Source organism: Excalfactoria chinensis, chromosome 12 (assembly GCF_039878825.1).
Source record: "Excalfactoria chinensis isolate bCotChi1 chromosome 12, bCotChi1.hap2, whole genome shotgun sequence".
Classification (NCBI taxonomy): domain Eukaryota; kingdom Metazoa; phylum Chordata; class Aves; order Galliformes; family Phasianidae; genus Excalfactoria; species Excalfactoria chinensis.
The window spans coordinates 2,641,315-2,785,493 of NC_092836.1; the positions used below are offsets into that span (position 1 = coordinate 2,641,315).

General features: G+C 42.5%; 1 protein-coding gene across 18 annotated transcripts; it reads right to left on the reverse strand.

The window, feature by feature from the left end:
- Positions 1-8,575: 8,575 nt before the first annotated feature.
- On the reverse strand, positions 8,576-121,453 carry CHL1 (cell adhesion molecule L1 like). Of its 18 annotated transcripts, XM_072347227.1 has the most exons (30): positions 121,435-121,452; positions 121,110-121,191; positions 87,133-87,243; positions 74,636-74,702; positions 56,856-57,044; positions 55,088-55,193; positions 54,229-54,419; positions 47,458-47,580; positions 46,284-46,454; positions 44,700-44,747; positions 42,740-42,860; positions 40,233-40,417; positions 35,539-35,670; positions 35,064-35,201; positions 34,439-34,550; positions 33,873-34,039; positions 32,716-32,881; positions 31,473-31,597; positions 29,281-29,382; positions 28,878-29,075; positions 27,836-27,906; positions 25,477-25,699; positions 23,720-23,835; positions 23,352-23,556; positions 23,024-23,146; positions 22,080-22,259; positions 16,914-17,075; positions 16,126-16,257; positions 15,419-15,491; positions 8,576-13,534 (listed from the first exon to the last, which is right to left on the reverse strand). In XM_072347227.1, exons 5-30 carry the CDS (start codon positions 56,944-56,946, stop codon positions 13,318-13,320), a joined length of 3,678 nt encoding a protein of 1,225 aa, XP_072203328.1. In that variant the 5' UTR covers positions 56,947-57,044; positions 74,636-74,702; positions 87,133-87,243; positions 121,110-121,191; positions 121,435-121,452; the 3' UTR covers positions 8,576-13,317. The 18 variants fall into 18 exon arrangements, 16 of the variants coding, with proteins under 16 accessions (XP_072203328.1, XP_072203327.1, XP_072203339.1 ...); XM_072347226.1 differs by lacking the exon at positions 74,636-74,702; XM_072347238.1 differs by lacking the exon at positions 44,700-44,747.
- Between the last annotated feature and the right edge of the window lie 22,726 nt (positions 121,454-144,179).

The window sequence follows — 144,179 nt, forward strand, 5'->3', positions numbered from 1 at the left end:
CCTCCAGGACTGTGGGATTCTCATGACCTTTTTTTCCCTTTTTTTTAATAAAGACATAGGTGGTTATTTTTTTAACATTATTTTATTTGCTTTTATCATTTTAACATTATTTTTAACGTTGTCAATGCATTATAAATGTACAAATCATATTGTACAGTATTTTCGTACAGCAGATCCAACAGATAACACTGGGCAGGTAATGTTACTAATGAAATTAATTTAGCAATGAAAGGGAGTTAGAAAGGAGTCTGGGCCGTGCAGAACTTCAGTGGCTGCTGAAAAACTGGTAAGATCATGAGTTTTCCACAATAATTTAGAAAATGCTATACCTGGAAAATATTTTTAGGTTTTGCAGAGTTTGCAGACACCTGTGCATTCTGACCTCCAGTGAGGACGCTAAAAATAGGAGTCAAGGTAGATCTACACTCTGCCTTCCGAAAATAGCCTTGTAGCCTGCATTTAAACAGCTACAAATAATAGAGGAGTTTATGTAGGCATCACCTCTGAGCATGGTGGTCAAGCAGATCCTGAAGGGCTGACTATCAATTTCCCATTTTGTTGCAGATGTACATTTCTTATTCCCTTGACTGCACAGATCCCAAAACGAGATGCACCGACTCCATGCCCAGACCCATCAAAGTCACCAGCAAAGCTCTTCTGAACTTTGTGGCCACCAGCTGCAGCCCTGAGCAGACCAGCCAAGGTCATTCCCAGTTCAAATGCCACCAGCGATGGTTGGACAAGGGGAGATACGTTTATAAAACAAATAGGGATTATTACAGAGAAATCTGGTGGAGGGATTTGCTGCAGTACTAATTTATCTACTCAATAATTAATAAGCCTGATGCAGGCTGTTTTTATCCTAAGCTCTCCAAGTCCAAGCTTCAGCCATGGCATTTTCTGCCACCATTATCTCAATATGAATCATTAAGAGATCAACTGAGGAAGCCCTTTGCCTTTCCCCTGCAGCTTCAACATGATGCCAGTTCTATATGGCTGGACTGAAAACCCTTTAATTATTCTGCTGATTTTTCCCTGAACTCCCCTGAATTTTCAGCTGGCTTCATAAGCTGTGGGCAGCAAAACAGGATGGCAGCATCGCTGCCTTGCCTTCCCCAGCAGCAGAGATAAGGAGCAGTGCTGTCCCCAGACTTGTTCAGCCATCTCCTATTGTTCACTGATACTCAGGATAAGATCTCCTATCCTGCAAGAATCAGCTACATTCATTATTCTTTGTTATACGACCTTACATTTTGTGGTATGAAACACATATTGATTGAATACTCGTCTGACAGGCCTATAATTACTCAGGTCATCCCATTTGCCCTCTTTAAATAATGGCAGAACACGAGTTTTCATCCAGCCTACTGAAGTTTCCCTAGCGACCCAAGACTTATTAAAAATAAACATTAATGATCCAAAGAGTAGCTTAGCCAGCTCTTAAAAATTTTAGGTGCCCATTACCCAGACTTGTCCATTTAACAGAGCCCAACTTCATAAGCTTTCACTTAACCACCTCTTAACCACTCCAGATGCAAATGGTCCCTTCCTGCACAGTAGCAGTATTACTGTGCCAGGGAGGAGGGGAGCACTGACAGCAAACCCTCTGCTGCACTTGTTGCACTTCTTGTCCATCCTGTCCTACCTAAAGAACATTATAAAAAAGGCTTTGACTTGCTGGCCATACATTTTCATTCACCCTTTAACCCTCTCCCTTACCATAACCAACAAACTGTGTATATATATTTTCTGTTATATGTTCCCAACCACCTGAATCACAGTTTGGTACAGATTATTTTACCAAGGACGAGGGGAGGAATTTAGGGAGCTTTACTCTTTTCACCTTTGTGCAGCTGGATCTTCCAGAGAACAAAAAGTAAATTACTAAGACTACTTTGCCCATTAGCTCACATCAAGGCATGGGGACCACTGAAACCACTCTATTCATCCAGTGATCAGTTACTCTCTTGCCGGGGAGATGAGATCTGCCACAGGGCTGCCTTTTTCTGGTTGCAGTGCACCTTCACCCAAGGAAATGTCAACCACAGTTCTTAAGAAACTCTCTCAGTGCTGTCATCCCCAGAGCCCTCCCACCCTGCAAACAAAGCATCACACATCCTGTGTGGTTTGTTTTCCCAGCAGACGTGGCCGAGTGCCTCAGCTCATATTTTAGTTGTTAAAAAATTGAACTCGAATGCAGATGACTCATTTGTATTAATTGCCTGTGACTGACAAGGGTAATGCACTTTGATCTAAGTGCCATTTCCCTGTGCCTTCTGCTTGCTTCCTTCTTCCAAAGGAGCAGAAAGAGCCACTAATTGTCATATTCAATACTCTATATTTCCTGCAAGCAATATCAATTTAATTAAATTTACATGGTCGTAAGTGACCGGCTACAATTCCTCTCGTCTTGTTTATACAGGGCACTAGGATTGATGAATCTCCATTTCACTGCTGACATCTTCATGTGAAGTGCTCCCTCGGTCTCTTACTGACCTTCTTTTTAAGCTGTTTTCTACCCTTTGCACTCAGCCACTCACACTGCATTGCTGAGAGGGTTGGAACAAAGGTCCTCTCCCTCCGGAGGTGTTGGAGAGCAGTTCATAAAACCCAAACCTCCATATGAGCCACTACCTCAACCAGCAGCTCCCAGCCAGAAAGAGGGAAAAGAAGGAAGGAGAGGAAGAAAGAAAAGGAAGGAAGAAAGAGGAGTGAGGGAGAAAGGGGAAGATGAAGGCCTCTTCTCAAATAGTAAACTTATTGGGGGGAGAGGGGGAAGAAATCCACTGAGTTGAGAGAGACGCAAACTGACAATGAAAGTGCAGCTCAAATTCAATATCTTGTATGCATCACATCAGAGCTTGTGCCATGTCTAATTCACCTTGAATTGAAGTCATCACATTTTATCTTTCATGAGAAGTGTAAGAAAAATAAAGGATGTTGTTTGGGTCTCTATGAAAATAGGGCAAATCTTTAGAACAATGGTAAATTATTTCTAATTCATTGCAAGAGAGTAATAAAATAAATGACATAGAGCTGTCAAGTAAAATTTATCTAAACAGTTCTACAAATCTCAGAGGAAAACTTCCTTCTTCTGCAAAACAGTTACAAGGAAGTGGGTCAGCTGTATAAATCTAAATGTAAATTCCTCAGTACACCATGACTAAATCAAACCATGAGGAAATCTTGGATTGAATATCTGACTTGATTTATATTAAATGCAGACAGCATACTTGAAAGGTTTGCACTGAAGGCAAACGGCTTCAATATAAAAACTTATTAACGGCAAGGGAGGGGTTGATGTCAGACCCCACTGCAAAAATCAGACATCCCTGCATCCACATTTACTATAATTGTGGACCAGCAGAAGATGGAGGTTCTTTGACCCACATCAGGCCTGAGCTGGGTTCCCAGTGCTCTGTCTTTCTGCATCCTTACCCACTAGATTTGTCCCACAGTAAAGGTGTTGCACATGAAGTGAAAGGAAGATGGACATACACATATATATTCATTTGTATATATATATATGTTCATTGTACGTATATATATATACATATATACACATAGACATACACTTAGGTACATATATTCTCTTTCTTTTTTTGTGTATGGTGGTTTTTTTGCCTTGGCAGCTCTTTACACACCTGACCTCCATCAGTGCAGCCCTCAGGCCATTCTCCCCAATTCCTGCTGTGGCTCCTGCAGGAGTTCTGCACAGGTAAAGGCACTGCAGGGGCTCAGCCACTTTCCTCTCATCAGACAGCTTTTTCCTGTAGCAAAGTCTTCAGAGTTCTACATTAGCTGTGAAGATGCATTTGATATGGAGCAGAAGCAAAGCAGACTGATTATACCACTGTTGCCATGTGTGTTCAGTCAGAGACAGAACTCAAAGCAGCCAAAAGGCAAATCTGGCCCAGTTTCTCCTCTTTCCCTCCGGGGAGAACTCAATCAAGAATTGATTAATGCTTGAATTCTCATCAAGAATTAATAAGTTCCTGATGTGGTGAAAATGAATAGTCTCAGAGAAGCAGCTAAGCTTGTTGCTTTGTGTGGGGGGAAAAAAAGGATATTTGGCAACTCTGATGCTACAGAGAGGGGGGATTCTGAACTCCCCGACTGCTTATGCTTTTTTAATAACATAATGAATGAATTGACTGAAGGCCAGTTCTCACAGATTGGAAGGGATGGTTTCTCAAGCTCTTGAGTGATGCTCAAACTCCCTACAAACATCTTAGGAGAGACCTGGGCACACCCCTATGCAATCAGAGCAGGAGTTAGATCCTAGTAAAGAGGAAACGCTGCAGCTCAGGGTGCCTTGGAAATGCCTTAAATCTTGTGCTTCTCCAGAGCTTTTGCAGGTAGAAACTAACGTTAAGAGTGGAGGGGATTTCTTGCTATGGGATTTTAAGAAATATATTTTAAAAACTCTGAATGTCGCTGCTCAACCATTGGTTGGAGCATCCACTGAGGAAAGGGCTCTTCCAACCTCAGCCAGGTCAGGCCTCTGGGTCACATCTCAGTCCCAGGGTCCTGGTTCCCAGACCATCCTGCTGGGGTCCAGTCTCACCACTATAAGAATACTGGAGAACTCACCCCAGTGACCTCCTGCTCCCATATGTCTGCCTGGCCTCACCTGCAGAAGCTGCGAGGAGGCAGATGTGTCTGGAAATCTGCTGCTCATTCAGGAGGTGCTCTGCACAGATAGGACTGAGCTTTAGGTGCACACATCCAGAGAGACCATGAAGGATAATAGCAAAATACACCTGCTCCAATATAGGAATGGATAATAAGCACTTGCAGAGGTCAGGCTGCTGCTTCTAAACAAGAGTTACAGAACTGGACTGGGATGTTTTGGCTGTTTTTTAAGGTCTAATTTCAAATCCTCAAGCAGCAAATTTTCAAGAACAAAAAAAAAAAAATAGATGCTGAAACACAGTTAAGAGTCAAGATCTGGAGGCAAGAGAGTCAGAGCACACATTATTGAGGTAAGGAGAAGGCTTCTTTCACTCCAGGAGGGAGAAGAGGCAGGGAAATAATAATCTCAGGTGATTTCCTATAATCACTGTGTCCTCAAAGCCTTCCAGAGGGCACAGCCAAGGAGGTTACAAAAGTTATTATCTGAAGAGACACAGGAACAAGCAATATCCCTGGCACAATCGCTGCCTGTAATTATCTTGAAGCATTTCCTGGAAGAGTCATCATGCACGGTCGCAACATCTGCCTATTTCCCCGGTGTAACCACAGCAACACTTGCTTTTCTGCTCCCAGTGGCAAAAAACAGAAAGGACTGGGAATAACAGCACGGAGTGGGGATGCTGGGTGAACACCACAGAATGTGGAACTCTGCATTTGGGCCACGTAGGAGCACTGGTTCCTCTAAATAATAATAATAATAATAAAAACAGTTATCAAACAGCGAGCCCTGGAATTTAGCACCCAAGAAGGGCTTTGTTTTGCTCTGCCAGCAGATGCTTTGGGCTGCAGAAGAGGACTGTGTTACAGAGAGCTGTGCTGCTCACTGCCAGCCCAGGGGTGTGGGATGCAGTGCAACTCTGCAGCGCCTCCAGGGGATGATTCAAATTAAAGGCAGAACCGGCTAAGATACTACTGAAAAGAAACAACTCAAAAGCCTCAATCAGGTTATCTGTTACGTGTAAGGGGTTTTATATTTTACTGCTCGCTGCTCCTCACAGAGCAGAAAACCTAAAAACAGATTTCTGTTTTATTTCACTCATTTTCTTCTGTTGCCACACAAACACTCGTTTGCATTCACGCAACAAACACAGTAATGTATATCCCCATAAAAACTGGTGGGACATGCTGAATTTCCATGTGGAAAATCGCATTGAACCTGTTCTGTGAGCACCAACAAGATCCCTCTGCCCCACAAGGGGCCCTAGAAGCAGAAATCTCCCTTACCGGCCCCAGCCCCTTGAGGCAGGGGAGCCACACAATTCATATGCAAAAATACGTGTTTGCAACAAAATGTGTCAAGCAGCGCTCAGCCCAATAGGAACAACTCCATCTGGAGTATTTGGGAGCATTCCGGAATAGCCAACCTGCTGTTCTTTTGTCAGAACATAGCCAATGGGCTTTGCTGCTGTAGTACAGCTCATTCCCTTGCCGAAGAAAAGCATCACAGAATGGTGAAACCAAGGGAAAACCACAAAAACAGTCAATATTTTCTCAGCCAAAACCTCAGTATAACTGCGTGCAGTGGTTAAGATGGGACTACACAAATACAGTTAGAAAGTGATGACGATAAGAACATTCTTAGCACCTTCTTCAGCTGCCTGGACAACTGAAATAACGCACACAGCCCACCCCTGAAAAAAGGAGAATAGAAAGAGACATGCTGCTTCAAGACTAATTGAACCAATAATCAAAGGCTGTCTCTAATTCCTGGACTAGGAGGTCAATTACCGAAATAAATTTGACAGCAGATAGATGGCAACAGTGTGCAATTACCATTTAAAGACTTGATAATTATGGCAAGAATTAGTCTGTATTTTCAACTGCAGCAAAAAGAAAAGTCCATCAGTTTTTAGCAGTTATTATCGTGATTATAAGTAGAAATGGTTCGGCTCCGTCTTGTCAAACTGACAGAAACCTGAAAATACAATGGGCACTGATAACAGCCTCATGAAATGAGCCGGTCGAGTTTAAAAGTTTCCTTTCTTTACGTGGAAACTTAAATTGCAGACGTGATAAAACGTTAACATTCAGAGCACTTGGCAGGGAGGGGCGTAGATAAATTTACCCTCATAAATAATAGGATTGAGAAGCTCATATTTTTTATGAGATTTGCCAAAATTAGTCAGAGCACGGTCTGCTCGTTCAGACAAACTCTCCATTTTGAAAGCTAGAGGCACAGGCACAGTCCCACACATCTGAATAATTCAGGTGCTGCTCTTCCATCCACTTCTGCTGCTGGAACCATTAGGTTTGTGCTCTCAGGGCTCCATGAGCTTGGTGATTATGGTTGGGTGTTTGTGTGTGTGTGATTTCTATTATTTTTTAACCCGAAATCTAAAATTCTCTGTAAAACAGCTTGATGACTTTTCTGTCGTTGGGACAATTGTAATGTTTTCCCTTCTGAAACAACCCACAACCAAATATACAGATCTGGAGTCCTGTGAACTCTGGACTGACATAGGCAGACATGCCCCCTGCCACCAACATTTCTTAGGTGCAAACTTCAAACCTGCAGATCGGTTCTCCTCCCCCTTTTCTTTACTTCAAACTCTCAAACCCCTCAGAAACATAAGAATCAGAGCATCATTAAGGTAAGAAAAGACCACTAAGACCATCGACTCCAACCATCACCATATTGACCCGAGGCACTGGGTTGGAGCACATCAGGAACAACCCTTGGCTCTTGGTGAATGAGGTTACAAACCTGCAGTGCTTACCCACTGGAGAACATGGCTGAAGTGTGGGACCGGCAGCACTTCCCCACAGCGACTGAGGTGCATCACTGCAGTTCCATTTCCAGCAGGTGGCAAAAGTCCCAAAGTAATGACATTTTATTGTACTATCGAGGAACACGATAAAAGATTTGATCGTTAGAAAAAAAATGCTCTGCCCTCAAAATAGTGCCAACTTGGTATTAAGAGCAAAATACCAACATGTTATCTCCTCCAAAGGCTGCAGCTGGGTGCAGTGCTAGCCCCACTGCTTCATTCTCCCTCCAGTGAAGCACATGATTGTGAGACTTCTTTCTCCATTATGCTATTGGGAACAGTGTAAATCTCATTATTCCAGAATATGAATAATAATAATAAAGATGTGGAATGCCCTTGATCCCTTCCTGAAAGGTGAAGGCTTGTTAGCACAGCTCTGCCTGCTCCTACGTCTACATGGAATGCTTTCAGGAGGGTTGGAAGGTGAAGAAAGCATTAGAAATTCCTGCAATCTTCTTGCAAAGGTGAAGCAGGGAAACACAAGAGCATTTCTTTTCCTAAGAGAACTGTTCTCATGAGAGCACAGTAAACACCCCAGGGTTGGAAGCAGGGATTGCTGTGTGAGTAACTCATATCTCACACCTGAGCACACATTAAATCTTTAACATTTCTATTAAGGACTTTTTTTTTTTTTTTCCTTTTAAAATTGATTTTGTAGCAATATCAGTTGCCACAGATTTGCCTGATGACTTTTAATGACTCCTCAATAGCAGCGGTGTTCCTGCTTCAGGTGCTGCCTGGTAAACACCCCTGCACAGTCAATGTAAAAACCAAAGAAATCCCATTGTGTTGAGCACTGGGAGGAAAATATGCTATGAAATGAGGCCCTTGGGTTCAGGTTCACCCTGCTGGTCCATCAGGTCTATCTGTCCATCTCTGGTGCCGCACAGCCCCCATGGAGTCACCTCACCACCAACACTACAGATGGAGCCTGGAGCACATGCCCAGCACAGCAATGCTACCCAAAAACAAACAAACCAAACCTGCTAATTGCAGCTAAGGCTTTTGAAGATTACATCAAGTCAAACTTTTATTAGCAAAGTTGAATTTCATGTAAAATGAAAATATCTTTTAAAACCATACGTGCACATATGCATGATACAAACAGCCACTACGGTACAACACGGTTCTCTAAACTTTAATCAATGCACACTAACATTTAGCTCAAAAAGGAACATCTTAACGGTGACACCACATTTGCTTTGATCTTTTCTCATGAAATTACAAAGTGTTGTTCAAAGTAATAATAATAACAATAAAGAAACAGTGTATGCTTTGGCTCAAACCCATGTATTGTTTTCTGCATGGCAGCTGAAAAACCAGCACACAGCATGGAAATCACTCATCTCATCGTGTGGTTAGAACTTGTACATGAAAGATACAGAGCTGCAATGTAAACACATACTGGTACTCCAACATTGCTATTTACCATATATTGGGATGCTGAACATTTGAAGGGATGCATCCATTGTCAAAGAAAGGAAATCCTCTTGCCATGAAGAACTAAAGTATGTATTTTTAATATATGTTCTTTCAAATACTTAGACTAATCTAGACTTACCACTCACCTGAAAAATAATGGCTATAAGAAAATATGATGAGATTTCCTTTCAGAAATGAATGCTTTAACTTTAGTTTACAAAACTACATGTGGAATTAACTGTAAAGAAAAGATAATCCTTAGTATAGGAAGATTGTGCTGGCACTTTGTTCACCTCGACTACTGGACTGTAAACCTCTCATGCACTGTATTTGACCTATTAAGTCAATGGAAGTAGACATCAGAATAAAGAGCTGCTCATTAAAATTGGGATAATAAGGCCACAACAGAATAAAAATCGTAAATCATTAAATGATACGCTATTTAAATCCATTTAAAACTTGTATAACAGGGAAGATTTTGTGCTTGCTATACATGCAGACATTTGAATCCTGAGGGAAATGCCATTTCCTGGCACGGTTTCCAATCTTGCTCCTGCTGAGGACCCAGGCCTACATGCAGCCCTCTGCTGAGGAATGGCAAAGAGAACTTGAGATCACGTCCTTAGATTTGGCCAATTTTTTTATAATCCATACATTGAATACGATCTTAGGGCTGAAATTACAACCCGTACCAAATCAATAATGCACTCCAAATGAGCTCGCCAGCACTGGAGCTTGCACACAAGGTTGTTTTCTTCAATCATTTGTTCATTTCTCAGGGGTGTGTGCTCCCCATTGGTCAGGAGGAATGGATTTTATTTGCTTATCTTACACACAAATCCTGACAACTTTTTGAGAAACATCCATACCTCTTCTTGCTCCAGAGGGGGCTCCTTAAGGCCACAAGTCAGGATTCCTGCCACCAGGGAAATGTCTCTCCTTACTGGGTAAAACTGCATTCCACGCTGGCACGGATATCAAATCTGAAAGCGTTTCTCCTCTCACAGCAAAAAGCAATGGCATAGGATAGCCAGCTGCAACCAAGAACCCCTGGAGCCCATAGTTACTAATTGCCTGACACAGCCTGCAGGCTCATGCCCCAACTCCCTCATCCCCTTTTAACCAACACCCCCGGCCAGAGCAGTACTGCTACATCCTGCATGGCCTTCTGCAGAGCAGCAGGACAGCTGGCAGCACCTTCCACTCACCCTGCACGGCCACACTCCCTGTCTTCTGTGGCAGCACCCTAGGTTGGTTGGCTTGCTCTCGCAGTTCACTTCTGAAAACAAACCTAAAACTCCACGAGCTCCTGTGCTTTCCAAGATATGCTGCACGAGTTGTACCCTTGCAACATCAAATAAAAAAAGAGAAGGGTAAAATAAATGATTAGAAAAGAGAAAAACGTTCATGTGAGCAGGACTCCCTGGGAGATTCAGCCGTTTGTTTAATCTTCATTGGGCATATTCCTCAAAACTCAGTGCACACTGTACAAATCCCAATGCATGTCTTTTTGTCACCGTGTGATTTTTAGGCCCTGAAGCACAATGAAACACTAACATTAAGATTTAAGGATCGGAATTAAAATTTTAATAGAAAAAGCACTCATTCCAGCACAGATGAGTAGCACATCACAGGAATGTCATAAACATAGCTTAGCAGCAGCAGAGCAAGTGATAGCACGGGGGATTTATTCATTCTTCGATAAGCTGACACTCGCTAATGTGATTTGAAGCCTGTGTCTGTTTAACATAGGTGTTTTCCAGGACAATGAGTTTGGTGGATTGCATCGACTCACAGCTCAAGAAAACACAGAGCTGTGGCTGCTGATAGGTGGCCCGGGTTGGAAGGGACTCAAGGATCATGAAGCTCCAACTCCCCTGCCACAGGCAGTGGTACTCTAGGTGAGAACCCCACTGCTGGGAACGCTGCCTACTTCAGCCCTTCCCAAGCTTGGCACAAGGACAGCGGTGCAGTCTTGTGAGGTGCCCACCCTGATTGCTTTCCTCAGACATCCATCCCTTAAGCATCTTTGCCTAAGGACACAGTCAGTGTTTTCCAGGCGTAACGCCCAGGGGCTCTGTAAGCTGTGCAGCTGGGGATGCTGAGAAGGGAAGGTGAGGAACCATCTGAGATGGAGCTGGAACTTCAGTAAGGGCTGAAACATCTCCATGTAAAACACAGCACATTCAATGAAAATGACAGAGAACAAACCAAGGCAGCAGCCTGAGCCAGTGCAGATGATTCCTAGAGGAAATGCGTTAAAACCAGATAACTATTGCAACAGGAGCTGCCACAAGCATCACCAGCTCTCAGGCTTCATCTGTTTCAGGCTTCAGCAGATAAAGATCCTGGTGTGAAATGGCTTTGTTGACAAGATGCCCATTTTCACGTTTCTCCACCTATGCTCCCTACTTCTTAAATGAAGCTTTTATTAATAATAATTATAATAATAAATAAATGATGTTGACTTTGGAATCCCTCAGTATTCGGAACGAGTGAAAGACAAACTACAAAGATTTATAAATAATAAAAAAAGGAATGACGTGGTCAATCCCTTCACAACACGGGGGGGGCTCATGGATACAGAGTGAGGGCTGTTTTTGACAGATTCCTGCTCATCCTGCTCACACACACAGCAGCACAGCTTGGGGTTTGGTTTTCAGGGTTGGCTTTTTCAAAATAGAGGCTGTAGGAAAGGTCCTCACAAGCAAAATACTAAACAAAGAGATGAGAAACGGATAAACAGCAACATCAAGCACCAAAGCCCCTTCCTATGTTCAGAAAATATGCACAAGTAGCTGCCTGTAGTCCATGGCCTTTCCACTGTTAGGAAAGTGCACTTCTATGTACAACCAATACAGTTTTAGTAGTGGGGGCTGTCTGTAATCCTGTAATCATTTGAATGATTCTTGCTTCCTCTCTTTCTTCCAATGAAGTCATGGAGACCAGGAAGGAGCCATCAGGGATATTTGCCTAATTAACACCATGACGTAAAATGGCTTTTAGAACCTCCTTGAGTAATCATTCAAAAAGTATTTTAATTGAAGCAATGATGACTTGTAAGTTCAAAAAGAGATGAAGCAACACTAACACTCTACTACTTTCAAAAGAAAATCAGAAGATTCCAATACAAAAAGACCAAAATAATGTGCTGAGCAGCTTTGCTGAGTTAGTCGTGGGAAGCACTGGCAAAGAACAGAACCAGATTTAAACCAGCATTCAGTAAACACAATACAAAGAAACTCTACTGTGATATTTTCTCTTTGCTTTCGCTTCTGTTTATTTAACAACGAATAGTTTGAAAATAAACAATCATCTGAAAGTCAGGTAGATCTGTTTTGTGGGATACTAAAAAGAAGTAAGACTTATATGACCGGTATACACACAACTCTGCTGAAAAACCTGCTTTGCTGGTTGAAAGTCATACCAAGAAGCAATTCTACTCCTACACAGCTATACAGACCCATGCTAGCAACATGTCTCATTTCAAAATAAAACAAGGCTGCTTTTCACTTGTGTCACTATTAATATCATCTGTACAACATCTCCATGAACTGTATGCTAGCACACAAATATACAGATTTGAGACAGACAAAGCACTTTGCTTAGAAATGCAGCTTGCAGAGACTGAGGAAAACAAATCAAAACTCTTTCTAATGATGGTGGATGGGAACCCTGTTTCACCTTGCCACAGGAAAGTTACTGCAGCTTAACTTATTTAAGGAAATAGTGCCAGCTACTGGAGAGATCATCCACAAGGCCAGAGCTTTGTCTTCTGAGAGCAAATTTTCTGTGGGGAAAGTTGCATCTCAAAGTATTGGTAACTGCAGTCAGCTGTAACCACTAAAACAATTTTAGAGTATCATAAGCAAAGGAGTTTACGCCTGTACGAAAATATTATACAATATAGAGAATATTTCTCTCCCGTGTTTTAAAATATTATTTTTCTCAGTAGGATGCATTGTGCCACTATGCAGAGTACCCTGTGCTTTTGCTTACTTTCCTTTCTGTTTCCTGATCTCTGTAATACTGAGATCACGATACACGAGCGAATACCACAGATAAATGTATGTACAAAGTGACAACAGCCACAGAAGGAAAAAAAAATACTATACAGAGAACCATATTACAAACGTAAGAAACATGGAGTAGCAGTTAATTATACGTACATGACACTGAGAAATTCTGTTTTGGTAAGACTGACATATTTTGTATAGTAAAGAATGCTTTGTTTTGTTTCAATTAGAAGAAAATACCTAAAAATTAGGATCGAAAAGTCTCAGAAATCATCTCTTAGTGGCAGTGACTTTTTTCCCTGTTACCTGATGTCAGTCTTGCTCAGTTGGCAACCTGCTTCCAATCCCTTGTGGTAACTGTGGAGTACTGATCAATATAAATATCACAATTAAACATGAATCTTCTCATTCGAATTTTATGTGTGGAGAGGAAAAGTTGCTGTAGAGCTCCCATTGCCTTCAACTGATCCTTTTTCCTTAGATCCAGAATAAGCTCCAATAAATGAACCATCTTCATTGAACATCCCGTGCTCCCCTTCTCCATAATCTACCAGACTATCAGCACTTCCAGTGGCTTTAATGTCCCCGTTAACGGACCGCAGGCTGCCTTTCAGCGGCTTTTCATCGCTGTCACTACAAAACAAAGAAACGCCTTTCCAAAAATCTAGCTTTTGATTGCATGCTTGGAAACTGCTCTTTTACCGTGAAGAATGCAGCAGGAGGAACGAGCAAAGGAAACATTTCTTGGTAGGTTGTACATTCAGAGCAACCCAAGTCCTCTTTGGTTCAGTGCATCTTGCACAGTTCATCCACACTCATCTATGATATGCCTGAATGCCATGAGCATGATTTTCTAACCAACAGAATTAATAACATATGAATCTGCTCAGATGTTGTATTTGCTCAACGGTATTTTGAGGGGTAAATGGACAAACCCACCACCAAAATTAAGAAAAATAAGGAAGAAATTATATTACCTATTCATTCTATTGGCAATGCAGAAGAATAACCAAAGCAGCCTAACTTCTGTTGACTGACTGGCTTTCCACTGACCTTTAGAATCATCATAGAACGAATGGCTTGGGTTGGAAGGGACCTCAAAGATCACCAAGGTCCAACCCCCTGCTGCAGGCAGGGCTGCCAACCTCCATACCTTTTCTTATTCCTAAACAACTGAGAAAGCAGTTCCATGAAAGGCCACTGTTAACATCCTACAGACTCAATTTGCAGGTGGCTTGCTCAATAACAAATGCTGGTGAAGCCTATCATAGCTATAAAGAGAAGTCCCAAGGCATATGGCCACATGCCCCCAGTTTGCTGCAGCCCCCAAGTGCAGCACCCTGCCTGGCTCTGTAGGGGTTGAATGAAGGGAAGGGGACATCAGCATTCTAAATAAACCTATCATGTTCTAAATATAATGTAAATTCTAAAAAGTAATCAAACACAAAGAGGAGAGGGAATGTAGATTAAAAGATTACTAAAGGATAAAACTGGGGCTCTGAACTAGCCCTTGCTAACACCAATCCAGTTTGAAAGTTTTGGTAACGTTATATGAGGAATGACAGAAAAACACATCTGAACTTCACCTCAACCACACCTAAGCTTAATCTCTACAGCATATAATCAATTACACGCATAATCTATACAATAACAATATGTCTACTTATAAGAAAAGGCAAATTTGGAGTTTGGGGGGGGGGGAAAGGGAAGGGGGTAGTGGAAGGGTCAAAGTGATCAACCTCAGGACTTTCTTACCTTTCTAAATATTTGTCCCATTAGAAAGCATTAAAAATTAAATAAAGATGAAATTATGCAGAAAAAAAAATATTCCAGTACAAATAATGTAGTATATATAAGTGGGATTTCATCAGAAGTGTTACTTCGTGAAGGCCAGCTGCATCAGTTTCCCAGCATGGCTCCTATAATAACATATTTTTTTTCATATCATGGTTAAATAGAAATACTGACAGCTTTAGTTATTTTGGTTCAGCCAAAGCGATAATTTCAGTTCTCCTACAGGAACTTCTGTAGTGAGATGGTAGTTTTCAGTTGGTTGTTTTTTGTGGGCTTTTTTTGCCATCTCTCTCACAATATTTCAAACTTTTATTTTATTTCACAAAAGGAAATTTCCTCACATTACAGGGTAAGGGCCCAGTGGGCCTTCAGAAGCCCACTGAAGACACAGAATTCTTTCTATTGGCTTCAGTGCACATCAGAGCACGACCCCAAATTATCCAATATATTTACATTATTCATACAATGTTTAAAAAAGAAAAAATAAAAGTGAAAAACAACCACAGATGCACCGACATTTACTTGTATCCCAATCTGGATGGATTTCAGTATGTTGGATATGCCTGTATATCCCTACTATTATCCACTCATGTCAGGTTTGCTTTAGAAATGAGAAATAGCGTTACACTTGCATGCTATAAAAACGTCCTAACTAATGATGACGTCTGGAAACAAACAAAAGCCCAAAAGACAGAAACGCTTGTTAACACAGGTCCTATTTACCTATATTCCCCAAAGATTTCATCTTTTATTGATTGAGCTTCAGGGTCTGGATGCAAATCTTCTTTTTCTTTCACTGTACAAATAAAATAAAGCACAGATCTGTATGCCATGTTCCGTGGCGGATTTCTCATTTTGCAGGCATGATGGAAGAATCACCTGTCATCTCCTACAGCCAAACCCAGGGGCAGCAATGACCATACCCAACAAGCATGCTTCTACCAACAGCTTGGTGCCATTGTGGAATTGTTAAAAAGCCATTAAGTGTTTGCGCTTAAATCTTTACACGTTGCTTTGAAAAATAAAGAATTATGCTTAGCAAAACGGGTGCTCAGCAGCGTGGCTACTCATGCAAGTTATGGCAGTTGTTAGGCAGCAGTTATCAGGTAGGAAGTGGGCACATATCCCAGCCAGACAGGGCTCAGAGCCTTTGCTGAAGTACGTGGCTCTGCAGGTGCGCTATGCACTGTGAGATCCAACAAGCAGAATCTAGACCTGAGCTGCAGCTCTGACCCGCACACCACACCGCTCCACACAGAGAGCACGGTTTCACTTATATTCATTAGAACCCATTCTGTGGATATTTATCAAAAGCTGCAAATCCTAATTGGATGTTTTCGCTTGCGGCTTTGCAGTCTCCAGAGATAACAGGCTGAAGAATGTCTGTTATTAGCATGCGAGCACAGCAGAAGGACAATAAATCCATTTACCTGAGTATTTTCCTCCTTTATTTCTTCTGACAAAGCAAATAGTTAGCAGCATCAGAGTGAGCAAGGCAATGGCACACATCAGTCCAATAAACCAGCCCTGGGTGGAAATTCCATCGTAGATGCCTGCATAGGCTTTGTGAAACAGGAGTTAAGAAAAAAAACATGAATCAGATGAAAATGGCATCACCCTGCCATTAAGCAAAGACATAACATCGTCTTCATTGAATCAAGATTGAATCAATCGCTACTTATCATGTTCAGCATAAAGAAATACAAGGCAGAAATATGTCCAGAGCGTGACATCTTTAGACGTCAGGTAAGCATGCTGACTACAGGGCACAATATAGACATTTTGGAAAGGTAATTCTGAGAGAGTGTTTGACTCAAAGGATTAATGCCAAACAGGAAAGCTGAACAGAGAATTGTTAAGTCTTTCATGCAAAAGTAGTTTTGTGAAAGAAACAGAGTTAAAAATGCACCTGATGCATGCAAAGCACTGGACTGGCACATTTAAAATGGATTATATCACAGCACTACACAAAACCACACTGGTAAAGCTATGCTTTGTAAGGGTTTGTAATTGTTCCAGGTTCTTGTGCATCAATTAAAGCACAAGGCTCATTTATGTTCCCATGGGACTTTACTATAAGAGCCAGCTTAAAAAACACAGAACACAATGATGCAGTGAAGTCTTTGGTGCGATCTCATTGCACAATGTCATATATAACGTCAACGTTTACTGACATTCAAAACAAATCTGTACCATCTTGAAGAGTTTCATTTCTCACCTCTCCCCCTCGTCTCAATTACATCTTCAAAAATGCTATTGTTATCAACCCAATTCTTAGTCACTAGACGAACTGTATATTCAGTTCCAGGCTCAAGTGCCTCAATGGGGTGAAACTTTTGGGTGGGGTTTACTGCTTCTGAATTCTTGCCGATCCCTTTACCTACAGAATGTACATATTCAAGTCATACTGATTAATTCAATTCATTGAACAAAAATCCTGCAAAATGCAGTTAGAAATAACATCAGTAACACACAAATATGAGACATGAGAATTTTTTTTACGTTCATCATCAGATAATCTGATTTTCCAAAGCTGGCAGTCAACTAAAAAACATTCCCCCGTTTGATTTTTTAATATAGCACCAAATAAAATAAACAGCAGACTGAAATAATCCTGATGTTTATGAAGGGTTTTGTACATTTCCCAAGATGAAAGTCAATATTGATGGGGGATTATGGATCTGCTTTAAATAATGCGTACTTAAAAAATTACAACTTGAAAATGGGCTTGCTTTGTATAGATAATCTGAGCCTTGATGCTTCTCCCATTGAACCAAACGCAGCAGGGAAGCAGAGATAGCTTGTTAGCTGGAAATGGATTCTTATACGTCTCATGAAAAAATTAACACTGGGATTTGTACTCATTTCTCCCCTGGCAGTGATTTTCCACGTCCTTTTAAAGTCCACAATGCCCATGGAAAGCACTGTTTTAGATAAAGAGGAGGGTTTCTTTTAAATTGATATTTAGGCTTTTAAATGCTCTTGATTGATTTAATACTTGAAGAAGCAGCAAAAGGGAGATTCCAGTGGGCCTTACTTTGAGCCTTTTTACTTGCAAAAGGCCAGCTGTAACTTCTGCCTGCATTAAGATCACAGAATATTAACTCTACTTTTTAAAAATCTTTGGATAACAGAGAAAGGACATCCCAGAGCATCAGCACCCACAGTGTGAACATCGCAAAAGGTCCATTTAGATCTGTGTGTTCACATGGGAATCCCTGTAGTGAATCTGCAGGTACGCTACACAGGCGTGCTTGCCCTCGATAATAGAAAACAAGTTTTGGAAGCTAGCAATGGTAAGTACAGCTCTGTAATTGCATCCAGTTCCCTCACTTGCCAGATTTATCTTGCCATCCTTCTGAAGTCTTCTAAATTAAGGACTGAGCCTGCAGTATAATTTGAAAACTACTTGACCAATTAGCACTGACAGTAAAACAACGCTCATTAATACTTAAACTAGTAAATGAGCAAAGCAAGAAGCTTTGAGAGATTAGGGCTTAGTCAACAGCGGAAGGAAAAAATAAAGATTAAGACCAATGCAAGCACAATCGCAGGAGCAGTTCAAGAGAAGTGTTCCAAGGCACATACACAGGTATTGCAATAAGCAGTTAAACTGGTACACCACTGGGGCCCAGAGGGAGCACAGACAGCTGAAATACTGCTGATAGCAAAGCATAGCATATTAGCATAAACTAATCCCTCTATCAGTAGTTTTGGCTGAGTATGCGAAACTGAGCTGTAATTTTTAATCAAACCACAAGTTAAGCAACAGGATATCACAGGTATGTTTTAACCACATCTTCTAAAAACAAGACATTACAAAAATACAGCTAATCAAAACAGAACCTATAAAGTAACAACAACGAACGTGAACTTAAACTCATTGTGCATTAAACACTGTGTAACATATATGTATGCCAAGCAAAGATGGTCATCATAAATTCCAGTTTGCCAACAACATAGGTTTCCTTGGGGTCACTGAATTCCTAGGAAGCAAAACACTCAACAATATACCACAGCAGTGGTTCAGGGGCATTTGGTTACACTTGTTCATATACCCTACCTATTTATTTCCACTTTTTGAATGCTCAGCTACTTACAAAAGCAGAAAGGGGGAATACAGCCCCTCCAGTGTCAGGTTGGGATGTGCCAAAATGACATTCAGCACCCACTGAACCCAGAGCTAGGGCTTTACTGTTGGCTCCCCAGGCCTGTTTAACATCCCTTGTTCCACTACTCTAAACAATATTTTTGGGGGGTAGGGAATGTAAAACTTTGTATGGGCGTCCAGTGATGGGTGATTATGAGGTTTCTTTCCACATGATGTCTTTCTGGTCTGTGTTTGACAATCAAACCGGCACCTAGAGAGGAGAAAGCATTGCTAACTGGGACAAGCGTGGTGCTTGGAATAGAAAAAAGCAGTGCAGCATCCTGAAAAATAAAAGCAAAGATATTCAGATAAGGAAAAGCTCAATGTACAGAAAGGTCAGCGAGCTGCAGAAATTAGCTACAGAAAATTGAAAGCAGTTGGGTAGGGTTTTTAATCTACAGTATGGGAGAAGAAGCATTAGTAATAAAGGCATATCTCCAGCACTTCTCTTCCTCCCCCGCTATTTATCAGCCATACCAGGGGACTCTCATGAACATTAAACACTGAACTGCAATTTTACAATATTCCTACTGGGCTTTGAGATTTATGAGAACAACAGAACTCTTTTTTTTTCTTCTTTTTTTTATAGAAGCTTATGGCATAAAGGGAAAAACAATATAAACTGCCCCCAAAGACTTACAAGAAAACTAGTTCTCCAAAAGTTATCACATCAGTTATAAAGCACACTTATATAAAAAAGCTGGCAGTCTAACAGCTAAATGCTAATTGCGGGCAACATCCTAATTTATTAGCGTACCTTTCTAAATACATCTGCTGCAATAAATGGAAATTTGAACTTAGTTTTCCTCAACTGCCTGGCTATTAAAACTGTATAAATATGCATCATATGTATTCTTCATCTTCCGTGCTTTTTTAGTGCAGGAAGTAATTCACGCTAAATTGGGAACGTTTTAAGGTATAGAGATTATCAAACCTGCTGTGCGTAAAGATTATTGAGGGTTTATAGGTGAGGCTACTATGTTTGCCATCAGTGGTTTGTAGGAGAAATCTGAACTCAGACAAGAAGAGATGGGGTAGCTTATTTCATCTCTTGCTGCTTGTCCTTTGTGTTGGCTGCACTGGGAAAGGCTGCTAGGAGAGGAGAAGCAAAGCAAAATGCATAACCAAGACAGACAGTTAACTGCAAATTTGCCTTAACTAGTTGAAAGGTGATGTTTGGCACATTACATTTAATAGGCCTATTTTTCCAGCTCAAAGTGACAGGGTTTTGAAACAATTCTATATCACATCCTTCTCTCTATGCTATGAATCTGCTGGCTGCAGAAGAGGCAGATGATGATATAAATGATAGAGAAGGAAACTTGTCACCAATTTCATCAAGTTCTCTCCATTCTGAGGAAACAGGGTAGACTTCCTCCTAGGGGATTTGGGGCTCTGCTAGTAACAACATAGTAGTTACATGCAGCTAAACAGTTGTATTTTTCCTCTTCCACCATGCCTGTTTTGTTACAAATGATTTCTTTCCTCATCTTTTGATGTGTCCTGAAAGCTCACACCCTCCAACTAAGGTTTTCAAAAAGGCTGTGGGTGTTCAGAGCCAACTGCCATTGGCACATGCTGAACTGGCAAACTTCCATCTCCTCTGAAAAAAAAATAGCAGTGCTCCAGCTGTGCAGCATCCACTGGATGGAGCTTTCATTTAACTTTGAGTTTTTGAACACACAGCAATCACTGTCAACATGTAATATGTATGTGGTAATCCTCCAGAAACACAGTCAGCTCTAGATAAAAAGGAGCTTGGTGCTAAATGAGGACTGTCGTATTACTTCTTTTTTAATTATTATTCCACTTATGTAAAAACATTATTTGGTTTTATACTTCTGAGGGATAGCAATCATTGGCAAATCAACATGTTCAAGAGGAAAATTAATTAGTTTGTAGGTCATTTAGGAAATACTGCCTGAAAATGAAAAATGAGGGAGAAAAATGTTTTCTAAAGACAGCATACCTTCCTCTGTGAAATGAATCCAAGATTAATCCACAAAAATTAAACTATTATTTATTTTTCAGTACAATGCAAATATCCCTTTGCTCAGGTTCTTTACCGATTGTCCTCGTTATTTTATCTCACACAGATAGCGACCTTTGGGTGTCCAGCAGTGCTTCATATTTGAATAATTTCAAATACATCTGAGTTATTTCCTAGGAAATTGGTCTTTTAGTTCGGGGACTTCGCATTAGCTGCCAATGGCAGCGGTGTTCAGTCATGCAACAAGGATGCTATACGCAAAAGCTTTTCTATAGCCTAATTCTGTCTCACTAATTCCAGTGGGTCTTGGCTTAATCCCAGAGAAAAATATTAAAGTGTGGTTCTCCTCAGTTAAATACCTATTGGGAAACAGCACACTGCAGCACAGAGGGTTCTGCCTCTGCTGCCGGACACGAGCATGCTGCAGGCACTGCTCCCCAGGGAACAAAGGAAGAGCAATGGAAGATGATTTTCTTTCCCTATCACAGCCACTGATAGACTTCTTGGCAAAGTGCTGCTAACTCAAGGGAATGTGCAATTCCTGACACAAAAAAAGTGAATCAGGATGATTCATTCACAGAAGATGTTGCAGTTGTAGATGGAGAGCAGGATGTACTCCTTTATCTGCACAGGGAATTAGAGTTATTTAATTGGGATGAAGTTTGTCTCTCAAATTTTGGACTTTTCCAACAGGGATGTTTGTAAATAGAGAAAAGCAACAGAAGTGTTACAGTTCAAGTATATCAATAATAAAACATGAATAATTCCATTACTTCTACCTCAACACTTCCACTTTCCTGGCAGAAGGCACTGTGCCATTCTGCAGTAACCCCAGCACAAGCTGCACTGCAGCAGCAGAAGTTGCTCAGTCTTAAAATGAATAATGAGAGATTTATCTTCACACGGCAGCAGAGTCTGTTTCTATAATAACACTGAGGACAGATTATTTAGATCTTCAGTTTTCTGTTCGCAACTAAATGCAAGGCACTGATTCAGTACAGCTTAAGGGGTCGATGGTGGAGACAGTAGCACAGCACTGTACAGCAAAATGGAACAGATAAGCTCTGCTTTTCTGAATAGCTGCGTGGCTACATTAAAAAGTTTACTGACTGATCTCCTGGAAAGGAAAACAAATTTATTTCTTCTAATTACAAAGGAAATGTCAATTCTCAAATATTCCCAATAGATTTTTCCATTATTGCTAAAGCTTCTCCATGTAAAAAGCATACTGCCTAATAACTTACTCCCTTGAGCCACTGTCAGCCCTTCTTCTGTCACCGGCTTCCCACAGCCCTTGGCTGTGCAGGCTTTGACATAGAACTTATACTTGGTGCTGGGGCTGAGGTCTGTGAGCCTCCAGCTCAGCGTGGTGTGGTTGGCCACACTGATGTCCACCAGAGGCCCAATCTCGTGCGTTTCGTTTACTGAAAGAGAAAGAAAAGCAGAGTCAGTTTGCAAAGGTACCCTCATTATTAGCAGAGAACAGTGAAAAGTGAGTCATTTTTTCTGTCGGCAGGGTTGAAAAGGACCACAATGCTCATCCAGTTTCAACCCCCTGCTACATGCAGGGTCACCAACCACCAGACTAGGCTGCCCAGAGCCACATCCAGCCAGGCCGTGAATGCCTCCAGGGATGGGGCATCCACAGCCTCCTTGGGCAAAGGTAGCATTCAGTCTAATCCTGTTCCAACCTCAAAGAGCTCTCAAAGCTGATGGAACCATGGGTCAGCCTGGGACCAATGCCACTCCCTGCCTGAGGTTATCTGCTCAAGGGTTGCATCCCAGTTACTCAGTACTTCACAGACATGTTTTGCATTGAATGAGTTTCAATTCAGTAAAAGCCACGTCAAATGTAATGATCTTCTTAACCGTCACATGAGGCATAATTTGCAATTATGAAATAACTGAATTAGCCCGTGTGACATGGAACAGAACATGGCAGCAATAAGAGCTTACTCTATCAGAAACCTGCAAGGAAAAGTTTTTGCTCTGGAAAATGACTTTGCCCTGCCCTCTAGCAGGCTGTGCAGAGATCGCAGCTCAAAACACGCTGTTCTGCTACGTGGCTATTACTCAGAAACACAGCCTCTCTCAGCAGTCTGTCTTAAATGACTCTGCACATACAAAACCATAAGAAAACCACCTAACAGTGCATGAGTTTAAAAACCAAAGAAAAACAAGCACATACTTATCTGGTACTGCAAAATGTAGCCAGTAATGTGGCCATTGGCTCTCTTGGGAAATCCCCACGATAGGGCAACGGAGTCCTTGTCAAAGTTCAGGATCTTCAGAAAACGGGGCTGTTCAGGGACTGAAGAAACAGGGATTAGCTTACACAGAACCCTGCCTCTAAATGTATTTGTTTACCAAGCACAAAGATCAGCTCAATACCTACAGTTCCCCACCTGTGGTTCTACGAATACTGGAGATTTTACAACCACTTTAACTTAGGAAATCCAGCTGCCTTGTTAAGTGAACAATTTCACTTTATTCCTCTCCATCCCACTTTTTCTTACCTCCTTCAGGAGTTTCAAACACCACAGGAGCACTTTCTGGTCCATCGCCCTTGGAGTTGTATGCCAGCACGGTCAAGCGGAACTCACTGAAGGGCTCCAGACCAGGGATCATCCCATAGTTTCTGTCTCCTACAAACGTCAGGAAGTGTTTCTCTGGGTGATGTCTTTTTCCATCCAGCATGCTTTTTGTTTTCCACCAACTGACCTGCATCGAGATTGACATTTCTATAACAAATTACCTTTGTTGGGGATGAACACCATATTGATTTCTCTCATTGTCCCAGAAATGACAGATTGCGATCTATCATTGACAGAGGATTTATTTAATAGCTCGTTAAACTGCATGCAACTAAAGAGAAATTCGTAACCTTATAGCCTCTTAAATGTCCACGAACTCTGTCCCTTGGTATTCCAAACCAGAAGACTTTGATCAGCGTGCTGTTGACAATATCCACCGAGACGCCGGAAGGAGCAGCATCTGGAACTATAAAAATAGGAGTGCTGCATATTAAAAACACTTACAGGAGCTCAATTTCACACTGTTTATATGCTACAGGGCTTGGTTTTCCAGCTCAAGCTGTGCCAGCTCATGCGATCTTCCCACAGGCAAGAAAAAAGCCATTCCACCTGCATCCAGTGGGTGATACAGGCCAATAAACATTATTTTGTGGTATCAGAGCTTTCTGCTGAGGGCTGGAATACAGGGGCACTGGGACACATGAATTTCTATTTATGATTTCCTGTTTCAAGTAATGCTTACAGCAGTGAGAAGAATAAAAAAAAAAAGATGATTAACACAGCACTCAAGAAGGCAATCACAACAGTTTTGTTTTGTGCTTTTTCTTTTACAATCTATTTCATTTTACAGCTAAACTCATTGAACAGTAGGATTTTAATCACTGCACATCACAGACAGCTATTATAAAGAATATATAAATATATTTTGTTAAAAAATCTTGATCCACTGATGACTGAATAGCAAGGAAGATTTTCCAGTGATAGAAACAGATGCAAAATTAGACCCACCTTTGACACATAATGCAAACAAACACACCATGGTGTCTCTTTATTCTCACTGTCTTGCATAGAGGGCAGAGGTTCCTCTTGCCCACACCTCTGACTCAGGCTCTGAAGTCTGTTGCTTGTGAAACACCAGGAACCACTCAGCACATGATAAGTGTCAAACTGAATATGCTGATGGCTTGACGTCACCTCTGATGAATTCTGGTACACTGCACTGGCTGCTGCAGGCTGCAGCAAGTGGCTGCAGCATCGTACCCAGACAGAGCAGTGGGGAGTACTGGCAGGTTACAGGCAGGTCATGGATGGATGTTTCAGTAAGCAGCACAACACATGCTGGTCTCAGTTGGTTAAGCCACTGTAGACCTTCCAAAGGCCAGTCAAGCTGTTAGTTTAATTCGTTTTGGGGAAAACAGCTGCAAGATTTCAGATTGCGTATTGGATGAGAACTGTCTGACTTTAATAAGATTAATTGGCAGATCTGAAATGCAGAGTGCTCGCAAACACCATTGACCCTCCTTTGCCAACTGTTCCCAGCCCCTGCTGCTAAATGTTTGCAAATGTAATAAGCATTTGTGTTTGGGATCAGGGAAGCTTGGAGCCACACGCAAGCTGGCCACAAGGTTGTTAACTCCCTCGATGATTTAAATCCTTAAATCCTACAAAAAATGAATATTCTTTTTTTGGTGGTGGTAGTGCTTAACTACGTTGATTTCTTAAGCAAGGCTGGCATTTCACTGCTGCAGCTGGACACAGTTTCAGTCCTCCAAATCCCTTCTGTAGCCATGGAGTAAACACCAGAGGGGAAAGGCTGCTTTCAGAGGTCTTGGGATGGCCCCAGCAGCGCCATTATCCACTGTCCTATAGATCATATCAGTTGTCACAGCCTGGTGATCCTGGCATTACCTGTGCCACCAGGGAACCATGGAAAGCTGCTGGGCAGAAACCCAGCCTGGAGAGGAGGAGCTGGCCATAGGAACACAGGGGACAAAGGACAAAATTGGGATTACACATAGAAATGTGGCATAATTTATAAATTCATTTACAATGCCCAAGAGCTGAGTGCTTGCATTTAGTTCTGAGCATAAAAGTTCGCATTACTCACTGTCCTCTCCCGAATATCCAGTGGTGATATTTGGTTCAGGCCCAGCTCCTAAATTATTTATTGCTTGGACCTTGATCTCATAGGGCACGAAGGTGGGGGTGTTCCTCAGGGTCAGGGAGTGCTTCTTCACTGTTTCCTCATTCCATTCGGTCTCAACACCCTGCTGCCTCCAGCTGACTTTGTACTCCAGCCCAGGCCCATTTCGCTCCATGGGCTTCAGCGGCTGTGGGAGAAGGGGAGAAATTAAATATGTAACCCCTACTTGTGGCTCTATTTTATTTACTGCTTTGTTTCACTGGGAAGTAAAGCTGCACGTCTTTTTGCACAACTAAAATGTATACTGAGGCACAAGGCTATTTGTGCCTTTCAGTACAGCTAAAACGCATTTTATCTTGGAATTTTATGTAGCACAGCAATTCGGGTCATTAAAATTTAGATTTGTTCTAAATATGCATGAAATGCTTGAAACTGAGCCTGGACATTTAATGGGCCACTGCTGCGCTACTGGTTTTTACTGATCAAATGAAGAATTCATCACAGCACGGTTCTCATCTAATTAACACGAATTTGTAAAATATTAGAAGACACAAAGCAAGGGTCTGTCATGACACGTTCTCCAATGGAGTTCCTTTCTCTGAAAAGGTATCTCTTTCATTAATAATGTTAATTGGTCATGTGTGCTCCCCCAAAATGATGGGGGTTGACGAACACTAGCCCACTGCAACAGCTGTGGGCATTTCCTACCACACAGCCTACTGACAGTAATACTTAAATGATACATTATACAAATCAAACACGTAACATCTGCTATTTAGGCAAGACGCACATAGAGCCCTGATCAGCACGCACTGGTTAGAGAAGCCTTCTAACAGGCAGTGCTGGGTGAAACACCTCCAGAGCCAAGATCCCAGGGCATGAGATTTGCAAGAAAAACTGGAGAAATAAAATTTTCTACTCAAAAATAACTTCTCATTCAGACTTAAAATTCAGCACTGCTTGACTCTTATTTTGATCTCCCTTAATGCCAGAAATCCTTGGCTGAAAAGCTAGTCACTAATGCTCATCTGGGCTCCTAATCCAAAGTAGGCAGATTAACATCATTTTGCAGCTTTTGTCTGCCAGAAATAGTGGAGTTTTTTTTTGTTTCATTTTTAGCATATTCAGTGCCTAGCATTTCTTCTGAAAAGCATGCAGGACACAAATAAATGAATATCCTGCTTAGGACATTCAAACCATTCAACAAGATTTAACAAAGCCTGTCCATCCCATTCTCTCTCTTCAATCTCAATTTTCACTTTTACTTTTGTCATGTCTGAGCTGGGAATTACTGGCTGCTTGGTAGGGAGGATGGCCAAACCTTCCTCCCACTGCTGTGTTCCCAGCATTGCCCACCCAAGGCTGAGCACCACCTCTCTGCATTGCTTCCAAGCAGCAGACTCTTCTTCCCTGACCCTGGACCACGTCATTCAACCAAAACCCACATCCAGATCCAAGTCAACAGATCTAGAGGGCCATCTCCTCTCTGGCATCATTATAGCCTGGTGGGGATTCACACTGGGGAAACATTTATTGTTCTTTGCTACGAGCAGCAGATTGAGAAGTAAATCTCATGTAAATTGAGTTTAATTCAAGCTGTAAAATATGCTTCTTTCCACAATTGTTGAAACTTGTGTTAAATGGAGGAATATATATCTCTCTAAATGGTTGGCACTGAAGCTGTAAGCTTCAAAGCCGGAGAAACTCAAGACTGGAATCCATCCTCAACACTTGTACATGATTCTTTTGACACATGCTTAGGAGCTATATCTGCACTCCTTCAGCTTTGTGGTGCAGAAATCCAAGCTCATGTTCTCCTGGCCAACTGATTCAAGTCATTTTAAAACCTCCCAGGCTCAAAGAACAGAAGCTCTGTGCAAATGACCCCCTTCCTGGCCCTGGCTGCTACTCCTGCAGAGCAAGGTTGAGGCCACAATTACTGTAAAAGTTGCTTCACATGCAAGATGCAGAAAGAGAAGCACACTCTGGGCAACTCTCCAAACCCACACAGGGTATCTCTGTTTCCTCACAGTCTGCAAAGTTCAGATGCAAAGATTGGCCTTTTGAAACAAAAATGAAAGTAGGAGAGGAAAGTCAGAAGACATTTAAGATAACTTTACCTTTCACTACAGTACCATTAATGATCTCACCTATGGAATTAGTTAATGCTTCCTAAAGGATAGAGAGATCAAGACAAGGGATTCATTATCTCTTTTTTAACTTATTTATATTAAAACATCCTGATCAATTCCATGCTAGACTTGCTGCTTGAAAGGAGAACCTGTCCTTGATACTGTAGCACTGAAAGTCATATTTGCATTACCTCCCATTTCATCACCATTTCATTTGGTTCAGAAGCTTCAACTCGGATGTTTTCTGGGTTCTTGTCTGGAGCTGGAACCACAGTTAATAAAGTTAGTTTGCATATTCCTATTTTTACTTGTAATTATTATTTAAATGCAAAAAACCCTTTTCTTGTTTCAGCATTACTGAGAGTGAAAGACACCTAAACAAAGAGTGTTCATGAGATTAATTACTTGGATCAGCAAAGCTGCTGAGAATGAAACATGTTTTTAATGCAGCTTTGATTCCTAAGTGCCCGTGTTGTTTGGAGCCACCAGCTAACATGAAACCGTGACTTCTGGATTTCAAAGCACCAGATGTAGGGGGATTATCAGGATGACATTTTTCTCCCTACAGGGATATGAAACAGAAGGTGTATCATTAGTGGGGTGCACACAGCTGAAAAGCTGGAAGTCCTGGAACTGAAGTGAAAGGAGGGGAAAAGAAAAGAAAGGAAAATGCTGGGAATGCAAATGCTGGGCTGAACAATTGGGCTCTAAAATCACTTTCAGGTACACAGCATTTTCTGCTACAGTGAGAAATACACTGTGAATGAACATTTCTGACAAGCCCAGTGCTGCTGAAAGACTCCCCATAAATCTTGAAGATCCTCTCCAGCATCTGTTTGTCTGTAAATGGCTGCAGTGGGCCTTAAAGGTGCACAATCAGCAGAGCTCAGGATAGCTTTCTGTTGTAGGTACCTTGGTAGAACACACACTGATAACCACAGCAGCACAAATCCCTCAGTTGGGCATCCCCAGGCTGATGGAGGCAGCTGCAAGGTGAATCCTCTCTTTGGGCAAACTACTGCTTTGGCACACAGGACAGCTGGGTTTGGCCAGAAAGCATTTGTGGTGTGCAGAGTGCTTTAGTTTCTCATCTCCTACCACACACATCGAGTAGAAAAAGCAGCGCAAAGGGCTCTGGCTTCATTACACCTCTCAGAAGCACAGGAGGGTAATGCTATTCCCAGCAAAGCACTACAAATGTTAATACATAGGAAACTAGATGGCAGTGTTTACCAGCTGGAGGTGTTGCATAGCGCAGTGATGGTTTACTCGGCTGGCTCCTTCCAACAGCATTCACAGACATGACACGGAACTGGTAATTGGTGTATGGGGCCAGGGACAGGAGGGTGCTGGTGGTGTTCCCTGGGGCTCGGGCCAGCTCCTGCCACCTCCCCGGCTCCCACCGGCTCTCTTCAAACTCTATAATCGACTCTGGAGAAGAGAGGAAACAAAGCAGAGGAAAAAAGTGCCAATATGAACTGCTTCTGAATAGCAGGATGGTAATGAACTTACAGCAAGTTAACCATCATAGTAAAAGCAATTAAGTATGGCATTAAGCATACTTTGTTTATTCTGACAGCTGCGATGTGCCATTATGTTAAATGACATACAATGATGCTACTGAAATCCTTCATACCATTAACAGGGCTGTTGTGGTTGGCCCCAGCTTTCCAAGACAGTCGAACACTTCGGTTTTGATGTTCTGAGAGCTGCAGGTCTTCTGGTGGGTCAGGAACATCTGAGACACAGAAAGACTGTCAGGAACAAGCCAATTACTTCTCTTTATTTTGGTATTTTGAAAAGGATTGGACCAGAAAGCTCTGATGAAGACAGTGGTATAACACCTCCTGATTTCAAAGTGGACAAGATTAGAAAAGCAGGAATTGCTTTTAAAGATCCTGCTTTGTAACAGAAAAACACACTGAATCTTCTGGCCCTGCTTTCTCTCCTATAAATACAATATCCCTCTTTAAGTGCATTTCCCACCTGCTCTCATTACTGTGCTAGGAGCAACAGATATTTCTTATCAAATCATCACTAAGATCTATTGAATCATTAATAGATATTGACACTGCTCAGCAGAAAGTTATGTCAGCATCACTCGGATTTACTCTTTGCAACCTAGAATGCTAGAAGGGGCCTCAGCCGTGACAGCTATTGAACCTTGTCTGCTAGAGTGAAAGGATAACATTCATTATCCCAGCCATGGGGATCTATACTAAAAGGAAACAAGAAAATTCATTACCTGCCAGCTCAACTTGTGCTGTCCTGAGAATACCTTAAGAGTCAGCTGTGTATTTGGTGTGATAACTGCACTGCACCTCCTGGGGACAAGAGTGGGACTTACCCAAGCCCTGAGCACAAGGCTGCCCCAATAGTGCTCTGCATACATTAAAACTCACTTTTCATATACACGGCTGACAATTTGCAGTCTGATTATATTGGATTAGTTTTGGAACTGGATTGCATAAGGTCTTATGCAAAAGAACAATTTCTCACAACAGGAGGCTGATGGCATCCTCACATTCCTTCACAATCACAGACACTGCAGTCCTGAACACAAAGTTGCATTCACCACAGTCATAGAGATGATTCAGGAAATGCTTCCTGGTTATGAGGCCACTTTCAACACTGGAGTACTCTGTGGACCAAGGAAATGAGATTGCAGAGCTCTTGATGGGTGTTTGACCCCCTTCTGTAGTGTTCCAACTACAGTTTTGGCTGACAGTGTCATTTCTTCCAGCAAAAATAACTGTCTCAATAGACAATGCTGTCCCTGTCATTGCAAAAGCAAGGAATAGGGAATGGACAGATAACAATCCTGAGTCTTCTTGTGTGTCTCAAGGCACATCAGAAAGTGTTAAAGGTTATGATTTTTTGTTTTTGCTTTCTTTATACTTCTTTCCCATGTTTCCTTGGGAAAAAAAATCAGGAAAACCTGATTTAATCTACAAGTATTTTGCTGTTTTACATTTGGGGTGTATATGGGGCTAAAATTCTGTATATTAATTTGAAGACAGTGATGGTGTATCTTCGAGGTATCCAACCTGCTGCCTATTCATCAATAATAAAACAAACACCTAGAAGAATTCTAACTAAATATTTATTTTGCCCACATTCTTATACATGCAGTAGCTTCACAGTCAGTTAAGTGTTAAGTCAGGCAAGCGTTAGAAGCTGATGGTGCAAAGGACTTCGCATCACTATGCAAGATCATTCCCTTAATTCTGAGTGTTCCTTCAGGCCAGCAGGCAGGAGGTCAGGATGCTCAACAAGGCCAAGTTTCAGGATGAGTGGGTCGAGATTCTTCTCTGCTAGTTCCCCACTGGCCAATAATTTACACTCACATAGATAACTAGTCCTTTTAGATGCTTAACTGCTCTGCAAGACAGTTGGACATCTAAATATCATCCTGACATCTAAACATCATCCTCACATCTTCCTTCTTCAAAACACAGTCCAAGTGATGATCAGCACAGAAGCCTCCAGTAAAGTGCTGTGAAGAACTGACCAACGATTTCAAAGCAGAAGCAGTGCCATTTTAAATACGCTATTACACTTTCAGCCTGGACAAGCTCCTACACCTCTGGTTGACTCCTGAACTGAGAACAGCTACCTAATCTTAGAGATGATCGACTAAAGAGAAAACAAATGTTTGCTTCAGAATTCCCATTCCTGCAAATGTAAAGACAGCACACTCATAACCAAGCTTCATGAGTGAGGGGCATATCCCATCTAGGACAACGAGGTAACTGAAATGGGTAAAAGAGCTAAATAAACAGAAGAACTGCATCAATCTGTAGGCATACCAGGAAAACATCTGCTTACCAAGAACAATTAACCGCGTTTTGGCGGTGACACTGTCAAGGGAAGTGCTCGCCACACACGTGTAAACGCCTTGATCCTCCAACATCACGTTTGATATGAACAGCGTATCCATGTCCATAATTATCCTACAGGGAAAAGAAGGGCACATGCAAATAGAAAAAGTAAAACCTGTAGGACAAGCATGTAACAGACTGATGCTGTTCGCTGAAAAACTGTTCAGGTAAAGCTTAGTAAAGGAACACTTTAAATAACGTAATTGCATGTTAGGTCTATTTATTTTAATGCAGCTGTAGTTGCATTATCTACTGTGATATAGACTATTATTTACATTTAGTAACAATTTAGACTCTGTGGCCTGAAGTTGGTACATCTCTCTCATTCTGAAAAGAGACATATTCATATGCATCAGATGAGCATTGACAGACTCCTAACAAGAGAAATCAATGATCTTAATGGGTAAACTTATAATAGGGCTGAGTATAACTGAATATTCCCAGCCTACTGGTGTCATGCCCTGTGCACCAGGGCAGCTGGTATTGATCCAGGCCCCTGGGTTCTGTTGGGCTGAAAACTGATTAGGCATTTCCCGGCTCCCCATCCTCCCAGGCATCAGCAGGACCCTCCTCCATCTCCCCTGAACTGCAGTGTTTAGGAAATCATCCCTCTGCTATGGCTAATTAATAAAGACATCTGAGAGCCACCTGTGGGACCCTTCATACAGAATAAATGCTGAGCTCCATCCCATTACAGTCAATGGAAATACAAGAGTAGACAAAAATTTAGCCTGCACTCACACTTCCCTACTTATGTAGGAAAAACTCACTGATTTGACTGCATATGATCCCCAAAACATGTTTTCTCCTTACTTTAGCATTACAAAGACTTGCCTAGGCCAACTATAAAACATGGGAAAATACTAGGTCAACTGAAGTGGAGAGACAGAACTCCAGTTGACCCCAAAAGGGTCTGAGTTTTATTTTGGGGTTAAACCAACATTTATGTGGCATTCTGCCATGACAGTGAGACAGGGAAAATAAAATAATTTGCCAGTCACGGCTACAGATGCATGTATATTTACATATATATAAAATGCAGATCTATTCATCTGTCAAGTGAAGAATTTTCACAGACAGAAATTTGCATTTCAAGCTATTAAGTTTCATGTTTATTAATACTTTTGCTCTGGCACCATGCAGCATTATTTCAGCTGAGCTCAAGAAAACTCTTGTTCTTCCCTGCTTACCTGCTGTCTTGTATGCTGCTGACTGACAGCTCATATCCATCTTTCCTCCAGGATAATTTGAAGCTGTTTTTCAAGTGTGAATCATACTCAGACTGACATTTCAATAAAATTGAATGTGATTTCAACACTTGGGGGTTCTTGGGAGTAATGACAATTTTTGTAGCATCTGGTTGATCACAGAAAACACTTCGATCAGGAGAGGGAGATTATTACATCAAATTTTCACCAAGCACTTCATATATAGGAATAAACCTCAGGAGCAACGATCACGTCTTTATCTATCTATCTATATACAAACACTTCAAGCGAAGGAGGCTGGTTTTGAAATGGAGCTATGACAGGATATAATTTTCTATATCTTGGAAAATTCTTTTGTAGCTCAGTTCAAACCACAGAGTTCCAGAAAAACAAACAAACACGCACACTCAAATAACAAAAAAACCCCACAAAACCCAAAAACCAATAGAAAACCACTGATGAAAATCCCAGTTAGAAGACTGTCATGAAACAGATGATAAAAAAAAAGCTGGAATGTGATTTTTATGTCCAATTGCTGTTTGAAATAGCAATAGCTTTGGCAGCGATCCAAGAAAAATTACAAGCTTATTAAAGTCAAGTGAGAAAAAAAAAAATACTGCAATCAAGTTTGTTCTTTTAATTGCCTCTAATCTGAATGCAGAAACAGATGAGTAAGTAGGAAGAAAGCACTTCTCTTTACAGTGAAATATTGCTTTGTGAGAATTTCATTGTACAATTTCATGTTTATTATAACTGTAAAACTTACAAAGCAAAGAGACTGGCCTGAAGTAGAACACAAAGATTTTCTTGAGTTAGTTACAGCAAATCTGAATCTCAGAGTGCATTTGAGGACTTTGCCAACTGAGCATTTAAGTTTGTTGGACTGGCAAGACCTAATTCCTAGATAACTTTGTATACAACTCACCATCCTGAATTCGCATCCTCAAGAGAAAATATTCACTCTCATCAGGACCCCCAGGGGTTATGCTCAACCAACCAATGAAATACTTTAAAACAGAATTGGTGCAGCACATACACATCTGAACCTTACAATCAAAGCCCCCTAACTCATCCTATTCTAATGTACACAGTGTTCACTGTAGACACTTATTAAATTTGGAAGATAAATGAGGTATTACCTCTTATATCCAGATTTGCTGTGATTGCTCTTTTTCCAACAGAATTTGCAGCCCAGCAAGCATATGATCCCGAATCTTCCTTCTTTGTTTCTTTGATTTCTAGGGTGCCATTTTTATTTAATTCATAGCGCAATGCTGAGAGCGGCTCTATGCTATCATCCTTAGTCCTAAAAGAGAATAATAATAGTTATGGCTCATTTCAATGATTGTAGGAACCATTGTTTTGTGGTTAGGGGACAGGTGAGTGTAGAATCAACACAACAGTCTACCCACATGCAGGCAAATCATAAATGGACACAAGCATCCTGCAAACGTGCAATGCACTGACAATGTCTAGCAAGACCTTTGAACTACTCTGAGCCCTTTAATCCATAACTGTCACATGCAATTTTATTGCAACTGTCAACTACTATGTCAATCCAGTGATCTTAAACAAAGGATAATCATATTAAACACAGTCTTGATATAACTTGCTAATTTATCTCCTCAAAACCAGCTTGTTTTTCAGTGTTTGGGAAGCACAGATGAACTTACTTTATGTGAAAAAGTCATTCTCAATAGCTTACCATCTAACATCTGCTGCAGGTGAGGCAAAAATCTCACAGTGCAGGAAGGCACTGTAACCAACAACTGCAGCATAGTTTTCCCCATCTGAAGTCAGGATTAAGGGAGCAATATCTGCAAAACAGAAAGCAAAACAAGCAGCACTACAATTCAGAGCTCTGGGCTATAAATATGGACCCTGCACCATACCCTTTTTTCACCATAGAGAGGTCAACTGTGCTCTCATATGCCTCAATATTAACAGTGGTTTACTGCTGGACATTTCAGATCACAAACTCTCGACCTTAAGATAGAGAACACACTCAGTTCTGCTTCCTTGTGAGACCTATCTTATTAAAAATATCCCCATCACAATCTGGCTTCAAACAACAGGCTCAACATCACAACTAAAATTAAAGATTAACAATACATAATACATTTAATAATTCAAAAACACAGTTGTGGCCGCAATTCAGTGCCCCGTGGTCTTAATACATCTGAATTACAAAGGTTTTGAGCCCAGAACATGTTAAAAAACAGTGACATGATCACAAACCCAAAGTAATTCTGAATATTTAAGAGTTATCAAAATGGGACACCTCAGTTACACATTTCTATTAAATACAAAGGAGGTGGGAAACTACTCACTGAGAACATTCACGTTGGCACTAGCAAGGAGGGTGCCATGTTTGTTACTGGCCTCACAATGGTACACAGCAGTGTCCTGAAGCTGAAGGTTGGTAAGGCTGAGCTCCCCATCAGAGATTCTCCCTCTGAAAGTCCTACCTGCAAAGACCCAGATCATATCAGGAGATGGAACTAATGCAGAAGCATGAAAAAAGACCAGAAGTCAATGAGCAAGTGTGCTATCCCACATTCCCAACAGATGGGAGCAGCACTGGGTGAGGGACCCATGGGTGCTGCCACTCCATGCTTGCACAGCTGTCACCCCACCTCCATTCAAGACCATATTTAAATATTTAGTATTAATTAAATCTGAAGTTATGTCTAAATTGAGGTCAAACATGATGTCATCTGGTGCACCAGGGTTTGTGCATTCCCTGGGCACGACACAGGTGCATCTCACCCACTCCCAACACGACAAATTTGGACCTTTACTTACTATCAATGGGCATCCCATTAAGTTTCCACTGAACGGTTGGCTCTGGGTTGCCAATGGCCTCACAAAGGAGCAAAAGATTCTCTCCTAAGCTGTAAACACCACCTCTGGGCTCCTTAATCCACCGAGGAGGCTCTGCAAGAGAGACATGGCATGCAGCAGGTGTCACAGCCAGACCAGCATAACTCTGCTATTACCGTGGTTCTCCAGGAGATGGCAAACACTGTTAGCAGTTTCCACAGCTCCTGGCAGCCTATTGTGCAGCTGCAGTGTATTTCTTGCAAATCAACATTAGAAAAGGTAAAAATAATAATAATAATAATAATAAATAGCGTTAACATACATCAATTTCTATCCTTCAGGCTCTGTAAAATGCAAGCGTTGGGGAAAGTGTGGAAGAAATGGGCAGCGTCTACCCAAGTGGAAAACAAATGCAAAGGAGATGGGAGGTGAGAGGCAGGGAGGGAGGTAAACTTAATTGCTTCAGCATTTTGACAAGGACCCTCAGACAGGAGATTGCTGCCTCTGAAATGAACTGAGACCATTTCAGCAAGTCATAACGCAATGCAAACAGCCATTCAGCTGAGAGACTCACTAGACATGACAAAGTGGTCTACATCAGCTCGTCTAGAAGGGCAGAGCATGGTGATGCAGGAACAGTGTTGACCACCTCCAGCTGCTCATTTTTGCATGCTGGAGAGATGCACTGTGCTATTCATTCAACATTCTAGTTTTCCATCTTGTATTCAGCTCAGATGCTGACACGTAGCATGTTAGAGCATGCTGAGGCATGGAATGAGGAGCAGTTGCCCACAGGGTGGAGGTAGAGGAGCAGCAGTTGGCTGCTGTATTCCCTATACCCTCTCTTCCCAGAACTGCCAGTTAAACCAGGACGGCTCTGTCTTTTGCAGAACAACCTCCGAGCATCAGATATCCAGATCTCATTAGAGAAAGGAACAACCATAAGGGAGGGAAGGGAACTGAGAGAAAAAAAATAATGCATTAATCTGATGAAAGCTTTCTGTTATCTACAAACCAAATGTGTTGAGCCTGCCCACACTGCAGAGGATGGCCTTGATCCAAAATACAGCCTCGCATTTGTCATTACCTCTCCCTGAGAAGCAGCAAAGCTCCAAGTTTTAATTCTAGACCTGATGCTACCTCTCTTCTGCTGGCCCTGAGCTGATCCCTGGACACTTCCATCCCTCCTTCCCTATTTGAAAAAGATGAGCTAACGTATGGGAAGCACGAGGATTCATTAGTTAATGCTCATAAAATGCTTTGAAGATTAACAGTGCTGTTGTCTGGTACTACATCTCCAGATGCTATCAGTGTGATATACTAAAACAGCGTCATTGCTCACATTCTCACAGAGATATTAATAAAATACCCCTGATCTGTGATAAACAGAGACACAAGCTCTGCCATTTCTACTGCAGAGCACCCATGAAGAGGTGCTGTTCAGCAACAGCTAAAAAAAAACTAAGTACAATTTAAGACACCAAGGCTTATGTTTTGCATTCCATTCACAGTACAGGTTTCTTCTTTCTGTAGTGCTGGTTGCCCTCCTGCAGCACAGCACACACAACTATACTTGTTATGCTTCCTTATATTTGACTCCAGGAAAAAAAAATATATATATACATGCAGCAGAACATTTTTGGTTTTGCACATCTCTTTTTTTTCCTCCCTCTCCTACTCTTTATGCTTTCCATCAGAAAAAAATAGGTCAAAGGCATGGAGGTGAAAAGGAGGTAACACTCCTGATGATTTTTACCCTTCACTGTGTCCACCACAAACAGATTACTTGCAACAGGATGCTTCATTGTTTTGGAGGAGGTCAGACTCCAGGCAAAGCCTACATATAAAGCACACTTCCTAATTTCAGCTGTCCATTTACTTTTGAAAGTCAACTGCAGATATATTCCACTGCTGCTTTCCTTTCTCAGCTCGGCAATTGCTGTGGTTGCCCCAAGGAAGTGATGCAACTGTGAAGTTTCAGTCAATGAGATTTTGTCAAGTATGAAATGTAATTTCACAGAAAGGCTGAAGAACTTCTCTTCTTTGTGGCTGATATGCTATACCACTTATAAGTACATAAAAGGTAATAATAACAAAATACACTCTTACACTTTAACAACTGCAGTAACCAGTGGTTGGACAATCAAATTGTTAATCTGCACAAATAAAATAGCGTGTCAAATGTTTCACTGCATAATATATCCTTACAGGTAAGAGTTATAAATGTGGTCCACCTAATCAACAGATTTATACTTTCTATATGAATATAATGAAAATTGCAATAGGTCTGAAAACACAAAAGATCTAAAATAGTAATCGAGCCCATTCTTGTGCAAAAAAAACAAGATCCTCTGTACCTACAACACATAGGGTGTTTTATTCTTCTTCTGCAAAAGCACTATTTCTAAGCAGAGTTCAGATTGTAAACCAGTATATCTTCCAGACCAGCCTAAGCAGACATCTTCCATCCTGTGTTATGAAGCCAATTACTGCTGCCTGATGAGAATTACTTTGCACGTGGTGCTTAGTAAAGCCCAACCTTTTTATTCCCAACCATTTTCCCCATTTGTCAAGACCATTTCAAATTCTCCTTGCCTCTTCCCAAGGTCTGGCAATGCATTCCACTTTAGGGCTATAATCTTCAGATTCAGTTATCACCTTGGGGTCTGCATCCCAGCTGAAACAGCTTCCCTGTGAAACAGGGAGAACTACAGCTTGAGTCTCACTAAACCAACCAGCATCTATCTGCCTCACGCTAGTTTCACCTATTGTATTTTTCTCTGGCTCAGTAATGGAAGTGTTACAAGATACAGCTGCGAAAGCCTTTAGCTATTCTATCATTACGATAATTAATCATTATATTGTAATGATTATTTCTATTAAACACAGCCTTGAAGGCTCAGTCATGATCAAGGTATCATTAGATCAGGCACTGTGATAGTGGCAAGACTTTGCGATTATATATGTTAGACTTGGGGGGCTATAAGCAATAATTGAATAAACAAACATTCCCAGTTAAGATAATTTGAGAGCTTGTTTTTACATATTTTTTTCGGTTTGCTCTCTCTCTCATAAAAGGCTTTTTGTGCTTCTTTCCATGTTCCGGGCTCCATCTTTCCTTGCAGAGAGATTAAAATATTCAGTCAATTTGCTGGCTGAATATTTTCATACGCTTGGTAATAGTTGCCTGAATCATTGCCCTTGGAGTACTGTAGGATTAGTAAGAGGGCTGCACGAAAATAACGTGGCTTCAAACTGATTTTTAGAAGTCTGATGTGTTGGTTTGAGAGCTTAAAATTCCAGAAAGAAGAGCAAAAGAAGCGACATAGTGCAGGAATGATAGCAAAGTCTTGATTTATACATCAGCATTAGATCGAGCATAGTTGGCAGTTAGTAACTGAGATAATTTTTCTTCCATATTTAATTTTCTTCTCCTCGCATACATCCCTTGAGAACTGCCTGTCAGGCATGAGGATGCCCTACGTCAGCAAAACCTCCCAGAAACCAACAGAAATTAATAATGCTCACTTCCCCCAACTCAAGATTTGCCCTTGAGTGCGCACATGCGAGTTGCAGCAAGAATGATGAACGTGCCCATCTCTGATGAACGTTAATGACATTTTCTGCTTTGAAATTACAGGATAAAATGTTATTTGTACTCATGATACCCTGCATGTGAGGTCCTAATAGGTACGATTCCTGTTAGTGACACCAGCCAGTGTTAGTTATACAAGTGGAGAACAAACTCAACAGGAACTGCAGAAGCATTCTTTACATTGCAATGTTTAGAGTATATTTCATTCTTTCTTAAAATACTTGTTTGCTAATGAGTAGGAACAATAACTTGCCTGGAAGATTTCCTTCCTCTACAGATGGGGAGAAAGAGGGTCAATAATCCGGACTGCTTAATTAATGTTATTTCCCTGGTACTTCAGTTTTTGCAGCTCCTGCAATTTCTTTGAAGGATTCAATTTTTACAGGCAAGAAAATCATAGCCAGATTGTTAAAATATTCAGCTAGAGCAGAGATGCTCCAAACCATCTGTAATGACTTCTAGGAGTCAGCACTTCCCCTCCATCGCAGCTGAACACTTGCCATGCTCTGCCATCCTCCTCTGCCTCACTTCCAGGAAGGGAGAGAAGACTATGACACACATGGCTGTGCCAAGTGAAAGGGGAGAATTTATCATGTAAGGGGAAAACTTGATTTTGTAAATGAAGAGAGGAGTGGTACCATATGCGTTTAACTTTGGTGCAAGCTAAAAAAAGAAAACTGAGCTGCATGATCTGGCCCAATACAGACACATTCACATTGTTATGATCAAGTAGAATAATTACATTCTCTAGTCTGACTTCCAGATTAACACAAGACACTTTATCAATACCTCTGCTTGACTAACTTGCATCTTAATGTATTGGATCTATAACTTATGCATATATTTGTTCATTCTGCGTACTCCTTTGTAAGGCCTTCACGGTTTAGGAAAAATATCACACGTTAATTCTAACCAAAAATAAACAAATACTCCTTTCAGCAAGTTTCCCAGATCTAGATGACTGGTCCTGCTAGTGTAAGTTGATATGACTGGTTTATTATCAATTTATTAGCAAAATTTACTTCCCACTGACCACCTCTCAGTGTTCAACATAAAAACCCCAGTAAAATGTACTCCGCACCTTCCACATGAACATGGAATTCATGTTTTGCTCTGCCCACAGGGTTGCTTGCTGTGCACTGGTAGGTTCCTTCATCAGCTGCAGACACATTTTCTATCTTCAGTACCTTCCCAAATTTATCTGTTACAGGTTTGTCCTTGGGCAAGTTTCCAGTAACTTTGATCCAGCTTAGATGAGGAGTTGGGCTAGTAGTAAAGAAGAAAAAACAGATTTTGAGTTGAATACCAAGATGCTGTAATGCTTCATGTTAGCATAGCTGCTGGAGTTCACGCATATGACTTGCAATAAGTATTCTGCTGTTTGAGCTCTTTCAAAACACAAAGCAATAGTACAGACTGTACTATAGACTACTTCTAGTCAACACTGTCCCTTGATTTGAAGGACCCCTATGAATAACTCCTTCATAGCCAAGCCCAGGCTGTGGCACAAGGCTGCATTCCTTGTAAATATTGGCATGAACTGTGTCAGAAGGAATGGAACTCATCTTGTCTGACTCCAAAAGGGCATTCTAGGACAAACAAGGAGGTAAAGACTTCACTGGAGTGACTTCACTCAGCCCTGCTGGGTTAGGAAGATGTCCAGATATTGGAGAGGGCTGAAAACATTCCTTACTCTTTCAGAAAGCAAGTGGCAGTGACACAGAAATTCAGGACAGACTGCTGTATGCACAGTCCCAGCTGGGATTCATGACCTCGACACCATACACTTTGTCATATCTGCTTACACTTGTGTCCATCTGCCATGGTGGCAAAATGCCCAGGCACAAGCTATTTGAAGGCCCAGGTACCACAGAAATGTGGCTTTCCAAGAGCAGCGAGCATAACAGTACAAATGGTCTGTTTCCTGCAAGGGTTCTTTTTTTTTTTTGTTTGTCTACCAAAGTCTGGCACCATGTTGTCTCAGTGTTGTATTGAGGGAATGCCCTCTCGACACTGATGTTATTCAGATTATAAGATTTCAGAAATGACAGACTGTAAATGTACTTATTTCCTTATTTTGCAATTGGCTGCCCCTGGTCTTAGTTACTTGAAATTTGGCTCAGTTGATCCACTTCTCTGATTTGTGGGCATCTGGTTGGATGGACTGGCAGAGAAATAGGTAAAGCTAATCATTTTTCTGCTGAAACTGTGGAGAATTCAGCAAATATTTTATTTTTGCTTAAGTGGTGTGTTTTTAAAGCGTTGTCATGAAAAGACAACTCGTGAGGGGAGAAATAAAGCTCCTCTTGAGCAGAGACGTCGTCATCCTTTAAAACTGAATAGTAAAATACAAAATAGCTTTTTGTTTCAAAAATAAAAACTTTCCTAGCAATTCTTGAACGAAACAAAAACATTTATTCTTCTCATGATTTGCCAAATGGTGTCCTTTCCCCTCCCCCTCCCCCTTTCTCCTTCTGTACATGGTATTATCAGTTCCTGCACATGAAAATTCGTATTTGTGTATTTCTGAGGTGATTTGTCTGCTCAGTACCTTGACAACACTATAAACTCACAGCTATGGATTCGTGGCCTGCGAATTAGTTTGATGTGCAGTGAATCAGACAACAAAGTGCTGCAAGAGGGAACTAAAGCTCACTGCAGATAGCTGGAGCAAACCCAACCGAGACAAGCAATTCACCACCTCTCAAAAGATGGCAACCAACTGCAGAAATATAATCTGGCCAACTCAAATGAGCGATGCCCTTTCAAGTCCACACGGAAAAAGCAAAATGCCCCAAACATGTTTGTTCAGGCAGATAAATATCCTGATTTTGGAATTTTATAGGGAGGATTAATTGCACGGCCTTTAATATGAGTTATCAGCCTGCTAACCATAGTGTGCATCCACAGACCTGCAGCCCCACAAAAGACCATGAGAACACAATGATTTAAGTCTCCGTTCAATAAAAAGCCCTATCACAAATAAACCAGAAGCAACTGTGTTTTCATTGTGGTTTAGTGATGGCAGAGATTTTCTCTCTACCAGTTCCTCTGGTGGTATCACTTTTGGGTCAGACTACTGAATCTGCAAGCGGTCAGTAAAATCAGAAAGCTGGACCAAGGGCAAAGTGGAGCTTGTTTCTGCTCTGAGCTATGACTGCAGAAACCAGGCCCAGAGAGATATTCACAACTTCATCTTGAGGACCACCCTTAAATGAGCACTGTTCCCTTTCTTTACTTACCTTATTTTGTCCTGTTGATTACAATAAGAAATAAAATTGCTCTGATCTCCTTTCCCAGCACATTCTGTCTGCTTGAACCGCTCCCCTGTATTATTACAGTGAGCATATCCCCACTGAGATATTCTGCCATGCTTAGTACAGCCAGAGCCATGACTGGAGCTGCCAGAGCTCTGTGCCGCTTTACAAGGAGTACACTTGCTCTAGGGAAACACTGTATAAGTCTCAATTTAAAATTAAACAGGCATATACATACACTCATAACAGAATGATATTTAATATAGTGCTTTCTCTCCTCAAGTCTGTTTCAAAAGGTGATTAAATCTGTGCATTATTGTGCATTACTCACAGCCCTTCAGCAATACACTCCAGTTGCAGGACACCTCCCTTGATAACAGTGACTGATGAGCTGCTGCCAGCAGATTCAGGAGGGATCAGCAGTTTGGGTTTTCTTTCTTTAATAAAATTTGCTAAAATAGAAAAAAAAAATATTTAAGTTAGACTCAAAATCTTAGTATCCTTTCTTATCCTCCCAATAATGTTCCAAACGTTACACTAGTCTGAAGGCTCCTGACATCAGTTTCTAAGTTTTCTTACTGCTTTATATGGTTTAAGACCAACGCAGAAAGAATCCTGTTCTTCTGCTTACAGTCAGAAAACAGTGACAGTGGTAACAGCAGGCAGCAGTACCAGGGAAGCTCCACTTCCTATTGCTGCATGTCCTGCTTTCCCAGCACCGGCCCCTTTCTATCATATATGTTAGCCAATTGTTGATCTTTCAATTATTTTCCTTTTGGGGTACAGCATCTTAGCACCCTTCTCCCGCTTTGACTCTCCATCATTTTCTAGAACTCAGATGGAAACCCATCTTTCTGACTTGAATATTCCCCATAAACACCCTTGCTGAAATTATTAAATCTAGAGCAATGGAGATAGAATTAGTAAAGGAGACTTTAAATAAAACAAGATTGACCTGCATTTGGTTTCAACAGACCGTTTGTTCCAGCCCTCTAAACTATGGTTTAATGATGAAACATGCACAGAGTTAAATGACTGTTCAGTTATCACTACAATAACAATTAGTACAGTAATGAATAAAGTCCCCAAATAGTCCTAGTTCTTTAAAAATAGTCACTTGTGGATGATTTGGTGAAATACTGCATGTATCTTTCTGAAAAATATTTTATTTATCTTTTCAAACCTGTGTCACAAGTGCTCAGAGCTGCAGCAAAACACTTTGGTGTCTCTGGACATGCTCACGTGTTTTCCACCTGCCTTCCTGCTGCCATAGGCAGGCATGCATTCCTCCATCAAAGCACTGCACACAAGCCTTGCCTTTTCTGCTCATGCTGACAGCCTCCTTGTGGCAAGTCCTGAAGACTGATCAGCACGCTTTGAGCTACTCCACCTTGAAATACAGAGTATTTCAAAAGCTCCAGTGCTCGTTCAGTAGAATGAGGTGTTTCAGGACTTTCAGATTTGCCATCTTGAAAAACAGAGGCTCTCAGAAGCAATTTAACCAAACAAATTGGCTTCTAAAGCTACACATGAAAATGGAGACACTCATTTTTAGGTATTTGTTTGTTTAAATAGCAGGTTGGAGAAGTGCAGGAATAGGCACCCGCTGCCTTCTGAGCTATCCACATTGCCAGCATAAATTACAGAGCATTTTCGGGATATGACTCCATAAAGAAGTGAGCACAAAACAAGGGAAGAGGTGAATCCTCAAGATGAGAAGTGCTTTGTTGGAGTGCTTACCTGTGGTGAATATCAAACAGCACAACAAAGCCAAAGTGAACCATCTCACGTTCACCCTGCGAATAGCTACAGATGTGCGCAATTAACAGAGCAACTAAAGCTCTGCAAATCCACACCTTAAGCTCACCCTGGAATAATGCAGCCCCGGGGTGACCTGTTAGACATGGATTCCTAGTTTCAAACCACAGCAGCTTAATGCCAGTGTCTCCTTCACCACCAGAGGAAGACACAGAGCGCCATGCTCCGACTCCTGCTCTGAACCGATAACACTGCCTGACTCCTTACTTACATTACAGCCTGAGATGTGAATATTTCTTTCTTGAATAAGAGAAAACTACCTCTTTGTTAAAAACCCTTCAGACTTCTGTCAAAAAGTACAAGATGAGCAAATTGAGCTCCACGGACCACTTAAATCCATCCCATTGCAATAAAAAGCCTTTTGTGAGGTTGTTTTTTTTCCCCCTTTTCTTCCTCCCAAGCAGCAGCTCACATCTCATTTCAGCTGGTAGATTCTCGGTGTAAAGGCTAAATAACAGATGCGTTCAACTCACCCTTAGTAACCGCAGCATTAGGTGAACCTGAGTCATTAGCATGCTTAACTGAAATAAACAAAAGTGACAACCAAATACAAACGTGCACAGTTGATACAGAACGAAAAGAAAGAACAAACCAACCAAAACAAAACAATGTCCTCCCCCTTGCCCCCCCTTCCTCCCAGTAAATTTCTGCCATGGAAGAAAAAAAAAGAAACAAAAGATGACATAAATCAACAGATGAGCAATGAATTTCTGAAAAATAAAGACAATCCTTTACATATGTGCGATATTCTGCAAAATGCTTCATGGTGATATAACCAACGTGGCATAGAGAAGAGCAAGTAGTGACCAGCTGATAGGACAGAACCACGTGAATGCACACACCTCACATCTACACTTGCACTCAGACTCAGGTCTCCAACAGCAGGCATGCACACACCAAAGCTTTTCTTTCAGAGACCCAGAAACAAACACTGCCCCATTTTCTCTAATCTGCATGTGCACGGCTGTGGGGCTGGACACATTATGAATGCTATGGATAACCGCTATAGCATTTTGCTATTTATCTCACAACTATTATCCCAAGATACAGATTAAGCAAGTATTAAGATACACAAACCCAGTATTAATCATTTATCTTTTTTCCTTTCTTTTTTTTTTTTTTTTTTTTTTTTTAATCCTAACAAGAAACTCTCAAAATCATATATTTAATATTAGGCTTTCATTCACAAAGAAAAATTTCCTTGGCTTTCTGGGCTACATAAGCCCAAAAGGTCAGAAACATTAATGAAACAGAAAACTGATATTAAGGGCACGGACAGCTTCAGCTCTTGCTGCAACCCTTAACTGAATTCATTACAGCCAGAAGAGATTCAAGCAAAACAGGATGGCTCTCCAGCTGCTGTAAGCTGCCTCATCTCCACTGGCTTCTGCGAGGCCTTATTCTTTTAGCAGAGCTGACAGCATGTCCTGAAAAGCTTCTAGTGTTCTGCAAAACACTTTGACACTGCTCCCTGCACAACATTTCACAAGGAAAATGTTAATGCCCCATGTGTCCCTGTGACAGCCTGAAAAGGGACCATTTTGCTTCCAGCCTGCAATGCACAGGCAGCACGTGTTGTCATTCTGCAGCCATCACTGTTGCAGAGGTTGAAAGCTGGGCCTATAGCTCTTGCTACTGAGCAGCAGCCCATTTCATCTTAGAGAAGAGGGGAGGGACAGTTGTGCCTCCATTTCCAAGAAAGCAAAGGCACAGAGGCCTCCAGGGCCACCAGCAGGGCTAAGCCTGCAGCCCTGTCCCTGAGTGCTGTCCTCCCCAGCCCCACAGCTGCACCCAGACCAACTAACAGGGCACAGTGATGTGGAGACAGCAAAATCCTCGAATTCCAGGCAAGTCCCATCAGGGACCATCAGAGAAGCAGGTTTCCCTCCTGCTTCACCACCTTTCAAGGGAGAGCAGGAGACAGAGCAGGGTACTCTGGGGGCCCAACTGCTGCACCTGGGGGTTTTGTGGCTTACATCTGCATTCACTGATGTCTAAGGAGTCAAAAAAGGAAAACAACAGTAAGCAAGAAACAACACATCCACAAACAAACTTACAACGGGAAACCTTCAGCGTCATTGGCATTTTCTGTACAATTGTCCTCAGTTTTGGAAACGCTGCGAAGCAACAATAATCACTTCGGCTGTCATTTTCTTCCACATTTGCAAAGTAGAGATCTCCCTTAAGGCTCATGGAGACCCTTTCATCTTGAGGAATGTGCTGCAAATCTAGCAAGAAAAAATAATTATGATATGGTAATGATACTGAGCTGCTTCACCAATACGACTACCAATGCTCTGCTGTCATGTGTTTGCTTCCAGATACAGAACATTGATGCGAAAGAGGCAGAAGGCTCAGAACAACCCGTGGGTTATTCACCAATACTCAGCATACAGAATTGTCCCTTCTCAGCCTGAGGAAATGTCCTCCAACACCACTCCCCAACTCAAAGGCCTGTAATGCTGGTATGGAGGTCACTATTTGCATACGTGCCAATCTCCTGACCACTTTGCTCTTCTGTAATTACAGATTAGAGCAGGGCAGCATTAGTATGGACTGGTGAGGCTGTACTGTCTCATTCTTGATCCAGCCAAATGCAGACCTGTGCTAAGTATGTATGTCAGGAGTAGAGAGGCTGCCTCATAAGATCAGAGGTTTAATCTGGCACCCTGTCTCTGCAAGAACTTGGCCAACATCAGAAACAAACCCTTCACGTCACAGTGCTATTGTGCTTCTCAATGGCCAGAAAACCCTACAGAATACAAATGTGAAAGCAACACTGAAGAATGCAACAACAATAAAAATCATGTTGAAACTAAGAGGTAATTATGCATACCTGACACTGAAGTTGTTTTTGTTAATATCAGCATAAACTAATGGTTGATTCATGAGAGGAAAACAGTTATGATAGACTTAATACATTTTATTTTCTCTACTGTACATGCAGCAGCCTTCCTTACTGGTAGATGTACTTACTGATATTTAAGCTTTGCCATATAACAGTTAATAATACATTCGGTCAGTGTACTCTACAATTTGCTTGCTCTATATAAAGACATCAGTATATCCCATTTCTCAATTTCTTAACATTTATTTATCAATATCCAGATCTTTTCCCCAGACACCTGCAGAATTACCACTCTCATCAGTTAGAAAACTGTTATGAACCAGCTTTGGAAGACAAATGTATTGAGTCTTCTCACGTGAAGCATGTGCAAGTTACTTACTTACCAATATTCATCCAATAGATATGCAAAGGTGGGATCCCTTTAGGGGGGTTACAGTGCAAGATCACAGAATCACCGTGCTCCACGTCAAGGGGCTCAATCTTTTCCTTAGGGAATTTTGGCACACCTGTGCAAAAGCAAAGAAGCTCCTGTTTTACTGCTACCCTTGGAAATTTTCCCCTTAGTTCCCAATAAAATATTTACCTTAATATCACCATTTGCATTCTCTGCCTTTAGGCATTCCTGTTTTTTACCAAGTGATACAGGGTAACAAAGCATTTTATTAAGAGCAAGACATTTTGGCTAGTTTTGTTCATTTATTAAGTGATTTGTCTGTGCTGCCCGTGAGCTCTGCTGAAGAATTATTTTAGTGCATTTATTTTCAAATGCTGCCATTTATTTGACTAGTCCCTGACACACAGTACAAAGAGACAGATAACTGAAATGGAATTCTAACATGGGCACAGAGGACAGGGTTGTAACAGATCTCTGGAGATCAGAAATCAATCTGGGAGTAAAGGCTCTTTTGGGAAGTCTTTGGCTAAACAGCAGTTCCCAAGGAGCCACTGCAAGCCAGTGCAGGTGAGGACAGACATCAGACAGCTATTCTGCCTTGTGCTTGGAGTCATCCCAACTTATCTATCTCCAGAACAAGATGAAGCAGAAGTGTTATGTAAAGACAATATTGCTTTCACATGCCCTCAGGTGTAAAACCTCTGCTGTGCTGATCTGCAGGGTTTCTCAGCAAGCTTGTCCTTTGGGATGCAGTGACAGGCTTGGCACAAGAGAACACACCAGAGGTGCACACGTTAAGCATTATTTGGGCTTAAATATATGTTAAATAATTAACAGATCAAGGACTTGGATCAATCGCCAAGGGAGTCAGCAGACTGCTTAAAGTCTGAACGATGCTTGGCAGAGATCAACCTGGACAGTATCAGCAGCCTAAAATGCAACTGGAGCACATCCAAGTAGAGAGGAAGTCAAGCTGGGCTGGAACCCACCCCAAAGCAAGCACTGGAAGACTGAAGCTCAGAGATTACTGTGAAGAAATTAGTCTGCAAAATGTAACCACTCCTTAAATGAATTTAACTAAGACAGTTTCAGGGCGGACACTCTTCTGATTTCAGGCAAGTTCAAACTCATGGAAGTTTCAGTTCAGGCAACTTCATTAAACATTAAAATTAACAGCAATTAAATAGCTATGGAATGAAAGCATCCTGGCTGTGCAGGGCCAGACTGGCACAGCAAGTACTGCCATCCTGGTGTTCAAGGCATGAGAAGGCACTCTGGTAGCAAATAAACAATTTAATATGTCAGCAGTCCGGTGGCACTGCAAGACAGCTGCAGTGTCACATAGCAGGATTCAAACTGAAAAGAAGGTTGAGAAATACTGGAGTTTGCATTCATTGTAGTATCAGTGGACGCAAAAAGAAGCAATCAATACAGTGCTGATTGCCTGAGGGCAAAGTGGTCATAGATTCTTTATTTTTTAATCTTCAAAAGCGTTATTAATACAAATAAACATTATTAGGGAGGACAACACGGATCTAATGAGCATCACCCACTCTGTAGGTGGCATTTCAAGTAAGGGAGGGAACTATATGTTGAATCCAATACATTCAATAATCAATACACTTCAAACCCTGGAAAGAGCATCTATTGACTGCTAGAGAGGGAAAATATTTTTCAGTGGGGAAAAGCTGATTTGTTGACCTAAAGCTTGCTTACTTTTCCCAAAAGCACATGACTCAATAATGCTAAGAGTGCTGGATCAGGTGAAGGATAAGGGAGTTCTGACTAAGTCAACAAAATCGGGAGGTCAGCAAATAGACCAATAGTGAGATTGCTCATCTATGGCATGGGAAACTTTTGTTCAAAGCCATTTTCTGCCTCATTTGGCACAGCAATAAAATCTGGGTCTCCAATACCCCAGTTGGGTGCCATAATCACTGGCCTTTCCAATCAGCTTCTGTAGCCAATAATTACCTAATTATACAAAAAGATATCAATTCCCACCAGGAAACAGTGAAAAAATCACCATCTTGGAGTCAATAGCTGGCAGCGCAGACATTCCTTTCAGCACAGGCCCAGATGTCCACTTTTGATCCCCACAGGGGGAAGCAGCACTGTGAACCCCAATGTCTTGTATAACTTTAAAACATACTTGAACAATGAGGTGTTTGAGGCTCCTGGGGTTGTCTACACTGTTTCATTTCACTTTGTTCAAAACTTCAATGTTCCCTCAATGCGTAACTGGGAGTGCTTCAAACCCTTCAAGTTTTGCAAGAGAGGAAAATTCAATTTTCGTAACAAATTCCAGAGTCAAATCTCCTGACAAATATATTTACTTGCTGGAGCCCCATCGGTCTCAAAGACTAGAAAAATGATTGCTTCTGAAAGGAGATTTATTAATGCTCAGAAGCTAATATCACGTTAGGCTTTGGCTCTTGCACATAAGTTTTCAGTACATACATGGAAGAAATGTCTGATGTTTTTTTTTCTCCCTGTGCTGCTTCTCTGTTTTAATTAGTGAATGTTCCAGAATCGGTCGCTACTGATTTGTGGCTGATCTCAGAAACTACACAACCAAATTAAGCCAGAAAGTATTGCAGATGATTAGTTGTGTCACAAAAATTACACAGGATGGAATTTATCAATGCAGCACATGGACATTGTAAAATTCACAACAAACTGATCTCCTTGCAGCAATACCACTAAAACTATGATACCAGCCCTACATGTGATTCCCCTCATGAAGAGATAATGAGAGAGGCCAGAGAACCCAGCATAGCTCCAAGTGCTACAATTCACATATCCATAACACAGGGGAGAAATGTCATCTAATGGCCATGAGAAAGGCTTGCTGAAGTACCATCCAGGGGGATAGGGGTGAACACTCACATCGCAGGCAACCAAGGTGTGTATTAGCCACAGGGAAGATGACAAACTGCACACCTGACTTCAGTTATGGAACCATCTTCTAAAAGCCCACATTGATATATAAAGCTCTCCAAACAGTATTGGGAAAGACTTCATTGCCAAAGTATTATTTCCTGCCAAGGCTGTATCTTGAATGATGGACAGCACTCAAAAACCAGAATCACAGTGCTGTGGCTGTGTATAAACCAGGGAAATGGAAGATTATCAGTTTCCAGAGTAATCTGTATAAGGAACCAGTCTCTCTTTAATCCCCGGGGTGACTCAAAGTTTAATGACCTAACTGTACTTGAGATTAGGCTGAAATACCAGTGACAATTAGGCTGGCTGAGAGAAATTTCGGAACAGAGACTGGGTCTGTCCCTATTACTTATCTGCTCAGGAAATGCAGTAGGGACATGAAAAGCAAATATAAAATGTTAATTCAAGTTCAGCTGTATACAGAAATTTAGCAACCTGACTCTCGGCACTCTGGTGCAAGCAGGACTGCTGCAGGTTTACTCAGACACTTATTAGCACACTTTGTCCTATGGCTTAGTTTCTGTCATACTGCTAACAGCTGTAATGACTTTGTACAATTACAACCATACTGAGGACACACATTTATACCAGATAGAGAATGGAGTGCATTTAGCTTGGTGTTTTACGTGCTCCTGGGAAAAGCACTGAGGAATCAAACTGAAGGCAAAAGGTTTCTGCAAGTAGCTGTAGAAGTCCTTGGTACCACTGTGCCTGGTTCCTATCAGTAACTGGTTTAAAATGGGAACCGATTCATTATATTGTCAGTAATTAATATATATTTTGAGAAACCATTGGAGGACATTCTCACTATGCAGTAGGTCTGCTTATGTAACTTTCTCCTGGATGTACAGTTGTATCACGGATACAACAAAATCATGGGTAATGAAAAATAGCAATAATCAATAAAATTCTGACATTCCCAGCTCAACAGATGCTTTGATTAGCAGCTAAGCAATTTGCTATACATGTGTACAGCATAACGCATCAAAGAATCTTAAACATCACTTAAAATCACCAGCCACGTGAGTACAGCTAGAGCAGCCTCCTGTACTCAGCTCAGTGCATCCACTGCTATTCTAGTCCACGCTGTAAATGCAGTAGTTAAATCTGTAATTTCCATTGCAACCTTTGAACTGTTCATGAGATGCTATCTGCTTTTGTAATGGATTTTGTTTAATTGCTTCATTACATTGAAGAAGTTAGGAAGTCTGACTGTCAGGAAGTCCGGGGATGTCAGCCCCCTCACTCTCAAAGAAACAATTGTCTCTCAAGGAGACAATTTTATGTCTAGGCTATGTTTCCATCCTCAGATCTTTGGTCTTTTAGAGCAAAGGCTTTAGAAATACTGAACATAAATTTTAACTGTTTGCCATGAAGAGTCTTTTACACTACAGTTAATTAAAGAAGTTTAAACCCTGCTTCTTTTCCTTCTTCTGGCACTGGGCCTGCTCAGTAGTTCAAGCAATAGATTCCCTGAATACAGGAGGAAAGGAACTGAGGTCTGTGTTCTTACCACTACATCCATCTTCATTTTGCATGTATGTTGTAAGAATCTAGACTTTGTAAATGATACAAAAATGCAGATTATTCTGAGAGGCAATTCTTCCTGTCCCTCCTTAATGTCATCACATATAGAGGAGGTGGGGTATTTTCATTATGCAAGTGACATTTAACAATCATTCCTCCTGACATTGCTAATGCTTTCCTGGAATGACTACTCTGAGTAAACACTCTTTTGTTCTCCTTTTCAGCAGCAACCTTGCTTTCCTTACAGACCTGGTATTATACTTCTATACAATGGAAATTTAATTTATGAAAACAAAAACCCACCCTGGTCTGTCTTGCTGTTTTCTTCTTTACTTCACTGGCACAGTGACTTGCCAAGCAGCTTACATTTTACTTGAATACAGCTGGCAAAGCACTGCCACCTCTGCATCATTATCATGAATGCACGTAGTGATCTCATATGTACCAGTCACTGCTTCAAAACTTGTGGGTGAATAGAGGTAATTTATCCCAAACTCTTCTGTGTCTGATTGCCTAATTTACAGCAGTTCTGTGCACCAGCAGATCTCTTTCATTTGTGCAGAGCTGTAGACTATCCAGCGCTTCAGAAAATGAAAGGTGTCTTCTGTGCTCCCTGAATCCTGATTTAATTGGCAGCATCTACTTTATACAGTTAAATGAAAGTAACAGAGGCAGAAGTATATGAATTAAAGTAAATGCCCTGCTCTTATATAGAGGGTACTCAAATTTTCCTCTTCTAATTTCATGTTTCCCTATGCTGAATTTATGACCAATATTGCCTCACCCTCCATTACTCTCAAACTACAAGTACTCAAACTTCCGATATGAAACCATTTCAGGAACACCCTCCTGGCCAATGCCCACCTAGATGACCTCAAGCTTTACTAGTAAATTTCATCCATCTCCACAACCCCAGTCCTGAAAGCCACCTAATTTTCCCTCTGCCTTCCTCTGTGCTAACGACAGAAGTACTCATTTCTGTGATCAATAATCTTCATAACTACCATTTTGAGCTCGTTCTCCATTCAACTCCAGAACTTTAATATTCTTCCCGTAAGTATTTATACCAAACTCTGAGTGCTACCGACACCAGGCTAACAAATTTATGGTTGACTGGATCACTGCCCCTTGAGCTTCCAAACAGTTGCATTGCTTGCTGTTTCATAACAATAAGCTGCTGTTTCTCCCATCCTCCCTGCCTTCACATTCCATGCTCTGCGATGGAGACCATGCTGTCTTCCCTGTTTCTGGGCACTCAGTCATGGTAACCAGGCTGGAATACATCTTATGTATGAGACTTAAGAGTCTTCTGACTCTAAGTAGCGTTTATCTTCCAATAAACATTTGGAAAGTTTTTCCTTTCTCGTGTTAGAATTAAGAATCAAGACTCATGGAAATGTATTTGATAAAAACTTTTGAGTTAAAGTTTCCCCCCCTTATATATATCTTTAATTTTCCCAGCCTGATTAGATTCAAACCAACTTTGTTTTCACTGACAACACCTTTCTATTCATTGCCCACTACATTGTTAATTTTCCAAATATTTCTAGCACTATTGCTTGTAAACTGTCTTACCTCCACCCCACCCCCCCTTCCTTTCTGCTATTTGTTTTCCCTCTCCAAGCATTTTAATATGTTAATAATGTGCTGGTATCTGTTCACAAACCAATTATTTTTGTCCAGATTAGGCAGAGAATTTTATCATGCAGCAATTATCATCAACAGCTCTGCTTTCTTCCTCACAGAAAGAGCAAAGTATTAGAACTGCAAGCATCACAAGAGAAAGCAGAGGCTTTAAGCAAATACAAATCAGAAAAGAATCCTGATGGGTTTTATGAACATTCGGTTCTCCTGGGGTGGTTACTGGAAAGTTTATATTAATTTATCCACTAGCCCAACCTCTCGAGGCAAACTGTAGCTCAGAAAGCAGAAGTGAACAATAACTGTTTTCCAAACTAATTTTATCTGGGAAAACAGATGTGTGATTTACCCCATTGTATTTGTATTAAGTAAAGACAGTGAGGGGCATCACTTGGAAACCTGTAAGATGAATGGTGTGGATTGAATACCTGCACTCAGATTTTCTTGTTCAGATTTCTGGTCTCAAAAATTGGAATGAAATAAAATCAGTTCAGAGGCTACAAAGTTTTCTTTTAGGCATCCACTGACTCACAAACACCGCACCGTCCACAACAGACCATATTTCTAACCATATTTCCCTCCTGATTTCCAAAGTTGTTTGCTTTTTTTACGTGAAGGATAATGAAAGCGAAGCAAAAGCTCTTACTTGGAACTATGAGTTCAATTTCTTTTGACATGGCAGTTCCCAGCACATTGGATGCGTAGCAACGATATTTCCCTTGAAAACCAGCGATGATTCCATGGTTCTGAATCACAAACGTCCCAGAGTTGTTACGTGTGATTATCCTGGGATCCGATAACAGATCAAACGGTTTTCCATCCTTCGTCCAGTTGAAACTGAAAAATAAAACAACAGTTACAAAGGAAGGGCCGCAGCATAGGGAGTGCAAAAAACAGTGCAAATCATGGTTCCAACACTGCAATATCAAACCAAAAGAAAAACAAAATTACATAAAAGGAGGTGGACGTCATGCTGCTATAATTCATGCTAGCTATTGGGTGTGCCTGCTATTGGACAATTCACTTTTGGACAACTGACTGTGACACAGAATAAGAACAGAGCGCTTGACAAAAGGACAATAAATGAGAGATGCCACCTTTGAAAGCAAGAGCCACAGACCGGAAGGAATTATAGATCTCCAAAACAACAACAAAAAGCTGTGTTTTGCAAGACAACTGGGACTCATGGCAGGGATCTATATGAGCTCTACAAGAGGTACCACCACAGAACCCAGGAGAACATGAGCAGGCTCTACTCAGAAATGAAACCTCCCCCAGTGAGAAAAAAGGCACATTGCTATCTATTCGCAACGAGAGCAAGGGATTTCAAACAGCAGAAGCTGAATGGTTTAAGTGGAAACACAAAGCTTAACCTCGCCTCACAATTCTGAGCAGGTTCCTCAACACCTGCTATTCCTTTCCTCCTCAAAAAAGGAACAATGTTTGGCAAAGGATAGAAGTAAACTCAATTTCTGCTCGCTTCTCCAGATGAAAGCAGTACTTACGTGGGCTGCGGGTTTCCACTGGCTTCACATTTAATTGTAAAGTTCTCGTCAAAAGGGTAGGCAACCTGGGTTTCAGATTGCTCCGTGATGGTTGGAAGCTGTGCAACTGAACACAAAGAGACAGCAGATTAAATCCTCTTTCAAGCATAGCTGTGCTCAGCTCAGGGCCTTTCTTTCAACAAGACAATGTCAGGATTACCTCACTGCTGCAAACTGTGAGGCTTGCCTTAAATAAGGGATGATTATTATCACCCTCCCAACATCGACAACACTTTACTCCCCAAATCTGTATGTGTCTATAGACTCACAGACTGAAATATACACAGTCACAAACTTCTGTCTTCATTCTGGGTAAAATTATGAGGAAAACCATTAGCTGCAAAGATGAAAATGCACCCTCCAGGGCAGAAATGCCACAAGCAGACACACAAACACACAATGATTTTTCACTATTTGTTTATTTCCTAAGGGAATTGAAAGCATTGCAAATATCAGTGTAACAAAGCCACAGAAGGAAAGATATGCCCTGCCATGTAGCTGGGGACAACGGGATCATCACATCCTTATAAGCAGACAGAAAGAAAATTAACATCATCTTTGGTTTCTCTACTAAGTCCGGGAAGCTAAAAGTTGAAGCAAACTGTGGTATGATACCATACCATATGGTCTCAAAGCTAAGCAATTCCAGGCCCACCAGCTTCACTGATCAGACATAATTCCTTTTTATTAAAGCATAATGACCTTCATTAAAGCACATTAAGGGCTGGATGACTCCCCTGTGTAGGTACTTAAAGGCAGTGGTTGCCCAGAGAGTTTGGCCTGCACTTTGCAGTCCCAGCTCTGCTTCTGCACAACACAAGTCCTTCTTATGCACCGGGAGTTACTTCCATCCCCTTCACTGATAAACAAGTTCAGGTTGCTGTAGGAAAACATGCTAAAATCCTGCTTAATCACCTTCTCCTCTGCAACCAGGACTGTTCATAGCAGGTACCCACAACGCCAACCAACGACTTGCTCCAATGCTGCTGCACTCAAAAGCCTGCTGAGACCCTACAGTTCTTTTTCCATCAGGATAATTCATTCAAAACCCAATATAGCTGAATTTTGTTTTGCTTCATCCTCAGAAAGCAAACTGTACTGTGTAATCTTCTTGGTCACCCAGGCAGTGGAGTCCACTGCCAACCACTGGGTTGTCCCACATGGGCCTCATCTCAAATTTCACACATACTGAATGCACACCAACCATGTAGAACAGGCAGTTTGAACATCCCAGCCAGACTGATAGAGCTTGTGCTCCCCAGGGTGGGGTGTGAGGCATAGGAAGTTCTTCTCTAAGTATTAATGTGCATCCCGAGACATACACCTGCTCCTTCTCCAGGCGAGACAGCAGGTTGGAAACACGTAAATACAGTTTCATGTACATCAAAGAAGCTTCAGGGAGATTCAGAGCCAAAATAAGGGATCTAAGTGAAGGACAGATCTGAACCCTCAGAGCTAAGCAGCGTTTTGGATCTTGAACATCAGGTAGATGTTATTAGACAAGTTTACTGCTGCATCCAAACAAGTCTAAACAAAGTGCCTCACATTTTTATCACTTCTTAATTTCCCAAAGGCCATGTTCCGGCAGAATTAAATTCAAAACGGAACAACTGAAAGTAGGATTTAATACTTTTATCTTCGGGGGAAGGGAAAAAGAGGGAAGAAAACAAATAAAAGCAAGCATGCCAAAACAAAACAGCGAAGTGTTCAGTAAATAGCTACAACTCACCTGATAACGGTATTTCAATAGCTGCTGCCAAACTCAGCACAAAGAAAAACAGGCATATGGTGATCCTCTTTGTGCTTAATAGCATCTCCATCGCTCTTCTGTAAACAAGGTCTCCAAACAGAATGAGATACACCTTATGCTTCCTCTCAGCATCAATTCAAATCAGATGTAGGACAGGAAACCAGGAGCCTAATAAGGAGAAGAAACAGCCATATTAGTGTGTAGTATTAACTTGGCTCCAATAAGGTTACTAAATTAAAACAGTGCTTCAGGATTTGCAGCTAAATTGCACAAAGGTATCGTTTCCTCTCCTCTCTCCATCTCCTGGCTTGAACAAGGTTAAACCTCTAAAGAAAAATCCATGCAAAAAGTACAAATCAATTACAGCACAAAAGCATAATTATTTTTTGCTTCGCAATTAAAGCAGGAATAGCTTAAAATATGGTATATTTGTAATTATTCCAGTTCATAAGTTTTTCTAATGAGAACCGTGTAAGTTGGAACGTAATGTAACAGAGCTAATGAGAGAAATTTAGTAATTTAGTACATTAATGACCTTACTCATAAATCTCATACATCTTTTTATCTTTTATTTATGTCTTAAAAAAACATAAAAAAGGACATTTAGTCCAATTTAGTTCATTAATAAGGAGCAGAGCACGAAACATGGGCCTTCTACCCCATTATCCCAGAACTACTGCACTCGGGTTTTACATTACACATTTACACATCCTCAGCTCTGCATTACAAGGTAAAAACGTCAGGCACCAGCCAAAAGGAGGAAAAAATCTGTGCTAATGAGAGCTTAAGTGCCACTCACAGGGGAGTAAAGGAGAGGCCTCTACAAGTGTGGGTGTATGAAGGATTTCAGTCATCAGAGCCACTTGCAAATATCAGTGAAAGATTAACAAGTGTGAGGTACTTTTCGTACTGCTTATCTGCTAACACAGCACTTACAGCACATCCACCTCGACTTCAGCTCTCAGGATTGTTTTGAAGGAACAGCGTCCACTGCTGGGAACCTTCACTCACTCAAATCATGAAACCTTCCTGGAAATCAATGTCCTCGAGACCAAAATCCGTGGTTTAAGATTGAAATTGGCCAGTGAGGGGACAAGAGACAGACATGATAATCCCATAAGCCTCATCAGTGCAGAAATGAGGCTAAAAACCAGATGTCAAACAGATGTCTTAGGCACTGAACTCTCCCTTGTGGAAGATGCTGGCTGACCTGCTCAGTGCCATGCTCAGCAGGGAGGGACTGCACAGAGGGAGATGGGGATGGGGACCCTTCTGACTGCACATCAGCAACCAGCAGCAGTACACTGGTTTGACGCAAGAGATAACCAGCTCATCTGGACTCCTTCCGGCCCCAACCTGCAAGCAAAAGGCCTTTTCACTACTCAGGCTACTAAAATCCTTATTTCATGTCCCAGGCGCCAATACATGGAGCCTGTACAGCCTCCATCCACACCTACACGGATGCTCTGGCAGCACACTCCCCAGCCACGCAGTCACAGTGCAGGTTCAGACATCCCCCAGGCTCTCCCACCCATCCAAACTCTAAGCAGTGCAAAGCTTCACTTCTACAACGATTCAACACCAAACCAAAATTTCTCATCTCATGCCAGATCCCAGCAAACGAACAATTTAGCTGCTGAAGTAATTTGGAGCAATAATTGAGGTGGCTGCACAAGAACTTGGCAGCAAAGGGCAGGTTTCGGTCTCAGCAGTGCCAAAGCACAGAGCTCTCCTGGGACCCAGTGTGTGCCAGATAAAAACCTGCAGAATCTTGACCCTGGTAAAAACAAGAACTCAGCAGAGAGTTGGAAGCAGCCCCACATCTTGCTTTGGATACCTGTTTCTTCCCCCCAGGAATCCCAAACTCTCTTCTGTTCTCCTTAGGAGATGTCCAAAGCATCCCTTGCACCTGGGTGGCAAAGATGACAGCAGAAAACCTTTCCTTGGCACAATGATCAGGAATGCCACAATGAATGGTACACTTAGGATCCCTTCTCCTTTTCCCCATCCACCCCCATTCCTCTCTTCTCACAGCCTCAAGCTTAAGCCAACTAATTTGAATTCGCCACAAATCCTTATCTGCAGTTCCCTACCTGCAATTCATTATTTACTGTGCTGTTTGGTTAACAGTAAATACTGATTGCTCTAAGGACAGACCATTTGTTTGTTTAATGAGCTGCCTATTACTTACAATGAGCAAATCGTTCAAAATATCAGCATTTCCAAGGAGCGATGCAGTTCCAGATTATTTCTTTGTATACCTCAGCTTCCAAAACATGCCATACAAACATTGGACGGCTCAACAGGGGGAAAAAAAATAATGTCATTTCTTTTTTCCTCATAAACCTTGTGAACAGTTTTCCCTGCATGTAATTACTGCGTTAAAATTGCTCATCAACAGTAGCAGAACGACAGCCAAAAATCCCAGATTAGAGATCTACTGCTTCCAGGAGAAATTACATCGTGCTATTAAACATGGAATCAATCTCAGCTATTCGGTTCTCTCAAGCTACGCAAGATTTGGCTCATGTATAAATTCTGTAAGGCACAAATGTAAATGAAAGTACTGAATTCCCACAGCTTCATATTGCTGCATTTCTGAGCTGACCTTTTCATTAGCTAGAATCAGATTTAATTTCTCACTAACACGTATATTTCAAGATTGTTAAATAAAAGCTGTAGGTAATTAGAAGTCTCAGCCTTTAGGGTGGCCCCAGTGACACAACAGCAAAACAAAACTCTGAAAAATAAAAATCTTTCCTAGTATGAGAAATGAAAATTCAGTTATTTAATGAGATCAAATGTTGCAAGGTAAGCAACTGTACAGCACAGAAGTTTAATTAAGCAGTCTCACTGTTAGATCCAATCACAGAAGAATCCCAGCCCTGGACAAAGACATGGAAGCACTCTGCTCCTGCTCCACGCTCAGCTTCCTCAGCTCCAGAGCTGATAGAGCACAGCTCAGTGCCAGCACCTTTTCTACCTCCCGATTTCCTTTACGACCTCCCACCAGTCTGGAAATGCCACCTTCCATCACCCGCAGCACCACTCAGATCCCAGTGGTTAGAAGAGAAAAATTCTGCATTTTCCACGCCCTGGGCAGGAACACCTCACTGCTTCACTAATTAGCTAAGAAAAGTTGATATTTATGCCAGTGAGGCCTTAAATGTAATGCTGCAGCTGCAGCATTTAGGCAGCTGTTGTCCATTTTTCTCCCCTGAAAAGATGATAAAACAGCACTAAAAATAAAGACAAAGAGCCACCACCTGTGGTCATTTATGCTTGGAAAAGGTGAGAAGGAACACTCACAGGGACCCATCGCTTTACTCTGAGTGTTGATGCCACGCATAGCTTTTCTCCTAAAAAGCTTTTTGGCATCTCAGTGTACACAGCAGTGAGAAGATAACCTTCACTTGACTCCATCCCGATCACCTATTTTTGGAACTTGCTCCTTCCTCCGGAAAGCAGCCCATATGCAAATGCTGGAGATGATTAAAGTAATCATCCAAATCAGAAAGGCGCCCTTCCTTCTGCAGGGAAACATCTCCCAAGTGGGTATGAGGCTGCAGCACACAGACACGATGCAGCCTCGCTCCCAGGAGGCTTAGTGAGATGATCCTATGCACTGTGCACCTTGCCAAGGATTCTGTCAATGTTTTTGGACTGCGCTGTGAGTTAGGCAAGCTTTCAGTGTAATTTCAGCCAATTTGTGTTTTGGACCTGACTTTAACAATTGTGCCTTAACAGTTTTGTGATCTTTAGGTCTTTCAATCTCTCAAAACACAAAACTACCACTAGAAATGTGATAGATTGCGTATAAAGAATAAAGAAATACGTGTACAGGGCTGTGAGAGGTACTCCTGCAGTGCAAGCAGCAGTAAGACCGCTGATCCAATAACCAGAGTAAGTAGCATAACTAATTTCCATGAGATGAGACTTTCAGAAACAAATAAGGGTTCAGGGAGCCCAAACCCAGCCTGGTTTGCAGGAGGAGGCCAACAGACATGATGTCACCACCAGGCAGGCAGACACCAGTACTGCTGCTGCCTGTCCCCAAGGCAAGGCGTGCTGCCCCCAGCTGTGACCCACACTTCATCCTTGGGCTGATTAGTGGAAACTCAATGTATGCCACTTCTGTTTGCAAGCTCCACAGGTTGGGAAGGGCAACATGTGCATCTCCTGCCCTGCTGCCTGCCCGTGGGGAAACACAGCAGCACCAGCAGTCGAGTTCTGCACACATTCCCTATCCACTCCCAGCTACTTGCAGCAAAATTCTAAAATGCAACCCTGCAATCTCAGTACATCACACCATCATATTCTCAAGCCATTTACAAGCTCTGAGAGTACTTAATGTTGTCTCTTGGCCATCACCTTCTCTGTGTAAGGACCCAGCATTTGACAGGCCTGATTTAGTCTGTTCTGTGCATCTCGCTGCTGTAACACCATACTACTGCATCACAGGGTACCAGCATCATCTTTCTTAAGGCCTTGCACATGTTATACACACGGAGTGCCTGGAGACCACAGAAACAGGGCTTCTGATCAGTACACATGACCTGCTTGTTAGTAGCTGCTTGCCAGCATGAAGCCTTCCTTCTTAGAGGTATCTAAGAATGTGAGCTCTGGCTGCCACTGGGGCTGTCTGCCAAAATCACTGCCTCGTGCTCACGTCTTCCCATCCTCTAACATCAGCAACCAGGACATGCAACACATACTTTTACGGGCCTCCATAAAAACATTCCTCTTGTGGGCTGCAAAATGGCCCTCATTATTTTAGGCACTTAGAACCAAGAAAATACAGAAAATTAACAGTTATGAGCTGAGGGACCAAGAGGATAGAGCTGGACAGAGACCTGACGGGGCACAAACTCAGCCTGCAGGGACATCACGGCAGTTCCTGGCACAGACTTGGTCCTTCTCTGAGTGGGAACCAGTCCAAACCTTCATGCTCCGTTTCTTCCTGCTCCTTGTTCTACTGTTGCAGCAATCTTTTCTTTCTTTTTTTTTCCAGGGGAAAATCTGGATTTATGATGGTATACTTGAGCAGCACAAACCCCATCCTGCAGCATTAAGTGCTCTGCAAACTTCTGAGAGATCTACCGTGATTTAATTAGCAAGGCTTTATGTTATCTCAAGTTAAAGCAGAATTAAAAATACCCTACTGCAATTTCATATTATATTTCTCCACTGTATTATACAACATAATTTACATAACACATGTATCAAGCACTAAAAAATAAGGTGCTTGGCTTTATACATGCACAGGTTTACAGATGTAACCACAATCCAACCCCCTGCACACAGTGCATCACCTCTTCTTAAAAGCAAGGCCACACATTCACTCAGTTCTCATTAACTACTGGAATCAGAGAGACCATCCCAGCCCCAGCAGTTGACACAGTACAGGAGGGACAAATACAACAGCCAGCTAAATATTCAACTACCCTCAGAGGCTTTTGCCATTTGTTTCTTTCCACTTGGCATACGCCGCCTCCTAGACAAGTTGTCCATATTTCTGGCTGAAACTAGCTTAATATTAATTGAAATTTTCATCAGCAATTAGCATTTCAGCTCATAGGTCAAGCATGAAGCACAAAACAAAGTACGGTAGCAGTGGGGCTGAATGACTGGAAAGGACAGCACGTCAACCAAGCACCAAGGGAATGATAGCAGGTTGCAGTTTGTTTTCAGATGAGACTGCTAGTGACAGCCTCCTTGAGTGGAGGTGATGCAAATCCTCCTGATTGCAAAAGGAACTTGCACAGCAAAGGCACTTTTCTTCTTTTGTATGCTCATTCTTGCTGCTTCAAAGCAGAAAACAATAGGAAAATCATGAGCTTTCTCATGATTCACCTTACAGTGAAGCAATATGTCCTGGAGGAGCCTCACCTTGATGCCCAGCTCCCACCAGTGCTGGCCACAGCTCAGCAGGCTTTCACAGCACAGGGCTGGGTTTGCTCGAGGGTTCCCTATGCTCAAAGCATGAACGAAAAAAAGGGTATAACTGCAAGCAAACTACCTCTACCAACAGCAGTAAACAGCTATTACTCTTAAAGTCAAACTAAGCAGAAGCTAAAACAAATCTCCTTCCTGTATTCCTGTATCCTCCTCCATCTTGCTGGAAATCAAAGTACATCAATAAGCATCCATTTGGATGGGAAAATTCTGCTTGAATTCTGTTAAGTTGCATAAAATTGGAAAGAGAATCTTAATGTTCAACATCAGCCTCGTAAAACTGTGGCCTTCATTACCCATTCTGCCCATAACACGATATTCTTCAGAACAAGTGTGACTTCTTGCTCACCAGCCTGTCTGCAGACATCGTGTACTAATCAATTACATGCGCATTGGGAAAAAGCGCTTTCCACATTGTGCACATGAAAACTGTGCCGTACACTTTGCATGGAGCCTCTATAGCACCACATGTTGCCCTTTTTCTTTAGAAAAATGAAGAAATCACATATTCTGTCGGTCACGTTGTTTTTCATCTCATTTGTATGGCACGCATGGACAGATCCACCTCATTACTCTGCCATCCTCGTCCATAACTCACATCCCGTTATGCGCCATAGAAATGCTGATCACAAAACAGCTCAGAAAGCTGCAGAGAAGAATCACCTATTAAAAAGCCAAGCACTACACCTTGCAGTGCCTCTGACCTGCCTCCTGCCTGCTTCATGCTCCCTCACAGCTCTCTCTGAGCCTATGCAAGTCCCTGGAGCACAGGAAACCCCAGAGCTGAGCTGCTGCTCTTATTTGGTCAGCAAACCCAGGAGAGCAACAAATCTTCCAGCTACCCCATTCTGCTTTATTCCACCCTGCAGAACAGTCAGCGGGGGCCATTCTCATTAGGTCCAGCAGGAGTAGCAGGTGACACACTGCTGCAGTAATATTCCCATAGCCCATGGATACCCCAAATTGCAAAAAGGCACTAATGGCCGGTAAAGGCACTGCAATGGGAAACCAAAAATTGCTTTTGCAATTACAGCCCATGCCCTTTGAGCTTTTCCCTCCTCCTTCTCTTTTTATTTAGCTGCAGTTATTTAAAGCCCAGATCTCTGTTTAAGCAGCTGCCACAACCAGGCAGCCCAAGCAGCTCTTCTAATTAAATATTTGCTGCTGTGCAAGTTTTCTCTCCCCTTCCTGCTGTCCTCCTGGACAACGTTTACTCCTGCAGAGATAACAGGTCAGCTGAGAGACCCTCAGTCCCACGCCTGAAGCATCCCAAATGATGCAGCATCTCCGTGAAAATTAATTTTATGATAAGCACCTTGTCATTTGCTATCAAAGACAGCCATCAATATTAAGGAAAAGAAATAAAACTTGCTTGGATTTAATAATCATTATTAAATTATGTCATTTACATAATTAGACTTCAGTAATAACTACAGACTATGGCATCTCTCTTCTATAGCATGGAAAATTGGCAGAGGGCTTCACAAAGTGATCAAGTGATTTATTTTTTTTTCCCTTCTATTCTCTTTCTCATCTGTAACTGCAAATATTAAGTTGACCAGGTAAGCGATGCCAGACCACAACAGCGACTGAGGTCTACATGCAGGATGGGAATAGAGATGGGTATCACAACATGAATAAAAGAACTCTTGAGAAATCTGAATTTCAAGCAGCTTTCTCAGACATTTGGAATTTCTCCTTAGCCAGCAGAGCAGGATCCTGGGCACAGCCAGCTGCAGCAGTACCTTGGGATGCTGTGTGCCCTCAGCCAGGAGCAGTGCGTGATGGATTTCCCCTCCCATATGCACTCCCAGAAGAGCATCTTGGGAACACTGCACAGGGCTGAACACATACCACCAGGGCTGAATGTGCCTGGGGGGGGAAAAGGCAGCTGGTGGCAAGGGGTCACAGAGCAGAGCTGTCCTGACTCATCCCTGCATGGTCCATGCATGACTCAGACTTGAAACAGTGGAGTCAACTTGGTGTGAACCCCCATTCATTCATCTGATGCTATTTAACGTCTGAAATAGAACAGGAAAAAGCATAATAATTAAATGCTCATTGAGCATGGATGCTCATAGCCCTCCTGCACGCAGACATGAGAGCAGGTTGGAGCTGAAGGGGTGCAGCGCTGCAGAACTGTACAGATCAACATAAGACTTGGATAATGAAAAGGAGATGGAGAAAGAGATTTTGGGAAGCAGCAAGAAGAGTACACGAGGAAATTGGAGCAGACACCAACAAGCATGGTACAGCCAAGTGGGGCCATGAAGCAGCTGCTGTCAGATGTAGATGAGAGAGGGAACAGCTCCTGGGAGAGCACTGATGCTGTCAACCCAGCAAGGATGCAGATGAGCTCAGGTCGGCAGAGACAGACAGGGCAGGGAGAACTCACACTGATGGAGCAGAATGCACTAGGGAGGGAATGAAAGCAGCACAGGGTCCTGGAGCACCATGCGGGCAATGGGAGATGCTGTAGTGCTGACAGCAGCTGCAGCAATGGGAGAACAGCATGGAAAGCGCATTGCCCATGGGGGAGGATCCAGACGGCTTGATCTCTCCCAGTGTCTCTAAACAGTGCAAATTTATTGCAGAGATACTAACAGCAGCAAGCAAACATCACCTATATTTATTTATACATATAAAATACACAGACAGAACGAGAACCATTGCAAAATACAACATGGTGCAAGTGGTTCATTTGCATTAGTGCAGGTGCACAGGAGGACTCAGATCTGCACCAGACTGTGTGCTCCGAGGTCAGGAGACATACTCCTGGCTGACATCACCTCCACAGGCATAAACCAACAAATAAACAAACCTGACCTTCTGTCTCTATAGGAAACACAATGAATTGTGCTTGTGCGCACCAGACCTCTTTTCCAGCCTTCCCAGCTAGTGGTAGAGATTGGTAAAGCAAAGCAGACAAGAAAACCTTGATGGGGTGAGGTGTGGTGTTATGATGATATATAGATAGATGTTTAAAAATGTTTCCAAATATCTGCAATTCCGTGTTTCCCAAGAGAAACAGAAAAAGGCAATGCCTGAAATCCCTCCCTTCTCCTCTGATTCATTCTCCAGTAAAGCGCAGTCCACTGGTAGCAGGCAAATAAATGCAAACAAACAGAAGAATGTATTCTAAGGGACAGACTCCTATCTCCAAATGTCGAGCGGGAAGCCTCAAAGCGAGAACAAACGAGTCTCCTCCTTCAGAGCTAATGCTTTCTGCAGTCGCTAACCTTAAATTACGTTTAAAGCAGTTCTGTGGGGCACAAGGACTGCTGCTTTCACACTCAAAGAATCAGCGTTTTATCTAAATACTTGAACCTTGTCTAATCCAGGACAAGTTTGGGCACCCCAGGTGTTTGGGAGCGGCTCTCCCTGGCTGCTCCATCAGCTCTGGGGCTGCAGCCAGGAGGACCCACCCAGACGCTGCCTGTTATCTCCAGCTCCATTTCTCAGGGCAACAGAAAACACACAGAAAATACCCAGCTTGGCACAGAGCTGAGGGATGCATAGACAGGTCCAGTGCTTCAAGATATCCCTGTGCAAAACAGGCTGGGTTTATCCCAAGCCCTCGACGTGCCAGCTCAGCATTCCAAAAGAGCTGCAATTGAAGCACACACGAGGCATTCAGCTCCAGTGCCTGCACGATGGTTTCACCCTCACTCCAGACCCGACCATTGCAGTTTGCTGCTCTCAGCAGCTCTTTCACAACGAAAAGCCAGGAGTACAACCCTGCATTTCATCACCAGGACAGCACACCACCTTTGCTCCAAGGCTTTGCAAAACACAGGGCTGACTCTAAACCCATGACTTCAATGCCATACTGAAGCTCTTGCAGTCCTCCACCAGTGATGCAGCTCCCTACAGTACCCAGGGCCCTCCATCCTCCCTGTGTAAACTACTCCCAAACCACATAAGGGCTTCAAGTATCTGTCAGCTGAGCTCCCTCCCTGTTGTTCTCCCCATAGCCATGCTGGGAGCACCACAATGCTGCCATGAGCTCTGAAAATTACCACTAAGGTGGGGAACCAACAGCTACCACAGAGCACGTCATCAGCAGGACATGGAATGAATGCTTGTAATCTAAAGCATGGAAAGCATTTATTTTTTTAATGCATTTAGTCTCATCTGTACTTCTTGAACTAATGTTTTGCGTCCTACTATTTGCATTTTATATCTAGGACAGAACTTCATGAGGTACAAACTTCTGCAGCATAAAGTCAAGCAAACACTTGTAGCAATTACATGCCCAGGAGATTTCACAACATCACAGAATTAACAAGCTGTCAGTTATATATCACCCCATCTGCAATAGCTCCATTGCAGAGGAACCCCGCTCTACCTGCAATGACAATGACACAGCACAGTGGGGCAATTATCACACACCAATACAGGATCTCACCTTATCTCAAAACATTTCTTTATGAAGAATTCAAGTGTAATTTGCTTCCACCTTCTCTCCAAAAAGGCAGTTTGCAGAGCCTCTGGGTTGGGAAAACGAGGTTCTGCTCAACAGAAACACAATCCCAGTAACAAGAAGCAGTTTTCCCACCTCTTGTGACTAGAACCTGAAATCACCACCACTTTTCTTTCTCTGTGGAGCAACTGTTTCAAAGGACCATCCCCATGCAAAGGTGTTGGAGACTAAACTCAAAATGGGCGCCCTGGCACACAGTGAGGCTGAAGGTGAGCAGAGCTGCTCCAGCTGCAGATGTGTTACCAAAGCCAAGGCACTGCAGAGCTCATTATGTGTGCTGATAATTATTGTGATTAAGCACAATCCAAGAGCTAACGCCTCTACTATTGAAAACTTAATGATTGAGAAAAGCTCAAAAGATTTCAAGGAAAAATGCATGGTTTTTTTAAATTATTATTTTTAAATATTACTTTCTAGGCCACTCAGCAACACCAAAGGTTACCAAAGAGATTACAAGCAATCCATACAAGGGGGTATTTGAGCTCTGCAATGAAATGCCTCAGCAGCTGCTGCCTTCAGCTCAGAGGTGAGCGCCCTTTCCTGTTTGCCAAAGGGATTTCCTGCAAAATCTGCCTTGTTGGTCCAAGCACTGGGAAACATAACAAGCATACAAAGGTCCTGGAGCAGCACCCAGCTTCTTCTTTATTTCATTCTGCTGACAAATCTGACGTTGACTCTAAGCCTGTTGGGTGCATGGGCAATGCACTGGAACTGCATCTCTGCACAGAGCTGACCTGATCATTTGTGTATTGGTTTCCTTCAGCAAATGACTAATTTATACCATGCAGACCTTAATGCCACAACTGTATGGCGAAAGATGTAAAAAACAATCCATATTGTAACAAAGTCTATTAATATGTATTAAAAGTCACATCGCAGCTGACAGAAGATATTACTGTACATGAACAAAAAATACAACCATTATATTTAAAAACTTTCAACTAATCATGCATCGCTGATTTTCTCAAAGTGAGTTTATAATTTAAACCTTTAAGTGTTTCCCAGCAACATCATCAAGTTGAGATTTCTGATGGATGGGGAGCCGAGAAAACTCATTACAGTAAAGAGAAAAAAAAAAAAGAAAGGAAATAGGCACCCTGCTCTGAAAATAAATAAATAAATAGAATGGATTTTCACACACACACAAAAAAGCTAGAAATAGCATGCACCTGCTTCCCCTGCTGCTTCATATTCTATTGTCCATAATGCTAGCGTGGCACACTGCACAATCCCATGCAGAAGGGTACTGATGCCCAGCAGACAGCCACAACAGGCGATATATTGCCGAACACACAGACTGGAGGTGACTTCTGTGTCCATCTTGGGGCTGATCCTGGGAAATCAGATGTCAGCTCCCACCCACCAGCACTGCTTTGCCTGCTGCAGAAGGCAGTGTACAGCCTCCAATTCCTGCTTCACTCATGGTTTTAAGGCCTTTACTCAGCTCAGCTTATTTATAACCTCACAACTCAAGAGCCCCCGAAGCCCAGTGCAGACTCAGAGGTCCCAGTTCTCTCCAGAAGCAGCTCTCTCCAGGGGAGGAAGCCCTTCAGGCACTGGATGAGATTGAGATCAAGATTTCAAGGGATTCAGATGCTCTATTCACATTAATATCATATCCAATCTCAGTGCACAATCTCTAGCAGTAATTTGAAAATCCCAGAGTGGGTTTTTGGTTTTATCTTCTTGGTTTGCGTACACTCCCCACGCAGTGAGGAAGCAGATCCACTTATTAAAGCATTTATTAAACTTGCCAAGCTGTCTTCCCTCCCCCCACCACATACACACACACCTCTGAGTTACCTGGTGCGAATGTTAATCAGCACCATTACATGGCACATCTTCTATATAATGCTCACTGTGACTCCCACACTGCCCCCAAAAACAAAACTAATAACCACTCCGGACAGCAAATTAAGAAAAAAAAACTATCTAAAACTGTAAGATATTTGATAAACATTCATTTTTTCAGAGCTTCCTATCCCTTCTCTCACTGGTCACATCGCTCATTTACAAACTGTTGGTGACCTCTTTGTATAATTGCCCTCAAAACAATCCTAAGGGAGCAAGCAGGGCTCTCCTCCATTGTGTTGATGCTGAGGCACTGAGGAGATTAATTTTATGATCACACATAGCACAAAGATTTCAGATAGGTGGGCTACCTGAAGCTATTCTATGTATATGCAAGCTCCCGGAGCTCCCCATCACCTCAGGCACACGTGTGGGGGTAGATATGCATAGATATATGTAGCTACACATGCACAAGCATGAAGAAGAGGACAAGGTTATAGGAGCAAACCCCTTCAGCTCACTTGTTATCACCAGAAAGACTTGATTTCAAAAGCAGTGATGCAAGAGCATCCTGGTGTACACCTGCTCATCTCCACGCCCCTGCAATCAGCTGTACTTCTGAGGCCAGGTGACACCACTCAACACAAGGACAGCTGGGGTGGCTGAGTTGGAAGAGCTCTCACAAACACCTCTCCTGATACACAGGTCATGGCATGCTGAGATGGGAGCACTGCTCTTACTGAAATCACACCATTTCCTTCAGCATCCCTCTCCAAAGGAAGCTTTCCTAGAAAAATCAATATACAGGAGAGAGCTGCTGAGTTGCAGCCTTCTCATCTCTCCCAGACATCCCTATGATTAGCAGAGCCTCCTGCAACACCAACTCAGGGCTTTTAAACTGCCTGTTCCTCTCCTTTCTGTCACGCTGTGATCAATCTGCTCCCTCTTAATTATCCCAACAAGTCCTTCTAGGAGGACTTGCTTCCTGGTCTATAGATGCTTCTGAATCTATTGGAGAAGATTAAGTAAATGATACAAGTAATTAAGAGATTCTATTAATCTAATTATCATTTAAATCTAATTCTTCATATTATTCATCCAAATCTTAATTTTCTTTTTTTTCATTCCACATTACTCCATTAACATTTTTACCACGTAAACCCATTACAAACTCAAGATATGAAAAACAAGGAAGCTTTTCTAGGAACTCTCTCTGGTGTTCACATGTGTGCCTGTCTGTAATTTTAGAGCAAACCAGCTTGAAGAGTAATCATTGACATCATTGAAGAGCAATCACTGACATCACTGCACTATGAGCTGCAACATCAGGCTCGTGGTCTCCTCCTGAGCTCCCTTCCAGCCCCGGTGCCTGGCTGGTACTGAGTCACACCTTGCACACAAATGGTCCCAACTCCAGATGCTGGAGCTCTGGAGGTCAGAACATTTAGAGAGCACCATAGAAGGTTTTGCAAACAGCGCACATTAGTAATGCGAGTTTTAGCAAATAACAGTTACAGAAAAACTCAGACAGTATCAAACAAGTGCTAGGAAACAAAATGACTTGAATGCAAGCAAAAGCCTGGAAGTGTCTGGATCCCCTGATGAATCTCAGCCTGTTCTCAAGACTGATTCACTGCCTGAATCTTGGAGGTTAGAACTACCTGGAAAATAGTGCATTTGTAAGAGACCAGACTATAACCAGACTATAAAATAAGCTGCTTCCTTCTCATTTATCCATTATTCCAAGGTTACATTAAGTAGTTTTGTGCCTGTATCCTTTGGTGACCACGTACCAACTATACCTCCAGAGCGCTTCAAGCATTACTGCATTCAGCCAACTCAACATGCCATTTGCTGCTCAGGCTACTTCAGAAAACCCAGGTTAGTTCAGCCAAAGCCTTTCAGCTCTTTCCTGGAACTGCATGGCTTCTCTCTCTTTGGCAATAACCATTCTGACTGCAATGCTCAGGCAACTGGGACAGCTCCCTTGCATTTCACCCTTCCCGACACCTCTCACCTGGAAAGGGCCGTCCTCACTCTTGCACAGAGCAGCTCCCAAAGCACAGGAATTAAGCCAAATATGAACTGTCCAAGAAATAAAAAATAAATACATCCCAAAGGAACTGATTTAATTGCAGATAGAAAACATTTCTCCTTGAACGTTTGTGAAAATGTAGGTAACACACAGGGAATGCAGCGGTAGAATTCCCGTTTGCAACACCAGGGGGCCCGGGTTCGAATCCCCCCCTGTGGAGCAGGGGGTAGAAGTGCCGCTCTGCTACACAGAGGGCTCGAATCCCGGGAGTTGGACTCGATGATCTCTAAGGTCCCTTCCAACTCGCACAATACTATGATACTATGATGAATGCTTTCCACAGCTTTTGAGTCACAAAACAACAGCCAGTGTTGGAGTGGGTTAAAGAAATCCATTACATCAGGGGGTAGACTCAGAGTTATCACTAACGTGCCTCCAGATAGAGAGGTGATACTTTGATTAATTTCAATCCATCAGAATAACGTTTAATTATTAACAACACTCATCCCCCGGCTCACTTGAATTATTAATACTTGATTATCTATTAATTGATTGTATTATTATTTCATCAAGTGCTGGAGTTTCTCACTAGAACTATTTCTGCTCCTGCTCTTTCACCACCCTGAAATCACCATAGCCCTACTCAGAGCAGTGAACTCACCAAGTAGCGAGCAATTAGCATTTGTATCTCGTCTGTGTCAGAAACTGGACTTGTGAAGAAGTCCATGTGTATGAAAAGAAAATACCTTTCATTCCAAGGCTATTATCAGTAGCAACAGCTTAATTTTCATACTCTGTGCCTTCCGTGTGCCACTGCATACGGACAAACTTCAAGCCATCAGAGAAAAGCAATCATCTTTTAAAGGCCAACATCTGCTGTACTGCAGCTCACAGAACAAACTTACATTTGCTCCTCTTGGCAGCAAAATATTTAAATGCACAGAAAGCAAAATGTGCAGTTTTTTCAAGGGAGATCAGAACAGAATTCTCTTTAACCTGGATATGAGAAACTTCATACTTGAATATACCCAGGTGCAATACAGCATAAAACCAGAGGATTGTAGCGTGCATATCACAGCCTCAGGGAAACCAACTGCATTAAAGTTATTAAAATGAAACTTGTCTTCTGATCATTGTATTCAGCTGTGCAGAGGAGATGGACCAAGGGAGGCAATGAGGACTCCCATGGCATTTAGGGCAGAAGCGGGAGGGCAGCATGGAAACATGCTGCAAACATGCATATAGCATTCTCTGCAGTTTACAATACAAAATACACGTTATTAATCAAATATGAACGAGAGAATTTATGACAGAATGTTGCAAGAAAATTGGCTTTCCAGGATGAAGGACTGAGAGATTCATCCAGACACACAGTGACACGTTGCACAACCAGAAACCACAAGGGAATGAAATGGACCAGAAACAACACTGGGATGACCTTTGTGCTCATAAACTGAAGTGGGACATGAAGAGAGTGATGAGCAATGCAAAGATGATTATTTTTCACTTGCAGCATATTAAAAGCTTACTGACATGCAATTCATAGAAATAATGAATATTTAAATTTAGCTCATATTAAAAAACTTATTCATGTTTTATTTTGTCATCCCTAATGAAACGAGAAAGTAGGGTAGTGATTCCTAATGATATGTGTGGTACACAAGCAAGACTGCTGGACGTAATGCATAATGCTGGACCAGATGCATGCATGAACCAGTGCTCCTCCTGCACTCAAAGAAATGCTTACAGATGTGGAGAGTGACCTCAGAAAATCGTGGCATGGGTTACAAGTCTCAAGTACATCCTTGTCAATGCAGTCCTTTTCTTTCCTGAATCATTCTGCTGCTTTTAATTAAGGAGATGGACCAGAGGGAATTCAGTCCCCAACTTTTACAGTGTCCAGGGCCACAGGTGCAGGGAAGCGTGGAGTTAAATCCAAGTTTCTGATAATGAGAATTTTACTAAGTTGGGTTCAGACAGAAGTTCTCCTGCAGAGCAATTCCTTGACATACTTAGTCAAATCTGGTTCCATTTCATCTCCTATTGCTAAAAACATCTTTTATTTCTTTGCTTAGAAATAGTCTGCATTATATCAGTAGCTTAATTAACATATCATGCTTAATATTTGAGCTCAGTCTTACAGTAATCAATTCCAAAAAGAAAAGAAAAAGCTTCCACAGGACCCTGATATGTGCAATGTACCCCTGGCTTGCAGTGTTTCCATTATCATTATATATATATATACACACACACACACCTTTATGGTAAATTAGGGAAGAAAAATAAAGACATTTTTCTGCGAATTAGGTGCTTGTTTCTTCATCTTCTCATGCTTCTTTCATTTCCACTTTATGCCTTTGAGGCGCAAAATGCAGAGCAATTCTCAAACACAAAGTTTCTGTATTTAATCAAAATTAAGCTCTACGTCCAATCTGATAACAAATCACTGGAATCCAAGTATTCACACTTACTTAATGCATCATGATTGTAATTACATAGCTAAAAATCACAATGCGATAGTGTTCACTTATGCTTCAGAACAGACTTTTCTACTACTCATAGAACACACCTGATACTTTTATACATGATCAGTTTGTTTGGCCTTTGGCTAGAAAATGAAGTCAGTTCTTTCAAACCAATTTTCCCCTTTCTAACAGGCCCTACTGGGAAAGTTGAAGAGTCCTTTCTTTTTAGTTAGAAAGCCTTTGAAACCAAGCAAAATAAATAAAGCCTGTGTTCACTTCTTTTCTGGAAATGCCATCTTGGTTTGCACTGCAACAGATCACCCTTAAGAAGTCTGTACCTTTGGTAACTTCCGCTGGCAAATTTCTTCTACACCAAAAACCATAAGATACAGCAATTTCTTATTTTCCTAAACCATTCCAGCTGCAATAGAGAAAGAAGCCTGTGGCTGGAAACAGGTCTATAATACGCTTCTGAGGACTCTGACAGAGCTGGATAAAACAAATATATTTAGATCTTACTTCTGAATTAAACATGAAATTAAATCACCTTTCTGGAGTCCAAAAGCATCCTTCAAACCTTTGGGAAAAACACTGGCCATCAGGTTACCCTCCTTCCACAGGAAGCAACCGTACAAATGAAGCTGAGCTTTCCGCACCACAAATGTGGTGGCTTGAACGCACACAAGATCTTTCTGCCCTCAGCCAACACAAGCAAAGCCTTTTGCTTCACACAGCAGCCATCAGCTGGGCTTGCAACCTAGAGAAAGAATAAGAAAATCCCACATTTCCCCCTGTAAGCACACATTTAATCAACTCTGCGCGCAGTTCATGGTGAGGGGGCTGAAACCCATGGATTCGGTCACCATTCCTATCCAACAGGAATTATTATTTATTTCTTACAAATGCAGAAGCCAGTCATTCTATCAAGGAGGCTTCAGACTTGCTTTCTGTAAGCAGCAGTGCAAAAAATCCAGAACACAACAACGCTCGGGGAAAATAAGGTGAATCCTCTTAGAAAAAGAAATCAAACCTGTAGTCGCTGAATTCCTTCCTTGCCTTTTGATGGTACTTGCTTCCAATAGGCCTGACCCGGTCTACTGCAGATAAATGGAGAGAAAACACTGATCTAATGGCACAGAAATATCTCTGCTAATATGAAAACCTACATATGCCAGCATGGGGCATTTAAAAGATAATTTTATCCTACTGCATCTTGTTATCCAAATGGAGAAATGTCAGCAGCGTATTAAGCTGATAGGAAAGCTGAAAGACTCATTAAGCCACGTTTATAGTATGAGAACATGCAAAATGGAATATTTTCCAGGATCATTAAAATGAGACTTAATTACAGAATTCAGGTTTATCCGTGTCACCCAATGTCACAACACTTCGAGATGGATGATGAGGGGAACAGGCAAAAAAAAAGCCACCAAACCTCAGCAGCCACATTTAGCACCACAGCAGTATCTGCATTATTCATCCCCACTCGTGCAATGACAGATCCTAAATAATTAGTATTACTCACATTAATTAAGTTATGCAATCCCCCCACCTAGAAGAGGATTTGTAAAGAAGTGCACACTAATAACACACTGGTCTCAGGCTCTGCCCAACAGTGCCACGAGTGCCAGCTGCACACAGCTCCAGCTTCCACAAACCATGGAACATATGGGTTATACTGAGAGTTTGACTGTGCTTGGGTATTTTTTTTTCCTTCTTGTATAATTTTCTTTTTCCCTGCTAATTTTCCTTTGGCTGTCACAGACATGAGAAATTGCTCACATCTTACCAAGCCAGATTTCTGTTTCATCTTGAGATACAAGCCCTGAAGCAGTCTTCAATTTCCAAGGGAAAGAATTTACCCGAGGCAAAATTACTGTTCTTGCATTTTGTAAAAGAAAATATTGGTTTACCACCACAAAACACACACCTGTGGAACACACGGATACACCTGACTTAACAACCTGGATTTCAGGTGGGAGACAGACGAGAATGCAGGTCACCTTGCTAGAAAGCAAAGGAATCAATGCCTACAGATAGTATCGATCCTGTTGCTGTAAATGCAATATTCTCCTTTATTTTTCCCCAATCTCAGGGCATTATACAAACTGTAAAACGCTACAGCATTTTCTTAAATCCAAGCACTCTTAATAGCAGATATCAAGCTGAATTTTACTATTTTCCACACATCATTGTATGTACTGGCAATCACAGCAAGATGCAGTATTTCCTGACACACACATTCATTTCCCAGTACATGCTACTACTGCAACATAAAGAACACGCTGGGGTGTTTTTTTGCCTGCATCTCAGACCAAGCAACCAACCAGCTCTGGTTATTGGAGAACAAACACAGGTCCACCGGCTGAACTTGCACTCTGCCCTGTTGGTGCTTTGAGATACAAAGGGCACAAAAAGCAGTTTTATTGAGAGACAAAAAAAATCGGGGCTAAACATTTGAGAATACTGACCTGACAGGAAGAAAATATCTGATCTTATAACCAAGATGTGCAGTAAACAAGGTTGTGTCAGACAAAGCAGCAAATAGACCATATGGAAAAACTGCATATGGAAAAATCACACCTTGGTATGAAATAGTGACTACAGTTCACACACCAACAGATCACAAACATCTCAGCAAAATGGGCTCACAAATTTTCATGTTTCCTAAGATCTGCCCCACACACCATCAGCAGCACCTTGGGACAAGAAAACAATATTCCACACAAGCTCCTTCCTGGTGACCCAAGCAACCAAGCAGCTGTCAGCACCCAAAACCTGCTTCAGATCTGCTTTTAATGAACGCAAATCTCAAACCTTCTAGTGATGAGTGTCCACGTTCCTCTTCCTGCTTGGGACAGCCACACAAGGCTGATGGCTGCTGCCTTCCTCCTGCCTTGCCCTGAGCTGCTGCAGCAACGCTGGCTTTGCAACACAGAGGAGCCTCTACAAGAAATCATTGCTATTTCAGAGAATTTAACCCGAAGTGCTCCACAGATGCAATGAATGGCCATTTGAGCAGTGAGTCATCCTTCCTCAGATCCTTTTAAGGAACTTGGCTGGTGTATTTTAAAGGCGTGTTTCTTAATACTCAGTTTTGCAATTTGCAGGGTGATGCATCCAGAAGCTGGGAATACGGATCATGTGGCAAATAGCCACATTTACCAGGGGAAAGTATTCAGCACTATATTCCCTTGTATAAGGTACTTGCAAAACCTAATCTTTATGATAGTTGAGTTTGCTCTCCTGCCTGCTATTCAGCGAGCTCCTAGAACTCATTTGAACTTGAAGAAATATTTTAAATTCCATCCTGCATCACAGCTGAGTAAATTATATTTTTAAGTTTTCAAAACACATTCCAAAATTCAGCTGATTTCTGCCTTTGGATGTTGTGGCAATCTCAAGGTCTTCGTCTTTCTGCTTTCCACATAAAATACCTACCTCTGCACTCACCCTCCAGGATGGCTTCTAGTAGAGTCAGCCTCAGGCTGGAACAGTTGGCCCAATAACCCACCACTGCTTCCTGCAGTGCTCTGTTAGCCTAAACTCCCCCAATGATACCACTTCCAACAGGTACACACCACGCCTGTTGCTGCTAGCACAGCTTCTGCAGGACCAACGTGAAATGAACTTCTAACACACATTTACCTACACAGAGTACCCAGGCTGTAAATCTGCATTACAGAGACAACCAAGTTTCTTTCAGAGAGATCTCAGGATTCACCAGAACTCGTTCTACCAATTGATGAGTGCAGCACCTTCTCCTTTTAATGAAGTTTTCACTCAGTAAATTATTTCACATTGTTCTGAGTTCTCTAGTGGATGTCAGGCAGCACCTGCCTGTGGTGCACCAACAAACTGCTGGCACTGAGCAGCCGACTCAATAATACCTGTCAGTATTTTTAGGCCTCTTTTCAAATGGGAAACCGAGATGAGCTGCAGATGGGTGAAAAGCATTGGACTTTGAGAAAGGGAAAAGCAATGAGCGAGTCACAGATAACTGACAATCTGTCCAACACCAAGCAATGGGAAGAGGAAAAACAGAGCTATAATCTCCCATCAAAAACAAGTCAACGATGTTATCTAACCAGTCCGTTAGTTGGCAATATATTTATTATTTCTAACACATACACCTGATGCACCCACATGATCTGTGAAGAACAACTCCCACGAAGAAGCTATCTCAACTGCATTAATAACCTAGGACTGAAAATCATTATTATCCACAGGTCTACCAGCCTACAGTAAAACACTCAACCTTATGCAGAAAAATACCCTAAATAAATCCAATTCCTTTAACCTTTCATTTAGAACACCATTCCCCCCAGGTTTCTCCTCAGCTGACAGCACCACGCTGGTTCTCTGCCCCACGGCACCATCACCCCCCAGTGACACTCAGAGCACAGCTGTGGGATCCTGTGCTGCACTTCCCTTCAGACACAGCACTCTGAAATGACAGATCCCTCCTTCTGGATGTGTGAGAATGACACGGAACAGAAAACGGAGCGAAGAGAGACCAAAGCTCAAGTTAATCCTTGCTCTAAAGCAACCTTTTCTCACTGATTTTTAATACTTCATGCAAGAGGAAAAAAATAAAGTTTTGGGCCTGAGCATTGCCAGCAAACTACAGGGAGCCCAAAGGCTAAAGCTCAAAGGAGAACTTCAAAAAACATGTCAAAAGCATTAGCTGTTTACAGGGAGACAAAAGGCCATGTTTGCATTCAAGCCCATTTACTAAGGAAAGCATTTAATAATGAGTGGCATCAGGAGCTGGCTGCAGTTATTCTCAGTTGCAAAGCAAGCAGCAAACAAGAAGTCCTGCATGCACTTTCTTGTGCCTGCTCCAGTACCTTCATAATGCCCACAGTGGGATAACACCATGCACAGCACATTATGGGATGCATGGCCCCAGCAGCAGGTGCTGGATACATCCCCACCAACATGCCCCAGGGCCATCAGTGCCCCCACTGCACCCCTTCTGGGAACCACCCATGGATAAAGCCCATGGTGCAAACCCAGAGAGAAACCAAAATCCTGTGTAATGAGCAGGTTTGGAGGAAAAAAACCAAACAGAATTTAGGGGATACAAGTTGTGATGCTGGAATAGATTGGTTTGATGAGAACTCTTTTTTTTTTTTTTTTATTGGCAGAGAAAAAAACCCATTTTTTAGAACAGCTTGTCAAGGAAATGAGGTTTTTACACTTTCTCAGTCTCTAACATCTATCCAGACACCTCAGTCACTGGCACATGGGGAGTTTTCAAAAGGAAAAGTTTCAAACTAGCACCTCTACTGAGATAAAGGACATCGGAAATGCTGTTTGAGAGTAGCTGAATGGCAAATCCCAATATATTCACTTGCACGCCAGCCAGCCTGAGTGTAATCTAGGCTGGGAGTAACCCACCATTATCTCCTGTCAGTTAGAGAAGACAGAAATTGCCTGAGCACTGCCTCATGCAGAGCAATGGGGAATGTAAGTCAGTAAGAAACCAAATCAGGCTTTGAGGTTCAGAGGTTACAGAAGACCTTGTTCAGTTTTAAGTCACCTGGAGAGAGTGACTCTCCCTGTAATTTTGGGCTGCATGGGTATTATCAACTTCTTTACTCAAATCTGTTTTGTGGAGAGAGAAACTAAAGTTGGTTACTGAAAGCAACCGTGCTGTAGGCACAGAGCAGGTCAACACACAATCAAGATCTCTTCCATCATTAATTTATAGGATTTCTACTCTTCTTAGGTATTCTGAAGGCAATAAGTGTTTATTGTAGATATGAAACTTCCTTCAAAAGGTTTATCCCCCCAGCAAGTAGTTTGCCCAGAACATCCATGCAGCAACAAAGACTTAGTCAAATTCAAAACTAAATCATTAAGCAGCCGGTGGGAAAGCAGCCTCTGCCTACTGTAAGAGGTTTCATAGCCATCCCATCTGCAGCCTGCCATTTGTTTGTTCATTTCCAAAGGACAGATTATGAGCACAGACAGTATCCCTTTGTTCCACGCGAAGCACACTGGGAACATAACACGGGGTTCCCTATTAGCAGCCACCCCTCACCCTGTGCTCTCACCCCCTGGGACGGCAGGACCTGCCATGACCTCCAGTTGATGGGGATCCACAACAAGTGTTTATCTTGCAGCACTCTCTCCTGAGCTCTGGCTACAAATGAAAGCCCCTGCAACAGCAGCAGCTCCACCAGCCCTTCTTCGGTATCGGCCAGGGCTCTGAGCCCCATCAGATGCAGGAGGATCACAAGCATCTGGCAGGTGTCTGCATACGCCATGCAGCAGATTACAGAAAGCAGCCCTTTGGAACAAGCATGCCTATTAAATCCGGAGGAGCAAGGACAGTATCTGAGTTCTTGGATTTAATGAGCCAGCATCACTTAGAGCTCACTCTTAGCAAATGTATAAGGAAATAATTTCCTTGTAATGAACTCATGTGGCAATTGGCTTTGCCCCTTCTGCGTGCTAATAATAATAAATTTCATCCAAATTACTTTGGGCAGCAGGTAGATGGAATACTCCAAGCCCAAGCTCTGAATGCAGGAACAAAACAGGAACTACAGTTTTTGTCTGTTAGTTCCCCCCCAGCCCCTCCCCTTTTCTTTGTTTAACCACACTCTGACTCAATCAGGGATTTTCTGGCACAACACAGAACTCACCTTGGCAGGGAGGTGCTTAGAAGGAAATGACTTTTTCGCCCCAAACAGGCAGCAGTGAATAAATATGCAGAGTGAGATAACTTGAGGAGATATCCGCTCCACTGTAATGCTGCCACTGCACAGCCAAGGAAGACAGCACAGCCACATAAACACATTACCAGGCACCAGCTGTCAGCGCAATTGAACAACAATCTATCTTATAGATCCATAGGAATAATTTCCACTGCAACAATTTTCGAGTTAGCATGACAGGATGGGTTTTGAGGAGCTATCTCAATAGCACAGCAGCATCTGAAGAAAATTCCTAAGTAATCTGTCACATTTCTGTCAAGACCCAGTCAGGACTACGTACCGTTCTGTTACACATCAGATCTGAGGAAATGGAGTTGCAACCACCTCTAAGGTTAAGCTTTAACAAGCAGTCAATTTGGTCAGCTAAGGCATCGTCCTGTGAGCCTGCCCGGTGTGCACAGGTGGCACAGAGACCAGGAACCACACAGATACGCATCGAGCATCCTTACCACACCATACAGGAGGCTGAGGGGGGCAAGCAGCAGTCTGTGCATCCAAACATTCACTTGAGCAGACATTTCCCCATTACCACCTTAAGTGCTTATTGTGTGTGGGAGACACACTTTGGAAAGTACACAGGATTTGGGAAGAAGAACCCAGGGCTGAGCCTAACACAAGCTGGCACATCACCACTGCCCACATCAGCTTAGGGCAGTGCCCACACAGGGCTTGTTCTTAAAGCCATCAAGGGTGGAGCAGGGTGTCATAAGCAGCTTTCAGGCTGTCAGGAAGGAAGGCCATTTCTCACCCTTTTACAGACTGAAAGGGTTTGTGATCCCTCAGAAATGATGTTTGCAACAACAGTAATGATTTGGGTCACAGACCCTCAATCTCTGAGCAATCTCTTTGCTTTTCATATTTCTCTTCCTGGTTATCACAAATAATATTCAGACAAAATTATGATTCCATATTCTGATCTGATCAGCTCCACATTTTTTTATTAACATACTTTTATTAGCATTTAATCTGAAAAGTTTTGAGTTCCAGAGGGTAAGGAATGGTCAAATGCTGCCACTATTTAAATGGGAAAGAGAAATAATATGCAGTTTGGATATGGTACGTTGGAAGACCAGCAACAGTGGTCAAACAATGAAATTAAGAACCCAGAGGGACATAACATGAGAAGAAATCAAATAGACTCGTGAAGAACAAAGCATGTCAACCCAATCTTTTCTTTCTCTCTTTTAAATAAGGATAATTGCACTACCAGAAGAGGGGCTAAATACCTTTTGATGAAACAAAAAGTACTCTATTGCAATAAGAATACACACAGCCATAGAGAAACTTCCCCATTTGCTTCCAAACAGATGGAAAACACCAGTCCATCTCCACAGGGGACTGCACTTGACCCAGTTATTCGTGAATGACTTTGGTAACACAGAGATTCAGCACAGAGGAGCTTCAAGCCCTGCGGAAGATAGCACCAGCATACCAAGTGATCTCAGAATGTAGCTAAAGCATCAAAAGTCATAAAGATAATTAGGCAAAAAAAGACTTACACAACGTTCAGCCTATTTTGGAAATAAATACCAACCTGAAGATGTGCTTTGTAAGGTAGGCAGCACCAGTGAGAGAACATAAAGGTCAGGAAGGATAAAACCTAAACGTGAGTCAGCAGTGGGAGTCTGCCAGAGAGACAAGTGGCAGTTCAAGAAATGCTAACAGATGTTAAGCACGGGACATGGAAGGTGATTATTCATATCAGGTTTAAAAAACATGACCTAGAAAGAATGGGATTGGCTCAATCCATGAAAAGGGATGTCCAAAGTGTAGACATAAAGGCTATCTTCTAACATGTTTTAATTAAGAAAATCATGACTGTACTTCATAAGCATGAGAAGTAACTATTTTAATGCACATTAAAAGGAAAAAACACAAAACTATGAGCTATACAGAATAATTGATGGAATACATTCTCTCTAAGGAGGCTGCAGGGACCATCACTGGAAGGCTGCAAGGTCACCTAAGTGACCCTTTATGCTCCTGGGTCAGATTTGCAATTGAGCACTTTTGCTGTCAAAACATCAAGGAAATAATATCTTACATCATCTCCACTGGAACAAAATAATGGGGAAACAATCATTTGGCACAACTGAGCACTGCTGCTCTGCACATCACCATCCTATGTAACACGAATTTTAAAGAAAGGTAACATTCCTGAAGTCAGGTCATCTATGGACAATCAGCTTTCATCCCTCAGAGTTTGCAATGATCCTGTCCATAAAGGCGCTTCCCACCCCAGTTCTCCTAGCTTTCCCAAGATCACACAAATAAAACCAAGATAGAAAAAGCTACCACATCACAGCTCTGCTTAACATCACTCTGTAACACTGGCTTCCTAACGTGAACTGCCTTCCAGAATCATCCCTTCAGGAGGACGAGGGTGGCATGTAACACAGTTCCTTCGCTGCAGTAGTTTACATTGCATATACTTACTCATTTTTCTTAACTCACTGTGTGTTTGGTAGTCCTGTATGGTACTTCCCAGGACAGCTTATTTCAGCATCAAAACTGAGTTTTATATTTCAATTTACTGAACTGTTACATGAACTTTGCTGATGTTCAATTGTATTTATGTGATTTTATTAACTCATTTATATGAAACTGTACCACAGTCTCTTGCCAATCTATTTCTTCTACATCTCCGTGTATATAGTAATATAACAGATATATCTGAAATAATAGGAATAACAAAAGTAGAATTTTGCACAATTATAGCTAACAGCGCACAAAATAAGACATGGTTAATAATAAATAGTAACATTACATCAAGAAATGCCATCAGAAAGTTGATTTTACACGGCATATTAAAGACTTGATGGCTCAGGAGATTGGTAATAGAATAAAAAGGCTTTTATCTCAAGGTCATCAATTCCAATACAAGTCAGACTGATAGCAACTGAAAGCCATTTGGTGGGAGCATTAATGAGCCCAGGCTCATTTCTAAAAATTTAAGAACAGCCATAACATTCAGCCCTTCCTCCTACCTCTGACAGCAGTCAATACAGAAATCATATGGAGGCATTGCACCCATCTGGCTGGTGGAGCCGTATTCCCCTCGTTACACACTGCCAGCCCCAGGCTATTGCTATTTTAGCAGTTTCCTAGCAGGTATCCATTTGTTCTGTTCCAAAATTCAAAATCCTCAGTGCTGCCAACTGTTTCTTTTATTGCTTGGAGGGCTGAAAAACAGAACTGGGCTTTCAGCTCCCTGCACAACCACTTCAGGTGATACACGAGCAACACTCAGGTCATTTGCTGGAGCCATAACAATCTGATACACTAATAGATTACCCTTTTTGCTGCTATACGACCTCTTTCTTCCTGGTTTGTATCTAAGGCAGCCATGCCAAAGCAAGGCAATGCTCTGGGAAAGATTCACAGTGCAAACTAGAGCAGCTGTTGAGCTCATCAACCCCCTCATCAACCAGCAAACAAAGCAATCCACGTCTTGTGCAACTTTACAAGCAAACTCAACATCATCCAGAATAAAACTCCTGGTATCATTTCCTTTGTTCCAGTGAAATCCCTAATTTGCTATTGGCTGTAATATTAACGTGATGCAATGCACCGATAAGAAAACCACTGATGATATTCCCTCACCTGAATTTTTTATGCTGAGCAAGCTGTATATGTATATATGCATATATATACACACACACACAGTTCCATGGGCAAATGTCACTGTTTGCATGTGCAAACTAACTGAGCAGCACTCAGTGCAATGTGCAGTAAAAGGATGCGTTTTCACCATGATCTCTATTTGACACCCATTGATTTCTTTCTGAACTGGGGCATGTAAACAAGCAAACAACCTCCCCAAGTCAAAATTATTCCAAACTGTAAAAACTATCAGCCTCACAACTCAAGTAACTTTCATTTGCAGTGCCCAGGCTTTGGAGGGCTGCTTTGCCTCTCAGTAATGTCTACTGGATTGATTCTGAAGGTAATTGGGTGCTAAAAGATGCCATTTACAACCAGCATGGGTTACAATGTCTGGGTAATCAATTCCCTTAATGCAGTTTTTCCCCTCAGCACAGCACAGGTGCCCTAATTGCTGTTACAGAGCCAGCTCTGGTACAGGGCAAGTAGTGGAAATCCTCCAGCTCCCACTTTCTGGGCAGTCTGTCCTACCCTCAGAACTTTCCACAGAGCACAGGAATGGCTCCATCATACCACAAAGAATCTCTTTCTCATCTGCAGCTCCAGCAGAGAGAATTTGCTTATGGCAAATACAACCATGAGCTTTCAAGGTAGTACGAACACCCAGACCCACCACCCAAGCCACACTTGTCCCACTGGTGCTGTCTGGTCCATAATGCTGATGGCCAACTTGAATTTTCCCTTGCAATTGATCAGGGCTGAACCTACTCCAATTTGCAAAGAGCAAAGCTGGAGACAGCCCTGTTTCAGCAAAGAGGAGCCACACCAAATGGATCCACTTATCCCATGTCTGCCTGGAAAACTGTCAGGAGTACAGAAATCTGAATTTAAGCGGATTTCAGAGTGTGGAGAATTCCTGAATCCATCAGTTAAGGTCATTAGCTCATGTGACACACCTCGCTGAAGTCAATTTTCAGAGATAAGCGTGTGACAACCTGACTGGAGGAATTCTCCCGTAATGTATTATTAATTCATTTATTATTACAGTTATTATAATCTTTATGTGGGGGCACTGAAGCTCAATTTGTTCTATGACAGCTAAAGCTTTTAATGAGCCCTTTCTTCTTCTTGGGATAGGAGATTCATTCAGCAGCTCTGTGGCTTTTAGTGAGTAGAAAATGACACGACGGTGTGTCCAATTTACAAAGGCAGCCCCACACACTGTGCCCTGAATTTTACATGCAAACAATGGGACAACTAACTTTCAAACTGCAGAGCATCTCTTAAAATGTAATGAACTCACAGATTCTAAATATAGGAAAGCTTATAAGCCAGTGTATCACAACACAGTGAAATCTTAATGACAATTGCCCTAGCTGAGAAAGAGGAGTGTGTTTAAATAAAAAGGCCCTGTGTAAATGCACATATTTGCAGGGCAGATGTGGGAGCATATATTAACTTAACTCTCAGCCCCAACTGAATGGCTCCGGGTTCATCCCTTGGTCACAGGGCTGATCCCAGACAGGCACTGGCTGAGCAGGGGGAAAGGGCAGAGCCTGCAGAGCAATGGCAAAGCTGTGAGCAGAGGGGAGGAGAGCAGCACACTTCCCAAACACGCACATCTCTGACGCATAGGGCCGAGCACACAGCTGGAAAGAAAGGCTGCATCACTGGGCGACCTTTCCTGCTTGGAGAGAAGGTCAGAGACAACAATCTGTGCCACTTTACACTCAGAACGTTACGCCTACACTTCCAGTATTTCTTCTTTGAAATGGAGAAGCCCAACTCATGTGATAGCCTCATGGAAAACACAGGAGGATTATTTTTTTTTTACTTAGGAAAAAAAAAAAAAGCACATGTTTTGAGGGGTTGTGTAAGAATAATCAAGATAAATCATCCCACAAAGAAAAAAAAAAGCAGAGGAAACCTTTATTCTCTTTGCTCATGCAGACCTAGCAAACAAGCAGCCTTCACAGGGTGACCTTTCCAGATGGTTGGTCTTGAAAGAGAGGAACTTTCTAAGCTAACTTATGGACTGACACAGTGAGCTCCTGTTCAGAGCTTCTCCTAAGGAAGGAAAATCAAAATGCAATCAGATTTTATAGAGGCACACAGCACCCGAATCCCACTGCTTGATTTGTGGAAGTTTATCAGAAATCAGTACATAATTCTCCATCTCAAACTACCACTGGATGCAAATAAAAGTATAAGAACAATAAGAGAAAAAAGGAAATTGGAGCAGCATGCTGACAGGCCTCATTTCATCAGCAACTTGTTGGTATACATTTCAGAGACCACAACAATACACAAAATGAAATTCAGCAGTAGATGCAGTGTTCTCCACTCTGCCCTCTGCAATAGTAGAGAATAAAGGAAACAAGAAGACCAACAAGAAACAAGCAGAAGAAACAGCATTTCCAAAGAAGTGGTAATAATTCCTGCTGCATAAAAGTCTCAGAGCTCCCGTTAATTAAAACGAATGGGAACTTCTTAGTTAAGCTCCACATATTGGTAGTACAGACTCTTTTGTCATCAGCCACAAACAAGAAACAGAACAACAACATATAGATTTGTATCAAATACTATTTAGGAAAATAAATTGTTTGAATCCCTTTGCCAGTGCTTTTATTCCCTCTACACAGATCTCTTTACAGAACAGGTCCAAAGGCACTGAAATTCCCATAAGAAGCAACCCTAGTAAAGTCCAGCACACAAACACCTTTAAGGCTCCCAGACCTCCTTCCCCTGGTAAACACGTCTTGCCCACGTATCACCAAGGCTCTGCTCCTTCCCTACCTTTCCAGCACAACATGAGGCAGCTGTAAGGAGGGCAAGGTGCAAAGGGCAACATACTGTCACTCACTGCCCCAGTGGCCACCGCCACTGGAGAGTAGAAAGGAAGATTTGGTTGGAATTAATCTGGATAACTACACTATTTTTCCAACAGGTTGAAGAACCAAATGGATTTGAGGGCTATTCCAAAGAAAAAAACACAAGTTCCTTATCCATGAGAATCTACTACAGGATAAAGCCCAGCTTAGGGCTTGGATTTATATTTTATATATATATATATATATACATATATATATATATATATATACACACACACATAATAACATGGAATTGTTCCATAGCATGTGCAGATGCACTTATGCTACTATAGGGACACAATACTTACAAAGACTTTAACTGTTACCATTCAGAAATAAAGAAGGATGGATTCTCAGCAGTCACCCCAGCTGCTCCTTCATCAGCTCTCAGTCAATTCGCAGTTCACACCTGAATCATTCTCCCCACCTCACAGCATCTAGAGAGAAAGACAGATGTGTGAGTTGTTATACATTGCATTCATCTAAAAACAGCATCTTTATCAGTGCCATGCCTTTGATTTCATTCCCCCCCCTTCTACATCACGGAGTTTTGAACTCATTTCCATTGCCCTCCACTTAGCTGCAAAAGGATGGGGCTTTCCACATTTGAATGATAGAAGCAACATATCAAATGGAACAGGAAAACAGGCTGAAGTTATAAGATCTGATTCTCAAACTGCTTTGTGACCTTGGAATGAGGCACTTCTCCATGGCTCTGTTTCTCCTCTTTCTTTGCCTTTCCTATGTCCTTAGATTACAAGCTTCCAAAAGCCTGCTAAGTGTTTATATGGAACCAACCAGATAAGAGGCACCATTCACAGGAACCACCAGATAACACAAAAGCAGAAATAATAAGTCTTATCAATCATTACTCTCCTAATGAGATACAAGATTTCAAAGTAATTTCCAATGGTTACTTTCATTTAAAATATAAAAGTCTCACAAAAGAAGAGTATATTCAAGATTCACTGGCTTTTTTTGTGTGTGTTCCCCTTCCCCACCCAATAACATTCCTCCCTCCCTCTTTCAAGCAAGCTGACAAAGAGCTGCATTTCAGTATCCCTCCCTGGTACAATATCCCACTGCTCTTCAGCTGGCACCTCATTGCAGAGCTGTTGCAGGCTCCTGCTCAGCATCTCACTGTGACAATGCTCCACTACAAGCTGATAGCAGCAATGGGAATGAGGAGACCCAAGTCTCATTTCACTACCTGCAGACAGACTTCTTCCCCCCGTGAACAGACCTAAAGCATTTCTCCAAGCACACACGCATCTCCTTTCCCACAGCCTTCCCAACTCATATTTTAACACTTTGCTATTTTGGTGTATATAGCTAGAATTAGCATACAGGGATGTACATGCGTATGCTTAATACCACACACCATCTCTCAGGTAGGTTCTGTGGTTACGAGCACATACAGAGCATTTATATGAACTTCCCTGTCAAAACAACTGTATGATTTCACCAGACCACAACTCACTAAGATATACATTTCAGAGTTCAACCCATTTGTCAACAAACTGTTTTCTGACATGAGCAGAAAACATTTCCTAAAGCTTTGTAGTGATTTAGGAACTGGACTTCAACTTCCAGCTGATCCTTAATCCTTCTTGACGCCTACTGAGGCTTTAGCACAGAAATGTTTACTCTCCTGCTGGCAGCCTACAGCCTTTTAGAGAGTCTTTACCTTTCCAAAGTAATGCATCTGCAATTTGTAATGCCAAATGCAAATTGCCTGATTTACAGCTTGTGCCAGCTGGGTACAGCCCAGCCAAGCCTGGTCCAAGCAGTGCAAGACATGCCTCAGCTAGAGGGAGAACAAGCCCAAGCCCATGCCACTCACTAGAGCTTAAAAAGCAGAGTAGAAAACAATGCAAGCAGTGCAAAACAGAGGCTATCTCCAGGATATCATCTTATCACAACACTACGTTTAGAGAACTCAGGACCAGAGATGCTGTTATGACATCAGGCCCAGACTTCCTGCCTTTGCTTGGCTACCTCTACATTAAACCAGTTTGCCTGTAATTGATTAAAACATCATCTTCAAAGTAAAAAAAAACAAAACAGTTTTTATTTGGAGACATGAAAAAAGAAAAAACTCAACTCTATTTTAATCAGAGATTCTGAGGAAGGAATTACAATTTCTGCTCTCCTTCCATTGTTTTTAATCTAACCCAAAAATCACAGCAGAGAGTAGTAGCTCAAATGCTTTCTACCCAAGTTCTTTTTAATCGGCCATCTCCTGTCGTCAGCAGCTGTTTGTCTGCTGCTCCCACTTACACTGTGCATCTTGGACTTATCGATTGAGCAAGCTTTAAATTACAGCTATCCACAGTGGGAAAAAAGCAGAAGAAACTATAACAGGAAAGAGCAGATACGACAAAGGATTTCTGAAGGGCTACTCGCTTGTGCTAAGAGAAAATCTTTATAGAATTTCCTGGAGAGAAGGTCTGTGGGACTGAAGTTATCAGTGGGCTGCATGAACAGAGGATGTGTAAATAGAGCTCACAGGAAGGGTTTATATAGAAAATGGTTCCAGTGGAAAGCATAGGAAAGCTTGGCAAAATAAGTTATAAAGTAAAATGCAGTATTGGGCGCCTAACCTGTATCACTGGGTGCTTTTTCACTTATAAGAGCCAGTACCTTTTGACTGTTCTTGTTTCAGTTATAGTATAAACCTAAAGTGAGAATTCAGCACTCCCCCAAACCACAAAATAACGTTAGCATTGGAAAGGCTTTCAGTGCTCAGGTGCACCTCCAGCAGCTTTCTGCCCATGGCTTTCACCTTTGGCTTTCATCTGAGAGCATTCAAGCAAGGGGACAAAGCTGACCCTACACCTCCACAATCCTCCCCCACATTACCACCTACATCCCATATTGTGACACCACAGCAGGTGATCCCAGATCCTTTCTAAGTGCATCATCCGATGAAGGGGAACCAACATTTTACTCAAGTATCTTTTGTAACCCGAAGGAAGGAGTCTTCCTTAGCAGGAAGTGCCCATCACCCCCAGCAGGAAAGCTCCATCATCCTCCCCATGGGTCACATACACAACAGGCACAGGCACCTCATGCTTAGGCAAAGGTTGACAGCAAATTTGCAGCTGCAAATGTCTTAACAAGACCACATTTAGCATCACAGTAGAAAAGAAAGCATTGCTGAAACAAAGCACATCTTAATGAAAACAAACGTCTCACAGTCCGTGCTGAGAATGTAACCTGCTGTGTGGCTTTTCATGCCTTGCACACAAAGGAAAAATACAGCCTTATAAACTGGGATTTACTGCAACTGTCCTGAAGACCTCATAGCCTGAATCACAGTGGTTAGGTGCCCCGGTCTTGTAAATCTGTTGTGATCTTTAGAGATGAAATAGAAAATTGGGATTTAGTTTCCTCTGCGTGCACTCACAAAGAGCCTGCATGTCCATCTGGATTCGCAGCGCTGCTCCTGCCTCCTGCTTCCCAATGGCAGTTACTGTTCTGGTTCCACACACACAGCCACTTTGGTCTCCCAATGCCCAGAAGGTTGGGGGGAACTGACAGATTGGAGCTGGGAGCAATGAAAGCTTCACACCGCAGATGGCACCGACGGCTTCTCCGGCTCCTGCACTCAAGGCCAGGATGTGGGGTGTCTGCTGCAATGTGACCTTCCTGCTCCGCCACTTGCTTCTCCCTATATGAGGGAGCACAGGGCAGGACACAGCCCCAGCGCTGCTTTATCTGTGCTCCTGCAGCACAGCCCTGCTGGGCAGCTCTGCTCAGCCTATTAGTGCAAGTGGCAAGGAGAAATATGCTTAGCTTCAGCACTTTAATAGCAAAAAGTGCATGATGGAAAATTTCTTTTTTCCCCTAGCAATGCAAAGATGCATTTACCTGCTTGGAAAACAGCAGAGTATTAATTGGCAAAATGCAGCCACTGGAAAAGACTGCTGTCCTTGGAATGGGAGGCTGGATGCCACACAGGAAGTACAGATGTGCTAAGGGGAGCTCTGCAACGACAACATCAAACTAATGCCAAATACACACATTTAATTAATTTTTTTCCCCAAGGAGGAAAAAAAGGCAAGAAGGAAGGAGCTCTTAATCACTAAAGAAGCAAACATTTTCAGATATAGTCCTACCCGTGCACAACATGAACACAATCCAACAAAACTATGGAGAAAAGCCTGTACAACAGCCAGTTTTCCTACCCCTCAATATTTCACTTTTAGCAGCAGTAGCACAGAACTAATTTCACAGGAATAAAACCAGGTGTCTAATTTAGTTTTCAATTTGCCCACATAGGAAAAAATGGGAATAGAAAGAGTGTATTTGGGATCAATCTCTCCTTTAGAACATGGCGGTTCCTATCACCGCAAGCACAGTATGGCAAATTTCTCAAGTATCTCTTTATTTGTTACTGGAAGAGTTGCCATTGTATGGAGAGAACCTTGAATACCAATCACAGCTGTCTAAGAGCATCACACCGTGTTAGCCAAACAATTTATGTGATTTACCGTACCAATAAAAGAAGGCAAGCATGAGTAAGTTTTCATAAATCAAGCTTATTGGGCCAGATTCTGAACCACGATTATTCAGGCATACAAAACACTGCAGCTTATTACGGGTACAGAACTCACTGATCTTAGCAGTAGCGACATATGGCTTTAGAAGCTGTTAAGACAGGTACCAGAAGAAAAATCAACCTGGCTCTAACACACATACAAAGGCTGATGCATATGCACATCTTTTCATTGGCTTGTTGCTAGCTAGGCACATCAGACATTTTCCCCTAAAGAAAGTGTCAAGGTCTGTGCAAAGGCACTGGGCTCTTGTGTACAGCATAGCCCCAGGACCTCAGCAGGAAGGTATTCAGTGGCTCAACCCAGCACCATGACACACATACGTATTGATTTCAGATTTACAGTGGACACCAGCATAATCGCCCCTTGTGGAAAATGGTGTCTGCTAGGGAGTCACCTCCATCAATACTTCCCTCCTTGGTCACTAAATCCTGATAGTCAATAAAAGTCAGAGAGCACAACCGATGCTATCACAGCAGCCTGTGCATCCTTGGGGTAAAATCTGGCACGCTCAGTGTCTGCCTATTAGTTAGAACGATTTTGCAATTAAAATCCCCAAGGCATAGAGCACACTTAAACTTGATTTTAATAACCTAATGCACAACGTATCTGTGTGTTGCAACCTCTCCCCGGGCTCTTTAATATGGCATACGCACAACTAAATAGCACCCAAACTGGAAAAAGGATTTCTCCTGAACTGGAAAATGGAAAACACAACCTCACAAGTAGCTCAAACATATACTTTTTTTCCCATACAACCCATGCATTCCTATTGCAACATTAGGGCTTCAGGAAGCAACGAAGCCAGAAAACTGAGTTCTGTGCTTCCTAGATTAAAAAAGCAGATTTCAGTTGTTCACACATGCCAAAATACCCAGTCAGTCACCCTCAGTAATGCTGAAGCAAGACTTCAGCTGGGATTGATCTGTGTAAATAAAAATGCTTCAGCGAAGCTACATCACCTGACAAATTATTTCCCTAATTAAAAATTGTAAGCAGATCACAACCGGATTTAACTGAGGATGTTCCACAACACAGAAGTCAATCATAAGACGACTGCCATGACACACAAAGTGAGAAAGGATCAGAAAGGTTTAACCCGCGAGGCAAACTGCAAGTAATCACACACACCAGTAAGTACCTTATTTAACATTTAAAATGAATAAAGCTACGAAATAAGCAGACTGGAAAGATTCCCAAATCAAGCTGATGATTTATCAATAAACTTACTTCTCTTAAGACAGAACTGTAAAATTACTGTCTTGCAACCAGAAGAAGATAAAAATCCACAGACGGAAGTGGTTCGCTATTACTGATTTGTTCATGTCTGACCTTGATTTGGTCATCAGCTCTCTGCTTGCCCATAAGATGGTCAGCCCATGGAAACAGCAATACTTGTTCATGCAACAATCTTGAATCCTTATGTAGCACTTCTTGTCAGCAAATCTGCAAGCATTCTGCAAAGAAGGACGGCTTTGTTATCCCCAATTCAGACAAGGAAATTGCAGCAGCGGGATAATTGCGGAGCCAGAAATAACACGTCCAAGTCCCAGGCTAATGGCCTAACTGATAAGTAACAGCACAGGGCATTTTATTAATGCAGAAGACAACTGAGGTCAAGATGAGCCATTTCAGTACTGCTACTTTTGAACTGCTGAAAGTGCAAAGAGAAAAGCACAACTGCAAACTACATCAGTCAGCCCAATTAGTTCTTTACATTGGCCCTTGAGACTGAAAGCATGCCATTAACTCCTTCTGTCCACAATCGTGTACAAAGACAGCACACCAGTGATCCTCTATATCCTGAGAAGCTATTAAGCACACGTTTAAGATACCATACTACAACAAATGCTTGGAGCCCAGTACACTACCAAGAGAATTTTGTCTGCCAGGAAAAACAAACGTTTCTACTGGGAAAAGCAGTTATAGAGAAAGGCAACAGCAGATCTAACTGCTTTAAACCAGCTTAGGATCACCCACGAAAGACAGAGGTCACAATCTGGTAATAAAGAAGGAACTGCTTACCTCCTTCCCAGGATCAGGGCTCACAAAAGACTCCAAAGGAGGTGATCTCCAAGTGGAAATCCTCCCCTTGCAGTGACCAGCCCTTAAATGAGGTCAGGGGAGTAGAGCCAGGGCCCTCCCCATAGGGCAACACAGGTGAATTGCTTCCACCTGTGCTCCCAGGGTCGGTTATGCCCCTTCACCAGGTGCTCAATCACTGCTTCAGGCCGTGACTGAACACCTCCCATACAGTACTTTAGAGGATTAAAAACTGTAACAGCTTGGAAATATGCTTGCAAAACAAAGTTCTGCTTATAACAGAGAAAAACTGATGTCAATGCGTGGAGCTCTGCTGTGTAACAGGTGATGGATTGGCTGAGAGCTGGTGTTTGTGGGTCAGAAACAGATGATGAGGATGCCCCTGCTGGGGGTGTCTGCTGCCAACCTGATCAAGAACTGGAGACAGATAAAGCCTTGTCCAGCTTTTACAAGCAAACCACATAGTGGCCTTTATCCATGCTGGTATCTGCTAAAAAGGCAAATGGAGGTGCATAAGCAACCTAGATTTCATAAATAAATCAAAGAAAATGTTGATGCTGGACTTCAGAGGAGCAGAATTTGGCTCGCTCAGGGAACTAGCAGGTGCAATGCCATGGCCAGCTGCCCTAGGGAGCAAAAGGGCTCTAGGAAGCTTCGTGATCTTCCTGAAAAACCTTCTCAAAGCCCAAGAACGATTCACTCTGATGCACAGGAAGTGGAGCAGACGTGGCAGAAGGCTGACTTGGCTGAACGTGAATCTCTGACTGAGCTCAAACACAAAAAGTAAGTGAACAGAAGGTTGAAGCAGGGATAGCCTGCACAGGAGGACTACAGAAACCTTGCCCAGACCTGCAGGGGTGGAATTAGGAAAGCCAAAGCCCAAGCAGAGCTGGAACTGGCAAGAAACGGGGTGGACAAGACAGGTTCAACTCATAGGTACACCTGAGGCAAAATAAAGGCCAAAGGAAACATCAGATCTTTCTGAAGAGATCAAAAGAACTACTGACAAAGGGTGCAGAAAAGGATAAGGCATTCAGTGACTGTTTGCATCACTTCTCACTGAGAAATCCTGCTCTTAAGTCTGCTTTCATAAGATCTTTGTCCAGGACAATAGAGTGCTATCTACTGTAGACGAATCTCTTGTTCAGGAGCATTTAAAGAGGGCATTCATAAGTCTCTGAATTTGCAAAAAAGTTCAGCAGAGAGGACCTGGATGATGCAGAGCTGCAGCATGTGATACATGAGGCTGAGAACTGTATCTGTTTAGCACCAAAAAATAAAGGAGAAGGCTAATTAGTGTTTTCAGCTGGACAAAGCTCTGAGCAACATGACCTAACTTAAAAGTTGGTCCACACCTTCTGCACAGGGTTAGAGCAGATGACCTCCAAAGGTCCCTTCCAACATTAATTATTTTACTATTGTAATGGTTTCTCCTTCACTTGTATATATTATGGCGCATTGACTTGTAAAGCAGCACTTGGAAATAATTATTCTGAGTCCATGCAATGCTTTCAAATGCAATAAGAAATACCATATATATTTGAGAAAAATCCTACTGCTGGTAAAGAACATCATGGCCTAAGAGCCAGTCAGCCAGAGCCAATTAAAGCTCCATCAGCCTCCCATGACACCGAAACGCCTAATTGAACTTGTACCCTCTGTGCAAGATGGAGGTTTTGCCTTCTTCACAGAAGCCCAAAATGGGGATTTCACTGCTGTGCCTCCGCAAATCAAGATCATTATCAAAACATAACGATCAAAACAGGAGATGCCTGCATTGATTAAAATAATGGTATTCCTCCTCCAAGAAGAAAAGACGTCTTCCCTTGCAAAAAGACAATCTCAGACATTCAGTTACAAATACCCACTTTAACCCTCCTGGCAAACGCAGAACTTGAGCAAGAGCAAAGGATGCACGTGCATATTTTGAATTAAACTTCAAAAGCAAGTGGTTCATTAGCAGAACATGATAAAAAGTAAGGCATGTTGGATTGAACAGCTACGGTTTAGTAAAACCTGAGTTTGATTTTAAAAAGAAGAGGAAAAACTGAAGTGCACTTGGACTGAAATACATAAACTTACAATGAAAAAAGAAATAATCAATTGGTATTTATAGATACTGAATAATGCACTCGTTACTATTCATGCTCATTATGGTTCATTTTGCTACTGTCACAAAAAATATGGTGGATGACTGACAGCTTTTAAAATATATTGATGTCTGAAGAATGAAAATAGCTGAAAGACCTGGAGTTTTGAATTCTACAATCTTTATTCATTGTCAATATTGCACTAATCTGACCTGACCTTAAATTCCTTTTTCTTTTTCTTTTTTTTTTTTTTTAATTTGGAATTAATTTTTTTAATTTAAATTTTAAGTTAACTTGAATAATCTTTTTCCCTTCTTTTTTTCTTCCCTGGGAGAATTCATGCTGTACTTCTACTTGGTTTCAGTAAGCCGTGAAAAATCACTGCACATCAAAAAAGTTCAAGGAACGTTTTCCCCTAATTAGTCCATAAAAATGCTAATTTTTCTAATGAACCAGATTGAAATATCACAGGAGTAGGTAATAGTGCAAATACAGAGTTTGCTTATAGGGTAGGCTTTCCGTTTTGCTCATCACTACAGTACTGGGCAACTTACAAAGCCAACACTGTAATGAGGTTAGAGAGGCAAAATATGCTCAGTCAACTTTTGTGCAAAATAACATTAGTTACTTGCATATGCATCTACTCACAATAACCATGCATTCATTCATAAATGTAACAACAAAAAAGAGAGCCCCAGTATTTATAGCCTGAATTCTCAGCTGCGCTGAATCCTTCCATCCCCATTACAAGCACAGCTCCTCTGCCTGTTTATTCAAGCTGAGGATGTGACCATAAATCTTTATTCTGCCCAATTTCACTGTTAATACAGACCATTTCTGAAAGCAATAAAATAATACTTTCTTTTTTTTTCATGGGACAGTAGCTAATAATGTCTCTAGTCTGTATTGTACAAGCAAGAGACTGAAATCGCTGTCTGTCTGCCCCACAGCATCTTCCTCTATTTTTTTTTCCTGCTTTTACACTCTTACTCCTGCCTTCTGTGCTGGCACATACTGAGGCACTTGTATCCAAACCACAGATCGAGGAAGGAGTGGTCTTTTTGCAAGTCAAAATCCAGTAGAATCAATGAGCTCTTAGAGGAAATCTCCTAAGGCTTGACCTTCTGGGTGGCCTTTTACTCTCTAAAGCCCATGTAAAACCAAGATTCTACCAGTCAACCCCTGGTAAAAGATTTAAAGAATAGGACTGTTGCCTATTGGTGGCATCAGAAATCTAAGCAGGAATTAAGCAGCTTGAAAAAGCCTTTAAATTCAACGTATCACTCTCCCAGAGCTCTCCATATATTCTTTATGACCCTGTGTTCCCTCACCCCTTTGATCATTTTATATTGAAGTAGTCTCTTGTTTAATATGTAGCTAAGATGACTGCATGATAACATCAAAACAGAAAGGAACATAAAGAACATGAAAGAATACCAAGTCAATAGCTTTGCCAATCACAATGCATGAACAGCAGAGTTAAAAGCTGTGGTGTTACAGTGCTGTCTTTATGCTCTCACAGAGCCGCATGCAGTGCTAAGACCAACTACAGACCGCAACATTAAAACTGCATTTGGTTTGCTTTCTTCTTGCTTTAATTGTTCATTGTGCTCACAGGGAGATCTATGAATTCAGCACCTATTTTTGTCCACTATATCAGCTGATCTAACTGCTGGAAATAAGGGCTTCTAAGCAAGTGTTTCCTCAGGAGTCCACAAAACCTTCATCCTTGTACCTCCATCCTCACCGCAGAGCCCAAGCCATCTTCCATCTTCCAGCTCCAAAGGCATTTTTGACAAGATGCAAAAAGGGAGAAGAGATGTTTATTGAAAGCTCTCTCAAGCTGTTTTAAAAGCTCTAATTCCAAGTCAATAACAACAAGAAGAAAGTCTCATAACAAGATTTTGTCTTCTTGATACCCAACATCTTCCTGCTGTAGTGTTTACATAAAGCTGTGTGGTACATGTCGGAAACCAGACAGACTGAAAAGTTAATGCCTACTGTCTAGAACTCATCTCACACTTGGTTCTCATGCCATATTTCTTGGCTGCCTACACTCATGCTAATCTGCTAAAAATCATTTTACCCACTTGGAAGGTGACATCTCACTTGCACTCAGTTCTATTATTCATCAGACTACCGGGATGGCAGCTCCGTGACTGACTGCTAATTAAACTTTCCCACTGAATGTCAGTGGCAGTTGCATTTTCAGCAGCCATTTATTATTCTTCCCAAGGAGTCTTGAGGTGGAAGCTGAGACCTATTGAAGTCAGTGACAAAAGCCCCATTGACTTCAATTGTGTCAGGAATTCATCCTTTAATAGAAAGAGCTGTTTAAGCACTGTTTAGTAATATGATGTCAACACTCTGAGATAAGAACTGACACCAGAACAACCTGCATATTACCAGTGGTGCCAGGATGGGACACAGCACTCAAGCCCTGCACACCATCAAATCCCCATCTCAAGGCAGTGCAACAGTGAGATTTCCAGCACCTACAGACAGAGAATAGCCTCTTGTCAGGTCAAGCTGAGTGCATGCAATGTGCTGAGAGCAGCTGTGCTCTGATGTTGTGATGGAGATGTTCATTTGGTAGGCTGGAACCATACTGTATCCTGTAGATGGGCAACAGATTCAGCACAGCTGTTTGCATTCTGCGATAGTCCACACAGAGCAAAGCCCATCCTCAACGTAAGCATATCAGCAGGCTGCAGGAACACAGCCAGGTCCAGGGGGAGGGAACAACAGAAGCCCATCATCTATCTCCTACCCACCTGCATAAGCCTGAGCAGGTACAGGAAGGGCGGCCATCTCCTGAGGGCAGCAGCAAGGACAAGCCAAGCTGGAAGGCAGCATTTAGCAGATGGCTGAGACCAGCAGTGGTTTTAGCAGCCATCCATTCCAAACCAAGCTGGAGAATATTCTGCATCACTCCATCTTTCTCATGCAGCTAAATGATGTTGGCAGTGGAATGGAAGCCTACCATTTGCATGCAAATCATATTTCAAGAACCTGACTTTAAAAAGGAAGGCTTGGATACGTTTTAAATCCTGCTCAAGCCAAATTCTCAGCCAGGCTTCACTAATACATGTTTCTGGATGCTTCTGCATCAAGTGGGTGCAGCTTGCCAGTTGTTTGTTCCAGGCAGGCTCCTGCTCCTTCTTCTCTTCTGTGCCACAGCACACTGACCTGAGGAAATCCACTGCCCTCACTCTGGGTGCGTGTCCAGAGCATCTAATTTACAAGTGCCTCAAAAACACATCTCAATTTGCTTTTCTGAAAGTTGTTTTTTTGTTTTTCCTGGTATTCAAAAGCAATGATTTATGCCCACCTCCCCCCAAGAAATAATTCTTTACAAAAGATTATATTAACAGTATTACTTGGAAGGACAGACAGAGAAGTACACAATAGTTGCAGTGCAATATGTGCTATGACAAAATGGTGTAAGTGAAGACAGAATATAAAAAACTATCTTTGATTCAAAAGCAGAATCCAGGAGAATAAGACTTGGGATTACAAATAAATATATCCAAATCTAATGCATGCAGCACAGGTTGCTTGCAAAATTAGACAATTAATTCTGTGTAAACTAAGCTATCAGGAAACCACACTGTGGGGATCCTGATAGCTGGTCTTGCAGTATACTATATTAAGAAAGGGTGTTTTAATGAGATCCCTGGAGAGTCTCCCTGGAGTTGGATCTTCCTCTTGGAAGGACCATTTTTACCCCATTTAGCTGCCAGTATGTTGCACCTCTGGCACACGTTTGAACAAAAAAAAGCTACTGACACAATTATCAGTACCAATAATCACCACGCTTCTTAGGGTAAAAACAACAACAACAACACCACAAAACCATATGTAAGATCCATCAGAAATAACACCTGCATATAAAAATCTACCACACTTAGAACTACGTGCAGCCAGAATAGCAGCATCACAAAGACAGTTTTTACATAGAGTGTAAAAAAAATGCATATATTTTTTTAAATAACCAGGTCATGATTACACCAGTTTGCAAACTTAAATATTTCAGTTTTTATATAAGTAAATATATTTTGTAGAGCTTGGACTGGGCTTTGCTAATGTAACAGACAGAATTATGATACCAATATTGATTTGCAGTAGTTTCATACTTCAGTGAGTTAATAGATTAAAGAGCTGGTGGCAATACATATCCAGCAATAAATGAATGCAAACCAACGTGCTGTATCTGCTGTGTTATTGTGGTGCTGCCATCTAACCTGGGCCAGCTTATGTGACACTATCTGCCATTAAGGCCCCTGGCTGAATGAGGCAAAACACAAGCACTGGGTTGGGGTGGAGGAACCAACCTAGAGGAGCTCACCTATGGAAAGCCACAGCTGCAGTCAGCTCCCCAAATGGCAGCTGACCTGTGCACGCTTCAGACATCCCTAATTGATTTCACAAAACTAGGAAACTGAAAAAGAGTTCAAATACAATCTTTCAGTCCAAATATTTACATTGGCAAACATTTGTATATCCGTCAGCTTTGTAATCTCGAGGCTTCTGGAGAGCCCAGGACAGTCTCTTAAGTAGCTTTCTCCAGTTTTGATTAGTTGACTCCATCGCCAGCCCTATAAATATTCCTAACATTTGCACCCAGTGGACCAAGTATTTTGTTGAGCAGACTAATTGGTTCACAACCCCTGCTAAGTATCAGCCATATCATCCCCAACTGCCATAGGCAACTATCATCATTAGCCAAGTGACAATCTCCCAGAGAATTTTGGCTCTTTAATCTCAGTTTTCCCCAAGGACATCAGACTTATTACGAGTTAAACCTATCAGAGTTCATTCCTTTCCTACACTGTATCTCAGCAAAGAAGGATAAACCTTGCAAACACTGCAATAAAAAGGAAAGAAATGTCCCAATATCCCTAAAGGGACTGCAACGATCTACAGGCCTTGGGCTAAGGCAGCGAAGACAGAGGGACAGATTTTGACTGCATACAAATCAGCTCAGGTCTGCCACCAGTTTCCAGGAGGCCATCCAGCGAAGCATGATTTAACCGATTCCACTCATAAGGTTGGTCCTTGATCGTCTACCGACATGGTGTTAATGCCAAAATGCCATGGTCAGGATTGTCCCAGAAGATGCGGGAATGCTCCAAACCCAACAACACCTGCCCTGAGGCTCTAGCACTGGAAAGCCTCTCAATGCCACACAAACACTAAGCCACAGCCTTGGCCTACACACATTGCAACCCAATGAGCAGAGCTGCTGGTGCTCCCACGTTGGGAACGCAGGTGCATGGTGCCCAGCAATGGTGGGGAGAGAGCAGGGAAGGAGTGCTGGTGGACAAGCAAAGCTCCCTCCATGCTACTCAGCATCTCTCACGGTTGGCACCTGTTCATTATTTTTGGTAGTCAAAGGTTATGTTAAGAAAAGAGGAAACACCAACATTGAGACAAAATTTTAGGGAAAAAAAGAAAACAAAGAAGATAGTTACTGGATGAGAAAAACTGGAGAGAGAAAAGCAGAGAAGAAATACAGGTCTAAAGCCAGAAGAAAAGCTGAAAAAGAAAATAAAGGTGAGAAGAATGAAAAGAACTCAAGAGAAGATAGACAATATATGCAGAGAACCAGTACCTGCTCAAAGGGTGCCAGCTTCAAGCAATGCACATCTGCCCCCAAAACTTTGTTGTGACTCCTCGGTCTGGACATTTAGACAAGGAATGAGGGTTGCTTTCAATTAACAACAAAAAAGTTCTCAAGCAAAACTTTAAACTGCCAGAAAGACTTGGAGTGTTAAGGAGTATTAAGATCTTTCACTTCAAAAGACAGACACATCACAGACATCAATAGCTCACAGGATGCTATTCAGAACCATAGATGCTCCCTCTATTATTTTTCCTGAAATAGGGCAAAAAACACAGTTACAAAGAATTCCTCTCTTCATTGCACCTCTCCCCTTTCTAAAGGAGAAAAGCAATCATCTTAGTGCAAAGTCCTCTGGCAATAGTCAGCAGCGAGCATCCTCTGGATTGCTTTCTTTCAGACCAAATTATTTGTCACCTTAAAAGTACGGTTACCTCACTGATGCTGCAGATTCACCTGCCCATTTAAGACAAGTATGGGAAATGAGATTTTTAACCACTGATCCCAATCCCAGCCCAGCTGAAGGCAGTGAGATCCTCGCCTATGTGCTGACAGTATGATCTGTAATGCACAACAGTGACTTTTACTTTCCTTGGTCAATGAATGACAGATGCTCTCCAGCTCTTCCACTGCCATCTTCCAATTTGTGTTTTTCCTTTCTTATTAGGAGGGGGAAGAACAGACAAGCTTTAGCACAAATCGCACATCTCCTAAAATAGTGAGAAGCCACTCAAGCAGCTAGCGACCAAGGATCTCAGAGGGCAAACACAAAGGCAGAGCAGAGATGCTGCGTGTCTTTGGGTTGATGAAAACACCTCTATTAAGCTGGCCTTAATGATGCTCACGAAGGCAGTGTTTTATTTTCATCAAGTATTAGTGCGTTCACCTTGACCCACCTAACACAATTGTGTAGTTTCTTTACAAACACTCTCCCAGTACCATAAACATTGGAACAACCTCCACATTTGCCTTCTTGAAACAGTGACTTTCCTCTATAACTCCCATGGCTGCCATAGGGATGCACTGATAAGCTGCAAATCCTTTGCCAGTTCTCACCCATACCCTACATTTTTTCATGAGTTTATTCTGTCTCATACAATGTTCACGTTGTTCTGTCTTCTGCTTCATATTATTTTTACTCTCTTTTCCCTACATCTCTTGATCAAAACAAATATTTCAGTATTACTTCCATTCCCACCTTATCTGCAACACCAATTAAGAAAAAAAATAACAGAAGTGGTCAAAGCAGCAAGCGTGTCAAAGATAATTATTCAAAGAAGGCAGTGAAGGCAGCTCAGTCATGGGCACTGCCTCTTGTGTCCAACTCTGTAACAAAGCCATTAACTATAGTGTTAACCATCAGAGCTGCACCGCAGCCATACCCCCCACCACAGAAAGCCATCAGCATGAACTGTACTTCTTTTTTTCCCCCTCTTTGAGCCATGCTGAGAAATCTCTGCAATTTGTAGCTTTGGAAAGCCTCCACGTTCACATTCTAATTTGAAATGATATCTCCCCTGTCAAAACATGCCTGGGGGCAAGTCACTTATGAAAAAGGAAAAGAAAAAAAAAAAGGCAAAAAAAAAAATAGCAGTCTGAATCTTCTCATCTGCTCCGAGTCACAACATCTGCCACAACAAGTTCCTGCAGCCAAATGCATGGCAGATGCAATCTGCAGGGAGGAACCCCCAAATAAAAGTGATACCCCAAAGCAGAGGAAAACTGAATCACCTCTCCATAACTGCAGAGAGACATGGACGAGAAATATTAGAACCAGAAATCATTAGTAGACAAGCTCTCTGGCACTTCCCTTATGCTCACACTTGACAACGATACTAACTAGTAGCTGTATATTCATATCTGTGTTCATGCAAACACACTGTACATGGGTAACTTCAAATTTCATAATTCATGTCTCTAGAATGAAACTATAGCCTGGTACCCTCCATATTGAGCCGCTTCGTTTTTGTTTGTTTTCCTTCCAGCCTCATCAGATGCTGCCAGTGCTTCAACTCCCTTCCAGGAAGATGGATAATATCATGTTCAAAAGCCCAAGGCAAAAGTTATTGCCTATTACACAAAACAGTTTGTAAAAACACATATGCTGAAGACCTACTGCCTCCCAAGCTCGTTTCTTTTTCCAAGAACTGCCATGCTCGTTAAATAAAACCACACCAAAATAGCAATCAATTTAAGTCTGTGGGTCCATATGTCTCTATTGTGTCCACATCCGTTGTATCATCTCCACACTTTACCCACTCAGTGGGTAAAATCTGAATGGGCATTTCCAAGGAAACTGTGAGGAACCTTGCAGGAAGTGCAAAACATCAACACATGGAGACATTAATTAGTCCTATATTCAGAAATGGCCTGTGATCTAAACGTGACTTTTCCAAAACAATGATAGATTTGTTTCATTTTATTTCACTGAAGTTTAATTCACCAAATAGCCCCTGGCCTATGGAAGCCTGAAAAAGAATTGCATTTCTACTGGATTCTTTTCTTCTATCTTCAATAGAAGGCATCTCCTCAACAGGCCAAGGTGGTCAAAATGCATCTGAGATAGGAAGCTGTGTACAGAATACATTAGAAAGGACTGCTAATATATTCTTATCTTTGACACTAACTATAACTGCATTCAGAGGATAGATAGATAGATAGATAGATAGATAGATAGATAGATAGATAGATAGATAGATAGATAGATAGATAGATAGATAGAAAAGACCAAATGAGTAAAAAAAATAAAGAAAATATTAAAGGGCTCTTTGAGAAGGAATGAAAGGAATTGGCAGCATTTCACATACAGATTAAGTATTTCAAGGAATGAATATGACAGGTATACACAACAACAAGTGAAACAAGGTCAAACAGTCACTTTAATTATCACGTTGGAATTAAGAGACAGCAAACAAAGTGGGCAAGAAAATCATAATAAGTAATTGACTGTGAACTCTCTGACAAAATATTACTGATACAAAGGGCATCGTGGTTAGGAAAGTGATTACACGTTAAAAGTGTTAATAATACTTTCACAAGGCAGGATAAGAATTTAAGGGCTATTGATCGCGTGTTTTGGGATGGAAGCCAAACACTAAGTGCTTGGTAAGAGGAAAACAGTCTTTCTAGGGTTGTGCTGTTGCTTAATTGTTATAATGAGAGTTTACAGGAGGGGGGTAGGAAAGCTGCTTTTTTGATTGGTTGGTTTCTGTGGGGGTTTTCCCCCCTGTTTTCTTCAGGATGTTGAGTCATCCAGTATTAGTTACTCACAAAGATAGGTTTCTAAGTTAATTGGATCTTTAATCGGATTGAATAGGGTAATTCCTACCTCCCTGTTCCTAATGGATGTCACAATGTCATGAGTTAAACACTGAAGTGCTGCTCTGATTTGAGAGCGGCTTCTGGGGAATCCTTAGGCAAAGACAATTATTCAGATGTCCATTTGAGGAAGAAAACGGTTGTCAAGGTCAATAGATTTCCAGCAGTATTTTGGAATAATTACTGCCCAGTTAGTCAATTATTACAGACAGAGAGAACATTCTTGCATGATATTTTTCTCCCAAGAACACATTTTAATCATCCTGCTCGTTTCAAGGAGGACATTACCATAATAAGCCCAGGTTTTAGCAAAGTCCAGAAAATGCCCACGTTCTGGCCCAGAAGTAAGAAAACTGCTGATCAGTGTTGGCTATGGGAAGTACTGATGGTCACAGGAGGCAGGAACTGTTGAACTACCCAGAGCTACAGGTAATTCAGAGCATGAATTGATCACAAAGAGTTTACGTTTCTGTTGAACAGCATGGAGGAAACATTGCTAATTTCCATTGAAATGATCCCAGAATACTCTTCTCAAATCCAAAAGCAATATAGGAAATGCTGCTAAACAAAGGTAATAACTTTGCAATGAACTTGTAAAAGACAAAAGAAAACCAACACAAAGTCAATTATGTTATGCAAGTCATTTCTCAGTGCAAAACAAGTACAAGCTCAACTGGACGTAAGACAGCACATCTCAGCTTTACAGGAAAGCTCCCACAATAGCAAAGTGATGTACAGCCCTTACAGCATGTGTACAGCACGTTCCAGTTCCATTATTACTGCAGATCCAGAGACAAAAATCCAGATTTGAGCAGCAAATATGCCTGGACCATGACCTTCAGTTGACTATTCCACTTTCTCATATAAGAATCACAACGTGGCATTTAAATTAATGACTACCTGGTTATCAGGCATCACGAGCACTTGAAACAAAGCATGTTTCCCTGGTAAAAAGGACAACACAATCACTGACATTGTGAAACTATTTCATGAGGACAAATACATACAAAGATATTATGCATCCAAAACAGCCGAGACCAGTAAGCTTCCTTGCTGGATTTCTTATGTTTGTTTTAACAGTACAAAAGCACAGCCCTTTTACAATTTTTGTGTGTCACATTTGAGTCAATAAGGTGAAGGGCAACCAAGACCACAGTGACAGCTTGCTGCTGATAAGGAGGAGCCCAGACAATCCATGACATGCCCTTCACTCCTGGGGAACGTGCCATGGCCCTCAAGGGGGAAACAGCCCTCAGCCCCATCACATCTAAGTGAAGCTGATTGCTGTGTCTGCTTGTGGAGCAGCAGAACGGAGAGCCTGAGGTGCCAAACGCCCAAATGGCAAATGGGAGGCTTCTCCATCATCATTAACAAAGCAGAGGATCCAAATTTGCTGTTTTGACTATGTAACAGATGACTCCAGCGCTGCCAACACTCAAGGTGTTTCAGTGCCAAAACTCACTTTGCTGAGACATATGCTCTCAAATTCAGGAAGAAAAAAAAAAAGCACTCTGTCTCTCCACTCAGAATTCCTTCCTTTGATTCTGCTTCTCCTTTTTATGCTTTCCATGTTCATTCTTTCCTTCCTTTTTTTTTTTTTTTTTTTTTTAAATCTTTTTCCTATGACTGACTTTTCAAAGCTCACAGAATTTAAGGCACTTGAACCCTTCTGTACTTTTCCCCTGTTGACTGCAAATTCTATCCAATAACATGCATTCGAATGTTCCTATCACACAAGACATCCAGCCTCAGTCTGAACACACCACGATGCATTCCAGTGGTTAATCACAGATAAAAAAGTGTGCTTAATGTCCAGTTTGACATTGTCTGGCTCCAGCTTCCAGCTATTGGTTCTTATTATTTTTTCCTCTTCTTGATTAAAAAGCTGGGTATGCTTCCCCCATGAAAATACTTGTCCCTATAATCAAGTCCCTTCTCAATCCTCTTTTTGATGAGCTAAGCAGATTAAATTCTCTAAACCTCTCACTGAGGGGAATTTTTCTCCACTTTTCAAATCAATACTGTGGTTATTTTCTTGACTTACCAGTTTTGCAAACTTTAAATTTTAAACTGCTGTCACCAGAACTACCCAGAGTTTTTCATGCTCTTAGATGAAAACCACACCAACAAGTTCTGATCCTATGTCAAAAGGTCCTTCAACCTCAGCATTCCATTGAGAAGCCATCTGCCCTTCCTTGCCTGCTGTGCATCCTTTCAGGATGACTCTCCTGACACATACATCCCGCAGCATGTTCATTAAGGCTCACACGCCTAAGAGGATTGGAGAAGGAACACCCTGCCAGCTCAGTCTGTTTCTTAGAACTCATTATTTTCACACTACCAGTATTGCCTTGCCCACAATTTTGGCAGTTGGTCATTAAATTCCCATGTCCAGACTACTGATAGTGACATTAAACTGACTCAAGACCAGTTCTCATTCTAATGAAGCTGCACTAGAAGCACACAGTTCAAAAAAGAAACCTCATGGACAGATATCATTTCAAATTTGTTGGACACATCTCAATTCATCGAGCAGAGCGCTGATAGTACTGACTATCATGCTAACTTCATTTCTCTTAAACTGAAATGTCAGCAGATACCAAATCTAACACCTAGAGAACTCTGCCACAAAGCTGCTTCGCTACCTGTACCCAGCAATCATATAACCTCACCAGGAAGACTTCCTTTACTGAAAGCTCCAGAGACTTATCTTAATTCTCTCTTCAAACTCCCTATTAACTGTTTCTTCAGGTATTGATGCCAAACTCTCCAGACAACCATCCCCTTCCTCATTCTGCTTTCTCTCTTTGCACTCATGCTGCTCCAGTGTGCCCACAGCACACCACGATGCATAAGAAGCCAAAACTAGAAAGCAGAAGGTCTCCCCAGCTCACACATGCAGTCCTTAGATAACCAGCATTACTGACCTGGAAGTGTTGGAGCCCTATAGAACCCCAGCAAAAGCTGTCCACAACCCTTCTCACTTTACTAACAGCTGAAAATATTTCAGCATCCTTGTATGGATGTATACCTTTCCAAAAGACATGAAGAAAGACATTGTGATGGACATACCATCCCTTTAATCCATCGCACCTCCCCTACCTTCCATCCGCTCACCTCAGTTGATCTCCCTAATTGTACCAGGGATGCCCATTTCATCACCCTGCAGCATCCCTGCAAGTCCCCGCTCTAGAAGCGCTCTGTGTACCACGCTTAAACAAAGCTCAGCCCAGCACTCCATGATCCTAAGTGGAGTGGACACATCCCGTCTCCAAGGTGTGCTGCAAATTGCTGGATTAGCACTGCACAACCCTAAAGCAGTGAAGCATTTGGAATATAAGCTGTCGTACATTATTTACCTGTTGCAAAGTTACAGTTCAATTACTGAGGTAATATCTCATTCAGGCAGAGGGGGGAAAAAAGAATGCAAATGAGTGAATTTAAATTCATTTCATTTAAAGGTCTAAAATTTTTTAAGGGCCAATTCCCTCTCCAGGGACATTTGGATTCAGGGATTATAAGAAACATAAAACTGTAAATGGTTAAATGGATTGCCATTGCCTGAGCTTCAAAAGCTTTGCATACGTTACTCTTTTCAGGGTGTGCATTATATAAATAACACTGCAAAATGCACTGCTCCTTTCTATAGCAGCACTATGTAAGGATAAAAAATTTGGTCAAACCATGACCCATTACAAGGAGCTTTGTGCACAGACAAGCTTAGCATACATTTTGGAGGATGATAGCAGAAGAGGTTTGTACAGAGAATACTGCTTGTCTGCTGAATACAAAGATTATCCCAGATTTTTTTCCCCATTTTGTGATACAAACGATACGATTTGTTTGCTGCCTGTTGGTTTTTTGTTTTGTGGGCTTGTTTTTTTTCCCCCCTAACAAATACTGAAACATATTTCTTATGCGCAAGGATGATATTTTTATCTCAGTCTGCCGTGGAATTAGGTGAGGTTTCACTGCACAGAGCTGCCTGTCAGCAGGAAGGGCTCACAATGACGATGTGCTGCACTGGCAGGGTAATTAGGTACACCGCTCAGAGATGCGGGATCGTACACATATGGAAGCCAATTGGAGAAACTTCTGTTCCTCAGGGGCTGCACAACCAGGCGGGCTGTGGTCCTTTTGGTGCCATCACACCTACTGCACTTTACCTTTATTAAAGCATTGGGCTCTGTGGAACTCAGTTCTCAGCAATTCCCTCAGCAACTGGACACCATTTGGGCAGAAATTAGCCAAAAAGCACCTGCCAGCAGGGCAGGTAGAATCACCAGTTGTACGCCACGGAGACACAAACAGCAGGAATGCTGCAACCCAACATGACAATCAGAGACAGTAAAAACCCCAGATTTAGGCCTCATCCATCAGTAATGGAGAGGTGCATTTGTCATGCAGGTAGTCAGTTCTGAGCAAGTAGCGTGTATTTCAATGGCAGCCCCAGTATACGGAGCACAGTAGTTATTCCCCTGCTTTGTACGCCTGGGTCAGCCCTTCAGTCACAACTGCTCCATAGCTTACAGCACAACATCTGTAGTTTGCATGGCTTGGGAAACAGGAATATTCACTGCTGTCTCATGCTGTTTTGTTTCCAGTCAAAACAAGAACATGCCTCTGATAGGAGATGCTGCAGAGAAGTTTGTCACACACTTCTTTGCCCACGCACACAGCCTGACCCTGTCCTGCAGGAGCCCAGATGGTAGGAGCCAGCGTAACTCAATCAGCCGGCCCAACCACTGTCGTTTGTATCAGTCACGGATCTGAGCCATTACGCCTATTTCTCCAACTGGTTAGGCTGTAAATTAGATTTTCATCACTCTCGGGACAAAAACCTGACTCTGCAGAGGTCAGAGCGAGTTTGACCATCTATTTCAGCGGCGCCATGACTTCACCACTGGTTTCTGTGCCCAATATTAATCCCTAAAGTCACGCCAGCAGAATGAGGTTATTATTTCCTATTGTATGGGAGATTGGTAATCACAGCCTGAACCTCTGATTAATCAGCTGAGGCAAGTATGGGGTCAGCTGTGGGAGCACAGGTGAGAGTGATGTAGCTGTGCTCCCGGAAGGGGTGGAGCTTGACTCCATCCCCTCTGAGACCTCATTTAAGGGCTGACTCTCACTGGAGCAGTATCTCTTGGAGATCGCTCACCAGGGAGGACTGCCTCAGCTGCTTCAGTCAAGGCACCACCGTTGGTGAGTTTTCCCTTTACTCATTCACTTATATACCTTCTGTACATTTTGTTTCCATCTGTACATTTAAAACCAATACATTTGGCGAGCCAGGCAGGAGCCTGCAAATATCGGAAAAAAAAAATGTCTTTCCTGTGGAATGTGTTTAGCTGGTTCAAGGGGGAGAAGATCACCCCCTTAGGGAAAATCCTCCCTGGACAAATACCAGGGTTTGAGGCGTCCCCATATTTTCAATTAGCGACGATTATCGAACAATGGGGGCCCTTACGGGTAACGGGCAATATGTCCCCTTACCATCTAACTGAATACTTTCAGGGGTTGCAAAAAGATATTTTGACAACCAAAGAAAGGCAAATGGCTGCATCCATGGCTGCTTGGCCTTTATTGAATGCTTTAAATCAGGCAGAGGTTAAATCAGATAAGATTGAACATGAAAATCAATTATTAAAAGCCCGCATTGAAAAATTGGAGGGCGAAATTAATCTATTAACGGGGAAAAATTCATCATTTTTTTCAAACACCCCCCAAATTAGATATATTACAATGGATGATAGTAAGGATCCTGAAACATCGGATCAAACTAAGGTCACTAAATCTGACCTAGAAGAGCCACTTAAGACGGACTTATTAGAAGTCCGTCCTATGGTAACCCAAAAAACAAAAAAAGTCCAGGAGCGACCAGCAGGGGTGCCTCCTGATCAATGGACCCCTGCTGACTCCTATTTACACGTAACAGCACGTCCATATACACCCACTGAACTTATGGATCTAGTACAGCGCTTCAGGCAAAGACCAAGGGAAAGTGTCCCAGCCTGGCTGTTACGATTATGGGACTCGGGAGCAGAAAGTGTAATAGTTAGCGGCTCCGAGGTATCTAAACTAGCAACTATAACAGTCCATCCTGCCCTGAGGCAGAGATTGTACTCAGGGTCCCAGTTCCCTGAAGAGAATCATTCGATCGTAGATTGGATAATGGCTGCCTGCCGTATGGTATGGTCAAATAAAACAGACATGCCAATACATACAGGAATGTGGTCTTCTATGGAAGACCTACAAAATTATATCCGGGAACTAGGCATGCGAGAGGCTGTCTATGAAGATGTATCTGTTAGTCCGGACATGGTGAAGTTTTCCGCGGGAATGAGGGACCTAATCTTACAACAGGCTCCCTCACATATGTATGGAACATTGGTTTCTATATTGAATCCTCTAGTGGCCGCAGAGGCAGCAGTCCAGCATGCTGCCCAATTGGTAGCGGACCTGGGGGAAACGGAGCGCCTAAGAACCAAGCGCAATATTAGAGTAATTGAAGATCCTGAAGTTTTTCCAATAGCCCGAGCCAGGAGATCGGCTCCACGAACCCCTCGGGCGGGACCCATTAGGGTGTCCCGAAAACAAATGTTTAATGATCTACTCCGAGCAGGTGTTCAATTTGCCAAAATTGATGGGCAGCCCAATCACGTTCTGCTTCAGTTGTGGAAACAGCTGAAGGATGAACAAAAATTTCAAAACCGCCCCAAAAGACCGGGGATAAGGCTTATAGAACGACGACCAACAACAGTTTGGAATCTAGAAGACTTTATCGTGCCAAATAGGAAAAAGAGGCCACCTCAGGTGCCTCGGGTCACAGTACCAGAGGCATCAGAGGTAAAAGACTTGAATCTGGCCCAGTTTATGGCGTGATGAGGGACGTCAGTCACCCTAGGGCCTCTAAACGGGACCGGAGGCCCTATGTGGAATTGACAATATATTGGTCCCGAGAAAATGTGCAGAAGGTTATGGCCCTCGTTGATACGGGGGCGGAAACATCTATAATTTATGGAGACCCAACAAAATTCAGAGGGAACAAAGTAATGATTGGAGGCTTTGGGGGACAGACCGTTCCAGTCACCCAAACTTGGGTAAAATTGGGGGTCGGGCGCCTCCCACCACGGGAGTACAAGGTATCTATTGCTCCAATTCCGGAGTATATATTGGGAATTGATATCTTGTGGGGTCTGGCTCTCCACACAACAGTGGGAGAGTTCCGGTTGCGGCAGAGATGCATTAGTATCCGGGCAATTCAGACAATATTGAGAGGCCATGCAAAACATGAGCCTATTTGTCTGCCCAAGCCACGTCGGATTACTAATGTAAAACAGTACAGACTCCCAGGTGGGCAGGATGAAATAACAAAAACAGTGCAGGAATTAGAAAGAGTGGGTATTATAAGGCCTGCACATAGCCCGTACAACTCCCCAATATGGCCAGTGCGAAAATCAGATGGAACATGGAGGATGACAGTGGATTACAGGGAATTAAACAAGGTCACGCCGCCCGTTCATGCAGCCGTACCCAATATTGCCTCCCTAATGGACACACTAAGTAGAGAAATTAAAACATATCACTGTGTCCTAGACTTAGCGAATGCATTCTTCAGTATTCCGATTAGTGAAGAATCACAAGACCAGTTTGCATTCACATGGGAAGGCAGGCAGTGGACTTTTCAGGTTCTGCCGCAAGGGTACGTGCATTCACCTACTTTTTGTCATAATTTGGTGGCGCGTGATCTGGCTAAGTGGCAGAAGCCACATAATGTAAATTTATATCATTATATTGATGACCTCCTGTTAACGTCCGATTCATTAGAGGCGGTGAGACAAGCAGCAGATTTATTGATAGCTTATCTGCAAAAGAGAGGGTGGGCTATAAACCCACAGAAGGTGCAAGGTCCGGGGCTATCTGTAAAATTCCTGGGAGTAATTTGGTCCGGAAAAACCAAAGTACTACCCAGTGCAGTAGTGGATAAAGTCCAAGCGTTCCCAGTCCCTACAACATCAAAACAGCTACAAGAGTTCTTAGGTATATTAGGGTATTGGCGCTCCTTTATACCTCACTTAGCTCAGTTGTTGAGGCCATTGTATAAGCTTACCAAGAAGGGTCAATCGTGGAACTGGGGGAAGGTAGAACAAGATGCTTTCCAACAGGCAAAGCTGGCAGTTAAACAAGCCCAGGCATTGGGTATATTTGATCCGACCCTCCCAGCTGAACTAGACGTTCATGTTACCCAGGATGGTTTTGGCTGGGGCCTGTGGCAACGCCAGAGTTCTGTTCGAACCCCCATTGGATTCTGGTCTCAGGTTTGGCACGGAGCAGAAGAAAGATACAGCATGATTGAAAAACAGTTATTGGCTGCCTATTCAGCGTTACAAGCGGTAGAGCCAATAACGCAAACAGCAGAGGTTATAGTTAAAACTACATTACCGATCCAGGGGTGGGTAAGAGATCTAACTCACCTTCCTAAGACAGGGGTGGCCCAAGCACAGACGGTAGCACGATGGGTCGCCTATCTAAGTCAAAGAAGCAGCTTGTCTTCGTCTCCACTCAAGGAGGAATTACAGAAGATCTTAGGCCCAGTGACATATCGCAGTGATACGCCGAAAGAACCAATGGTCGCTCCACCAGAGAAGAGCCCTGTTCAGGAAGGAAGATATCCTATTCCTGAAGATGCCTGGTATACGGATGGGTCCAGCAGAGGCAACCCGAGCAAGTGGCGAGCTATAGCATACCATCCCTCTACTGAGACAATCTGGTTTGATGAGGGGGATGGTCAGAGCAGCCAATGGGCAGAATTACGAGCCGTGTGGATGGTTATAACTAAAGAACCTGGTGATGGCATCCTGAACATCTGTACGGATAGCTGGGCCGTGTACCGGGGGCTTACTCTGTGGATTACGCAGTGGGCTACCCAGGAATGGACTATCCACGCCCGACCGATCTGGGGGAAAGACATGTGGGTAGACATTTGGAATACAGTCAAACACAGGACGGTATGTGTCTACCATGTCTCTGGTCATCAACCCCTGCAGTCACCAGGAAACGATGAAGCGGACACACTGGCCCGAGTTCGATGGATTGGGAATTCACAATCCGAAAATATTGCCCGATGGTTACATCAGAAGCTACGGCATGCTGGACAAAAGATAATGTGGGCAGCTGCTAAAGCATGGGGGCTGCCTGTACAGCTATCTGATATCGTCCAAGCATGTCAGGACTGTGACGCTTGCTCGAAGATGAGACCAAGACCGTTGCCTGAAACAACATCCCACATTGCTAGAGGATATAGTCCTCTTCAGAGATGGCAGGTTGATTATATTGGGCCCCTCCCTCGGTCTGAGGGGGCGAGATATGCCCTGACCTGCGTTGATACTGTAAGTGGACTGCTGCAAGCCTATCCCGTACCAAAGGCAAATCAAGCATATACAATTAAGGCACTCACTAAACTGATGTCTGCATATGGGACACCTCAAGTCATCGAGAGCGACCAAGGGACTCACTTTACTGGAGCGATGATACAGCGCTGGGCAGAAGAGAACAACATTGAATGGCGATTCCATCTGCCATATAATCCAACAGGGGCAGGCCTTATTGAACGCTACAATGGTATTCTTAAGGCTGCCCTGAAGACAGACTCCCAGTCCCTGCAGGGGTGGACAAAAAGATTATACGAAACCCTGCGGGACTTGAACGAAAGACCTCGGGATGGCAGACCCAGTGCTCTGAAAATGTTACACACTATATGGGCCTCCCCTCTTAGGATTCAAATTACAGGTGCTGATAATGAGGTAAAACCGCAGGTTGGTAATGACAATAATCTTCTGCTCCCTGCCCCTGAGAATCTAAAACCAGGAATCCATAAGATAAATTGGCCCTGGAAGGTGCAAGTAGGACCCAAGTGGTGTGGCCTACTTGCACCTTGGGGGAGACTATTGGAGGTGGGAGGTTCAGTTACCCCCTTGGTGATAGGTACATGGCCTACTGACATCGTGGTCAATACTCCGGTCTTTATTGCTAAAGGGACACCCATCATGTCCCTATGGCAGATTAGGACTCCTCCTCTGGTGCCAGATATAGTTATACAGCCACAGATATCTGGCCAGAGGGTATGGTATCGGAGGCCGGGACATAATCCGGTGCGAGCAGAAGTATTGACCCAAGACAAGAATACGGCCTGTATCTTGCCCTGGAGGGCAGACCTTCCTCTCCTGGTACCCTTGAAACATCTGTATTACTCCCCCTAAGATTCTAAGCCTCTAGGACCATCAGAGAACAATTTGTGTGGACTGATGAAACGCAAATGGACCTGCACCTCGAGATGGCTTGTCTCCAGTAACATCTATCAAGCACTGGCCCACGGAAGATCGTGAATACCCATCCAATCATCATTTGAATAACATCAGCATTCGGTGCGACGGGAAATTGTATCAGCGTCGCGTTGGGTCTCTGTGATAAGGGAAAACTCACCTAATCATTGGTTCACGCTGTGAAGGGGTGGAGTGTATGGGAGATTGGTAATCACAGCCTGAACCTCTGATTAATCAGCTGAGGCAAGTATGGGGTCAGCTGTGGGAGCACAGGTGAGAGTGATGTAGCTGTGCTCCCGGAAGGGGTGGAGCTTGACTCCATCCCCTCTGAGACCTCATTTAAGGGCTGACTCTCACTGGAGCAGTATCTCTTGGAGATCGCTCACCAGGGAGGACTGCCTCAGCTGCTTCAGTCAAGGCACCACCGTTGGTGAGTTTTCCCTTTACTCATTCACTTATATACCTTCTGTACATTTTGTTTCCATCTGTACATTTAAAACCAATACACCTATGAAAAATAAAATCTTCCATTGGTAGAAATACCGATAGCTCGGTTAGTAGAGACAGACTGTGATGGGTGTGAGACTGATTTTGCGGCTATTTCAAAATCTACAATGATCCTTTATTATCGATTCCCTAATTTCAGTAAATTAAACAGAACCACACACAAAAGAACACCTGCATATAAACGAAAGCCATTGAGTCAATCACTGCTGCTACCTGAAAGCACTGTTAAGGTATTTTCCAAGCAAAAAATAATAAGACTGCCCTGAAAAAACAATTTTATTTTTCCTATAAGTAAAGCAATCTTTCATCAAGACTAATTTTATTTCAAACACCGAGGCTTGCACAAAGGCACCAGCCATTATTTACCAAATGCTGCTGCAGGTTTCTGTCAGTTTTAATACACAGGGCAGAACAGACTGATGCATCTTTCATATAACCCATGAAGCTGCAGGGACGCTCCCCTTCAAGGCAGCCCCCTCCTCTCCTGCGGAGCACCTGCAGCCACCACCCGAGCACTGAGGCTGACACAGCTTGGCTATGGCACGTGCAGAAAGCTGGCAAAGAAGATGCAGTCTGAAAGATGGATTTGTCCAATTTTCCTCCTTCCTCTCGGAAGGCTTCTACCTGATGAACTGAATTCATCTGGGATGCCGGCCTGAAAAGTGACCATCAGCCTTCCACATCACCTCTGGGGGATCCCATTAAGCAGAGACAATCAAAAAGAGATTGTTTTAAAAGCAGGGAAGCCATCTTACTGACCAGGCTACACTGAAGGCTGAAAGGACACACTCCTTTAGGCATGCTTCTTTGAAAATGCAGTCACTACTTGAAAACAGTTAAAACTTCTATTCAAGAGGGCAGATCCCACCATTACAGATGACCTTCACACATCTATCCTATCTATAATGCTCCAGCCATGTCCACCCCTAGATAACCCACCAGGCTAAAGATGTAGCACATGCAGAGGACCAAGGGCACATCTCACTGCTACCTCACCTGCAGCACAGAACTGTGCCCAAAAAAGGGCTACAATGATGTGGGAAGGGTCTGGAGGGCAAGACGTGTTAAGGAGAGGCTAAGGCCACCAGGTGTGCTCAGCCCAGAGAAGAGACCACGTGGTGGCCTATAGCTCCCTTGCAGCACCAAGCTGGCCAGGATTCAGAAAGTGCTTGGACAACACTTTCAGAAATATGGCTTGAATTCTAAGCAGTGCTGTGTGGAGGTAGGAGCTGGACTCAATGATCCTTGTGGTTCCCTTCCAACTCAAGTTATTCTACAATTCCCCACTTCCTTCCTCACCGTAAGCTCAGAGGACAGGATGGGCACACTAGTTGGAGCTCCGTTTTCTCATCACAGCTAAATCTGCTGTGTGTAGGCTGCCTGTTAGGAATACAGCATGAGGCTGTTCTGAGGCAGACAAGTCCTGCTCTCCCCAGTGTCCTCTTCACCCCTAACCCATTCTCACCACACCTCCGCTTTCATCTGATTGCTGATTCAGCAAAAGGAGAAAAACTGCCTGAAAAGAAAAACTGGCCATTTTCTCCATAAGTGGAAAAAAAGAGAGGGCGAGCAGTGGTCAAAAGAAAATATGAAGTTAAAAAGCCTAACGGAAAACATAACATAAATCTTGTCCTTCTTAAACAGAACAGGTGCTGGAGCTCACACTCCCAGCAACTAGCAGTAGTTTAGCTGTAACAATATTATAAACACTAACTTTTATGACAAACTGTTTTCCGTCTGCACTTTGTGGAGTTTCATACATCCAGGTGTAATGAAGGAAGAAGGAAACATATGCTAAGAGGAATGCTGCAACCTCCGAAAATAGCAGACTGCACCGGCTGAGTGATCAGCACAGTGTATTCCATAAAGGGTGCTGGGACCTGACAGCAGTATAAAACCAAGGCACCAAGCATCCCAAATATCTCTCCCTGGCCTTATGGAGCACAGGCAATCACTAATCAACATTTGGGTATGCAAATGTACTTACAGAAATCAATGTATGAGACAGATACAAGGACATTAATTCAGAGAAGAAGAAAAAACAAGAAAAAAAAACAAAACTTGAGTCTGGGGACACATGGGAGCAAGATGAACGTAGGACCCAGCCTAAAAGTCCACAGATGATGAATAGTAACGATCTTAGCCTAGCACTAATGGCAAACAATGAGTTGAGTTTTGGTTCACTGTGGTCCATACACAGCAGCAGTTACTATCTGCAATGCTGTACAACCCCTTCCAGCCCAGCATGCCAGTAAATCATTCAGGACCCAAGGTCTTTATTTAGGAAACAATAAAAATCCCTGGATTCTTTTTTCTCACCGAGAGAAATCTTTCAGAATGCCAATGAGAAAATAAATGCCATGACAGCCCGCAATTCTCCTAGCCCTGGAATACTTTTTCTTAGTTACCATTTTGATGGAAGAAGACATCTAGACATTAGCACGCAGCAAATACAGCAAAACCACACTGAGAACCACAAATCCACCTGCACACTGTACAAAGGCTTTGCTCTAGCCGTAGTCAGGAGGCCACAAATGAAAAGCACATCAGTAGGAGGCCTGCACAAAGTGGACTGAAACAGATACTCTGGCTTTGATTCACCCAAAAGGAATCTGGTTGGTGCAGTCACCCTGTAATGCCGACCAAAGGGCAGCAAGTGGGGATGGGACAGCTAAAAAGCTCCTCTCCCGAGATGCACTCCACAGCTAAGATGCCAGTGGCAAGGGACAGAAAGGTGATAACAAACACTGCAAAAGCAGGATTCAGCAATATTGAACTATGCAAAGGTTGAGAGAAGATAGGTAGACCCAGTATTGTTATCTTGGGTGTACACGACAGCAATAATTCTATCTTCCTTTTGCCCTTTGAGTGCTACACCTGTTATTTCCTCACACAAAATAAGATAAGCAACCCATTTCTTCCGCAACAACAACCTGGCAGACATCTCCAGACACATGGGCTGCAGGACATGCCAGGCTGCCCCGACACTGGGCAGACAACAACCAGACCCCATGTGCCATGTTGCATTTCATTTCCTCATAATGCAGCACGGTGAGAATCCACGAGACCTCACAGGATCTCACATCTCAAGACAGCGTGACAGGAACGGTTCAAAAGGCATTTGGTAGAGGAACAGCTTTGTTAGACTTGCTTCTCCAATAGAGGATTCCCTCCCACACCCCAAACAGAAGACTGACTGAGAAAGGACAATTGAAACTTGTTATAAAACAGTGAGCACATTAACACCAGAATATGGTTTACAAGTAAGATTTCTGCTCTTTTTTTTCCATACCCATGTTGCTGGCCAGGCTCAGCACTGATGCATCATTTTTAATTATCCATAATCTGAGGCTGTTTTAAAGTCAGCTTTGTGCTGGCAGGGAAAAAAAAAATCTTTAACAAAACAGAATTTCTACTTTGCTGGACAAATATACCAAAAGAAATTGTGGCATCTTGGCAAGTTGCTAAGCAACCAGCAGCTCCAGTGTCACTTGTTTGGGATCAATTCAAGTCATTCATCAGGCGCCGCAGCGCCAGCGAAGGAATTCCAACAAATGTGCGCCTTGGGAAAGCCATGGGGACTTCCTGCCTCACAATGACACTTTCTTTCTCCGCAGATAAACTTTGTAGATGTTCTTTTGATCTGTGTGATATGTTAATTCATTATTCTTAGCATATTGCTAATGGGAAAGGCTGTAATTAACTAACTGCAGCATTGTAAAGCATGCAAGATAAACTGTACTAATTAGTAGTGTTTAAAGTAGTCCCTGGCCTCTCCCACTGGGGAAACTGGAGGATCTTTCCTCATCTCAGCTGCCACTGTCCACCACATCATTTCACATGATGCACATCTACCTGCCTTCTTTTTTCCTTCCAAATAACCAATATTGGCAAACAAGATGGCTCCAATCCAAGCCACCCGCAGTAAACATAAATGTTGTGAATAATATGGTCCTTCATGTAAAGGAAGGCTTATCTACTGCACTTCTTGGGGTAGAGAAATAGAGTATTATGCCTTGATTCACTGCGTTTAATTAACAAAGCAACACACACTAAATGTCCATAGTAATTACATTCATTTACACTGAGAATGAGTTAAATGTAATGAAGACGTATAAAGACATATAGAAGAGAAGAACGGCCTCTTTATTTCAGCCACACATTCAGAATTCATTTTATCCCTCTTTTGATAAAGACAATAATAAATAGCCCCATTTTAGAGAAGGAACTGATTTCAAAACAGAGAGTTATTTAAGGCAGAACTTCTGCAACTCCTAGATTGCTGCACACTGTTTGACTAAAGACATTTAATGACACGTTAGTGGTTACCATGCCATACTCCACACTCCTGAAGGAACCTACAAACCTTGGTACATTGTCATTTGCATCTCATTTCCATGTAACACAGCGTGGTCTCGTGTTCTTCTGCAAGCCAAACTCTGCTGCCAGCAGGGCCATGGCCTAAAGACCATGGAAAATGGCTAGCAAGAACCTTGTGCTTTCTTACAGACATTGGGAGAGGGTTTGTTTGTTTTGAAAGACAAAGGAAACCCATTACTTTGAAGCAACAGCAAAGTATTAACACAGCAGCAGTCACACAGGGATCCCTCACACCATTAAGTGCCCCATGGGAGCAGTGGGTGAAGGACCACATGCCCAGCTCCAACACAAGGCTGCTTCCATTCACATATGGTGATAAAAGAATAAACCCCATTCATTGTCAGACGCAGGCTTTTCCCCCCCATCTCCTTTTCCCAGATTTTTAACCACATCATAATATTTTCTGTTTGTTGTGCATGGATTAGTATTTGTGAGAGCTGCACAACATGTGTTTAAGTCAGATGCTTCAAATAAACCCTTGACAGTCACACAAAAGTACTACCTGTCAAGTTGTGCTGATATTCTCAAAAACGTGTTTCAAGCAACACCGTTTCCACCCAGAGCTGAGCATAAAAACGCTTGCTCTCTATCTGTTGAGTTAAAGTTGAACATCCGAACGTTATCCAACACACCGTAGCCTAACTCCTTTCAGCCCCCAAATACCAAGAGGGATGTTAGTCGTGCGAGTGATGGCTACTTCCCCTCATTGCATCCGACCGCTGGGAGACAGGCAGAAGGCAGCACCTCTCTGCATGCTGGAAACCCCAACCTAGCTGAGACCTCAATGCTCCCAGAAACGGCTCATAGTCCGTAACTGCAGCCGGTAGAGCACACCGAGGATCGGCACATCCACATCTACAGCAGTCACACCACTCCCCCGGAGGAGGGAAAATAAAAGAGAGCCACACACACCTGAAGACATCAGCAATTATTTTGATACCGCAGGAAAAATAACCATAACCAGAAAACCTCCAAAACCATTAAGGGAAAATAAAATGCACCGCAATAACAATAAACCAAGCAACAACTATTTGTCACAAATGAACAGCTCGCAAACTTGAATCCCCCTAACCCAGCACAAGAGCGAGGAGCGGAATCACCTCCAAATCCACCACTACCACCATCCCCCCTCTCCCCTCGGGGCTCCGCATCGCGCCCCGCCGCAAACTTTCCCGGGGCAGCGGCCGCTCGGCAGAGCTCTGCGGGGAGGGCAGCCCCGGGGAGCCACGGGCACCTGCCGGCTCCTCCGCACCGCCGAGCCCGCCGCGGTTCCTCGTTGCCTCTCAGGGCGGAGCGCTCGGGAGCGGCTACGTTACAGGGAGAAGGGGAAAGATTAACGTGAAATTCAAAGGCGTTGCGCTGAAAAAGCAGAGAGGCACCCCGCTCCCAGGGCACCCCCGAGGCTCTGACCTGGAGCCCCACGCTCCCCCACCCCCCCACCCCTTCCGCCGTTACCTTGGGCAGAGGAGGCAGCAGCAGGTCGTGCAGCAGCAGCTCCGCAGCCCCGTCCCGGCTCTCCAAATTAATCGCTCCACCCCTCCAAAAAAAAAAAAAAAAAAAAAAAAAAAAAAAAAAAAAAAAAAAAATCCCAACCCAGCCCCACTACACACCCACGAGAAGGAAGCGGGGTCCCTCCGTGACTGGCATCACTATCTCCTCCGGCAGCGCTTGCAGGGAGCCATGGCAACGAGCCCCTGCACCTTCCCAAACCTACGCCCGCCTCCCCCGGGGGGGCCGCGCCGGTCCCGGTCCCTTCCCCTTCCACAGCCCCGGCCCCCACCTGCCGGATCCAGTAAAGCCTCCACCCCGGCGGCACCTGAGACTGGGAGGGACGGAGGAAGGGAGGCAGCGCAGCCCCGGGCCGCCCCCCGCACCCCTCCGCCCACCTCCACCCCCGCCGGGGGGCACTCGCGGGTGCGTGGCGGGAGGAGTGAGACGCGCAGGGTTTGGGATGATCGCCCCGGCGGTGCGCACGTGGTGGGGGCTCCTGTAGGGGCACGGTGCGGCCCCACACCGCCGTTTTCCCTTCTCTCCCAGTGCACAAGTCTCGTTTCTCTTCAGAGGAAGGGATGCGAATCAGGAAATCTTTGCTGGGGATGGTAACCATCCTCCCTGTCCTCTCCCTCTCTCCAACAACACCCCATCTTTTAGGTATCCAAACCTCTCCTTTTCTCATTTCTTCTAGCACCCCTTTATTTTATCTATCTATCTATCTATTTATTTATTTTGCTCTCCAGCACACACGACCACGAAAGGAGCTCAGAGTGGACTGGAGAAGCCAGACCTTCTGCCTGCATGCTTCGCTTCCATCACTCCTTTGTTGCACAGGGAAAATTTGTAAGTGCCCAGTGAAGGTTGTGATCAGAACCGTGCAGTCACTGTGCTCAGCATCTGTCTGGAGCTGCTGTGTGCAGGTGCTGAAGGTCAGGCACAACCATTTTGTTGGGGCTCAGACTCCTCAGACCATCCTCTGCCTCACTGCTGACCTTTGAGTTTTTTGTTGTTGTTTTTTCCTTTCTCTGAGCTTTGTCTAATGTGATGAACAATAATCACAATGAAAAATTCACTGACACGTGGTGCCACACTGGAACAGGTTGCCCAAGGAGGCTGTGGATGCCCCATCCCTGCAGGCATTCAAGGCCAGGCTGGATGTGGCTCTGGGCAGCCTGGTCTGGCGTTTGGTGACCCTGCACACAGCAGGCGGGTTGAAACGAGATGATCATTGTGGTCCTTTTCAACCCAGGCCATTCTATGATTCTATGATATGATTCTATGATTAAACTGTAAAACCACCCCACTGAATCTCAGCTAACACTCATGGGGATTGTTATCATTTGGGGTCACGTTTTTTTTCCTACAGTAGCACATGAGTGTGTTCATCTCCAGCGGATGTAGGTGGCTGAGATCACTCTTTGGACAGAAAGTAAGTAATCAAAATTAAGGCAAGCTACTATAAACTGAATGTGGTAGTAAAAGAAAATGTGAGAACTGGTAGGGAAAAGTGTAGAATAATTGAATATATCCATTCTGTGCTGAGAAAGCAAATGCAAAACTCTTAAAGCGATGTTATGTTTGCTATTTTAGTTATGCAAAGTCAGGCAATTCATAGATAATATCTTCATATTAAACTATGCTTCTATCGATGTGTGCCCATATAAAAGCCCATTTCCTCACTGAACGTATGGAGAAGAGCTTCTGCTGTGTAAGGAAGCCATGTGGTGGTTGCCTGGCGAGCTCTGGTGCTGTGCGCATGGATTTATGTGCAGCTGAGATGAAGCCCAAAGCACATGTAAGGAAATGGGAGTTTTCCCTTTGAATCCAGCTCTCATAGCCAAATCCTGAATTGACTTACTGTTTAGTCCAAAGACAGTCAAATGCTGTATTTACAGCACATTGCTTTCCAAAGTAGCCAACAGCTAAGCAACAGGTCTGTGCTCCCATGCAGCAGAAACCTCAGAACATAAATGGAAAAGGAGATGGCTGCAAGGGGCTGCCTTGGCTGTGTCACGGCTGCCAACACATCCAGGAGCCATTTGACCCCCCATAAGTTTGGCTATTTGATGTGGAGTCATAGTCCAGAAGCAACTACAGTTTTGCTGATGTTTTGGCAGTCCCAGGGTTGATCTTTGCAGGTCTCTGCCACAGTGAAGAGACAACAATTTAATTCCTTATAGTGCCTGCTGGAGGCAGGACTGCTGCCAAAGTCAACTTCCCACGCTGCTCGTACCCGTGTTGCCATACCCACCCGCAGGTACGCACTAAGGCAAACAGAAACAGGCCGGGCTGCACAGTGCAGCGGCCACAGAGATTTCATTTCTGAGGCTGGCCCGGCTTTCAGGTCCCCTCTGGCAGCATGATCTCACCAAGACCTTCCCACATTTCCAGCCTGCATCACGCAAACCATTATAAGGTTTTCAGTTTGTGACACATAACTGTGCAGAAAGTCCTCCTTCAGCTGATGGAAAAGTCAAAGCACTCCATCTTACCTAAAGCTTCTCCACACTTAGAAAGTGAAACGTGTTCGTGTTCATAACGAGATGTGGCACTGATCACATCCATCACCAGGACTACAGTTTGCTTTAAGTGTTAAAGTGCATAATCCATTGTACTTCAGATTACTCAGGTTAAGGAAATAGGAAAAATGCTACAGCGCTTCAGTCACCACAGCCCAAAAATAAAGAGAGAAACACAGTTTAGGTGTGTCCACAGCTCTACAGAATTGCTCTATATTTGGGGATTTCCTGCTGAAAGTCAAGGAGCTTTTTCATCGTACCTATTGCTTGCTGTGAGAATTAGAGACACTGGAAAAATCCATTTCATCTCACTAGGCTGGCATTGATAACATATTTAACATCCACATTAAATGCATGATGTTATATCAACTGTAAGAAAAAAAACAACTCTGAATATTTACCTCAGGAGTTGTCTAAAGACAATCAGAAGCAGTAGAGGGTGTGCCTGCCTCCACTTTAACTCATTACCTGGTTCACTGCACACACTCCCTTCAAGAAACACCCACCACATGAAAATCAGTCCCAAGGTCTGATGGGAGGCTCTGAAGTTCCTCAGTTTTACTCTAAATGCCTTTGGAGATACACGAAACACTCGGGACAAAAGAAAGGTTTTCTTCAGAGAAAATTCCTTTTGCTGGTATTTGCCAGCACACATCCCACTGCCGCAGCTCGTTAAGAAAGATGATGTAATTTTTATGAACAGGTAGATATGCAAAAATGTGAACATACTTGAATACCAAGAGCTGCAATCTGCTTTTTTTTTCGTTTTCTTTCATGGTTTGTTTTTTTTTTTTAAAGGAATAGGTTTGTGGGAATCAGGTCTAGACCTGGGCAAATTAAATGGCCGATGAAATTGACTTCATGTTTAAATTATACCAGCTGGGATGTAAGCAGAGAAGAACAAAGCTGCATTTGATAGCATGAGCTCATAGGGAGGGAGAAACAGAGTGATGCACATGCCATTAATGATTTGTTAAACATGTACCTGAGTACACATCAGTAACACTCAGCTTTGAAATGTTGAAAGCTAGATGGGTCTTGACCAGAGCAGAGAAGCTACAGACTTCTGTTACAGAAGATGCTCATCTTCATAATGAAAATACAAGAAAAATCCACGTGATCAAATACACTGAATTTAAAACAAATAGAAGGGAATCTCGGTTATCACAGTTAGAAGCAATCCCAAGGATGTTGGCTTTGAAGAACCCCGAGTGAGATGCTGGCTTTTGTGTGTGTGTGTGCAATCTTTTAAAGGCTGGATAATTTTATGACTGCTAATAACATTTGTAACTATGCAAGCTAAGATAATAACAATGGTAATCAAATCTCATGCTTCAGGGCATAAATTGATTGCTTGGAGGGGCTATGGAGGTTTTTCTTTTTTCCCACTACTGAGTACATGATTTCACAACTGACTAAGTGCATTACAAGGGATTGTTTGCTGCCATAGCTAGACAATTGATCCAATCTGCAGTAATGACACCAAGATAGACTGAGCTGCTTGCATACCTATCTGCTTTTCAAGCACTGATAAAATCCACCAAATTCATTGAAGTATTTGGTTCTTAGTTTCCAATGTTTCTTTTGAAAGAAAGTGCTAAAATCCAGATCCAAACCAAAACAACAACAAAAAACCCACAACTTAGGGGCAAGGATCTTAAAATGAATCTTAAAGTCTCAAGTTAGTCAAGTTGGTCCCTCTGTAGTTAGATTCAGATACAAAAATTAGGACGAAAACCAACTAATTCATGAAGTATCAATTCACCACACAGACTGGCCCACACATCTCTAACGTCCAGTTCCAAAGAACATGCTTTTGAAGACAAGCATGTGTTTTCAGGACTCACAAGGTTCTGCTCCCAGCTTGGGGCAGAACTGAGCCCCAGCTTGGTTATGGTGATGGCTCTGCCATCTCAGCCTACTTGGGTACTCCACCACAGTCCCGTTCTCCTTCAGGGCCTGCCCAGCTATTTGGTTGGCGTGCACCGGTTTCTAGGGTGGAATTACGAAACCAAAAGTCTGCAATAGAACAGCTGTGCTAAATGGTAGAGCCATGCATGCCCAGTCACCCACCACACAATAGGACAAGTTCACTTACAAAGAAAAGCAAGGACCATGCTCACAAAGAAGTGCTATCTGAAAATGTATCTTTGGTCTCTGAGCAGAACTGGCACTAATCCCAGAAAGAGCAAACCACAATATTCAGAGAAATGGAATCATGACTCATGCCAGGACAATGGCATTGATCTCATTCATTTGTGTAAGAGATTAAAGAGGCCTAGGGATAAAGATTTGCCATTTCCTGAACAATAACTGCTAGGCATAGGACAAAACATCAGCAACAAGCTCTCCGCAGTTGTTCCTATTCTTGCTTGGCATGGAGGTGGGCTATGGAGAACAAAGCCTTGCATGGGTCACCCATGAATACAGTCTTAGCCTTACTCAGTGATGAAGATGATAATCAGTACTCACCAACTACTGAAAGAAATCCTTTTTTTTTCCTTTTATTTTGCTTTCTGTCAAGGTCAACAGATACCATTTGCACAGAACGCCTATTGCCAAAACCCTGCACTGATATGACACAACCTGATCATCTTTACTTCCCTACAAGAAAATGAAAATTTGTATTTTAAAAAAGTGATACGCTTATTTTTTTCCACTGAGAGTCCAACAGAGTTGGATTATAGTAACAGCTGACATTTACAAGATCATTATATCTACCCTTGAAACTGAGCAAAGTCACAGTTGTGAGAGTAAATGGCTAATTTACCCCCCTCCCAGCTTCTGCAGCCACACCAACAAGGTGATTACAGGGGGCTTCGCTTGGTTTTTATGGGTGAAGAATTGATGAGATTGATCTCCTAAGCCACAGACAAGCAGTTGTCTTGGCCGAAGTTGTCATTTGTATTCTTCCATTTTTTATGCCCATACAATGAACTGATTTTATTAAAACAACCCACACTACAGTCCAAATGAAAAACAAAACACTAGATGGGTTGTTGCTGAGCCATTTGGTGATCCCTGCACTCCTTTACCATTTTAATCTGACTGGTGGGTTGCAGGTTGTTCAATAGGTCACCTGCATCAGCAATTCCAGTCCAGACAATTTGCTTCTAAATACTACGCGGCATGATACACATTTTTCAATTACATTTCAGACTGCCTTCAAATTCTACCAGACAGACAAAGTTATATGAAGAATAGGAGGCTTAGGAAACAGCAGCATACAATTAACTGTTTATTAAAATGATATTTGTGCACAGTCGAGCTATCAGGAGTTATACAGAATTATTAATGCAAATAAGGTGGCGATAGCTTGTTCACCAGAAGACTTCTTTAATAAACACTAGCAGTTCTCATGGAACAAAGCACAGAGATAATTTATCCCTCTTCAGTGTCCTTCAGACAAGACAGCCAAGGAGAAAAAAACATGAGTCCTGTGAATATCACTGGGAAAACACTCCATTTAAACAAGTCTACTGGATTACCATTCAGCCCTAACATATATATAAATGTTTATGTAAACTGATGCTATGGAAACCTTGGAAAATGTATGAACAATAAGCATCACTCAGTTATACTGGAAGTATTGATGCCAGGCCAAGGTGAGGAGTTGGAGTCAAAAATTGCATTTTTACAAGATTGAGACCAATGGTTCCCTATGAAGTCTGAGGATTATCAGAGTGATCACAGTTGTACAGCTTTGTACATTACAATTGTGCCTGGAAGGTGTAATGGCAAATCCAGTTTATGTTTTAGAAGGCTGTATGGGCCATATTTAGTATTTCTTTCACTGTTAAGATGAATAGAATCAATGCTTCTAGTACTTACCAATTAGAACTAATAGTAAAAGGAGGTCCATAGCGCAAGGTAAGCTCAAGCACTTGCTTAGCCAGTTGTAAGCAACCAGCACATTTTGTGTAAACAGGCAGCAAATGTAATGTGATGGAGCAAGGAAAAAGGGATGTATGTCATCATCCTGGGATCCTTATGGAGAACTTATACTCCAAGTGAGACAGAAGTCTGAGAAGGCTTTCAAAAGCATCACCTGAACCATACCTATCTGAAGGGCTACAAAATGCTTAACTGTATAGGCAGAGGATTTTAAGTACGTATAGAGAGTCTCTATTGCTCTTTTATTTTCTGTTAGTATATCTTTTAGAACTGAAATGTCTTGTTCAGCAATCTGCAGTCCAGGATAGATGGCGAACTACTTGTTAGGATTCAGAAAGGAGCCAGGCAAAAACTGCAAGGTTGGGAACTGCATTTCATAGGAAGCAATGAGAATTCATCAAGTAGCACACTAAGGAGTGATTAGATCCCGGTCTGTGGGTACCTGAGGGAATAGGCATTTTGTAATGGAGGGCTTCTCTGTCTAGCTGACAAAGTATAACAAGATCTAATTACTGACAGAATTTTTCTGCCTTTCTTTTTTTCCCCTAAAGAGTGAATTTAATTAACCCTATGGCAAGATTTTCCTAGTTGTAGTAAATTATTCACAATGGGTTACTGTAACACCAAGACTACATACTTTCTCCTTAAAAGTACTTTTTAGTTTAAGAAAAGAAGAGTGAAACAGACACGGACAGTGTAGGAAGTTCCTGTGAAGTGGTGATGATGGTTGTTCTGCTGCTCTTGCTATCACACAACATCGACAGAAACACAACTGAGCACGAGGTCTGGGCCAGCAGGACCCTACAACAAACCAAGGATGTGCTGCTGTGAAGATGACCTCAAAAGAAACCCAGTAATCCGAGTCTTGTGATCAGCTACAAAGACAGTGTGTTTGAGACCTGCCTGGCTGTGAGGTCGTTTCAGAAACACTGAACTATGAGAGCTCATCCTGCTCTGCCATCCTCTTATTCCCATCTGCATAGTCCATAGCTGTCATTTAAATGTATGTAATGGCTGGATGCTACATCCAAACATTGCTGTCTGAGAAAAAAACTGCTGTGAAATTCACCTGTATTTAGATTCACTTGGCTGTGCTGTATTACGTACTGATTTAATGATATAGAATGCAGCCTCCATGTAAGTTACCATAGTTTCACTTGAAGTTCAAGTTGAGCTGACTTCCATCTCCAGGACGCTAATACAGCTGTGACAGCTTCACCAGCTGAAAACTTCTCTTGTATACTTTTCTAAATATATCTGTCATCTCTAGCAGCTCCCACATTCCACCTCTGTGAAACTGCTTTCTCAGTCCCTCAGCCATCTGCTTTTTAGCTGGCTCATATGCATTTCCTTGGCAGTGACTTTGCAGAATATACTACAGCAGAGAAAAGCACAAGGAGAGGGCACTGCTTCATTTGTGAGTTAAATTCACCTGGACTACAAATGCATACAAAAAAAGTCAGGAGAAAGCAATACATCTGGGGTATAAATGTCTCTGCGAGGTGCTCGCTGCTGACAAAACCAACCTCTTAGCGGGCCTGCAAATACAGCCTGGTGTATATTCCACTCTTGAAGAGCTGCACATGTCCCTTATACAACCACTGAAGAAAGAAATCCCCATGCCAACATTCAAACTCCGGACAGGAATGCAAGTCAGACATAATTTTGCTGTGATAACAGAAATCACCAATGCACAAAAGGAGCTTTTCTAAAGGAATTGATTCTGGAAGGCTATATCCAATCCTGTGTCTGCGCTGTGAATACCCGAACTATTTGTATTTCCCTTTCTGTTCCTGGAATATGTATCTTCCCTTGGTGTGATCCATGATACACAGAAATGCATCAAAAGCTTCACATGCTTTCTTGGCAGATGGAGCAGGAAGAGAGTAGACGTTGCCATTTTGTTTCAAACCATATGTGACCTCTATAGATATCTGATGGATTAATTGGTGAATTCATCCCCCAGGTTGTAGGAGGGGCAATGTCTTCTCTACGTGCCACAGTCAGTACACAATCCTGTGTATGTGTTGAAAATGAATGCTTTTGTTTACAACCTTTATTGTCAAGAGAATGGACTGGCTTAAAATAAAGAGAGGGATTCTAAACAATGTATATGAAGCGAAAGTAAAGCCAAAAAAAAACCCCAGTCTTAAACAAATCATTTACAAAGGCAATCCCAATGAGCTGTCTATCCAAGAGGGGGAAGCAGGAATCAAAACACAGAGATTTAAATATAAGGATGGATTCCTCTGCTCTGAGTGCTTGCACTCATAAAATTTTTAATTCTACATGAAGATGCATTTCTTCAGGCATGAGAGTCAAAGTATAATGGGGCCCTTAGGTAGAAAATTAGAATATAAAGGCTGTCAACTGCCCATTAATCTTGTGAGGTCAATGGGAAACAGCCAGAATTGCAGTTTCCAGATGGGCGAAAGGAAGCTGTGGAATTTAATTTAGCCTGTAACCAACTCACCCTGGCACATCTCCGTGCCCACCCTCCAAGACAGTATGCAAGATCTGGGGCTCCATGTGCCAGCTTCCTATAGTCCCTGAATGGCAGCAGTAAACTCATCAAGTGGATGGATGGGATACATTGCTGTGCCATACCTAGCTGAGAGTTTGGGGTAGCCTGAAATCAGAGCAACCCTATGTGCAACCATGATGGGCTGAGTGTGCACATTATATGCAGCACAGGAGACACATGACAGTGATTTACTCTTGAACATCGCTTGACTATTAATTTAAATATCTGTAGCTCTGGTTAAAAGTCTCCAGCATTTAAGAAGCTGGTCACATCTTAGATTGGGTTATATATTTAAAGAGCTGGCAGTTATGACTTACTGTACACCACTGAGTATTTTTAACGTTCTGTTTTAAATGCAAAATTGGCTACCAAGATCTGTTTGTTGAAAACAGCTGGCAGAATTTCATATTGTGAAGAAATATATCATGTTTTTGGATAAAAAATTCACTGAAATCTTTAAAGTAATGGCTGAGGTGTGAACGGCTCACATAGCTTTGTGCCTCTCTGGAATAAAGCAAATGGGAAATACTTGAATTCCTGTGTGTTTGGACTCGAGCTTTCTCATGAAAAGATGCTATTTGAACTTACATTACTAAGCACGCTGCAGTGTACTTATGGCTGTGGATCTCCAGCCAGCATTCTGAATGCTATGAGGAGCCCTGAGCTTACAAAAGCTCTTTTGAACCACAGCTGATCTGGATGTGGTCATGACCACGCTGCCAAGGCTGACTTTAAATACCTCTGTAACAGAGGAAGTATCCCAGATAGCCCCTATGGGCATCCATTATGGTTACTGACACATTAATTGACAAATATAGTTTAAAGCATTCAATAGACATGCTGTCTCTTCAAAGTATGTTGTGATGTACATTAGCTCATTACAAGTGGCAGGAATATAATACTGATAGCAGACAATTGTAAAGATGCAGGAATGTATTTCCCTTCTGATATCAGTTTGTGGAAAATATTCAGCCTTCAAGATATGCAGTTAGTCTTTACCCCAAGCATGAATTTACTCTTCACACTGAGGCAAACTGCTTACATGTTTCCCTGAAAGGACTGCTTTGGTCTACCAACAAAGATAAGGTTATTGGGTGGAAATTGAAGAGGCCACAGGCCTCCCCTAGCGCTGTAGGTTGACATCACTATTGGACAGCAGCAGGCAGCGTGACAAGCTGTGCATGGCAATGGAGAATTTTACTTCCCAGAGGAAGTAAAATATGGCTCAAACCCCAATGAAGAGGATAAGGAACGTTTATGAGTGTTTTGCTGCTTGGACTGTGACCTGAAGAGTGAATAAAATGAATTGTTCTAATGGTGTTGTCTCTATCTCATGTAGGAATGACAGTGAATAATGAGGATTTAATTAGAAGCTCCCACTTGCCTGCACCATATAAGTGCTCTCACTCGTGCCTGAAGGAATCATGGAACCCAAAAAGCTGGAATTGGTAACAAAAAGAAGAGAGTAAAAGAGCAACAAATTTCTGAATGGCATGTAAGACATCAGAGTGCTGAAGGCCAGAGGTTTTGTCTAAGGCACACCTGATTGCACCTGGTGACAACTGTATGCGGTGCAAATGCCACAACCAGGTCCCTTAGGTCTCCCCAGTTAATTTCAATGTTGTATCCAACTCAAAGCTGGAGGAAGAAAGTCCTGAAGAGACCAAACCATGTCAGCATAACGGCGGTGATTTGGAGATCTGACACCTGAGACAGTCTGACAGCTCTCGATTCTCTAAGGCTGGAGATAATCGTTGCAAGTGTGTTATTTCATCTGGGATAACACGCATCATCCAAACCACTGCCTCTAATTCTCTTCTTGGCAAGCCAGACTGGATTTTGGACCTGCAGTCCTTCACAAAGCCTGAGAGCCAAGAACCTCAAGTACTATCAAGTACCAGCTTGTACAAGGCAGGTGTTGGCCGTGTGCATTCAGGTGAACACACCAGGGAAATGTGATTGCAGAAAGGCCAGAGAGATGATTGGTGCCTCATCAGGCTTTCTCCCACCCTCTCTGCAGGCCATCAGCAAAGGAAATCTCCTCTCTCCTCTCCTCAGGCAGGCTCAGCATGCTGACAGCCGGCACGCTGTGCCTTGCCATGCTGAAGCACATCACAAGCCAATTCACACAGTCTCCGCTGGATGAAAGAAGAAGAAGAAATTCTTCAACGCTTTTTCACTAATGAACCTCACACCTTTGCAGTACAAGTGAGACTGCATGCAGTTCACTCTTCCTCCCAATTATATCTTCAGCCCTTTGCTAAAACTGCTAATCAAGGTACCGGCTCTGAGTGTCACGCTGTGCATGAATATTTGCCCTCTCAGTCCTGTATGTATAAAATAATTAACCTACACAGGGCACCACAAGCTCTCATGGGTAAAACCCAATCTGTCCAGGTTAGACCATGAGGCATCTCTAAAGCTGGGGACAAAGGGGTATCTCCAGAGGAGAACAGTTGCCCCAGTGCCCTCCACCAATGCCACAGCACCATGAGCTCATCCAACAAGGAGCCACCAGCACGGCACTCGGGTTGTAGGCTGACATCACTCCCTGCATCACCCAGCACAGGTAAAACCCAAATCCTTTCCCACTTATAAGGCTTGTGGAACTGACTTCTTGTGTAAGGATTCTCACAGACAGGAGACTCTGGGCTACTGTCATTGTGGGGATTTTCCATATACGTGAACACGCATTGGACCTTCAATGCAAGCAGATGCTGCCAGCTTCTTCTCTTCTTACCTCCAAGTTACATACCTTGTTTTCTCAGATTATGTTCTCTCTGCTGAGAAGATACAAAGACTCAGTGCGATTCAGGGTTCAGCTATGAACATTACCGTTAACTACTAAATTCACACGAACAGCATTAAGTTACTATGGCACAAAATGACAGAATAAAAACCCATGATGAATAGATAGCTTCCTACCTAACAGTACACCAGACCTTGAATTTCAGTACAGGAAATGTAGGATCTGAGAAGGAGATCAGATGCAGCACTTTCCGACCAGAGTGGAAGGTACCTGAACTACCTGAAGAATCTTGAAAACACACTTGGAGCAGAGAGCAGCTCAGAGAAAAGATTATCATGCAGGAGCAAGGCTGCAGTAATTGGAGAAATTGGTGCTTCAGCTGCTGCTGTTTTGGAGAATTGGAATGAATTAAAGCCAACAAATATGACACTGAATAGTTATTGAGAAAAAGTATCAAAGTCTGGCAAAGCAGAACTCATTTGGGCCAGTGGAAGCACAGACACAGGCTCCAGCTTACAGCAGCACCAGCAAAAGCTGTTTGAATGTAGAAAGGCACTGGTAATAGAGGAAAGCAAGATGCTTCGAGGCATTGTTCCCTTCCACAGGGCTTTACAACGCTACATTATGCAGTATCTTCAACTGAATATATATATGTTTGCATTTATTAATTAGACTGAAAACAAAAGAGATAAACAAACTGATGCTGCATGTAAAACCCTTTTGTTTTCTGAGCAGACTAAGCTTGAGTGCTTTCCAGAAATACCGATAAAATAAAGATGTCCTCAGGGAACCGTATAGCATTTCTTGAGCATCTCGCTACATAGCTTGCTCTAACAGCACACAGTATGGAATCCTTGTCTCAGGTGCTGATGGAGTTAAAATCTGTACGTTGCATTTCACCAACAAACAACTGCTTTGACAACGTCCAAATGCTGATTTTGCCACTAGGCAACATTTGGGAGAGTTGGTGACATGAAGAGCTGGGCAGGTGGGAAGGTGCTGCATGGAATATCCCGAGAATTAATTGTCAACCGGAAAAGGTGGGGGGAGGGGGGAAAAGTGTTGTTCTCAGGCATTGTTGCTTATAATCTTTCATTAACGTAGTGGAATAGTCTTCCAAACAGAGATTATTATAATGCCTGAATGCCTAATTGAAACAAGGTGCTGCATCTAACATAGGAGCAGATTAATTTCAAACCCTTTCATCATCCCCAAATGTGAATCCACATTTAAAGGTGCAGGAAAAAATATGTGATGTATGCAGGAACAAACAAAGGTATTGTCTGACATAAGGAGCTTATGTAAATGTGAGATGGCAGAGCTCCTTTTACAGTAAACCTTTCAAATACCTCCATAAATCATGAAGAGCAAAAAATCATTCTTTTAAAGGAGGATTGCAATGGGATTTCACCTGGACTAATGGGGACGCCACTGTTCAGTGAAACAGGGAGCTTTGCTGGTACTTTCCTAAGCACTAAATTGAAAATAAATATCACTTTTTGTGTACGTGGGTTTGTGTGAGAATATTTCCATTATATATTCAGTGAAAATTTGCTAATTTTAAAACAAAGGCACTTATTTTAAATGCACGTTAATATATTACATCCTCTCAGATCCCCTTTACAAGTCCATAGATACTTTGGTTTTTTTCTTCTAAAGACAAAGCATATTAATATAGATATATATGTTAAAAGGTGCCTGTACTACAGTGGCTTGAAAAGACCATGGATGGGATCCTATGGCTAAAGTGGAGCATCAGAGACCGTGGACATTTTTGTTCTACCCTATTCAGTCATTGTTCTGCAACACGATCTCAGCAGGCTCCTTCCCCTCCTTCTCTCTCTCTTGCTTTTCTTTCCTTCTCATTTTCCACTTCAACTGCAGGTACTTTAGAGAAAGAACTATCTCCTCCTGCACAACCACAGAGTGCTTTAGTGAAGAGCGATCTGATCTCCCTTGCTCTTTGAAGACCAACAATTATAATTACACGAAGGCAGGATGCATGTGGATGCAACATTACTTTGTTCAGGCTAATCAGCTCAATTCCATCAGTGAAATCTCTCTCAATTATAGAAGAATCCATGTGTGCAACCCAGACAGCAGAGTTCAATCCTAATTATTCCCCACTGCCTGCACTATTCTCCTGTGCAAACAGAGAAGGAGGGACCCGAGGTGTCCCAACACTGCATCGTTCCCATGGGTAATGGCCACCACAAACCTCCTGTGGGAACCTGACACTGTCCAATCTTTCTCAGGACAGCTGTGTGGCATCCTGCCTGCCTTCCCCCACAACGCTCTGAGGAATGAATTCAGTATCTTCTCTCAGAGAAAACAAAGAGATTGACACGTTCTGCAAAATCATTTTCTTTTCCTAACGAAAAGGCAAAACACTCCAATCTTGGTAAATCTATTCTGCTATAGACTCACAAGTCCCTTAAACCATGGTTGGTTTCTCCTATGGATCAATACCGGGTTTAGCCACCAGGACAGACAAAGCACATCCCATGCAGCAGGGGAGAGCTGGTGGCCTGTGTGCTTGGATGAGGCAAGGACAGGAGCAGGCATCAAACTGCAGTTACCCCCATGCAGCCCTGCGGAGGGCTGGGAGCTGGTTGGATCCCAGCTACTGCAGGAAAACCATTTATGGCCTTGATGGCATGATCAGCTTTGCCAGCTTCTCTAGATACCCCTCAAGCATCTGAGACGATCAGCCTACATGTCTACATGTACCAGTACAAAATGAAGGAGAGAGTGGGTTGCAGTTTCATTTAATCTTTCTTTTAAATTAGACTCCTGCGTGCGCTCCTTCGCGCACATGAATAAATCTATGTGAGTTACAAAGGATATTGTGCACTGCCTACCCAAAACAATTCTGATGGGAGCCAGAGCTCAGGGCTGCAGTGGCAGCTCACTCAGGTTGCTCACCTCAGCGTATAAACCTGCTTTGATTCTTATCCACTGAGACCTGAGTGCCTGTATTTTAAATGCCTGCTATAAAGCCATGCAGCAAAAACAAAGGAATTGGGAAGCTCCTCTCTCTCCGAAAATAAGTTCTGTCTACAAGTGTTTACAGAAAACAGAAATGATTGAAATTCTTCAGAACAAGCTAAGGACAAGGCGATGTAGGGAGGCAAAGCAGAGCAATATCCGGAATCCTCCTGTAGCACAGCATCCTCCCTTCCTCTGATGAGAAAACAGAATGCTGCTTTTCCTAATTCGAATCACACCTCCGGAGGTTATAACCATATGTCAGAGAATACAGAAAGAAATATGAAGTGAGATCGGAGGAGACAATCAGCAAGATTTCATTTTACATTTACAGGATGAAGATCAAAAGGTCAACTCCAAGTTTCCAGCTTGTCTGCAGTAATGACGCGCTGAATTAAGCTGCTTTCTCCAGGGCTGGATTTGGACATTTTGAATATTCTTTGTTATAATTTGAGCTTGTAATGATCCACAACAATGGGGATTACGGTGTTGTCAGAAGATTACCCTGCACCTGTTTCCATGACATTTGTCCCTTGCAGAGAAAGTATAAATGCTGGTGACATCCACTCACAGTGGTGCCTTTTGCTCCTGTTGAGACATTCCCTTTCCCGTGGCTTTCGCAAAACAGAGCAGTGCCTCAAACTCTTGATTCTATAAAGACAGTTGGAGATTTCATACCCCAAAAGCATAAGATACTTCTAAATGTTCCCCACTTTTTCATCTTCGTTCATATTGATGAACATATTTAAACAGTTTCTACCATTTCAGTTCTCTTGGTCAAGCAGAAATATTTATTATAGTTAAAGTTTATATTATCCTATAGCAAAGCAATTCATCATTACTATACATGGCTGATTTTCCTGAATATTAAAATACCATTAAAGGGAAAACTGTTCCTCTCACACCACGCTTCTCTCTGATTTTTTCTTGTTGTTTGATGTCAAGAGGAGTATAACTGCAAAATAATAGATCTGATCTTTAAATGGAGACCCAGGAGGCTGGGCTTAAGCTGGTGTTGGGCAATGTGAGTATCCACTGTATTGTACCAGGCTCCAACAATTCAAACTGTTTCCCAAGATTGGATCTTGACTATTGGCTCCTATCACCTTCTCACAAACATAACAGGAGAGGTGAACATTTCCCATCCTGTGCTGAGCAGAACTAGAGGAAGAGATAAGAAAGAATCCTTCTCTGCTGTCCTTGCATTACTTGATATGACAGGCAGCTTGAAACTGCTATTTCTGAATGCTCTTTCAAAACAGAATGGAATCAGGTATGGAAAATGGGTAAACTCCTGCTCATGGCCCTGAGGACCAGAGCAATGGGTATTCTGTCCCAGTGGAACTGCATAGCTCCAGCTGTGCACTCCTGCAGCACAGGGAACCTTCCATAACAGTGAGCTTCTATGTTCTGCAATGAGTATTACCTACAGAAAGGCTGGTTCCTAGCTGCATGCCCAGTACCTACAAAGCCCCGGCTTTTGCACAGCATTCCTTGTCTGAAGGCACTAGTGCATGTTCCAAAATAAGTCAGTATTATCCATCTTTTGCAAACATTTACTGGGGAATGGTTTGCTCCCAGTTGCAATGGTTAGCATACGGACTGGAGAAGCAGCAGTAGTAATGCAGCAAGGCAGAGCTGGGAGCTAAGACCCAATTATATCTGTTCTATCCTGCTGTCCAGTGGGCCACCAAGACCTGTCTGGAAAGGAACACTGAGATACCAAAGCAATCTCAACACATGCCCTGGTGCACAGTGAGGCTGCACCTCGCATGCCTGGAGTCTTCCTCCTCTGAATTTAGCTGAAGGCTCTGGAGGAAGAAGAGTCATTCTTAACATTCCTGTGGGATTTCAAGTTATGAATGCATGAGGAGGAGAATTAGATAAATAATCCCTTTTTCAAATCCAACAGAAATATCTTGCTGGGTTCAAACATCCTCTGTGAGCAAAACAGGAAAGACAGAAATGCTTGTTGTTCAAAATACCTCCTTCATGGATCTCTTTCCAGACACTATACCTTGATTTGAGCTGGAGTTTTGCACACCAGATATTTCAAACAGCAGTGATTTATGGCTGAATTGTCAAGTTCTGTATGCAGGGAACCACAATGGAAATGATGACAGCCTACAACCCACAGAAGGTTCAATGGGTTCTGCTACCAGTTTCGTATCTCTTCCTTTTTCAACCCAGCGCTTCCTGAGCTCTTTGTGAGAATCTTGTAAAATTAACACAACAAAATTCAAACGCTCATATGCAGATAAGTGCATTGAGCTCATTATGTCTGCACCCTTCATTCACTTGCATCTATATTCTCTCTATCATTTGCTGTCTGTGGATTGATAACGCAGGTCATTTTAGAGCTGTTATGAAATGAGATTTCCAACAAAACATTTCTTTTGCAATCTGAATTCAGTGTATTTTAAGTAACATTTCCTCATCTCTTTCTTTTTTGTTTTTCTTTTATTCTTTTTCTGAAGCTGAAACTCAGGTCAAGTTGTAGACCGCTCTTTGCTGGCAACAAACGATCGCATCACTCAGATCACACATTTTACTTCTTAATGAGCAATTTTTTTTCCTATTTCTTCCTCTGCGTTATCTTAAACTGCAGAAGATGGTAATTTAGTTTGCTCTACAGAAAATCCCCTCCAGGAAAAAAATACATTCTTCTGAAGCTGTAGTGACCAATAGCAAATAAAGTTCAGTTCTTTGGGTGATGTCAAAACAATGTCTGATGGTAACAAAGCCAGCTGCTTTGATTTATATTGCCTTCCTCCAGCAATACAAGCCAGCATTCTGCTTGCCCTTTTCACTGCAGTTGCACATTAAGCTGAATGCTTTAGAGATTTTCTGCAACAACTCCCAGATCTCTTTCCTAATCAGTATTCGACACATCTTTCCTTTTAGCAGATGCGCTATTTTTCCCCTTTGTTCCAAGATTCATTGTTCTCCATTAACTGCAGTTGCCATTTATTAGTCCAGATGCAGAAATGATCCAACGACCCCTTATGAGCCGATGTGTGTACACCACCCACACGTCTGCACGCCAGCATGCAGTGGGCCCTTGGATCATCACATATTTAAATATATGCACTGAAACTATGGAGTGTTTACGTGAGATTTATGATGTTTCTCCAGTGTGCACAGGATAACGAAATGGGATTTTGAACTGTTAAAAGTGAACCTGCTTCAAAGCCAGGGTTTGAAAATGCGCTCTTCTGAGGTTCGAGAGTAATGCAACAGTACATAGAAGAAGATCCCCAGCTGGCAAAAAGTCTTGTTAGAATTTATGTTGCCGTGTTGATTTGCGCCAGGTAAGAGTGTGATCAATTAAATCTGTGCTGTGAGCTATATAATTTTTTAATGAAAATTTAAATCTAATAATTCTGAGCCCTGGTACTCATTTTGTAGAGAAAATAATGAAGAATGGAAACACTAGGAGAAACCATTCCTGAAACACAGACAAATTGGTAGGAAATGGAGTGTGTAATGCTTAAATATTCAAACTACTGATAATATAAACAGGTGGCAACCATATCATATAAAGTACATTAACTTGGAATTTTGTAGACACTTGGAAGATAGGAAAATAGGATTTCACATCGTATTAGTTCACTGGCCCATGAAATCCTATATCCTTCTTTCAACATTGGCTAGTAGATAATTTTTAGTGGAAGGCAGTCCCACCCCTCATAATACATCTCAGAAATACGAAATGCTGTAAGACGTAAGAAGCTGGAAAATAAAGGACAAGACAGTGGATGAGGAAAAAATAGGAAGAAAAAATATTACATAAAATGCCATAATTTTAACAAAGAGGGAAGAGGCATTGTCTTCAGAGCAAGCTCACTTGGGTACAGGACAGCCAGAAGCATGCAGTGCTTTCTACCCACACTATCTCAGCTCAACCCCCATCAACAACACTGCCCAGAATTTACGATCACAAAGGCCTTTGTGAATAAAGATGTTTCCAGTTCATAAAACCAATGGCATTATTAGCATTCCCTTTTCCCATCACCTAGCAGGGCAGCAGCAAGAGCTGAACCTTGCTGTGTGACAGCCCCTCTGAAATGGCCCTGAAAGCCATCATCAGGCCAGAAGGGCCATATGGAACCCAGAGAAATATTCTCTGAACTACCATTTAAATATATCTGGATTTCAGGCACATTACATTAAATGTTATGCCTTGTTCTGACAGCTAATACTTGCAGTTGCCAGTGGGTTCCAAGAAAAAAAAAAAGGGAAAAAAAAAAAGAAAAGATAATAAAACCATTGTAGTCTTGTTTTCACAATAGAAAATGCTGCTTAAAGCAAACTGTTATGGCAGCTACAACCACCTGCTGGGAGATAGGATTGCAGCCGTGGTGGCAGCAGGAACCCAGGCCTCAGCTACCTGCAGCATGCAAGCAAGGGCTGGCAGCAGCATTCAGCTGCATGTCACCAGGGGGGTGAGTGGGAGCTGATGTCAGCTTGGCCTCACCCCCAGGCCTCCATCCCAACCCCACTACCTCCCTCCCCAAGGGGGAAGAGTGCATCATCCCATACATCTGGGGATCAAAAGGTACAGGTCACAATGGGAATCAGTGATGCATGATGTGCACAGATGCTGGTCAGGAGTGAACCAGCGATATGCAGGTCTAGCTGCAAATAAGCCCATAAAACCTTTCCTGGTCTCTTAAGGGCCCTGTAAGCATCTAGAAATCCTCTTGAGTGCTGCAGCAATATTCCCTTTCTATGTCAGATCACAGGCTGCTTTCTACTTGACTTCTGTAAAGATGCAAAATCTCAGGTGTCCTTGAACTTTAATCCAGACACTCCAGTTGTCTCTGATAGTGGAGGAAAATGCAGGGCTGCTTGTCTGTGCAGCGACCTGCTTGCTCAACCATTTTCATCCCAGGGAAGAAAAAGTATGGGTAAATACTTTCATATGTCACAAGGACTTAAAGTTGCCATTTACTGCCACGGGACTATGTGGGAGGAGAACATATTGCAGAGCAGAGCACATTAACCTCTGCAGAAGTGCTATAAGGGACAGGAGGGAAGCACTCAGATAATGCTGTTTATTCTCCTGAGCCTGGGACCATCCACACATACTGCCCTGAGAAGTGAGGTTACAGACAGGACAGCGTCAGGTTATCCCAAACAACTGAATACAAACAGCTTGCTGCACTCCTGTCCTCATCAGTTGTTGAAATGCTTCCTCACTGAGCAGCAGGCATGGAGGGCAGTCGGGGACCATCCCCAGACCCACGCAATTTGAATTTTCTCCATGCTTTCACAAGCAGAAGAGAAAACACCCACAGAAGCCAGGGGAGACTTTGCAATAACCAAGGCAAAAATTACATATCTGTCTGTAAAATGAAATGACACCATTTTCCTTCTGGATCTGAGTAGAGATCCCTGTTAAACAGCATACCCAGTTCTTTCCTTTGTTCCCAAATCATTGTTTGACTAAAAAACACCAATAAAATGACAATTTACAGCAAAATGGCTACAAAACTATGAACCATTCTGAGAGCCCAATTCAGGCAGAAGCTAATGATGCAGTAGATTTAGTAAGCCAGATGTAGGCATATAACATATAAATATGCTGTCAGATACTTTCTTTAATATATATTTTGGATACTACAGTACACATAGCAGCATCATTTGATATATTAAATGATCCATCTTGTCACATTACGGCTTCATTTGATATGACCTATTGCTTTACAGCACACTATAATGCATATGGGAAAAAAACAAACAGCTTGTAATAAATTATCATAGCATCTATTACCTTATTTAGCCCATGCCAGCATAACTCCATCTACAAAAAAGCATCTCCCTTCCTTAATCTCTGTGAGCTCCATACCAGGATGGACCACAGGAGGTTGTGTTATCTCCCCTGGACAGCAATGTTGAGCATATGATGCTAGACCTGAAGTCTTGCTGGTAGACTTCCACATTAAAAGGAATCTTCATTCCTTTTGAAGCTGATGAGTGAGTCCAATTCCACAGCTATCAGAAAGGGAACAAAACCACTGCAAGTCACCTTTCTAATTCCCTCTCTTGTTTTGGCAAGTTTCTTTTGTGCTTTCCCTACATGTAGCCCTTGTGCCATTCCTGCAGCAGGATGATGCGGAGAGCAGTTGGATTTTCCATGAGAGTTGCTCCTTCACATGGCCCAGCTCTGTGTGGTGAAGGATCCAGGTAATCACAGCTAATAAAATATAAAGGAGACCTGGAGACGCTTTAGAAACAGAAACCCCATAATGGGGCAGGTACCAAAAAAGCTCCTTATTTATGCAGCAACAGGCTGTTCCCCAACGCAGGTGCAGATAAGGGCATACTTGCAGATCACAACTGAATTCTCTTGTATTCTTCATGCCAAAATCCTTAAGCAGATTTCCCCTCCTGTTTTAAATGACGCCTTTTGAGACGTTATCACATTCTCTCACACTAATACTGTCGAAGCAGTAGAACAGCATAACAAAACACCATATTATGCCTGCCAGATTCAGCAACTAAAATTAAAGACTTTTTTCGCTACTTGATCATAATTGTAATATTTCAAATTCCTTCTACAAAGAGCAGAATTTAATGGCTGTTATGGATTTTTCACCCCCTTAGAGAATTTCTGCAAAATTCAATTATTTTTGGAGACTGCTTGAGTTTCTATCTCACAGTGATGATGAATTACCTATTGTGCTGGCTGACTTAAAAACAATACAGAAAAATCAATTTTTTGACAAAAGGAACGACACAGAGAATCCAGGACTGGCAAACACTGTCTTTGCTGGGAGTTTAGAATGAGATAATCCCAAACTCTTTGCCATCTTCAACCACTTTCTGTTGCTTCCCCTAACAGCGCCCGATTACATTTCAGCTGTTTGGGTTTCCTATAGAGACTGACTTTGCCAACAAGACGATTTGCCATCAAGAAATTGTAATTAACTTAATGAACTCTGTCTTTTAAACAGTTGGAGATTTTAGAGCTAAGAGTGCTGATTATCTCAAGTATCAAAGAATTTTGCTTTAAACACACAATATTCAGTGCCAGAGATAAGCAATTTGCATGCTAACATCTTGATGCTCGGTTGTGACAGTGCTATTTAGGACTGCCAACTGTCTCAAGAAAGAATAATTTTAATAGCACTAGTAATGACAATAAAACACACCAAAAAAGCCTGAATTTAAGAAATGCCCCTCGTAGCCAGGTGTTTTACTACTCATAAAGGAAAAACATTGTGCCAGACCAGAGCCAGTGTCCTCCTGTAAAGCCCTGAGATGCAGTTTGAATCCAACTTTTCATTCTATCCTTCAATCTAACAACAGATTAGATCACGTACATTTGGCTTTAGCAGCGTATAAATTGTCAGGAAAAAATATAGGTAGCCTGAAGCTACCAATAAAAACTGCAGTATTGCCAACTGCTCAGACTTGGTGAACCAGCTGATCTTCCCCTGTAGAAGGATTTTCATATTAATCTCATGCTAAACAAATCAAAAAGCATTGCAATGGTAAAACCTGACTTTGTATTGTGCTGCAATTTCACACAGCAGGCATTGCACCAGACAGCCAGATGTGTTTTTGGTGGCAGGAGAAGGGATCTAACCATTGAGCAGCTGGAATAAAAGACCAGAACAGTGTCTTCTCTAGGCCCAGCCCTAACACAACGAAAACGCTGTGCTCACACCACCTACCAGCTGGGTGTGCAATCCTCCTGCCACAGCAATGCAGCATCGGAGCCCATCCCAGCAGTGCTGGTGTTATCTCCGCTAAGCATCTCCAAGCCATGTAGGGCAGTCAATGGGCTTTCCTCACAGAAAAATAAGTACAGAGTGAGAAGGAATTGTGCATCTCAGAGAAGTGAGGCTGCCCCATTCTGGAACACATGCACAGTGCCCACATGCAGGCACACAATTTGGGGGAATGAATCCTGTCAGGGCCATGCAGTGCCAGCTGATGCTGTTTGCTGATGGTGTGCAGGGCTGCTCCTGCAGCAGAGTTCAGCTGCCTTCATTTCTACGCAATTCCGACTGCAAAAGTAATGGCTCAGTTACTTTCTGCACAGCTTTCTAAAATTCAGGGCACCTCTGACAGCCATCGAGGTGCTGCTCAGCAAATGGACTGGGTTTTTTTTCTGCCTTTTCCTACAATACAATTACTGAGAAAAATGACTGGAATGGATATAACTCACGTGGGCAAGCAAACGCATTCGATGTGGCTACATCATGAGACAGGCCCAGCACTTCCGTGTGCTGAAATAGGAAAGATGAAGAGTTATTACGCTCAGGAGGACAAGGACAGCGTTGTCGCCATTCAGCATCATTCCCCTACATTGCCAGGGGCAGGTACATTTCCATACAGCTGGTAGC

Excerpts from the sequence above, each read along its gene's own strand:
- CHL1 (XM_072347231.1), bottom strand. The coding sequence starts at position 56,946 with ATGGAGATGCTATTAAGCACAAAGAGGATCACCATATGCCTGTTTTTC. Across the intron at positions 35,202-35,538 it reads TAATGGGATGCCCATTGATA|GTAGGACTTTCAGAGGGAGA; the intron begins GTAAGTAAAGGT and ends GGGTCTTTGCAG. Across the intron at positions 25,700-27,835 it reads AAATGGTGATGAAATGGGAG|CCGCTGAAGCCCATGGAGCG; the intron begins GTAATGCAAATA and ends CTTCTCCCACAG.